At 40.2% G+C, this 117,415-nt stretch overlaps 2 protein-coding genes across 5 annotated transcripts; both read left to right on the forward strand.

Annotated features, from left to right (window-relative positions):
- Window positions 1–900: 900 nt before the first annotated feature.
- On the forward strand, window positions 901–69,418 carry RELCH (RAB11 binding and LisH domain, coiled-coil and HEAT repeat containing). 4 transcript variants are annotated; one of them, XM_063130263.1, is made up of 29 exons: window positions 901–1,402; window positions 10,878–10,967; window positions 16,456–16,527; window positions 16,636–16,691; window positions 16,916–17,029; window positions 17,686–17,886; window positions 17,976–18,067; window positions 20,224–20,523; window positions 23,443–23,518; window positions 24,552–24,647; window positions 35,778–35,890; window positions 38,093–38,183; window positions 38,923–38,994; window positions 39,879–40,019; window positions 40,933–41,097; window positions 42,321–42,468; window positions 43,673–43,829; window positions 45,382–45,505; window positions 48,950–48,998; window positions 50,875–50,954; window positions 52,681–52,787; window positions 53,508–53,607; window positions 57,819–57,901; window positions 58,706–58,769; window positions 61,044–61,182; window positions 61,315–61,431; window positions 64,330–64,418; window positions 66,757–66,827; window positions 68,884–69,418. In XM_063130263.1, exons 1-29 carry the CDS (start codon window positions 919–921, stop codon window positions 69,002–69,004), a joined length of 3,612 nt encoding a protein of 1,203 aa, XP_062986333.1. In that variant the 5' UTR covers window positions 901–918; the 3' UTR covers window positions 69,005–69,418. The 4 variants fall into 4 exon arrangements, with proteins under 4 accessions (XP_062986333.1, XP_062986334.1, XP_062986335.1 ...); XM_063130264.1 differs by lacking the exon at window positions 57,819–57,901 and adding an exon at window positions 58,430–58,512; XM_063130265.1 differs by lacking the exon at window positions 16,456–16,527.
- A 9,202-nt stretch (window positions 69,419–78,620) lies between these two features.
- TNFRSF11A (TNF receptor superfamily member 11a) lies at window positions 78,621–115,242 on the forward strand. The gene is made up of 10 exons (XM_063130262.1): window positions 78,621–78,857; window positions 96,902–96,983; window positions 98,494–98,619; window positions 99,385–99,528; window positions 101,432–101,525; window positions 104,524–104,615; window positions 105,617–105,718; window positions 108,800–108,852; window positions 109,848–110,670; window positions 114,732–115,242. Exons 1-10 carry the CDS (start codon window positions 78,792–78,794, stop codon window positions 115,136–115,138), a joined length of 1,989 nt encoding a protein of 662 aa, XP_062986332.1. The 5' UTR covers window positions 78,621–78,791; the 3' UTR covers window positions 115,139–115,242.
- The last annotated feature ends 2,173 nt before the right edge of the window (window positions 115,243–117,415 follow it).

A 117,415-nucleotide genomic window follows, 5' to 3' on the forward strand; every position in this document is an offset into this window, starting at 1 on the left:
GTTTTCAAAGTGTCATATCCTGCTTGGTGTAGATATTAACAGTAGACTGCATCACAGGGTTGGCATAAATTACTAGTTCTCATCTGCCCAATTTACAATAATGGACTACAATGCAGCGCAGGATCTACACTACTGCTTATAACGGTTTATAATGGTTATGACAACTGTTCAGGCCCAGGACACATTACATATACCGTTTTCATACCATTTTAAAAGTGTTATATCCTGCTTGGTGAGCTGCGCTGTCTGAACTACTACCAACACCACCCCACCAGTGAAAATATTAAAATGTTTCAGAAAGCCACACGCACACACAAAAAGTAGCAAAGTTTCTATCTGAATTAAGACAAAGTTAGAAATGCTGCAGGAAGTCCGACTTAACTCAATGGAACTTACTTCCGAGTAGTAAGTGCATTGGGTTGGATCGTACTGCAAGAGTATGAATTCCTGTGATTGCGTCTACCTTTTTTTGGAAACGAGAAGCAGCAGCGCTCTGTTTCTCAATCACGGTTATCCCACAGTCCTGTATTTCTCCATCGTCGCTACGAGCACCTGCCAATTTCCCCCCTTCGGCACGGGTATGTCAAAAATTAACCAGGAAGTCCCACGTCCGAAGAAGCACAGCGCCACTCTACCCTAAGTCTTTTGAAACCTCTAAAGAACGGCGGGGCTCCTTTTGTGTAATTCACAGGCGCAGGAAAGGTAACGTTGAAACTCTCGCGAGAATTGCTACCCGGAAATGGTTTGTTCCGCGGGTGGGAGTGAAGAAGGAAGGAAGGGAGGGAGGGAGGAAGGAGGTGCAAAGGAAGGAGAGGAGAGGAGTGATTGGTGGGCTGCCACTCGCTGCTGTGGCAACGGGGTTGGGTTGGGGCGCTTGTCCTGAGCAGCGCTGCTGTGGGTGCTTCCTCTTCTCCCAAGATGGCGGCGGTGGGGGGCGGTGGAGTGAACCCCTTCCTCAGTGACTCCGAGGAGTCAGACCCGGAGGAGACCAGGCCGGGCGGCAGTAGCAGCAGCGACCCCGGTGGCTCGGCCCCTCGGCTCCCGGCCCCTTCCTCCACCTCGGCTTCGCCACCTCTTCAGCAGCAACAGCCGCCCCCGCTGCTGTCGCCCCCGCCGCCGCCGCCTCTGCAGGCCGAGGAGCCGCCCCGGGTGCCCGTGGACGCTTTGGCGGCTCAGCTGCTGCGAGACCAGTTCGTGCTGACGGCGCTGGAGCTGCACACGGAGCTGCTGGAGAGCGGCCGGGAGCTGCCCCGCCTGCGCGACTATTTCTCCAACCCGGGCAACTTCGAACGGCAGAGCGGAGGCGGCGCCGGAACCCCAGCCCCGACCCCGCCCGCCTCTGCAGCCCCTGGGATGCTGGCGGTGGCTGGAGCGGGGAAGGAGCCTGGCACCGGACAGCTCCGTAAGTGGATAGATAGCAGCGCCCAGGGAAAGGGAGGCGAGGAAGTGCCCGCTCCCCACCCCTTTCTCCTTGCCCCATCTTGGCCCTTGACTGACCTTGGATGTACTTTTGCTGTACTTCTTTATTTTGTGTCGAAGGATCAGGATATCTTCGTAGATACGTGGTTTAGTCACGGGAGTCACTTTGAAGACAGTGCTCTTCTACTATGGGGCACAGGATCAAATAAGCCGGTGCGGGTTGGTGCTTGCAGGCAGCTGTTACGAATGTTCAGACCGCAGTTTGTCGTGTCGTCTGAACCTAAGCGGTGGGTGTTATATGAGGGTTAAAGAACCCTTGCATAACTAATGGACTGTTCTAGGGTTATGCGAGGGTTATTTAACTGTCACACAACCCCCACCTCCCAGGTTTGGATGACACAACAAACCATGGTTTGAATATCCCAAAACTGCCTGGCATGCGTCGCATTCCACCATGGCTTAAACAAGTCACAGTGAGCTGTAGTGATCGTGCAAACTGGTAACACCCAGATGCTTCTGATACACCCTACTTGGTTAGATCAGTAGTGCTATAACGTATTTCTGAAGGAGTTTGTGTAGTGTGGCTTGCCACGCTGAATGAGAAGACTTAGGCCACAGCTAGACCTAAGGTTTATCCTGGGATCATCCAGGGTTCACCCCTGCCTGAGCACTGGATCCCCTGTGTGTCACCTAGATGAACAGGTTTGACCCCTGGACGATCCAGGGATAAACCTTAGGTCTAGCTATGGCCTAAATGTGTATAGGGTTGGAGTACAAGTCACTACCATGTAACTGAACTCATCCCTCATATGGCCTTCCAGATGTTTTGGACTACAATTCCCTGCATTACTGACCATCTGCCATGATGGCTGGAGCTGATGGGAATTGGTCCAAAACATCTGGAGGGCACCAAATTTGGGAAGGCTGGATGACATAGAGTTACTAGGTCAGAGGACATCATTTCCAGATACAAGCTATCCGAGATCTGTGTAATCCTTGCTATCTTATGACATGAGTTTTTAAGGATGCATGGAATTTGGATGATATGCTGTGGTTTGTTAATCCTGTAAGCAACATAGCACCTTGAGCTCAGGCTCATGATGTCAGTTATTCACACATCTGCACAATAAACAGGAGTAATAGTTAAGTGACTTTTGCTGTCTTTTTGCAGGGCTAGGTGTTGTGTTAGCTGGGGTTCCTCTGAACCATATTCTACCTTCTGAAGGTGAAAACTGACTGCTTTGCAGTCACTTACAATTTGGTGCTGAAGTATCAAGCCAGGAACATAGGGAGAACTCATGAAGCCATAAACTAACTGATTAAAAAAGCTATGTTAGGGAGCAATCCTATGGCAACTCGACACTGAGTAGAGAGTCATAGGCTTCTTTGGTTTCTGGGGAACTAAGGTCGGAATCAGGGCTCCGACCTTGGAGCCCAGAAACCACCCTCCCCTGCCCTTTTGTAGCCGGTGTGGTTCTTGCCACCCTGGCTACATCTCCACACTCAGAAACACAACATGGGCAGGAGAACGCAGAAGTTTTATGCAGCTACCTAACATGTGGCTAGGTCCCTTCCTTCCCTGAAGCTTTGTCCATCAAAGCAAAAATGCACAGCATGGAGGAGAGGATCTTGTCTGTGTTCCAGCCACCCTGCATAGGATAGTCGGCAGCCTTCAATTTCGGAAGATGCCAGCTACCCAGATAGGACTGTGCCCATAAAAGATTAGTTAACCAAATAGAAAGCATCGTGTTGGCACATGCTTTATTTCTGGTTCCTTCACTGGTATTGTCAACATAACTTGTATGATGTAGTAGTTGTAGAAGTAGATCTTGATATATATGCCATGAGCATTAGCTTTTTGTTTAATGACTGATGCTGGAACATTGAACTGGGAAATAGAGATTCTTGTGGAAGTCAAGAGGTGCCTGTGTATTGTAGGTGGGTGTTTTGGAAAACTTTCAATAATCCTGCTCATGTTAGCAAGGGGTGTTGTATTAATCCTATTGACTAGTTAAAATGTTTACTTTCTGGAAACACAGCATTATTTATTATTTATTTATTAAATTTATATACCGCCCCATAACCGAAGCTCTCTGAGCAGTTTACAAAAGTTAAAGTGAACGTTAGAAAGTATACAAAATTTAAAACCATCAAAAATATAAAAACAACAGTATAAAGCAACAGTGTCCATTTAAACAGCAACTGTTCTGGGGTCCATTTAAAAACAAACTTAGCATATGTTGTTAAATGCTGTTAAATGCCTGGGAGAAAGAGAAAAGTCTTGACCTGGTGCCAAAAAGATAACAATGTTGCCGCCAGGCAAGCCTCATCAGGGGAATCATTCCATAATGGGTGGGGGGACACCACTGAAAAGGCCCTCTCCCTTGTTGCCATCATTATGCAGTGAAGCTTGTAGACCACTGCACCTTGATGTTTTCTAAAGTTTGAAAGTGGTGACTCCTGTGAGGGCATGTTACTAGTTTTTATGATTTATTTTTTAAAATTAACATTCCCATGCATGTATATAAACATCTGCAGCAACCAGGATTTTTCCATTGCTAGGATGTAGATAGCTGATTCTCATCCAGGTCTTGCCATGTGTGTCCTTGCTACCTTTACAGCTCTAGCTGAATAGGATCATATTGTGATCTGACTAAAATTGAAATAAATGGAGTTAAATCATAGAAGACACTAGGATGATGTGCTTGACAAGTTTTGAATTGCATAGCTTTCCACAGGGACAGTATCAGGATGTTGTTTGGCTAAAATATAAGTGTAGAAATATAAGGAAAAGATTGTTGAATATTCCTTTCTTCTTGTTACTATATAGAATAACCTTTGTTCTTTCTAGCCATGGTTGTTTCTAATATTAATGGAAATAAGGAGCAACTCGCCATTGCTTTTGATGAGAGTCAGATGTTTGCAAATACACTGTTCATGTGATTGATCTACTCACATGAGCAATGTAATGTAGGAGCAGCAAACTCATGTGAGATCATCTGCTCCTTTCTGTGAATTGGGAAATTGCAGCTTGAAATATTTTAGTTCGCAGAAGGGGAGCTGTAATGTGTGCATTTTGTGAGTTATGCTACTCACAGATAAGCTGCTTCTTAATCACTATTACCAAAATGACAGGGACTGATTCTCAGTATTGCATAATTGGAAGAGACCCAATCTGACACTTTGCCTTATGCTTTGCCTTTTCCTCAAGGGATGGACTGGTCTATGTAGCTACTTATATGGGCCAATATGCCTGTTTTTTGGAAGTATTTAAAGGAGTGAAAGTATTTGCTACACTATGGTTAGATCAGAAAGATAGTACCATCAGCTATTTTTGGTAGTGTTTGTGTGGTAGAACTAATCATATTTAATGGAATTGCTAATTGTTATGTGATACAAAGTCCTGGTCCATGTGTAGTGACAACCCAGAGTATGGGTTTAGTACAGGTTGTTGTTAGTGCAAACCCTACATTATGGTTTAATTATGGGTTGTATCCATGAACATCTTTTTTTAACCGCTCAGAGAGCTTCAGCTATGGGCCATATAGAAATGTAAGAAAGAAAGAAAAAGAAAGAACAACCCAGGAAGAGAACCCATAGTTTGCTGTTGGATTGTGACCTCTGGGTTGTTAACAACCCAGAGTTAAACCATAGTGCTGGATTTGCATATAACAACAACCCACAGTTCAACAACAGCCCTGTTCTGTGGGTTGTCATTATGTGTGAACCAGGTCATTGTGAGCTTGGAAACCACACCAGGAGCTGCAAATGCAATCAGTTTCGTATTTCATTATATTGATGAATGCTACCATGATTTCATTTTTTATTACTTTATGTTGGAATAAATATGGTGCCTGTTTTGATTTGAAAGTATAGATAGTTTCATTACTTAAAAGCTTTATTAACATAATTTACTATATTAGTTAGGTGGTATTAATAATAGATATTTATTGCATTTTTCTGAAGTGTTCTTTTAGATAATGGATGTATCATATGTGTACAATAGGCTCTCTTGAAATTTATGATGGCATTCTTAGTTTAGAAAATGTTATTGGTTGTCTCAGCCCGTAAAAATGTTTAGTTAGAGAATAAGCTCCTTTTCCCATGTGAGGAGAGAAAGTTTAAAGCTTCCATAATAGTTTTCTATTATGTTTGAATATAAGGAATTAACTTGTTTAAAAAAATCAGGATCGAACTGCAGTTTGTTCAAAATTGGAAGCTTTAAATGTTATGCTTGCATGCGAGCCTGAGGCCACCTGCTCATCCTCATTACAACAAATCTTGTTTTGTGCAATGTCTGAAATGGGCCTTTAGAGCATAGGGTTTTCTTATGTGAATTGATTACTGATGGTTACACAATATTGTGGGCACATCAGCCTAGAATCCTATGTATCTGGGAGCTTCCAGCCCTACTCAGCTGTTCTCCAGCATTTTGTGTGGTCCTGGCCACAGCTACTGGACATCTTCATGTTGGTGCAGACATCTGCATAGCAAAAGCCTCCGTGCTTGTATGGAAGCATATTTGTGAGCATCTGCTCGTATGTTAACTTTCCCCATACAGATGCCATATCAACATGCAGGTCATATGGACACTATCTGTCAAGTGGGATCTGTACCGCAGTCCCACTTCCCTCTTCTCCACGTGTAAGTTCTACACATGGAGAACAATTGGATAGGGTTTCAGAGTCTGCAAAACCAGATTTTCACTATTTTCCCCAGCATATGGAGAGCATTCAGTTGGACATAGAACTAGCTTGGGGTAAACTAGGAATTATGGTCATTCTGTACGTTATACCTGAGGAGTAGAAACAAGATGGAGTGAGAGGGATGAATTTTAATACAGGTAGTGTATTTTTGGAAGTGGTTGTTCTTGGCAACGTATTCTACCTTTTCGACTTCATACCAGCCTTAATGAGATGGGCTTTTAAACTTGTATTTGTCACACTTCTGTATGACATACTCTGCAAATAAAAATACTTTGTAGTAATTTTACTATGCCTTGAAGTCATGTCATGATGGGGCTTGAACTTCTGTTCTGAACTGAAATTGTTGACTAGTTCATCTTATTGGACTGCAATGTACTTCAGACTCTGCAAAGATGTCTCTTAGATCCATTCCAGCATGAAATAACAGAAACTGTGCAAATGGGGAGTAATTACAGCTGCTAAGAAACAGAATAGTAACCAAAGGAGTAGATGTATTTACTCCAACAGGAATTAGAATGTAGTTGCACTAAGTAATTCATCACTGAAAAAAATGCACTGGAGAGCACATTAATGTCTACTAGTACTGTAGATTTTTCATTAGATAAAAGTGGAAACATATCAAGGTGTGTTATCAAGGGAATTTCATACTGTACAAAATTAGTGTCAGATATAAATTTTATCATCTAGCAAGATACGTTTCCCCCTTGAGTCTCCCTCAAAGTGAGACTTGAATGTTTAATATAAAAATAGCACCATTAAAACTTCTGAACAAAAAGAGGTTCAGTTCAAATCCTTAGTTTTAAATTTTTTATCTATTTTTTATTTCTCACCTCAGAATTGCACTGCACATGCTGATATTTGAGCTCTTTAACTTTTACAACTTTAGAGAGTTTATTTAAATACATTCCAGCTTAGTATTTCAAGAGCAACTTTAGATGCTCTTGCATAGGTACCACACCCAAATAGGATTGAAGGTTTTCATTATTACTTCCTGTTCATCATCTTTTGCAGCCGGTTTTTAATTGTGTAATCCATTTGCATCTTTATTGCAACATCCAAACGGACTGGAATTGTACAGTAGACTAAATTTTGCTTTATTGTAGTAAAGGTTGTATTGAAATAAGACCTTTCTGCTTTTTCAAACCTTCCAAATTAATTCACTGCCCAAAATTCAATAAACAATTTCCTAAATGTCTTGGGCTTGTGAATATGTTATGCACATCTTTCTATAAAATCACTCCATTTGCTTATGCATTATTCGGAATGAGATTTAATGAATCGATTGATAACTATGTAACAAAATCTAGTTCTGATCAACTATAATGAAATGCTTGTTCTGTGAAGGACAGGATTGTATCCACAAAACTATCAAAAGGTTATTATGCAGAACTGAAAAAATGTAGAAATTTATTCTCATAGCATGTCCACCAGTTTGGTAAATGGAGAATTCGCTTTTTTACTCTCAGCTCAGTCTTTACGTAGGCATTGTTTACACTGCAAATGCTTTTATTTGATTTTTCTACCAAGTCATTTATCAGAATGAAGCCACAGGTAAAGCAACCTGCTTGCCGTGGGCAATAACAATTGTACCAGCAGTTGCCTTCATAAAATAATAGCTGATCTAAATGACAGGCTGAATAGCAAATACTTGGGCCTGCTTCATCTTGTCATAATCCCCATGTTAGCAACACGAGTAGCTATACTACACTGTTTCTATTCAAGCAAAATTTAACACAGTGCAATGGCTGCTGCCTCCTGATTGGGGAGAGGTGTGCACACCTGGGTTGATAGCATGCATTGAATTCAGCTGAGTGTTCTCTGCTAGGGAAGTAGCAGCCCACAATGGTGCTAACCTCTGTGCAAAGCTGGTCTTCATGGATGCGCGTGCATGCCAGAAGAGAGACAGACTGGCAGAAGCCATAGTGCCCTTCTGTGTTTCCCCAGTATTTCTGTACAGTGCCTCAGTGTAGGGAAAGACAACACTCACATGCATCAGAATTGATGGGCAGAGCAGAAGATGGGCAACTAGCTACTCAGTACTTTTTTGCAAGTCTAAATTATAGCATCTTTTCAAAGATATCTAGTATTTAAGCAATTTATTTTTCTTTTGCTGCAAATAACAACTTTTATACCGTTTTTGACAAATGTTTCTCACAAGAATGGTTTCTACAAATTGATTGGAAGACATTACAAACTGAATGCATGTCTTACTTCTATTCGTACTATGGGAAAATTGAGTGGAGTTCCTGTATGAGAAAAAGATAGTCTTTCTGAATTCCTATACAAAAGAATTGTTTGCAAAAATAAATAAATAAAATTGTACTGCAGGTTTTGATTGCATTCTTGACAACACTTGAACAGTTTCTGTTTTTTTATTTTAATTTAAATAAAAATACTAAAACTTAAGGTTTTTCATTATTTGCTTCTACTGATTAGCACATTATTTCTCGGAATTGAAGCTGTTATCTGTATAGCATGGATAATAGCAACAAGGCAGTGGTAGTAGTAGTAATAGTAGTGTTGAATAATTATGCAGCACTATGGAATAATTTCAAGATAGTTTGCCAAAATAAGAACTTAAGAAGAGCCATACTGGATCAGACCAAGGGTCCATCTGGACCAGTGCTCTGTTCACACAGTGGCCAACCAGCTGTCAACCAGGAACTCACAAGTAGGATGCAGGTGCAACTGGTGTATATAAGCTTACTGCCTTGGATGTTGGTGATAGTAGGTAGCCATCAGGACTAGTAGCCATTGATAGCCTTGTCCTCCAGGAATTTATCCAACCCCCTTTTAAAGCAATCCAAATTGGTGGCCATCACTATATCTTGCGGTAGTGAATTCCATAGTTTACACTGGGTGAAGAAGTTATTCCTTTTATCTGTCCTGAATCTCCCACCACTCAGCTCTATGGGGTGACCCCAGGTTCTAGTATTATGAGAGAGGGAGATAAATGTCTCCCTATCAACATTCTCCACACCATGCATGATTTTATTATTATTATTATTATTATTATTATTATTATTTATTTATATAGCACCATCAGTGTACATGGTGCTGTACAGAGTAAAACAGTAAATAGCAAGACCCTGCCGCATAGGCTTACAATCTACGCCTTTATCATGTCTTCCCTTACCTTCCTTTTCTCCGAGCTAAATGTAATTAATAGAAGGGCCAGAAAAGAAAGAAATTGTAGAAGTCATCCATTCTTGACCTCAATGGTCAGTGTAGGAGCCAACTCTACAGTGTGCCATGAGGTAAAAGGAATAGATTCTCTGAAGCCAGTCTGGCAATCAGGTATTTAAATAGCTAAACAAGACTTACTATAAAACGCTCTAACTACATACATTTCAGCTCCCTGCCTCCTTTTTATATTTTTACAGTTACTGTGTTACTTATTAGTGTTATACAGGTCACTTTCACTCTTGTGTGATGGCTCAGTTCCTTCCACTCTTTCATGTCTTGGTGCAGAGTAACAGTCCCCATGGTATTTACAGAGAGTAGGAATTTACAGTGCTGCATTTTTGGCATATAACTGGTTCAAACTTATGTTATAATTCAGCTCTTAGCAGGGTTTTTTAACCATTGAATTTTTTATGCTTCAGGCATAAGTATAGTTGACAATTCTATAATTAAACCATCATATGAGTACAACTAAAAGAGAACATACTGTCTGAGACATTCCTTGATTTTTCTTCACACCCATTCTGCTCCCACTTTCTTTCTCTTCCTGCTGATGATCAGAAAGCTTCTTTTTTAGCTGTCCTATATAGAGTACTATACTCAGCAGAAACTACCCTACTGCAGTGGAATAGTTGCTACGCTCTTTTTGCCCTATCTTGTCTCTAGACTTGACTTCTTTGCATCCTATTCCCAGTATAAGGTGAAGGTTGTGCTTAAGATGTTTTCTGAGGTAATGCAGGGGAAGAGAGCAGACCTATAATGAGAGATTTTGTAATAATGAAAAATAAACAGGTGTAACTTTATTTATTTGAAGTATGTTTATGCTGCTCCTCAACCAAAAAGGCTCCCAGAGTTGCTTACATATAATCAATTAAACAGGACCATCCCTGCCTGCAGGTTTGCAATCTAAAAAGACATGACACACGGAAAAAGAAATGGGAAGGGAAGGAGGGAATGGACCTACTTTCCTTCTCACCCTCCTCAGTGCAAGCTGCTGGAATGGCTGCTGGTGGTAACAGCTGAGAGCAAGCTTGGCTCAAGACATTGTGCTGCCTGAGGCAAAGACCAAGATGGCAGCCCCTCCTATTCCATGTTCAAAAGCTGACTAGGGTGGAAGTTGAATTTTTCTTCAACACTGGTGATGGAATAGCATGCTCCACCAGACCTGAAGGCACCAGGCTAGCTTAGCACACAGGTCTGTCTCCTCCAACACCTTAGCCGCATCTGCTTCTTGAGGGGACTGCCTCATTCTGGCTAATGGTAGGGCTGGCCCTGCTTGAATGAGGACGAGCCTTCATGAAGGAGGCCTTCAGCAGGGCTGGTGGAATGAGCTTGTTCTCCCACTAATCTCCCTCCATACAGCCTGCTGGAATGGCCACTGGTAGTGTATTCCCAGTAGTCCTAATGAAGCTGATCATCAGGCTTTTAATGGGTTTTTTTCCTTTTGCAGCCTGAGAACTATTGTGAAACCAGAAAAATTCAAATCTATGTGCTTTTCTTATAAACATGGAGGCCTCTGGATTGCAATTTTAGTCTCTTAAAAGAAAACATTTTCCTTTGGTTTTATAGATCGAGCTGGAAGCATTAGCACGCTTGATTCCTTGGACTTTGCAAGATACTCAGATGATGGAAACAGGGAGACAGATGAGCGGGTGGCTGGTGAGTAACATTAAAGATAAGAAGAGAAGTAAACTTTAGTCACTCCATGTTGCTTGATGACCTTGCATTGTGTAGCAAGTGTTAGTAAATCTCATTCCCCCGCTCCCAAGGTCACACGGTAAGCTTAATTTGCCAAGTGTTATCTAGTAACATGAGTTCTTTTTGAGTGAGTAATTAAATAGGTAACATTTTTATTACTTTGAATTGAAACCAGGAAACAATTATATATTTTTAACCCAGCGTGTTGCTGTGAGCATGTAGGAACTGCCAGCATCTTGCCTTTCAGATAACTGTCTCCTTGGAACAGCCTTTCCAACCTGGGTCTCTCCAGATATTTTTGAACTCCGCTTCTCATCATCTATGAGCATTGGCTTTACTGGTGCTGATGGGAATTGTAGTCCAAAATATTGGCAGGAGCCCAGGTTGGGAAAAGGCTGCCTTACAATACAGTTCTTAAAATATCCTGTGCCGTTTGCCACCATCCCTTTCCCCTCTATGACTAAATTCCCTGGTTGTTCTAATGTTTCTATGCATTCATTTGTGAATGCATTCATGTTTCTGGCAAGCCCTTTGAATGGTAGTTGGGAGTGCTGGTATGTCAGGGGTGAAATATTTATGACCTGTGTGCCATTTGAGAAAGCTCCCACACCCATTACTTGTTTGTTGTGCTGTTGAGTAGGAAATGGATGAGGGTATTTGAACTAAATTTTATTTGTACTATTGAAAAACAATATTTCCATTGAAAAGGTTTTAATATCAGTATAAACAGGAAGATAACCTGGAGTGCAGAATAAGATCCTCAACTAAGGATTTGATTTGAAATAATTAGCCAATAAATGGGGTTTGGTATCTTCATATTGCCTCCCTAACTGCTCACCTTTCTTAACTCACAATTGCCCATCAGCTTTTTTTGTCCCTCTCTAGCCCCATTCCCAAACATCACACAGTCAAAACACTTCTTTATTTACCTGTTCTTCCTTCTAGGTCTTCTGTCATGAACTCTTCAGTCTCTGGGGTCCTCTTCCTAGCACCCACTTGTTGCCAATAGCACTATAATAACCTTTGCTGTTCCTAACGTCCAGTTATATTGAATTTCTTGGGGCTTAAGCTCTCAGTTTAAAATGCTATTTATTTAGAAAATTTATATACCGCTCCCCATTGAAAAAATTCGGAGCGGTGTACAAGATAAAATGAAAATAAACAGAATAAAAACGCTTTAAAATAGATTTTAAAAGAAGCAAAATGTACAGTGAACCGTGGCTGGCTGTTAAGGAAAGGCTTCCTGGAATAAAGACATTTTCAGGAGGCGCCGAAAGGAATACAAAGTTGCAGCCTGCCTGACCTCCAGAGGCAGGAAATTCCATAGGAGGGGGGCTACCACACTGAAGGCTCTTCCCCTGGTGGACTCCAATCGGAGGATGGGTCTATGTGGAACCACCAGGAGCAGACCCTCGGATGACCTCAGTGACCGGGCAGGTTGATAAGGAAGAAGGCGCTCTCTCAAGTATCCTTGTCCCAAGTTGTTTAGGGCTTTGTACACAAGTACAAGAACCCTAAACCTGGCCCGGTAGCGAATAGGCAGCCAGTGCAGTTCTCTCAGCAGAGGAGTTACATGCTGGAAAGAGGCAGCTCCAGACAATAGCCGAACTGCAGCATTCTGCACTAGCTCCAGCTTCGGGAGCAGCTTCAAGGGCAGCCCCACATAGAGCGCATTGTAGTAATCCAATTTTGAGGTTACCAATGCCTGTATCACCGTGGCCAAGAAGTTGAGCTGTATATCCAACATCTAATTTCTTACCCATTGTAACAGTGGAGAAAATGTGCCTATGACCAAGAGGTGTTAAACAGTTTGATAATCAGAATTGCATATTTGATAGCTATATCACATACTGTTTAATATGAAATACTCTCTATTGTACACAGTGGATGTACTCGCTCACTGCGGTTCCTTCCTGCTTGTGCACACTATGCCAAACCTGCGGAGTCTGTGGGTGCAAAAGCACCCAGCAACATCCCCATCGCCTCTCCCTGCACGGCCACTGCAGCGAGAACCGGCAGGCACATTGCCTCCAGTGAGAGGGGAGGTGATGTACCCGCTGGAGTAACAGAGCATTGATTCCACCTCCTGTCAGGAGGAACGATGCCTCTGCTGCCACTTCTTTCTCCAGCAACAAGCACTGTGAAAAAGTGCTGTCGCCAGAGTATGAAGCAGAGGCATTGTACCTCCTGACAGGAGGTGGAATCAATGTGCGGCCTCCACTGTTGCTCCAGCAACGGCGGTTGTGCATCTCCGCATGCTGCATTTCTCCTTCCCTCCCCATGGAACGGCAGCGCCCTGAGAAGGTAAGCAGGAACCAGCACTGCTGTTCAGTGGGGAGGGCGGAGGAGACCACTACACAACGGAGTGTGAATTCTCTACGCCACAGAGCACTACTTCTGTGTTGCCCCAGTGCGACATGTAAATAGTCATCCATGAACTATTCACATTCCATGGAGTAAAGTGTTGTCCGAACACACCCATCATTTTCGCTTACAATCACCCTGTTCATAGGTTTTTAGTGTGACATCCAAATCTGGATACTGTGGGTTGTTCAGGAGTTAACCTATTATTTTTTGTTGGGTTAACTCTGAGTTGATTAATCCCTAAAAAGTTCTGGAAACAAAGAGCATGCCAGAGGCACTGTGCTTGCTGGCTCCTGCTAGATTTTGTCAATTCATGGGTTAAATAATTTGTGAAGTGCGAACGAGGTCTGTGTAGCATCCCCTTAGTAATTCATCGGCACACTGCCTTGTGGTCAAGGATCTGTCCTCAGAATCTTCACAAACATATAACAAGCTATCATTTTTCTACTCTTCCTGACTTCTCACATGAAGTACTAACATAATTCCCCCCTTGCAATATTGAGCCTTTAGATATTGGCTGCAAAAGGATGGCTTCTGTGAAGTACTATGGGCATAGGCTGTGCATCTCCGAGTGAGGGAGGCTTTAACTTTTAACTCTTTATGTTTGTTTTGAAGGTTTAACATCAGCTACAGATTCTAGAGAGATAGCCGTCTTCATTTCTTGATGCAAAGACGGGATTCTGTAGCATCTTTTAAAGACTTAAGACTTGGTCCAGAAAAGGACCAGTGGACTGTCTTCCACTGCAGTCTCTTGCACAAAAGCCACTCCTGAGGGTTGGGGAACCCTCTGAAGCAGTGTGAGATATGGGGGTGGGTGCTCCAGAAGGATGGGGGATTTGGTGGAGGGCAGGGGCTTATGCTAGCAGATGTACCTTCTGCTCAATCAAGAGACCGTCTGGATCCCAGCCTAACAAATTTACTGTAGCATAAATGTTTTTGTATTAGATCTAATTTTATCAGATGTATCTTCAAAAGCTAATGCAGAAATAAATGTATTAGTCTTTTTAGTTTGACAAAAAAAATGTCATTGACTTTGGGATTATTAAAGTCAGGACTGCAGCCAGATCCACAATAGCAGTTAAGCCATTATCACCCAAGGAAAAAGTTCTTGTCTTTATCATGGCTTTCTACCTGATAGGATTAAAATATCTCCATTACTTGTAATAGAAACATTGACGCTATTTCATGGATCAGGTGTAGACTAAGTTTAGTTGCGCTTTAACTTGTCCTGTTGATTTCAGTGGGACCTAAGTGCAACTGACTTAGTCTTAATCCAATTGTGTTTTTTATTATAACATGAGACAGTTTTGATATATTGATGAACTAATTAGCTGTTCTAAAATGTTAGAATGGCTAAAGAGAAACCATGCAGCAGAGTAAACTGTTTTAATGAGGAAATCGAGTATAGTGATAATGGCTGCTCAGTGTATTTCAGAGTTGTCATAATTAGGTAATGGAAATAATTTGCCGTCTGACATGGGTTTATGTAATATGGGTTTTCTGGCTTTCTGTGCCCTCAGTGATATGTCTTGCTGTTGAACTTCAGTTTCCTTACTGGATTTCCTGAGTTTCTCTACAATTTGTGTTCTTGCTACTTTTTTTTAAAACATTTTTATCATCATGTTGCAGGGCATTCCTGATCTGCAATTGTTCTGTAACCATATATTTTTATATATATTTTAAAGAAGGAACCTTGCCCACCTTATTTTAATTTATTTTAAATTGAATTCATGTATAAGTTGAGTAGTTTTTAAAAAGCCAGGGTTAACTAAATCATGTTAATGCTGGCTGCTGCTTCAGAATTAGTTAATATAGAACGTATCTTAACATTTTTAGCCTTTGTTGCACAGAAATATTTGCAGATCAGCATTGCTGACTACTACAGAATTTTTTTTCACACTTTCTCATCGATTCCTCAGTTGTGCTTTTGTATTTCTGCAGTAAAATTCTGTGCATCAAACAAGTTATTTCCATGTAGTAGATGTGATTAATTTCAACTACCCCTGTTTTTGGAGAAGAAAAATGCAAACTGTGAATCTTTTTTCCATATGTAGGACTAACGTATTACAAAAATTCCTTGTAGGACTAACGTATTACAAAATTCTACAATAAAATGTAGTTTTCCATATATATCTTCCCAAAGTGAAGGATTTATGTAAATAAGCAAGCTATTTCTTGTGTAATAGTTTAACTTTTAGGGATATTCCAATATAAAAGGTTTGCAGTAATCCCTGGAAAACTATACAATTTTCCTCGATTATTTGACACTGATAGTGTTGAAGCTTAATTACAAACTATCTACCATTAATTACAAACTATCTACCAGTGAATTAGCTATAATAATAGAGGTTCCCATTTGAGGTATTTGATACATTGGATCATTTTTTTGTATATCAAAATGTGGCAGAAAGGAATTCATAAATGTTAAGTAATCTCATCTTGGCTAATTGATGGAACAATTTTTGGGGCGTTTGGAATGATATTAAGTTGTTTTCAAAGTTTGCAGTTCTGTCAGGACAGAAAACGAATCGTCATGATAAGGTGCTCCTCCACACAAACAGCATGCCACGTGACAGCTGTCACATAGAGGAACTTAAAGTGGCCTCCATATAGTGGCAGTAACATGTAAGCTGTTCCTTAATGTGTGCAATTGCAGGTAATTCTGTGCTGTGTATGAGAGTTGTAGTTTAATCAAATTCACCTTGGCCCCTCAAAGCAAGACACAGTCTTATCTCCACACTTTTCTTTTTTAACTTTAAAATATTAGTATACGTTAATGCTTTGTAAGGGAAGTCATTCAAACTTCCCAATCAAAAGTGGTACAGTATTCTGCTTAAAACCTATACCATTCCTTGTCAGACAGCTTAAGTTATTAAGATTAGATTTTAATTATGGAAAATGTTCACCAGTTTGCTTCAGTCTAACTCTGCTGCATGCGTTCATGAATTCCATAAAGATTGCATGCTTTGTCTTTAATACAAATTGTATTTTAATTTCATACCCATCCTTGCTTTTTTATATTTCATTTTTGTTTCTCTATTCTTGGTTGGATGCCTGTGTATGTTTAATCCAAATCCTTGTCCAGTCCTGGAGTTTGAACTACGGAAAGCAAAAGAGACCATTCAGGCCCTCCGAGCCAACCTGACTCAGGCTGCAGGTGGTGTACATAAACCTTTTCCTTTGTTTTTTGTATTTTGACAAAATAGAAATAGGTGATGCATTACAAGATAGAGAATAATACATTTTTATGTATTGCTGTTTGCAGAAAATGAAGTTCCTTTGCAGGAACGGAGAAATTACAAATCAAGTCCTGAAATTCAGGTGGGTAATTGAATAGGCTATATTTGCTGTTCTTGTTTTGCAATTAAACGACTTGTCCACTTCTAGGCAAAAAATTTGCTAGACCCACAGCTCAAACTACTTTGTGATGCCTCGATATGTGTCATTGGGGTGCTGTCCTAAAATATCTGCTGATCATAATATAACAGATATGCTAATGAACTTAAAGTTTTAAACCTCTTACATATGTCTATGCTTTATCCTAGGAACCAATTAAACCTCTTGAAAAAAGAGCTCTAAACTTCTTAGTTAACGAATTTTTGTTAAAGAATGGTTACAAGCTTACTTCAATAACTTTTTCAGATGAAAATGATGATCAGGTAAGTTGAAATAACATTACCTTTATGTCTTGCTAAGCTTGTGAATTTTCACTTATTTTCTAGCACTCAGTGACCTAGTTCACACAATCAAAACAGCCCACCATGGTTTGTTTAAGCCATAGTGAGCTTTGGTGTGTGCCAGATGGGATTTGAATAAGCTTACTGTGTCATGAGAACCCGGGGACCATGAGTTATTTCAAGGGTTAAATGGGAATCTAGAGCTTAATAGTGTAATGAATCTAACTCAAACTAGCACGTCTGGAACAGGACAAATCAGCAGAGCACCCTTCCACAAGCTCTGCTGACGTGTTGTGTTCCGGAAGTCCTAGTTTGGGTTGGTGTCCAGTTACACTATCAAGCACTAGCTTCCTGTTGGAAGGGCAACATTGGATACTGTCCATGTGCGCCATGATTAAATGAATTTCAGGAACAAACATGATTTGCAAATTAAATATCTTGTTGTATGAGTTATTGTACTCATTGTGCAGAATTGATTAACCTCTAATTGTGAAATACAATCCCGTCAAAAGTCTGGAATCTGCTAGCTTGTATAGATGACCATTTTACCATACAGCTGTACCGAACATGTGGTACCATACTTGTTTAATTGACAGGGGAAAAACCACAATAAACCTTTTGCTTTTGCACTTCTGAAGGATTTTGAGCTGTGGGATGATGTTGGACTGAACATTCCAAAGCCTCCAGACTTGCTGCAACTCTACCGTGACTTTGGGAACCACCAAGTAACTGCAAAAGATGTTGTGGACATAGCAGTTGGCACAGAAGAAGATGAATTAGAGGCAACCACTCCTATCCTGGAGAGCATTCCTGTATTTGGAACCCCAGAATCAATAGAGGTAGCCAAGTGTAATTTGCCTTTGCAGATTTGTAGCCCACTTCCAAAATACAGATTAGCAATTTTTTTCTTCATATTTCTTTCATTTAGCAATGTGTAATGGTGCAGAAATTGGAAGATCATATTAATGCGTTAAGCACTGAAAAATGGTCTCTGCTAGAACAAATACGAAGACTTGAAAGGTACGTACTGCACCATTGTAAGCATTTTTGAAAATTGAAAGTTTTGCATCATAAGAAAAAACTTGGCACTGATAACTAAACATATTGCTAAATAGTCAGTGGCCATGTCACATCAGATGCAAATGGTAAGACATTTGATGGTGTATTTATGTAACTTAGCTCTTGTGTCCTGTTGCTTTTAGTGGAAAAGTTACGTATACCTACCTTTCTCTTGTTTCCTGTCCTAAAATGCACTGAAGTAAATAAAGTATAATTTGGGTTAAGCTACTTAAGAACCCAAATCTACCTTGCTTAGCAATGTGTTTTGTTGCAGTTTTCAAGTTAATGGTTTCCAGTACCATCAACCATGGTGTCCTTCTAAGATTAGCAGTTTTCAAAGTTATTTTGGTGATATTCATGCAGTGGAGAAAATGAATTTGGGCCTCTTAAAGACAATCTGGAAATTAAACTTGGTTTGAAACTCTGTGGCCACACTTGACTGGGATCAGCAGGACAAGTTGTGAAAGGCGGAAGGGGGTTGCCCTAACTCTCAGAAGTATAAGCAGGAACAAAAGGTTGCCTGGGTTGAATACCAGCCCAGAATGGTGGGCTGCCACCACCCCTTCTGTCCAACTTAGCCTGAGCCAGGGGTCTCTCAAATCTTACAGGACAACCTAAGACTTATGAAATAGATGCTAAATTAGCAACCTCTATTTCTAAGGGTTTGATCTGCAACTTAGTAGCATTAATCAAGAGGAAGGCTCTGAATTTAGTATTGAGGCAATTTAGGATAAAGCGCACAGGCCACCAGCTATAAGAGGTAGTAAGTTTATTGGAGAAAAGGGAATAAGAGACACACACAAAATCAGAATAACATTTCGAAACAGGACTTAAAGGAAAAAATAACAAAGCTACCTAAATCTGTCTATAAACACAGACCTTCCAATAGGACAAGGCCCAAAAGGAGATACTTGGAGTCCAAAGCAGAAGCCAAGATGAAGGCCATTGGCAGATGTAAGCCTCTGGCAACTCTAAGGTGCTTTCAGTTAGCCAATCACAGGCAAACTACAATAGTTTCCTTAGGCCCCTAAAGAAGGGTGAAAGTTCGCACAGGAGCAGAGCTGAGATCACTCAGTCCAATTAACTGGGCCATGTTCTGGCCTTGGTGTTAGAGACATCATAAGAAAACCCCACCATGTGCAGCCCCAGTCTTTGCAAAATGGGAGCTTACAAACTGCTAGAACACAAAAAGAAAATGGAGTTCCTGACACAAGTCATGTTAGGTCAATCCTGTTGCAATTTCATTGGCTTTCAGTTTGTTTTCCAGCACAATTCAAGGTGCTGTCTTTGGCTGTTTAAACTCTAATTAGCCTAGTACATCCTCCTACATAAACCTTCTCAAGAACTGGGTTTTTGAGTCTCTTCTTGTCCTTGGACAGATAGGAGTGCAATTGGTGAGTAGAAGAGAGGGGGCCTTTCAGTTGGGGTACATAAGCTATGGAATAGCCTCTAAAGGGAAGTTTGTCCTTATTCTGTTAAACAGACTCGTTTTATTCCAGTGGGCAATTTTTAGTTGGAACATACGATATGTTTTATAGTTTCTTGTCTGCTGATAGTTCTTCTGATGCTGTGTGTGTTTTGCTTTCGTTTTTTAACTGGGGTGTTTTGTTTTTGGTGGTGATAGATTTTTCTTTCATAGAATCATAGAATAGCAGAGTTGGAAGGGGCCTACAAGGCCATCGAGTCCAACCCCCTGCTCAATGCAGGAATCTACCCTAAAGCATCCCTGACAGATGGTTGTCCAGCTGCCTCTTGGCCTCTAGTGTGGGAGATCCCACAACCTCCCTAGGTAACTGATTCCATTGTTGTACTGCTCTAACAGTCAGGAAGTTTTTCCTGATGTCCAGCTGGAATCTGGCTTCCTGTAACTTGAGCCCGTTGTAAACTGCCTTGAACATGATTTATCATATAAAAGTAGGGCATAAATGGCTAAACTACTAAGCACTGCCTTTCTCTCAGTCACCACCTTAAGCACCTAAGCTTGTAAAATGGACTATGAACATCCCCTGGGACACATTTTGAAGAAGATAAAACATAGTCATAGGTTACTGAAAGTGCTTTATTAATTAGTAACTTTTTTGTTAATGCAAAACTTCTTTTTTCCTTCCCTCTTTTAGTGAATTGGACTACTCAAGAAGTGAAAAAACTCTGATTCCAGTGATATGCGATTCAGTTCATTCATCTTTAGATCAAGTGCCTCTCACTGTCCCAGATGATAATGGGAGATATTTAGATATGAAGAGTTCAGCTAATGATGATAAACATGGAGAAACTGAAGAGAGAAGGATTTTCACAGAACCTGAATCAAGGACTTCTAAGGAGGGCACTGTAATTTCACTCCCTTGTAAAGAGAGAGAGAAACTTCCATCTTGTTCCCCATCAAATAAAGCAGCCATACACTTTGATAAACCCAATAGGTTAGTGATGTCTAGAATAAGTGTACCAGTTTAGTATGTTAAACAGTTTTTGTATGCTTTACTGCCTCTATAGAATGGATTTAACAAGTCCATGGGGTATCTGAACGTGTAACATAATAACTCCCTCAAAGTATTTGTGGAGTTTTCTTTTCTTTTGAAGTGGGGAAAGGAAAATTGTCTCCCTGCCCCCAACACTTAAGAACTGAGAAGCCAAGCTCAAAGCACTGCCTGACACTAACAATATTATTCTAGTATGGATTGTGATTTGGGCTCTGATGCTTCTGCATTGTGTTGGCCAACTTCGTTGCATATAAGCGTTGCTTGAATCTTGTTCAGATGGTCAAGACAGTTCAGTTTAAAAAATGGCTCACTTCTCCAGCCACGGGAAGATCTGTGGCAGACATGACAGTCAAAGTTCTAGCTTGGCCTTCCCCCAACCAGGTGAGATCCAGATGTTTTGAACTACATCATCCCAAACCATTGCCCATGCTACCTTGAACTGATGGGAGCAGATTTCTGGAGATCATCCCACTGGGGAAGCCTTCTCTCGCTGCATGAATACATTTTAGAATTTAGTGTATATTGTGACCACCCTGGGATTGTTTAACGTTGAAGGGTGAGATACAAAAAGGCTTTAGAAACATAGTAAAGAAAAATGCTGATGTTGTTTTCAGCAGCTTCACCTATAATATGGCTTCCTTGGATGTCTAGATGATACTTCTTTAAATACGGAGCACTTACATTTGTAAACCCTTCCATCAGCAAGAAACCCTGTATTTTCTTTTTCTTTTCTTGCAGTTTGTTTATGGTTCAAAACACAATTCTTAACAAATTTAAAGACGTATTCATTTAAAACTGTTTTCGTTAATACAAATTGCCACTTAGGGTTAAGGCATGCAACATCTTGATTAGTTTTTCTGTATTTTCATATTGGATTGTGGAGGTACTTACTTTATTAATGTGTGGTAAACTTGCAGATATTACTCGTCTTTATTTTGAGAAAATGTGTGTTCCTGTTGTTAACATCCATACCTTATTGTTATTGTTCATGGATAAGGTAATGCTGATTAATATACTTTGAGTGGGACTTCATACTAAACCTCATTTTTAGAAATGAGTATTTTCTTCTTAAGCAGTTTTAGATGCCATCTTTAAATCCCAAATCCATAGACTGCCTGCTTTGTTTCCAAAGACTGAAAAGTAATTGGCTGCAGAATATTATCATATTCAGCTTCCCCTTCCGTTTATAACAGATGGAGAACAATTTCTGTCCAGTGTTGTAAGATCCATCGAGAATTTTGAATGACCAGCCTCATTTTTGTATGCTGTGCTTTTATTTAATTTTATCCCTAACAGTATGAGCTTTGATTTTCTTCTTCTCTCCGTATATAATACACATACATGTCTTGTGCATCATTTTGTTAAAATCTGTTCGACCTTTTCTGTTTCAGATTTGGTATCTTCTATATAAATAAGGAACATAACTTTCACTTTTCATCCAAATACATAAAAGGCCTGTTCACACTTCAGAACAGCCCACTGTGGCTTTACCGGCAAGGGCTGTTGCGTCACGCTGGGCAGCCATCTTGCCAGGGCTTGTTGTGTCGTGTGAACCAAGGTGGCAGGGGTTGTTTGAGGGCTAGACAACCCATGGCTTGTTTTAGGGTTATTTGAAGGTTGTCTAACCCTCAAACAACTTCTACTGCCTGGGTTCACACAACATAACCAGCCATGGCAAGCCAACCATGTACATAGATGGTGCTATATATATAAATAAATAAATTAATAATAATAATAATAATAATAATAATAATAATAATAATAATAATAATAAAAAAAAAATTGTACGGACCAGATCATAGAGGTTGAACAGTGTTAGAATCACGATAGATCTCCTTTGTGAGAATACCTTTTGAAGTTGGTATGTGCTGCATTTGTGAGTGGGGGGAGCAAAATCACTGACATGTATAAATAACTAAATTGAAAAACAGCAGTTCAACTGAAGATTGCATATGTTCCTTGGATAACTGTCCAAGCTCAATCTTATTTTTCATATAATACAGAAAAATTAACAAAAATGTTTAAAAATATATATATTTATTTTTGTTGCTATCTAGCAAGATTAAATATCTCTTGAAAGAACTAGTGCTTCAAAGCAGAATGAATAAGCTAAGACCATCCAAGAATGCAATTTAAACCATGCCAAGGCAAGGTGATGATGCAACATTCTACTCGTGTACCAGGACTTCAGAGAGTATTCATCTGATGGTAGATCTCCAGGCTTCTGTAGAATGGGGCAGAGAGCTTTCAAGAGTATGCCCTTAAAGTAGCATAAGGAGTGCAGGCTGAACAAAGTAAAGAGGAAATTCCGAGGGAGGGAGGGAAAGCCCTGTCAAGAATCCTAGATCAGATGTACAAATGCTACATCATAGACACAGATGGTAATTCCTAAAGCAGCCACTTATACCAATAGCTTTGTATATTATGTTAAAAGTGCTTCCCACAATATGGCCAGTACAAGCACCCACCATACATGCAATTCCCTTGAAATGAAAAAAGTTTTTGCTAAGGTCTGGTAGATAAGGAATTCCTGTATGTATGTGTGTGTTTTCCTTCTCCACTCCTAGCTTTGGCTTGTTGAAGTAATATTTTGAGAGAACTCAGTATACAAATCTGTTCGTTTTATGTTTCTGTGGACAAACTTTTCTGTTCCTTGAGGAAGTTCCCTTGTTTTTGTCAGTGCAGTAGAATAATATACTTTGTACACTCTTGTGAGAGCTTTTTGTCCAATCTGCAAAGCAATTTAGCATTCTAGCAGTGTGTATATCCTTTTAGCTGTCAGTTGTGAAGCAAATCAGTCTCTACTAATATCAGCTTTCCAATTGTGTTCCATTATGTTCCCTCCCCACCCTACTCCAGGAAGTTATCGCCTGCATTCCATCAAGCATTGCTGTCTTTCTGTCAAATGTCAGCAGAGAGCCGTTTGGGATCAGAGGTATATGCAATTTTAGTAAAATATTAAACCCTGATAAATCATAAGATTCAGGTTGAGGAGACCCATTTCAGTTTGACTTTTAGTCTTTGAACGTACTTCTGGCTAGTTCCTTATGACACCACAGCCTGAGAAGATTTGGGCTTGTTAAGTCATTTGTCCGCCCCACCCATTTGCTGCCCGTGAGCTGTAGCTGCTCAGGTGTCCCCAAGGAGTCAAAACCAAGGAAAGTTCCTGGGCCAATCCATAAAGCTTTATTGCAAACAATTAACACTTCTGTAACACAAACTAGGCACCTTTATGGGAAAATTCCCCCTAGGCAACTCTATGCAACTTGGCAAAACAATTGACCATTTAAAGGAAAGAAAAGGCTTTTCAAATGTCCCAAGCTTCAAGGTGGAGGAGGGAGCATCACGGCCTTCCGCACACATCCTCTCTGACTGTCTCTTTGGTGCTAATCTCGCTGAACGAACGTAATTTAACTTCCGGCAATTCCTAGCATCCAGTAACGTTTTGGAATGTTCACCCCCGGAAGTTGATTCCCTGTCTCCTGAGAGCATAGGATCTGGCCTTGGGGAGACAGACTCTGGGAGGGGCGCATTTGCAGCCGGAGGCTCTTCGGTGTGAACTTCCTCCCCCACTGGCTCGGCATCTTCTGAATCAGAATCAGTTTCTGATGGACTCCCTGCGTCACCTGGTCCCAACACCGGAGCTAGGGGCATACATGACATTTGCCTAAGGATCATGCAGGACAATATGCCATTGTTGTAGTTGCATGTAGCAGCTAATATACTGCTCACATGGAGGCAGCAGTTCATGCAGTGGCTGTGTCCTTTCTATCCCTGTTTGTTTCCAAAGCCAGTTAGGTACAGATACTGCACCGATAATTGTCTTCTGTTTCAGTGTGTTTAAAGCAGGCATTTCATCCTAATGTCATGTCACCTGCTGATTTCTCGGAAAGCCTCTTCCTTAGACATTGTATAATGCCATTGCTGCATACATATATATAATTTTTAAACAAAAATTCTACTTCTAGGTTTCTCGAATTGCTGATAGTGAAAAAAGTGTCATGCTAATGCTCGGACGTTGTTTGCCACATATCGTCCCTAATGTCCTGCTTGCAAAGCGAGAGGTGAGAAATCCAGAAAAAAACAAAAACAAATTTAGTTTCATACAACATTTCTATTCATTTAGAGATTTGTAGTGTTTATTATGTGGAAGTCTATTACTTGCAATCATCTTCTTACTTTTGTGCATGCATCTCTGCTCCTAGAGAATGGTTGTGCACCTCTGTCAGGTGAGTTTAGAAAAACAGCATGGTATCCTGCTATTTATCCTTTTGCTTAAGATCCTTGATGGCACTCTGCAGGGCTGTTGTTGTGAGTCCTTCTGTTTTGCCCTTAAGTTTGCTTACTTGTGTTAGCTAAACCCACTTCTAGTGCTTCTATGTGTTGTAATAGAGTTTCGGTATTAACTTGGGATGAACTTGCTTGTTAAATTTTCTGTATGATTACTTGTTTTAAAAAACATTTAGTTTACCCTGCCTATTAAAACAAGTTCCCAAGCAGTTGACAATATACTTAAAATGCAGAAAATCAGGTAGTCAGTATTTCTGTCTGTTATTGGGCAGGGCTTCCTTACTTTAGTTGCCTGTGTTACTTGCAGCTATTGGCTTTAGGCAGCAGTCATAAGAGGAGCAAAGATCACAAGCTGTCCGTCCCGTCCCGTCCCCACTGCCATCCTCAGATGCTCCAACTGCCACTGAATCTCTGGGCCACAATTGGCTGCTAGAGGAGCCCGTTGTTAAAAGAGTCCCTCATGGCTAACAGTGATGCATGCATTTTTAGTGTGTACAATTAAAAAAGAATTGACAAGAGTAAAAAGACAAATAGAACTATGAAGATGATTGTGTTATCACAAGGTTTTCAAGAGGAATGTCCCTAGAACACAATAGCATTTCATATGTTCACTGTTCATCCACTGTCACTTTTACAAAAGGAAAACATAGATTTTGTAATGTGAGGGAAATTATACAACTGGGATGATCCTTGTTTTAGTCAGTAACAGTATGTAGGGAAACGTTAATGCATTGGGATTTGGGCCTTTATTGACAACGTTTTCATGAGTGTAATGAAGACATGAACTAAAGATGAGATGGTTGTGTGTGTGATTTTGTTATGGTTTAAAATTGCTTTCCCAGCCAGCTTGGCTTATTAATCTAGATAACTAGTAATGCATTTGGCATTTAAGCCCTTTAAAGTGTTAAGAAAAGGTAACTTAGTCAAGAAATGCGTACTGATCCTCCAGTTAAAATAACTTAATAATGTCATTTGTGTCTACATTTTTCAGTAGATATGTTGAAATTTTGTTCCATGGCATATTATTTTTAATTGTATAAACTGCACACCTAATCATATATACTGATGCTTCTGTTTAAGCTGTGATAGAAGAAAAAAAAATATGGGCTGTGTTCCAGGATCAGTTACCAATTTCTGGCTGTTGCCATTCAGCTTGGCAGGATGCTGCTTTAGCTTCTCTTTGCAGCTCCTAGTTACACTTGAACAGTGTGCAATGTGTCTGCAGCCCTATTTCCTGCTTATTTTACCCTTGCAAATGTATGGAAATAGATTATCATAATTCACAAAAAGAGATAAAATTCATTCAAGTTAGTAAATGTGTTTCAGATTTGTTATGTCTGTATTAGAACCCTGTGCTTGCATGTGAAATTCCCACAATCTGTTAAACAAACTCCTTTAAGAGAGTTTTGGCAGACTGCTGAATTTAGAAGAAAAGAAATAGTAGTTGAATCCTAGGTATACACAAGCAAGAGGTCCATACTACTATTGCAGTTGTCTCAGTGCACCATAATTTTAATCATTAATACACCTTGTGGCTTTATATAACACCCAGTGTTAATTGGTGTGAAGATACGTGTGTATCTGTAAACGATTGAATCTCTAGATATGTATATTTTTCCCAGAGTAGTTATATGCCTGAAAAATCCAAAACGAATCGATGTTAAGTTTATGGAACAGAGGATTCATTCATACTATAACTGTTAGATGAGTTTATTCCTATTTTATTACAGTATAGTGCTAACTTAAATGCATACAGCATTTGAGGAAGGGTGGGGTTGCTCCCAAGTACAACAGAATATGAATGATACAGCTACTATTTGAATGTCATTCAATTAATGAGAAGCAAAATCATATTTTGGATATTATTGGTGGCATTGATCATCATATATACATGTATATGTTAATTATATTTCAATATTCATAATCTCAGATACCAAGATTGAAAATCAGCACACCTTTCTCATGCTGTTTGACAAACTGCTTCTTAAGGTGAGAGGAGTTTCAAAAACAGTTTTTGATGTGTTATGTGGATCAAAACTCCACATGACTCATCAAAATGTCAAAAACTCCACGAGGCTTGCAAAAGCCCCTGGTACCAGCCTAAGTAGTAGTTTGTATCACAGGCAATTTTTCAGCAATGTAACTATTAGATTTCTAGAAATTGTTTTTGATAAGGAATGTGTTCTACCAAAAAATCGGTAATAAACATTTTTTGGAAGGCACTTTTATTAGACATATTTTATTCTGCCTTTCCTCAAAGTCCCCAAGACAGCTGCACCTTGCAAATCCTGAGAGGTTTTTAACATATTATTTTATGTTGACCCTCATATCTAAATACAGGGGTTTATTTGCTGTTGTAAAATATGCAGTTGTGTAAGTAATTTACTTGCTCACTTACTATAATTGCATATTAGAATTACAGAATAATAATTCTAGCACTTCGAAGCTTCAGGGATAATACCCTCATCTACGTGATTCTTTATAAATGTGTTCATATCCAAAAACTGAAAAGCATATGCTGACATTTTCCATAGAGCAGAGATAGGGAACGTTTCTGTCTGTGAGGGGCCATATTTTCTCAGGGATAATCTGTCTCAAGCTGCATGCCCAGCATTGGGCGGGGCTCACAGTGGGCTGGGCCAGAGCCCAAAGTGGGGGGGGCACCCTTTTTCTTTTTACCTCATCCTCACTGCCTATTAGGTTGCCAGGAGAGGGACAAATCGCTCTTGACATAATTCTGAACTGCTACTTAGGCTTTCCCACTCTTTCTTCCCCACTTCTCCTCTGTCTCTGTGCTGCCACCACCTGAAATTATGATGAGGACCACTTGAAATTAGGTCAAGAGCTTCAGGTTGCTCAACTTTGCCATAGATTGTAGTTTATTTTTACCTTAAATCTAAAGATCCCAGTGTTACCTATTTTTAACTGTTTTCTTTGAGTAGCAAGCAGTTCCCCATGCTTTTGAAACTCTCCGGTTCCAAAAGCAGTTTGCCATTAATGTAGAAGGGGTTCCCCATTCAAGAAACAAAAAGTCTCAGTTGAGACAACACATTTCTCAACAGTGGTTTTAGAAGTCCACAGTGGAGTTTTACACCATGGCTGAGAAATGTGTTGTCTGGCAGGAAAACACGCAATGGTGGAGTTTTTTTTGAAAACACTCCGCGCAGAATATCCACGCTGCGCAGAGGAGAGTTCCTGCACAATCGTTGTGTGTTGTATGACGGGCTCTGTGGAGTTTTCCATTGCATTGAGTTGACTTTTCCCACTGGCTACAGAGTTCCGTGGTAAGAGCGTCGGAAGGAGTGAGAGCTGCTAGGTGAGCTGTTGGGATTTTTTTTCCAGCAATGGTTGATCGGATACCATTGGGAAGACTGGAGGAAGGGAGAGGGCTGAGGAACTATCAGTCAAACATTATGATGGATTTTACTCAACTCCACGGTAGCCCACAGGCACTCTATGGTGGAGTTAGAACATGTTGTTTGGGGAGTACCTCCTAAAAACTCAACCATTGAGTGGACTTTTCACACTGCGTTGACAAGGTGTTGTCTGAACTGAGCCAAACTTTAAGCTCTGTTGGCTGTGCAGAAATAGTTGCACAATTCTTTGGATCCTGACCAAACTATTATAGGATTGCAGCTATATGAAAATAGTAATTTAACAAGTCATTCATATTGGCACTTTACCAAACTGAAGAGTCAAGTTAGTTGAAATCTTGAATTTGTTGATGATAGAAATCCTGTTTTGGTGTTTATATGTCCTGTTATTTACTGAACATGAACAGTATTGAGAAAATAAAATAAATACCATTTGATGGTTGTTCATGCTTTCTTTTTAAAGGAGAGCAGATTGTGGAATTACTAGTTCTTCTGGCAAGGAATTTAATTTAGTGTTTTGTAGCCAGAGAACATGGGGAAACAGAGGTGAATGACTAGAGCATAGTTACAACTACAGCAGACTTCAGTGCATATTATGCAAGGAACTTGACATAAAGCATTTTTTTTTAAAAAAAAAAGTGTTATTCTTTTTGGCGAACATGGTATTTCTTCCCAATAAAGGAAAATACAACTTTATTAATAAAAGTGGAAGCCCCTTTCCTTGACATTTGGACACAATCTATAGTTTTCATATTGTCAGATTTCATTCACCCTTTTCCTTCTAGAAGTGAATGAAGTTAGTTCTTTGTGCATGCTTTTTTCATGGAAGTTCTCTTGAAGTAGTAATCGTTCCCATAAACAACAGAGATTGACCTCAATCTCTGTGAATAAACCTCCAACCAGATCTTTAGAGCTCATATCCCAAAGGGCTTGATCCGTATTCTTCCTAGAAGACATGACACTCTTGCACTTCCAAGCTTAAGCATGTTCACTCACAAGTAAGTCAGTGGGGACTATTTCAGGGAAGTGTGCCCAGGAGTGCAGCACACTTAGGTCAGCTTTATCCTATCTCTTTTTGCTGGAAGGTTTAGAATTTCCTAAAGCCTTTGAACAATCTTCATGTAGTGTAGATAGTCCAAATATAGGATTTGAGCCCTTTCTATATATCTTCCCCAGTCAAGAAATACGCGTTTCCTCCTACTTCTGTCCTCCCTCTTCTCTCCTTTCCATTAACTATACATGGAACATGCATTAGGACACATCTGCTCCAGAAGGTTTCTCATTATTTCTCCGCTCCCATTGATAGAAGGAAGTTTAGAAGCACTGATGCAGCGATGCAGAGAACGCTCCAATCCCATAGTATGCATGAAAGAATATGACCAATGGACGTGGACACACAACTAATTCCATCTGATACAATATCCAGCTTTCTGCAAGGTAAAAGCATTAACCTTGTATCTGCCCCATATCAACCAATCTGGATTACATGAAACAACCTTGCAAAAGATAGTAAGCTGATACCCAGGTATATGTCACTAGTCTCATCCTATAATAATTCAATTTGAGGGGGAAATTAAAAAATTTAAAGTTCCCAGTCAACATTTTTTTAAAAATGTGTACATAGTTCTAAACACCCAGTAAGGTTTGGACATGTTTTGAATTGCCACTCCCATAGCGCATAACAAACAACAGTGGGAGTTTCCAAAGCAGTTTGTATAATGGAGATTTGCTGTTCCTGAATACAAAAATCCCACTGAATACCTCTAAAAGTAGCTCTTTGTGTCCCACAGATAAGACGTCAACAAAAAGCTTCTAGTGTGCTGATTATTTTATCCATATACCTGCGTTGAACCAGCAAAATAGCTATTTCCTTTCTTTTATTCATCAGTAAATTGTATTTGTAAAGCGCGCTGTAGAATAAAAACGAGATGTCAGTCTCCATTCACAGCTATTAGGTAAAAACAGTAATTATGCTTCCAGAAACAACTTGGTTGTCAGATAAATTACAAGAAGTAGTGATATCCAACAACCTGGACAGCTTTAAAATGGGATTAGGCAAATTCATAAAGGATATGGCTATCAATGGCTACTACTCATGATTTATTATTTTATTTATTTATTTAAGCATTTTTATGCTGCCATTCAGCCAAAAAAGGCTCTCACGGCAGCTTACAAAAGTATTTCTTGACAGTCTATAGACTATCAGGGGCATTATGCCACTGTATGCCAGTGGCTGGAAACATGAGCGGGAGATTGCTGTTGCACTCATATCATGCTTCTAGGCATCTGGTTGGCTACTATGCAAACTGAATGCTGGACTAGATAGGCTTTGGTCTGATCCAGCATGGTGGTTCTTTTGTCCTTAGCTTCCTAACTGGCTTACCAGAATTTGTATACTAACTTATAACAGGCCATGGAATGGCAATACTTAGAGCACCATATTATAGGACTGAGACGCTATAGACAGAGTGCTCCAACCTCTGAGCCCTCTTATCTATTCTAAAACCTGCCAGTCAAGTCAGGGGGAATGACAGAGGCTTTTTTGCCTCCTGTTCCTCCTGTGTGATATTTTTAGTTAGCAGGGCCTCTCAACCCACTGTCTTTCTTACCTTTCTAGGGGTGGGATCAAAGTCTGAACGGCTTGTGAATCTATGGCCTTTCCCCTCCCCTTAATCATCATGCCCCTTCCCCACCCCACCCCTTTTCCAAGGTTGCAACAGCAATCCCAGAAGAGGAGCAACCCCAGAAGGTTTCTGCAGCTGCTGGGAAGGAGGGTGGTTGTGGAGAAATCCAAGCAGGGATTTCCCCTGCCCTGACCCCACCAGGCTGTAAGGCCATATCCTACACCTTCCCGGGGACCATAGAATCCCTTAACCAATGATTCTGACCCGAAAAGCTGCTCCACGGGTTGGCATGTGCGGTTTTATTACTTTTTAACAGTCCTTGTCATGCATGATATACCCCAAATTGGTTCTAAGTTTTAAGACCAGTCAGAGAGTTGCTCCCTTGCATATTGCTTAATAAAACATACTTTTCAATATCATATGAATTTATATTCCATAGATACATTAATATACCTAAGTTTCTCACTCTACATCTTATGCAAGAAGTCATATTTATTAATGCCATTGTGTGGCAAACTTTGGATAGCCAATTGTTAATAGTAGAAGTTATGTTGGTGTTCCACTGTTGCATGACTAACATTCTTACAGAAATTAAATAAAAACCTTCTCTACTTTGATTTTTATTCTAGCACCCTTTAATCCAAAATAACATTTAGTTCACTGGCACCTCTGTTTCAGTTATCTCAAAAGTGTTTTATATCTCCTTACCCTAACACAGTTATTTTCAGAAATGGCTATCAAATATCTTTAAAAAGCTTCAGTTTGACTTCTTCCCCAAATTACTATTTCATAAATATGTTTAGTTTGGGGGTTAAATATCCCTGGATATAGTTTAGAATAAAACAATGGAATAAATTATCTCTTTCATCCTGATTTCTTCCCACAGTTAATTTAGAGAGCTTGGAATATACTAGTGCTTAAACCAACACACTACAGAATATCATTCACAAATATTTTTTTATGGCAGTTACAGCAAAATCCTGTGCATGTTTATTCAGAAATAAGACTCACTGTGTTCAGTGGGATTTACTCCCTAGTAAGTGTGTTTAAGATTGCAGACTTGGTCAGTTCTCTCCATACAATATTAAAATTTTAATAAGTTAAACAGTGATTTTTCCCAAATGTTCAAAGCATTTATTTTATTCACTTTATTTTTAATTAAAGTTAATTTAGTTTGAATGTTCATTCTGCTTATCCTTCAACAGAAGTGTACAGTAGATTAATATTCTCCTGCTTGATCAATTTTGTGGGTAGCAAATGAGGTTAGTCCTAGATAGAGTAGACAGATCAAAATGAATGAGATTTTAGTTACTGACAACTAACTTATGTTCCATTCATTTCAATGGGTCCACTCTATATAGGACTAACATTAGATACTACCCTGTTAGATATATGCCAGATTTCTTTGATAATCCCTGAAGCCATAAGAAATGAAAATCTGTTTTGGAAAACTATACTAATATCAGGCTTTAATCCTATACCTACTTAACTGAGAGCATGCCTAACAGAACTCAATGAAACTTACATCAGGGTTGCCATGTATAGGATTGCACAGTAAAATACACCATAACCAGTACCCTGACTTAATATACTGATATATTTAAATGATTGGTGTGTTCTGTTTCTATAGTAGTGAATTTTCAAAATTCCAGTGTCACATAGCAATTCATTTGAATGAATTAAGTTATTCAGTCAAAATTACAGCATACTTCTCTACTGCGTCTCTTGAGCCTAATATTGCATACATCCTCACACAGCTACCCTGACTTTCTCACACCTAAGTGGACACACTTGGCATAGCAAGTCTGACCTGACAAAGTTCATTCATATTTGGAATCTAAAATATCACTCATCTTTCACATTCTGTTATGGAATTAATAAAACGTCAATTCATCAAAAATCTTGTTTTAGTACAAAGGTGTCTAAATGTCCTCATGTTTCTTTATGTCGTGTTTCTCAGAAAGCTCCTGCTTTAGATGGGAGACAAATGACAAGGCCTGCTAGGTAATCCACAAAGCTTTTATTAAGCAGTAAACATCTCTTCTATCTGAAGAGAGTCTAATCTCTTGGAAACTTCCCCCTAGGCAAAACTGTGCAAACTAAGTGAGACAATTGTTCAACCAAGGAGAACAGGAAGCCCCTTCCCAAACGCCCATAACTTCAGAGAGCCTGGTGCGGAGGCAGGTTCTGGCGCAATCCTAGTCGGACCGACTTTCTCACGCCTTCCTTCTGCTCTGTGCGTTTTAGCTTCCGGCAGACCCTAGCATCAGCTAGCTTGTCGGGGCACTCTCCTGTCGGGAAGAAAGCTCACTTCCCACTAAGTGTGTAAGATTTGGCCTTGAGGAGATAAGTTCTGGAGAGGGCTGACTTCCAGCTGGTGAATCACCTGTGAGAGCTTCCTTCCCCCCCCCCCCCCCCCGTACAAGCTAGCTAGTGTCTGGCGCCTCCTCCTCTAAGTCCGAATCTAATTCTGATGGATTACCTGAAACACCTTCTCCCAAAACAAGGACAGTAAGGTTAAACATGACACTTCATTCTTCTACTTATAGTATCTTTCATATTTCCTTTCCTCGTTCCTCATGTGTATTCTCATAATTTATGTGTAAAATAATTACCTGTTTTTCTGGCCAAACCTACGGAACAGAGAGAGGGTTTTGGGGTGGTTTTGTTTTTTGTTTTTTTAAAGTGTTCTCCAAAGATGTTCTCTATTCTTTGATAATCTTTGCTCTCTCTGTTCGCAGCTGTTGCATTTGGGTTTTGTCCTTTTGGAGCCTAGAGGATCTTGGGAAGGATAAAACAGCATGACCAAGGGTTTTGAGACAAGACTTTCAATTACTCCTTAATACCCAATTCTGTAGGCTTTACCAAAGTTATGCATTATTTGAGTTAAAACTTTTGAGGTTGGGCAGCTTCTCAGTAGTTAGGGTCTCCCTCAAGAAGATTCCACTAAGGGTTCGAATTTGTAACAAAGTTGGGAAAAGCCAGAACTCCAAGGCAAAAAGAAATCACTGACAGAATTATTCTTTTCATGCCATAATGAAGACAGTGGTAATCACCATAGATATGGCGAACTTAAGATAATCAGTTCTACACAGATGGGAGAAGAAGTGTCAAGGCATTAAAACTGCAACGAGCATAGAAAAACCCAAAGTCAGAACTATAGTGTTTCATTTCAGTTGCAAAGGCTATTAAAGCTACTCTCAACTAGGTGGGTGTCCTTCCAAAGTTCAAATGGCGCCATCCCAGACTACTTTGGATCTTTATATGGTGAAAAGGCACATTTACCAAGTAAAATCGGTAGTCAAAGGTGAGGATAGACAGGCAATTTGTAAAAGCTTCCAAGCTCTGACTACTTCAGGCCATGTACTTTCGTACCATTAGTGAGGAGAAAAGCCCACATTGGCAAAATGATCTGAAGCATAATTGTTCGAATTACCGAATAAAAGCCCCCTCCTTTTAAAGTTCTGCTCTATTTATGCACATTTCCAGTAATCTCAAAATGGCTGTGGCATCTCTGCATTTGGTTGGTCTCTTTGAAATCTTGAAGCAAGGCAGCATAATCATAAGCATCTCATTGTTCCCAGAGCTAGACCACTGAAGCAGGTTTCCAAAAGGCTACTAGACAAGCTCTAAAAAAAAGCCATGAATGAATTTGAATTTCTATCTCTTACTGGCTGTTATTTCTTAAGGAAATAATAGAGGTTCCTGTTCTGACAGGAAGAATAAAGCATTGTTATAAAATGCTGTGCACTCTCTAGCCTGGGTGTAAAACTGCATTTTGTATTTCTAAATCAATATTATTCTTCATGCTGGCTTTCTCTTGTCAACAAGTTGCTGAGAAAATATAGAATTTAAAATTGGTTGCTCACAGTTCATCTTTCATTGCAAAGGTCTTCATGAAATATCTTATTCTCCAGCCATCTTACTATACTAATTTTGTGTGCTGTTACCCATTTTCTTAAACTGCCCGTTAAGGTCAAGGAAAGTCACTCTGGGAATCCATACCATCTGATTTGGCAATTATACCTGAAAAGAAAAGTTACAACTACTAAAAGTTGTTGTTGTTATTATTTCTGGACTAGCCCGCAGTTCAGTGAAGTATAACTGCTAGCAAAGCATTTAAATCAATGTAGCTTTCACAGTTTCTGAATGTTAGATATGTTGCAGGAAAAAATCCGGAATTAGTGAAATCCATCTCTGAATTGTACCCGCTTATTTGAAAAAAACATGTAGCTTTTAAGAGCACAATGTGAACAGTATAAAGGTATGAATCTGCTAAAAAAAACAGAACTCAAATTTAAGCAGGTTGTACTGAACCTCAATAAACAGGCATAGTTGTGCTAGAGAAAATCTTTGTGGCAGTCACCAGTGAGTATTTCAAAACATTTGCACCATGTCATCTCTTTGACATTTTCTTTAATAAAGAATATACACATTCTGTAGGAACTCTTCACATTCAATTCAGGGGTGTATAGTTGATACTAATGGAGCTGGCTTGACTCATGTGGTATCCCTGTGGCTGCACTGGGATAACTGGATTGCAATTACTGTCAGTATAACAAAGATGTCTTACGTTATCATATTATCATGTTCACTTAGCCTCCTATTTGTATTAAATTCAAAACCATTTCTTTTCTTCAATTTCAGCAAGAAAACATGTAGATAATGAAAAAAAATTCTAGCATGATCTTATAGTTGCTATTAGAATTTATAAATAGGATATTTGTCATTAGGGTTTTGTGATTTCACAAGAAATCAATATGCAAACTAATTGTGTTCATATTGGTAGTGGATTGACTAGGTTTCACCGTTTTATTTCTCTTTACAGTTTTAAATATTTCCTAAGGTGGTTTTTTAACATCATTTGATAGCTTTTCACTTTTCCCTCCTACTCACACTCTTTTAGGAATTGATACCACTCATACTGTGTACAGCTTGCCTCCATCCTGAACCCAAAGAGAGAGATCAACTCTTACACATACTGTTCAACTTGATCAAAAGGCCAGATGATGAGCAAAGGTGCGTGTTCTCATTCTCTCTCTCTCTCTCTCTTTTAATTAAAGGGCTCCTTATTTACTCACTTTTTCCAGATTTCTAGTCCTGTAGGAACTGCATAGCTGTATATATAGCCAATGGCAACTTCTATATTTCTTGTGTCTTCTCTCATAAGAATTTATAAGCATACTCGTATGTGGCAATTAATATTCTTCATGGTGCAGCCCCATAAATAGGAGTTGTTCACATTCAGGTTTAAGAGTGGAAACCTACAGAGCTCTAGGCAGGATGGAAAGGCCATGGAACTTTCTACCTACTAAACAGGCAGATATGTATTTTCAGTTTTCAAAAGTTTCCATAGCTCTATAAGCTCCTAATAGCCCCCACCCACCCACCCGGCCCTCTCTATGGTATCTTTGGCACCCATTGATTTAGTGTCTTAAAGACTGAAGAATAGGACTGGCTGTTCAGTCATGTGAGATTTTGCCTGCAGTCTGGAATACCACATTTAAGACACAGGCTTAACCCGAGAGTCAGGACAAGACATTTTGCTGCCTGAACATGCACACACTCCTTCCCCCATCAAGAGCATAGTCCCACAGGCTGGCCAAGTCATTTTTACACCTGAGACAGAAAATACCATAAGCATCTCTTATTATTGTAGAAGTAAAAAATAAATGAATAACAATTTGCTGCCCTTTCACAACACCCCAAATCAGCCGCCTCACTATGCTCAATGATAAGGCTTGCCCTGATTTTTCTCCACCTTATCTTCAAGAGTCTGAGGTATAATTTCACTTCTTACCTTAGAGGCTTCTCATTATTTTACAGAAAATTATTCTATTTATTATTCAGTAATTCATAATCTTGTAAAATGCTAACAGATTTAAAGCTTTGGCCTTATTTTTCTTCAGCCTCCTTGAAGTATCATAGGCATCTTTCAGTGTTTTATAATCTACTTTCTAAATTTTTCTGGGTGTCATCATGAGACTGACCATTCCTCAATTAATACTACAAAATCAAAATTCTCTGAGTATTTATCTTGGCTTTGCAGGACAGACTTAGAGTAATTTTCAGACTCTTCAAGCAGAACTGAAGTATTGAAGAGAAATGATGGAATGTTAAACTGAAAGACTAGTATCCTTATGGGGCTTAGAAAAATTGTCCTACCCTTGTACTGAATAGTAGGTAGTGAGATAGCTGTGTGCTACCTCCAGTAGCAGAGGCAATGAGCCTACTGTATGTATACCAGTTGCTGAGGAACATGGATGGGAGGATGTCCTACTTGTGGGTTCTTGATCAGCAGCTGATTGGCCACTTTGTGAACAGAATGCTGGACTGGATGGACACTTGGTCTGATCCAGCAAGACTCCTCTTACGTTCTTAAAGATTATTTTTAGAATTCAATATAGGCATATAGCTGGTATCCATATCTACTGCATGGAGACAAAAGTTCAGGTTTATGTTGCCAATTTCTTCAACTTCATAGGAAAAAGTTCTAAATATTGGACATGATAATTAAAACATCTTGATCTTCAGGGTCCTCAAGAAAAGCACAGATTCTAAAATGGTCAATTTATGCTTAACACTTAAAACATTTTTTTTCAATTTATAGCTTCTCCAATTTTACTTGGATAATCTACTTTCTGCTTCACTTCAAAGTGTTATCATTCAGGGCCACTTTATGCATGGCATTTTTCCGAAGCGCTGGACCAGACCCGACACCCACCACAGACTCCCAATCTGCCACATGGGGGTGGGGGGGCACTTCCACAATTTTCCCCATGCCAAATATGGTGGCAACAGCTTTGCCATAACCCATTTGGACTGATCTTGCTATGCACTTTGGGGTCATGACCCACCAGTTGAAGACCACTGCTCTACACAATCACATATGAAGCACTGTGTGAATATAAAAGTTGTTGTCTGAATGTTCAAGGAAGTCCCTTTGCAGAATGACTGCCTGATGTCCAAAATCATGTACGAAATGCAGTAGAAATGTGGACTTTTTCCCTGCATAGAAATTATCTTCATATAGGGGGAAAAACATGTTTAATTAAGCCCTTCACAATATCAATTCCCGATTATCATTGTATAAACATTAGTAACATCTGTCTGACATAATTTTCCAAATGGTCTTTTCAGTCTGTTGCATCTGCTTTTACCACATGTGCTGTTGCACAAGCATGTTTCATTTTAATAGGCTAAAAGATTTTTATTTTACAGGCAAATGATTCTGACTGGGTGTGTAGCATTTGCTCGGCACGTTGGACCAACACGTGTAGAAGCTGAACTCTTGCCACAGTGTTGGGAGCAGGTAATGGGATATTTTTTAAAAAAATAATAATTGTGAACTGCCCATAGAGCTTTAGCTGTTGGGGAGTATAGAAATGTAATAAATAAATAAATATTTTTCCTGCAATTAATTAGCTTTCAAAGAATAACTTTTCAAGAACTGTAGCATTGTCTGGCTAAGATGTTTCCAGTATATTGCTTTTGTATTAATGGGTAGCAGTGTGTTTAATCTGCCAGAATTTCTTCTGCCAAGCAGAAGTCAAAAGGAATCTGGGTCAGAAGCTGGGTAGGCAGTCATGAGTGTGTTAATACAGAGTTAATTCTCGCTTACAGGCCAGGGGTTCTGAGGTCATAAGTTTGAATTCAGATGGAACAGAAGAAGGAACAGTTCAAGCCAAGTACTGAGCTGACCCAGGAAGTTCCCATGTGCTCAACCCTAATAAATGTGGGTTTACGTGGATATTGTACAAGTGCCTTATGTCCTTGTAGTCCCTTCCATTCACTGAACATCAGTGGTGGTTCTTTGGCTCAGCTACTATCTGGAAACCCAAATACCCCTGGTTCAAGGCATACTGTGTGTGTAGTAAATAGTAACTTCTTGGTGTTCTTTTCTTAGTATGGGGTTTATAAATGGCATGTGTGTGAGATATGTACAACAGAACATCTATATGTACAACAAAAACTGAGATATGTACAACAGAATTGTAAATTAAGAATGGAAAGAATAACATGTAATGATTGGAGGCTTTGTCTTCTTACAGATCAATCACAAATATCCAGAGAGACGACTGTTAGTGGCAGAGTCCTGTGGAGCGTTAGCACCTTATCTTCCTGTAAGTGTTCTGTTCACCACTAATTTAAGACTCCCATTAGGAGATGAACACGATGGCCAGGTTCCAAAGAGCCATTTAGGATCATAGATCGGGCTTGTGCTATCCCAGTGGAATTTCTGGGGTGGGGTGAGAGTTGGGGTTGTTGTGCTGGACCGATGGGACACAATTCCATATCATAAACTGTAGTTTAGCCATCTGGCATTGGAGACTGCTGTTCTAGAACAAAAGGTCTATAGCCCCTGGCCAGCTACTTCGGCTGAATCTCTTGGTAATGTTGACAAAGAAGAAGAAAAATGATGGCCTTACAGCAAAGTATTCCATGAAGAACTAGTCTAACCTGTAGTGTTCCCTCCTCCACATTCAGAATGCATATACTTGATTATTAATTTTAATGTTTATATACGATCTTCTTTCCTAAAATGGAATTCAAAAGTCATTATATAATATTTTAAAACACCCAACCTACCTAAAAACATTTTTTAAATATTTAAACTATCGGTATTGAGATAATAAACCAAGGACAATAAAGAATTTCTGGAACAGCAAAGAAAACTAGAAGAAAGTTAAACAAAATAAAAACAAGCCAAGAAAAAAGCCAGTCAAAAGCCGTTTTGAATAGCCATGTTTCTACCAGTCATCTGAAACAATAGAATGTTGAGGTCTGACAAACTTCACTTGGCAGTAAAAAAAATTCTGACTCTGGTCGTCGCTTTTGTTTTGTTTTTGTCACATAGTTTATATCAAAATATGACTGATCAGCTGCCATTACTCTCTTGTGAATTAATTGTTAAAACCTAACAGATATGTGTACTATTAATGGTTCATGTTTCCAGTTTCTATATAATGTAACCCTGGCAATTAACTATTTCCTTTGTAATTTTTAGAAGGAGATCCGTAGTTCGTTAGTACTTTCTATGCTACAGCAAATGCTGATGGAAGATAAGGCTGATTTGGTACGAGAAGCTGTGATTAAAAGCCTTGGAATCATCATGGGGTACATCGATGATCCAGACAAATATCAACAGGTATGATACCTGATCACATCTGGTGGTTGCTAGATCATGCGACTGTGAACAAAGTCTCAAAGTACAATGCAGCCTGTCTAACAAAAAAGGAGCAAGCAGGAGGGAGGAGGGAATATTCTATAAGATCACTGTTGTTGTTTATTCGTTCAGTCGCTTCCGACTCTTCGTGACTTCTTGGACCAGCCCACGCCAGAGCTCAGATCACTGAGCCTTCAATATTTAGACTGTGAGCCGGTGGCTATGGACCTGTTGTTTTTTATATTAAAATAAATATTGCACCTTGTGTGTTCATGCAAATATTAAATGAATGGTCTGATTTGTATAGTTCACTTGACTTTGACCATACTAATTTTGTAACTATATAAAATTTAAAGCGGATATTTTTTATTAAAGTAGGATTCAGTAGTTACCATTTTTTTTACACTAAAATTCCAACCAAGACATGTCTAGTAGCCCTCTATTTCTTTCCTACATCCCAGTTCCTACCACAGAACTGCACCCCACACACACACACACATTTCTTAAAACTGGTATTTGGTTTTTTTTAATATCTGGGCTTTTTCAGTTTTGCTACTACTCCATTCAAAAACAGCTCTGCAGTCCATATCTTTATCGCAAGAAGGCCACAGCAAACTATCAAGCCACTATTACGTCTTCCTAAACCAGTTTAGTACCCCAATGCTCTGTCTTGCCCCCATCATCCAAGGTAAATTGAAGGAGATGAGATATCAGGTCTCTGAAAATATTCATAGAGTCCCTGAAATAGTCAGAGTAAACAAGCTGCAAAACAGTAATCATTCTGAAATTCTCTTCCATCAAATTCATGGAAGATACTTGCTTATTTGGGAGATACCCAAAATATTTAATATAAGTCAACATAACCCTTTTCAATGGTCTCTTTCTGTATTATCAGGGTTTTGAACTACTACTTTCAGCTTTGGGTGATCCCTCGGAACGAGTAGTTGGTGCAACTCATCAGGTGTTCTTACCTGCCTATGCTGCCTGGACTACAGAATTGGGAAATTTGCAGTCACATCTAATACCTACATTGCTTAGTAAAATTGAAAAACTACTCAGGGTAAATATTAAGATGTCTCATCCTTGGAGGTATTTGTGCATTTGAAGCAACCAAGGACACTTAATCCATATAATTGTGTGTGTGTTACTGCAAGGTTCAGAATTATTATTAGAAATTATCGTTAGAATCATTAACATGTACCACCATCACCCTAGAGTGTTTGAATTTTTCTGCACAGCAGCTTTTATATTGTTTATGTAGCCATTGAGTAACCTTTATGCCCTAATTACAGTTTTATTTGCTACTATAGTGTAAATGTGTAGTTGCTTGGGAATCCCAAATATCTTTAATGTGTTAGAGAATAATTCTGAAAGCTTCTAAATTAAACTAGGTTGCTCTCTGAAGTGATCGTTGACAAGTGAAATTAATAGTAGAATCACAAGTGAAATTAAAGTTTGTATGGGGCATTATAAGTTTTAAACTTTTGTGAGACTTTGACTATGTTCAGACAACACAATAACCAATGGTAGTTTAAATAGTCAGTAACTTGTTATTTAACCCACCATGGGTTATCGTGTTGTGTGGAGGGAGTGTTTTAACCAATGGTTGGTTATTTGACTGAAATAACCAATGCAAATAATCAACACTGTGCAGAGTTGGCTATTTGAACCACCATTGGTTATTGTGTTATGTGGAGAGCACTGTTGGTTATTTCCTTGGCCACCATTGGTTATTTCGTAAGCCACAGAGTCACAAGGCAAGAGCTGTCAAAGCGATGGCTGCCACTCTAGTCCAGCTGGCAGGATAGATTTTCAGCAGAGGACTGAGGCAGAGAGAGGGTGGGGGATGAGTGAGTCAACTCAGCGTGGACCAATAGTCAATTTTAACGCTGATCCCAATCCACACCACAGTTGATTATTATCATGTTGTGTGGGGAGTACCCCCTAGATAAACAACTGTCGAGTAGATTATTAGCCACCATTGACTATCATGTTGTCTGAACTCAGCCTATGTCTCTAATCTGGGAACTGCTACAATATATGGTGGCATTTCCAGGTCATCTTTATTCTCAAGTTTTTACTTTGATAGTTTAGAGAACTCATTTCTTTGTAGTAAATATGAAATGTTGATAATCCGGGCGTGCCTGGGCCACAAGGGCGGCATTGGATACTATGATGAAAGAAAGGAGGAATATAAATGTAATTGATAAAAACATCAATAAAACTTTCAGAAAGGGGCTGAAAATCCAGCTGTTTAGTTTGGATTTCTGGTTTGTGTTTCAGGAAGGTGAACATGGACTGGATGAACATAAGCTCCATATGTACCTTTCGGCTTTACAGTCCTTGATTCCTTCACTTTTTTCACTCGTGCTGCAGAATGCACCTTTCACAAGCAAAGCTAAGCTTCAGGGTGAAATCCCACAGATAGAAGGTACAACTTCATTATTTTCTGTGAAGGGTTATTTAGAACTCAGGTAAAAGTTAAACGTATAGTAAACTTAAAATTAGACATGCTGTGTAGTTGAGGGCAGGTCAGCTATCTTGCTCTCTGTAGATTTGTAGTGCAAGCAGATATGCGCACATATTTTTTTCCATGTTACCAGTGTAGACCTCTCGTAGTACATCTTAGAAGATGAATTGATGCTGAATTGAGCAGCATAAATGGAGACATTTGTTTACTCCTAACCATCTTTGATTGTCTCTGTTCTCCGTTCATTATCAGTTGCAAATCCTGTGCAGAGACCCAATGTTACTCTTGGTAAAGTAAAAGGGCTTAACGTAGTCAGCTTGGTTTGGCAGGAGGTGATAGTAATGCCTTTTCCTGGTGTAACCTCTCTACTAGGACAGGAGTATCAGTGTCTCAACAATTTTGTATGCATTATTGGTAATGTCTCACGATAATTTCCATGCATTATTGATAATGAGCCCAAAAGCTTTAGGAAGTCATGGCTAAGATCAGATATAACTATCTTTTGACACTTCCCCAGCTTGTTGTCCTCTAGATGTTTTGAATTACAACTCCCATCATCCTAGACATTGGCCATGCTAGGAGTTGTACTCCAAAATATGAGGTGGGCTGCAGGTTGAGGAAGGCTGCTAAAATGAACCAATAACTTGTGTACTAACTCTAGCCTCTAAACAAGGGATGGTAACTTAGGGTGCTTCAGATGTTTTGGCCTACAACTCCCATTAGCCCTAGCAAACATAGCCAAGAGTGAGGGATCATGGGGGCTGTAGTCCATAACATCTGGAGGGCTGCGAATTGCCGACCCCTGCTCTAAACACTTTTCACAGGCAAATTCCTGTATGTTACATTACTGCAATCACATCTCAAAGGTAAGAAGATATATATGGTAAGAATACACACACACACACACACACTGTTCCTGGATATTAGTCACAGGATTAGGCTAATTTAGTGCAATTGAAATTTATGGAACTAAATCTGCAAATCCTTTTTCATGAAATGAGCTGTGGGTAAGCCTCTTCCTTTCCGTTTTTTCTAATTACTTTATTAGGTGAACATTTTTATAGTTCGCTATGGTGATCATTTATCATCTTATACTTATTGGAGTAATCTAAGATTAGGGGGGTTGTTTTGTTTTTTTACTTCAATCATTTTTGTTTGCTGGCAGTGACAAGGTTCCCAAGGCCTGTATCACCTCTTCAAGATGTGGCCACTATAATCGGAAGCCGTGAACAACTGGCTGTGCTGTTGCAGCTTTATGATTACCAGCTGGAACATGAGGGTACCACAGGCTGGGATACTTTGCTGTGGGTTGTCAATCAACTGTAAGTACTTCCTGGTTTTTATTCTACTTGATCTGGATGGTTTCCAGAGGGCTCTGGGAGGTTTCCAGCTGATATGGCTACCTCTCCTGTCGAAACCTTGGTTGATCTGTGGAATGCAGAAACGACCCAGGCGGTTGACATGATTGCTCCCGAGCACCCTCTCCAGAATAGATCTCATACTGCTCCATGGTGTACTCCAGAGCTGAGAATGATGGGGAAAAAAATAGGAGACTACTTGAGTGCAGATGGAGAAGAACTCCTAGTGGATGCAAACGAACACTGAAGTGTGCTTATGGTATATTCAGGGGCAGTTATGATAACAAAGAAAAACCTTCTTGCTGCCTCTGTTGAATCCTCTGTTGCCCAGCAGAGCTTTTCAGAACTGTCCAGAGGCTATTACATGCTGGCCCTAAGGACACTATAGATCCATCTGAGGCCCACTGTAATGCATTTGCTAGGCACTTCCAGGATAAAATATCTTGCATCCACCGGGACTTAGACTCGAGTGTTACAGCAGGTATCTATAACACAGTCCTGTCCAGTTTTCTTGGATGAGTTTCAGTTGGTACAGCTCAAGAACATTGACAAAGTTCTTGGACAGTGCAACCACTTCACTATTGGATCCTTTCCCCTCTTGGCTTATCAAAACCAACAAGGAGGGAACAACCAGCTGGGCCAGGAAGGTGATTAAATCTTAATAATTTTAGGCCAGTGGCAAATGTTCCATTTCTGAGCAAGATCCTTGAGCAGGTGGCTGCAAACCAGTTTCAGACACTCTTGAATGAGATCGATTATCATAGAATCATAGAATCATAGAATAGCAGAGTTGGAAGGGGCATACAAGGCCATCGAGTCCAATCCCCTGCTCAATGCAGGAATCCACCCTAAAGCATCCCTGACAGATGGTTGTCCAGCTGCTTCTTGAATGCCTCTAGTGTGGGAGAGCCCACAACCTCCCTAGGTAACTGATTCCATTGGATCCATTTCATTACCTGGATCCATTTCAGCCAGGGTTCAGTCCAAGTTGTGGCAGAGAAAGAGGTGTTGCTTTTAAATAGGTGTGGTCTGTTTAGGTATTTTATGTCTAAAATATCTTTGTTTAATGTATTTATATTTTAATCTTTGTAAACCTCCCAGAGAGCTTTGGCTATGGAGCAGTATAAAAATGTAATAAACAAAACTATTAATTCCTCTGAATCATTGCAAACGGGAAACATCTTTGTATAATCATGTTCAATGTCTTCCTTTGAAAAGCCTATAGTTCCTTCTTTGCAATTAAAACTGCCTTCCTACATAGTCTTACAAATTATGCTTTTGATGGCAATATTTGAATAATAAAACAATAGCATTGCCTTTTGGGAATGCTAACTGATATCTCACTGATTGCTATTTGGCAAGCTTTCATAATTCATGATATAATTGTACTATTAAATGTATTGGGCCAAAAGACCCAAAATACTGGGTATTCATGCAAAAGGATCAATTTGCTTACAGCATATCAAACCTATTTTTTGAACAATGGCTTATTTTAATCTCAAACTTGATTTTTCAGGTTGCCACAGCTTATAGAAATAGTTGGCAAAATTAATGTAGCCTCGACAGCCTGTGTACATGAATTCTCAAGATTTTTCTGGCGACTTTGCAGAACATTTGGGAAAATCTTCACGAATACAAAGGTAAACATATTTATGCCTAGATGGTAAAATGAATTGTAGAAATTTTTTGTGTCTCTATTTAGATAAACAGTGGAATGCTAGGATCAGAAGTACTAACATGTGAAATTTTAGGTCTAGGAAGGATTTGGGAGGCATCTATCTCACCTTTAGTCCAGCAAGAGTTTTCTACCAACCAAGACTAGCACAGAGCATCCAAATGAACAGTCATAATGAATGTATTTTGTTCACTCTTTAAATCAATGCTTCTTTACTTATGTAACTGTTCATAAACTTTTCCGTTTTTACTTTGCTAATTTGTCTGTATTTCAATTTGTATTTTTCCTGCTCAATTATGAATGCTTGGGGCAAGGAACTCTAACTGATCCCACTATCTTGGGTGATATATTTGGACAAATCCTGTTCCAAATATGCCTCCCTAGCCTTTCCATGCTGGTAAAAAACTAAGTGCTTTTATTTTGTCACCATATTTCTATTGGAACATTTATAGTTACACATGTGTATCCTTAAATCTATCACTAAAAACCTGTTAGTAGAAACAGAGAAGATGGTTGTCGACAGTCTCTCATTATTCCTGCACTGCACCGTCTTGGAAATTATTGTGCCACGCCAAAGTATTTGCCAGTTTAGGAGCATGTCTGCTATCATTTTTGAGGCTCTTCCTTTTTGCTGCTAAATGAGATGGTAGATGGGAACAGGCCACATCTATAAATGCAACATTTATAATTGAAATCTAAGACATACAAGAAGCTAGCTAGCGCACTCACTCACATGCATGCTAATAGAGCAGGCATCAACAGTTCCACTCAGCAAGTTTGTTCATTCCTTGTCCCCTGGTGAGGCAGACTTACAGCAGTGCAGCTATTTAGATAAGAGCAAAGGGCATTATCCAGTACTACTGTGCCTCTGCTCATTCCGTTGCACTTGCACAACCAACCACTAGCACAACAGAAACTAGCACTTCCTAAATCACCCCCAGAAACAAGCAGAAAGACTTGTTTTTCAGGATGGATGATATCAGCAGAGCTCCCTTCTGTGAGTTCAACTGAACAGTCCTGTTTCAGAAATGAGAGCTTTTGCTAGTTTCCAGTTGCTTCGGGGTCTGCTACTTATTTATTTAATTTATATCCTGCCTTTCTTCCTCCAAGGAACCCAAGGCAGCATACATAATCCTCCTCTTCATTTTATCCTCACAACAACAGCCCTGTGAGGTAGGCTGAGCTGAGAGTCTGTGACTAGCCCAAAGTCACCCAGTGAGCTTCCATGGCCGAGTGGGGACTAGGACCCAGATCTAGCTTCCTGTTGGGCTAGTGGTAGGTCCCACTAGTGCACAAAGGCAGCATTGGATATTGCCCAGAAACAGCAGGGATTTCTACCATTATTTCCTTATTCAAGCCTCTGAAGAAGTGAGGCAAAACCCTGCCTCTCCCTCAAGCTGTCTGTGCTTAGTCAAAGGCTTGACAGAGAAGCAGGGTTGTCTCTCACTTGCAGGAAGCTTTGGGAAAAGACAAAATCAGCTGGTTAAATGCCTGCTGTTTATATCCTTCTCTAAACATTTCTATAAAATACATGCTTACTAGAATGCTGAAAGCAGAGGCAAAGACCTTTTTATTTATTTATTACATTTTTATACCGCCCAATAGCTGAAGCTCTCTGGGCGGTTCACAAAAATTAAAATCTTGAAGAGCGTAAAAACAACGAACCATCTAAAAACACAAATACAAAATACAATATAAAAAGCACAACCAGGATAAAACCACACAGCAAAAATTGATATAGGTTAAAATATGGAATTAAAACAGCAAAGTTTAAATTTAAGGTGTTAAAATAGGTGTTTTAATTTGCAGAGAACTGCAAAGGAACAAGCAGCAGGCATTATATTCCTGCTTTTCCTGTCATTCTGCAAATCAGAAAAGTCCTTTTCTTTTGCCGAGCTCGCTACAAAACACAGAAGTCTTGAGGGAGAGGCAGGGTCTTGCCAAACATTTTGCAGAAGCTCAAACAGTTCAAGAAACACCTGCTGTCTGTGCCTTCAAAGCTTTCTCCCAAGCCCCACGTCTTCTCTCAGCCTTCCATGTTAGCTAGAATGGTTGAAGAAGAGCAAAAAGTTTCTCTGACTTGCAGAAAGCTTTGGAGAAGCTCCTGGTTTTTTCTAACCTGCCTCAAAGCTTTCTTCCAAGTCAGAAAATTATTTTTCCTCCCCTTCACGCCCTCTAGCAGTCACAGGAGACTCTGAAGCTGGAATAGGCTAGAATTGGTGGTGAGGACAGATAGAGGCTTGGCTGGTAAGCCAAACTGATATTTGACTCTGACCAAATCCAACTATCTTATAGTGCTTTCAAAATATACTTAAGGGACACTGGCAAATTTCTAAGTTCTGTTGGGACAGCCCAGATACATAGATAGAGATATAAAATTTTATTGTCTAAGTATAACCCTTCGATGGTGAAGTTTGAAATACCCATCGTTGATCTTGTTTATTTTAGCTAGAACTCTTCTTATCCCATAAGAATTATTATTATTATTATTATTATTATTATTATTATTATTATTATTATTTTCTAACCCACCTCTCCATCCTGATCCCACTTGACCAATGCTAGTCTCGTTCAGGAGGGAAATCTGCTTAGCTTCTCCATAAAAGTGTGCGCCAATAATTTTTCAGTCAACCATGCTGGCTGTCCAGACTAGCAATGGTATGCAGCCAACCAAAAGTTCTTCACAAATCCTATGCATGAATGCTTGTAATCTGGCATATGACCGTTACCAGGCAGTCCTATAAAACTCTGTATTATTGAAAATTCTTTTCTTTGTTCTTATGATAGTTCTGAAATAGGTGGGGTGGAGAGAAGACTAGGACCTTTATAAAGGGGGGTTGCATTTTGGAGGCAAAAGCTGGAGTAGGACAGTAATAAAAAAAGTTCAGCATACATGGTAAGAGGGGTTGCATTCCTTATAAATGTAGGTCTAGTAATTGCATAAGTCTTAAACATTTGCTTTACTATTGCAATAAGTGAAGACTTCAGCTGCACAGACCTTGGATTTTAAAATATTTACTAATTAACAAGAATTTGAGAAATTTGAAAACAGCCATCAGTTTCTAAGGACAGATAATGGTAAAGCCAAACTTTTCTTTCCTTCCTAGACTTTTTCTCCCTTTAAAGCACACTTACCTTTTTCATTTGGGTTACCATGCCATCTTCTCCACTTAATCCTCACTTTGTCTGTATACCCCCTATTATGTACACGAGCCTTTCCCAACCTGGTGTCCTCCAGATGTGTTGAGCTGTGGTCTAATATATGTGGAGGATACCAGGTTGGGGAAGATGATCTATTCCAAAGGACACAAAAAACACTATTGTTTATGTAGTGCCCAATATTTCCATTAATACGTTGCGACCTATATCAAGTATGAAATGGTATCTTCAATTTGTATTCCATTTTCAGGTAAAACCACAGTTCCAGGAAATCTTAAGGCTCTCAGAGGAGAACATTGGTGAGAACATTTGTTGTTTTTTACTGGAGACTTTTAACAAACAGACTGACTTAACTGGAAATAAATGTTAAGTTCATTACTTTCTACAAATGAGATTTTGGAGCTACTCTAATTTCGGATTCCACTTATGAAACTCAATGTTCAACGTTAGGCTGACATAAGGCAGTAAAATGCCTGAATGTTTGTGTGCTTTTTATGCTATTTAGGAGGCTTCGTCTCCATTTGTTTTTTCCCCCCATAGTCCTGGAACTTCCAGTGCATGGATTCTGGGCTGCTTAATCCTTTATGTTTTTGCCATGTATTCACATTATACATGCTAAAGAGGTAGCATTTGTCATGTGGATGGATTCCCCACAGAGAATCCAAAGTGATACCCCAAGTTCAATGTGTTTTGTTGTTTTAATGGGAGAGGGGGAACTAAACAATTCAGTTAGTACACAAGTTCATATTTTATTTTTTACTAAATAAAACTGAGGACAGATTCTATTTTGCTAGGTCTGCAACTACACAACCTCTGCTCATGCAGAAGATCAGTTACTGGATGATGCAGAAATATTACTAAAATGTATGCTAGAATACCAATTCCTAACTTTAGTTTTCCACCAGGTTGGTGTGTGGAAGGCATCCAACATTGGGTTAAACTACCTCTATCGCCCTGGCTTTGGAAGGATTCCTGACAAAGCTGGTGGGGCTTGTCTTTTTTGCAGGTTTGCTTCCTCCTTTTTGTTTTCTTTCTCATTTTTATTTTTATTTTTTTGCTGGAGGAAACAAAAGTGAAACAGTAAGGGAGGTGAAAGAAGGACGGCTTGTTTTTTGTTTTGTTTTTTAGAGAGAGAAAAGTCTTTGAGGATTGAAGTTAAGGAGAAGTATTTTAAGAGTTTTATTTTTAGCAGTTTGTGTCTAATGTTTTTATTGGTCCTTGTTAAGCAAGTACTGTGGTTCCAGTTTGTTCCAGTCAATGATAGAGATTCAGGAAAATCCTTTTCCTGGTCTGATTTCTGTTAGTAGAGAAGTATGCAAGACTGAGATACACACATACAAAAATCCCTCGGATTGAACATGCAGCATCCTACTCCATTAAACTGATGCTTATCTCAGTAAACGTCAGTCCAGTAAATTTTTACAGGTAGCTCCCTTATGCTAGGTCAGACTATTTGTCCTTCATGCATCCTTCCTGGTTTGCTCAAAGTGCTCATCGACACCAAGCAAGATATTGCACTATGAAAGCAGTATATAAAAGGCAGGAGCCACACTACTGCTTTGTAGTGGTATAGAAGTGCACTGACAACTGTTGGGGCCCTCTGACACATACCATTTACCACTTTCATACCACTATATCCTGCCTGGTGTGGCTCCTGCCGTTTATATACCACTTTCATAGTGCAATATCCTGCTTGGTGTAGATGAGCCCCAGGACTGTCTCCTCTGACTGAGGAGCTGTCCAGGGTCTCAGTCAGAAGTCTTCCCCATCATCTGCTACTGTAGCCATTTACCTGGTAGAGTTTAACTGGTGAAGCACATGCTTTGCATGCAGAAGGTCCCAGGTCCAATCCCAGAATCTCTGGCTGGTAGGGTGGTGATGGTGGTGGTGGTGGTGGAAAAGAATCCTGCCTGAAACCCTGGAGAGCCGTAGCCAAACAGTGTTGACTGGGCTAGATGGATCAATGGCCTGACGGGCAGCTTCCTAGGTCCCCAACATGGGATCATCTGCCTGCAAGCCAGGTGCTCTGCCATTGAACCATTGCTCCTCCCCTCACTTAACGATCTTGCTTCTAGTGGGCATATTACAGGATTTGACAAATCTGAGTTTATTTTTAAGACCACCGTGTTTATACTTTTAATTCCTCTTTATTATCTTTTTCTCTCTTAATTTCAGATGCTACAGCAGGGAATGGAGTGCTAACAAAAGCCACAGTTCCTATCTATGCAACAGGTGTACTTACTTGCTATATCCAGGTAAGCCGCTAAGTACTGAACAGCACATGTCTCTGAAATATATTCACATTTTAAATGAGGGTGGTTATCACTTTTTTAGTAAAACTTTTTTATAAACCTTAAATACACAATAGCAGCACATTGGCATGAATTCTAATTCTGGTGAACCACCTAGAGAGCTTCAGCTTAGGGAAGTTCACAGAAGGATTTCCCCCCTGGCCCCTCCTCCCTCCTGCAGCCAAAATTAAGTGGACTTCTGCTGAAGTTGGGGTAATTCTCTTCTCTTTCAGAAGCCCCTCATGCCTTTTTCACATGTAGGTTTTGGGGTGGGGTGTTCCCAACCTTTCAGAGGCTTTTCAGGGGGTGCAGCTTACTGGAGGAGGGCACGGGAAATTTACCGTGGATGTTCATTAGGGTCTGAAGAATACTGTGGTTTCCCCAGTAGCCCTGCTTTTGTCAGTGTGAAAGTTCTCTCCTTGTGATGGTAAGGGAACCTTTCTCCTGCCAGAGATTGTATTTTAATTTATACCATAGGAACAAATATGGAGTGAACAGCAACAGCGATATACTTCTCTTCATAGCACTTAGTACTCACTAGTCCACAAGTATTTGTGCATTTGTACAGAGATGAAATATTTTCACCGGTTTTGTAACGTCTCCATCTTCAAACTTTCTTGTTTAGTGAGTGAAGTGAACATAAATTTGGCTACTGGCTTCAGCAGAATTAACACTTCTCCATTCATTGCTGTTTCCTGAATGGTAACATGGTATAGCCCACTTTGTCTTAGGCCATGGCTAGACGGAGCGATATCCTGGGGACCATCCCTGTGCATCCACATGACGCACAGGGGATCCCGGGGGCAGGGAGGGATGATCCCTCCCTTGCCCCGGGATATTGCCCTACCCTTTAATCCCAGTTTTTCCTGCGGTCCCAGGCTGATCCTGAGACCGTAGGATGTGTGGACGGGCATCCTGGCTTCTCGCGAGTAACTGCAAGGAGCCGGGAGCCAGGCACAGGGTATGGAGCTCATCAGGAGCTCTGTGCCCATCGGGGGTGGGGTGGGAGGATCAGGAGGGTTGTTGTTGTTGTTGTTTTTAAAAAAAACACCCTTAAAAAAACACTTTTCCAACTTAAGAACAAAAACAAAATGGTGGGCGCGACGTCCTCTTCCTCCCGGTATATGTTCCTCCCGGTGTATGGTGTAGACATGCCCTTGGATATCTGCCACAAATAAATAGAAGGCAGTAGTTTTTAAATGACTAATATATATATAAGGTGCCTGAAAGCACACAACTACCCAACGCACTAGTGAAGAGAGATGATCAACAAGAAACCCATTTATTTATTATACAAAAGTCTATAATATAGCCCAACAAAATCACACCGTTGGGCTATATTATAGAATTGTATAGTCTTTAAGTAGGAATATCATGCCAATTATTGGTTTATTGTATTATAGTACCCAACACCACTATTGCTAAACAACTATGGGATATATCAGCCTTTTTATAACTTTTGTATAATAATAAATGGGTTTCTTGTTGATCATCTCTCTTCAGTAGTGTCTTAGATGTCTGCCAAACATGGAGCAGTCAAAGTAGGCGTGGTTTCTCTGGATCAAGGAGTGTGTTGGCATTTAGGTCCTAAAAGTGTTACTGGATCTTGTTATAGGACCACAGGCATAGGTTTTCAACCACCTCCTACCACCTCAAAGTTGTGAAATTAAGATTTTAAACTTACTTTCAGGAAGAAGACCGGAAGCTGCTAGTTGGATTTTTAGAAGATGTAATGACGATGCTTTCGTTATCCCATGCTCCCCTTGATAGCCTGAAAGCATCTTTTGTGGAACTGGGGTAAAGTATACTATGTAACTGTACTTGGTGTGTTTTTCTCATGCAGGTTCAGATGTAAGAAATGTTCTTAAATATTTGTTTCAGCATGTATGATACCTTTGTAGTATGCATACAGTCATACTTCACGTTTTGTGATATTGCCATGGCAAAAGTGCTGAAATATCTTATTTGGAGCCCTTAGAGAGCTGACACAGCTAATCATCTTCTGAAATTATTCTTGAATCAGTGTTGGGGGACAGGGGGAAATGTTGCATATTAATTGCTGAAATAATAGTAAAGCAGTTGACCAAAGCAGTGATAATGAAAATCTGTAATTTAAAAAAGAAGCCCTCCAAAGCATATTTGGAGATCTGCAATATCAGATCTACATGCTCCATATATTCTGGAGACTGATTCTGAAGTTTGTTGTCAAATAATTTACATAGTGCCTTCAACATACATTATTATTTATAATTTAATGTAAGTCTTTATCCCAAGGAACTTACAAACTAAATTTAGACTGCAGAGAAACAGAAGGAAGGGACGCAAAGTTTGCATGCGAGCAAAATGCCGCTACAGGTACCTGATACTAGTTTAGATTGTGGATTAAAGTTAGCCAAAGGCTTCACAGTCAAGGTGAAATTTGAGGAGGTATTTGAAGAGAGAAAGTGCAGAATGAGTGGAGTCGTTTGAGAGCAAATGGCTATTTATAGTGCAATGTTGATTGTTCTTCGTTCTCAGTGCAAATCCAGCATACCACGAGTTGCTGCTAACTGTATTATGGTATGGGGTTGTCCATACTTCAGCACTTGTTCGGTGTACAGCTGCTAGAATGTTTGAGGTAAGTGCTTACAAAACTTATGAGAAATACTATTTGAAGATGCCTCTTAGTACAGTATGGGAACTGGTGGCTTAGGGGCCAAATCCAACCTCTCAAGGAAAGCCAACTGCGTCTCGTGCTCACCACCACTCACTGCCTACCTCTCTTCTCAAGTTGTAGATAAGGCAGAGGGAAGCATTAGGCAGCCAAGAGAGAGTGGGGCATACACAACTTTAGTGTTGGACTACAGCCTGTATACTCACTTAGCGTGGTGCAGCTAACTCCACATTTTGGCTAGTTGCCTCTGCCTTGCATGAAATTGGATTGTATCCTGGATACCTCTGCAGCGGATTCTATGGAACAACTGCCTCCCACAAGTTGCCTTTGCTGCCTGCTTACTCGGGACAGAAGTGTTTGGGGCAGGGGAAAATAGAGCTTGCCATCTATCCCTTTACTCCACCATCAGTGCAAGGTGATCCCCAGCCAGAATTAGTTAGTAACTGGGGATTTATGTTGTCTAATATATTCAGATGTTGAAAAGTGTATATTGCATTATATTATTTTAAGAAGTTGTGCACTGTGTGATGGAGCAGGATATTAACACCCAGTAGTTTAGATCCCATAGGGGCTGTAAGTTTTTCAGCAGTCATTTATTTACCTCAAGTGTCACTGGCTTGCATCTACTTGCAAGATGCTTTCATGGTAACTGGCAAAGTTAGACTTCTTTCTGTTTCTGACTCAAATATTAGGTTGGTGCATTGCATGCTTAGAAACTTCCATTGGCTATGAGGTACCATTTCAGTGCTGAGTTCAGTGTTCAAACCAGATATGTATTGGAAATACCTTGTGCATGGTCTGTTAACCACAGTTAATTGTTCCCAATAATAAAATCTGAAATTGGGTATATTGTGACTTAAAAGCAAACCTCTGAAAATACTAAATAGGGGTGAGAACAGTCAGTGCAGCATGTTTTTCTTGGTACTTGCTATTTCTGCTGCCACATTGGACATTTAACTGCTTCAGTAGGGGTGAAAGCCAAGGTCTGCCTTCAGTTTCCGATCACTGTTTCAGCCATGCAGCAGCAGTTACCCGCAACAAACAGGGAGGCTGGCCTTCAATTCTATCAGATTATGACTTGCCTTAAGATAGTTCTCATTTTGTATAGATGTAAGGTGATTGCTTTATTAAAAAAATAGTCTTTAGATGCCTTGAGAATGCTAGTGGATAGAAATTTATAAATAAATGCTGCTTTGGAGCATTTGCGGGAAGAAAGTCTTAGATATTTTTAATAGTCATAAAAAGTGTGGTCAGAATCCAAAGCATAGTTCAGCTAGTCTCACATGCCCAGCAAGGATTAGAGATTATGTTTTGCTTGATTAACAGTGCTATTCATATTAGTAAATAAGGGGAGTTTGTCTTGTTGATCTTTGGATCCTGGACAATATATATGTGATCATTTCTATTCTTTATATGTGCACACAAACAGCACACTAACATTTTGTCCACCTACATTGCACTAGTCTTTTAGGTTATGCATTAGTTCAGGTGTCGCTCAAAATCAGAAGCTAACCTGTTCAGTGGAAAATGTTTTATTAGTAATAGATTCTTCTTACTTCTAGATGATGATGATGATGATATATGGTCCTTCTTTGTAATTAGGTAACAAAGAATTGTGATTAATATAGCACACAATGTTAGAAGTAGAGGTGCTTCTATTAGTGTGTCGTGTCTTTTTCCCCTGTGCAATAAGATGGGAGTGATATTGCAAATTTGAATTGAGTCCTTTCTTCTCTTTGAATTGTCTTTGCATCTTGAGAAGCGCTCATAAGCTAGCCCGTGATATTAGCCTCCTGCATTCTTTTCCTATGACAAATGAGGAGTGAAATAAAGTGGCTATCAAATCACCCTATCCCACAACCTTCTTTCTAGTTAAATTTTTATTAAGTGTCTTTATAAAGAACATGGTACAAATTCCTCATCACATTTTTCTTAACCATAAGCATTCACTTTTTATAAATACAACTGAAATAGTAGCAGCATGCAAGTACCTACCTAACATTTAACTCTTGTAAGTACATAAAAGGAGTGGTAGGCAAATATAAATGTCGTTTGAGGCTACTATGAACTAACATGCTGTTTTTTATCTGGCTTTCCCCTTATTTGCTCTCTTTGTGTGCGTGTGCATGTTAACTGTCTATATTAAACCATGTGAATAATCTTTAGTATTCTGTATTGACCTAAAATTGGTCCTGGTTTGAACACAACCCATGCACAGTAGGAATATGAACCATCAGTTGAAACCATGTGTGGGAAAAACTTAAACAGAAGTCCTGTGGTGTATTAACTTAGTGCCAGCTGGTTGCTCGGCTTTTTGCAAAGAATGCTGGATTAGGTAGATCTTGATCTGATCTAGAAAGTCATGTTTTTGAACAAGAGTACATACTCAAGATCACTTAACTTGGATTAGTTATGGCTTAAGAGTTTGAGATTCTGAGAATGCACTCTTGGATTTTAAACTGAATGCATCTTAGTGGTCCTGCAGGGGTGCTCCTGTGTAAACGAAAGCCAATGAGGTACACCATGTAAGACTGAATTAGCCCACCCCTGGTTTAAACAAGGCCAGAGCAAGTAGACGTTTTGGCTTTCTGTCATTATGCCCTTGCTTTTCACCTTGAAATCAAAGTGCACTTTAAAATCAGAATTTGGGTTCTCAGATTGTGCTTTCTGATTACATTAAGGCTTCTTTGCTATGTGTATCTCAAACTTTTTGTTCAGGGATATGTTTTCTAAGGAGTTTTAAACTATGATAATTTTTTTAGAGCAGCCTAAATTTTAAAAACTAATGTATCTCAGCAGCCTCAGTATTCGAATAGAGAAAATATGTCACATGATAGAAGGAGGTTTTTAAATAACAATTCAAGAAGACAGTGGTCTATTCTTAGAATTCTAAAGAGAGGTATTTCAACCCAGTTTTACTGTCTTCTCCTGGAAACATAACTAAGGAAGCCCTTTAACTTCTGATGTTTAAAATGGAAAGATCATTTAATATTAACCATGGAAAGCTGGCAGGCTCTACTATAAAAGTTTATAAATTAAGTGATAATTTTCAGTTTGACATTAGTAAAGCTCTATCGTTTTACTGGAGCAGTTCCCCATTGACCTACAAGTGCGCATCAGTGAATGGTTTTCTGGTTACCTGCAACATGTGTGGAAAACAGTGTAGCACCAAGAAGTAAAAGATCCATCACTTTTAGGTCACGATGTACCAAAACATCAGGTCCCCTTTCAAGAATAACTTTGGAAACCTCTGCTGCAAAGAATTTCTAGTGAGAATAAATAGAAAACACATCTCACTCAATGCATTGTTTGTGTTTCTTAGTCTGTTTACTCAAAACAAAACACACCTCTGTGAGCAGACCCGCACAACTAATGAGCAGGCTGACTCCCCCACCCTTATGAGGACTTCAGGGTTAACTTAAAAGTACTCCAGTGTATAATATACATCCTTTACTTCTAGGGTTAAAATATCAATAAAAGTGCATTTAAAGTTCTGTGGCATCAAATTTAAAATGCTCATATGCAATTCCAGTTGTAAAGAACAATCTTACAAGAGGTGATCTCCAATGCAACTTCCTATGGAGGTGGCCGCAAAATGTTTCGTTTATCCATCTTATAGGTATTTCTACCCCACCCTTCAAATTATTCCATTGTAATTGTGGCAGCTCTAGAGCAGAGTACATGCTCCCAAATCACATGCACTGCTCGGCAATCTTATTACATCTATTGGTCATATGGAATCAGTTACGTAAATCTTCACTGCAAGTGAATTCCCTCCACCACCACCAACCCCACAATTGAGAATAATTCATGTATAAAACTTACATAGCCCTTGATAGAAGTAGAAAAAGACAGCCCGTAGAAAAAGACCGTCCATTTAATTACTTTTAAATTGCAACGCTAATGTCCAGAATGTCCCTCGAGGTTCGTTTGTTTTTGTTTTTAACAGCTCCACATTTTGTCTAGTTCGTGCTGCCTGCTTGGGCCTACTTGCGCTTCCATCATGCCTTCTGCATATTTATATTAAAAGGGCACTTTAGCGTAGTGGTATTTGCTTCTAATTTTGGTTTGCTTTTTGTGTTTTTCTTCCTCTTGGTTGTGCTGCTCTTCCCATGATACTGTGCTCACTCTTTCCGTGCATCACCTGTGGTACCCCCTCTGCTCTACCCACTCAGCTGTTGGTGAAGGGGGTACATGAAACTCTGGTAGCTCAGAGAGTTGTTCCTGCTCTCATTACTCTCTCCAGTGACCCTGAAATGTAAGTTTCCTGACTGTCTTATACAACTAGCGTCCCTCTTGCAACCTGTCAAGAAATAAACTATCAGAATGGGGTTTTTTTAGTACTCTAATAATAAAACCCAAGAAGCCTATAAAAAAAAAGCCATGAATATTATAAAAAAAACAACCCTCAGCAAGCTGAGGTCTACCTTTGAAATACAATTTCTATTGGCTGGTAAAATTATTGTAATATTTGGGAAATGCAACTTTTAAAGTTGCTATTCTTCTCAAATGATGCTGTCAACTGTTGTGGTTCCAGTGCCTGAACATGTGCCAAAGGCCACTATGCTTGTGTGTTTGTTTCTTCCACGCTGAAGAGGGATGCTAATCTCACTAACACATTATTGCCAGTAAATGCTGAAGCATGAACAGTCTTTAACAGTGTTAATGCCCTGTATGGGTGACTAAAAGAAAGGCCAGTGACTCTGCCTGCCCATCCTCAGTCACAGCTAACTTAGTTATCCTTCCAGTTTAAAACCATTTTTATTGCATGTTGACTGGTTTACAGCTGACTCTTCGAGGCATGAGTGAAGCCTTAGTTGACAAGCGGGTTGCTCCGGCCCTTGTTACCTTGTCCAGTGATCCTGAATTGTGAGTTTCTGACTGTGACCTTGAGTTAAGTCTGTCTGTTTGTCTCTCTTTTTTTATTATTAGTATTATTTTGAGCATTCTTCCTGCTCTCTCTTGTCATTGCTAGAAATTAATGTTTCTTGAAATACTAATTTTGAAGTTACGTTATCTTTAATTGGAATGTTAAAGGCTGAAGATTTTTTTTCCTTCTTAGCTCTGTAAGAATAGCCACAATCCCTGCTTTTGGTACCATCATGGAAACAGTCACTCAGCGAGAGGTAGGACGCCTTCATCTCATACCAGGATAATATTTGTTTCTACTCAACTGAACTGTATAAGGAAAAGTTGGCAACATGCTTTTTCTGATTGTCAGAGACTTAGTAGTTTAGATTAGGGGTGGGTGACCTTTTTGTCCCCAACAGCCACATGTGAGCAATGGGTGGTGGATCTAGGGCCATATTTCGGTGGTGAGCATGGCCAGGACTGGCATTCCCATTCTCCACCACCACCATAAAGAAATACAGACTCCCCATCCCACCCTGCGTGATCTCATCGTACAGGGATAGTGAGATTTAAAGCTACCTTCCACACTGAGATCCCATTGCGTACTTCCCCCTCCTTCCCTCCTGTTCAACTGATTGATGTTGGCAATCATATCCACACTCTGGCCAGCCCACCAAATAGCTGTTGGCAGGTTGAGGTGAGCATGATTTACCTGAGGGGGGCACTGTATAGAAAGGGTCACACCTCCTTGAACTGCTGGGAGTAGAGTTGACTGATATCTGGGGGTTATTTTATTTTATTTATTTATTTATTTATTTATTGCATTTTTTATACCACCCAATAGCCAAAGCTTCCTGGACTGTTCACAAAAATTAAAACCGTTCAAAGTATAAAACAAACAGTATAAAACCATGACATAAAATGCAATATATAAGCACAACCAGGATAAAATCAGCAGCAGTGCAGAAATACAAACTTAAAACAGCAAAGTTAAAATTGAATTTATAGACTGTTAAAATGCTGAGAGAATGAAAAGGTCTTCACCTGGCATCTGAAAGAATATAGTGTAGATGCCAGGCGAACCTCCTTAGGGTTTGCCTGCCATCTAACTTACTCAAGTTAGACAGGCAAAAAGCACTCACTCATAAAAGTGTTCCATGGGGCTAAATTCTTCATTAAACATTCGAATTGGGCCTTAATCACTAGGTCTCAAAGGAGGTAAAATAGTTGGAGAGGTGCAGAGTCCTTGTTAGTTGGTCCCTTCTCCCCACCCACTTACATTTTTATGATATAAGCATTAGTCTATATAGAATATATGAATTTATTAAGAGCCTGGGAGTAGCGGAGAGTGACCATTTTTATTATGTGCTGAAAAGGTAAAATCCAGCATAACTTGTGCTTAAAGTAGACCCATTGAAATGAATGGGATTTAAATTAGTCATGACTAACCTAAATGTCATTCATTTTAATAAGACTCACATTGGCTTTTACCCAAAGTTTCCTAGGTGCTTGGGGGGAAAAGACAGTCCCAATCTTCAGCCTTGCAATCTAATAGACACAGCATAAACGGGAAAAAAGATAGTGATGGAACAGTAAAATGAGAAAACTCAAGCACTGGTTCTTAAAGTTGCTTGCCTTGCCTTGCCCTTTGATTAGGCCAAATTGAGTATAGGCAGGCTATTATTATTATTTTTGCTCATTTTGAATTTCGGCCAGTGATATGCAAAGTGATGAACATGGTACAGAGCAGGGTTACATAAGCCAAGTGCCAGACAACTGTTTGCCATTTCTTTTGATGTGCTGGTGCTCAGTGGAAACATCTATGCATAAAGTTATACTAATTGGTGTATGTGTTTTTTAAAAATCAACGTTTTCTCCAAAGAGAAATTTCATGCATCATTATGATTCAACTTCAGGATAAGATATAAGAGAAATAACATTACAAGTTTTTTTATTGAATCAGCAGATCAGATTTTTGAAACCTTACAATTAATAAAACTGAGTTTCTAATGGTAAAATCTCTGCAGAGTTTGCATTCTTGTTATTTCAGCCTGTTCCTTATTTTCTAAAATAACATAGTTGTGGAAACGCAACTAAGAATTTTGTACTGACTCATAGTATTCAAATGCTGAATAAGTAGTAGTAGGGTACATTAGATTCTCTTGTCTATAATTGAATTTAAAGAACAAGTCATTCATATATTGCGCTAATGAGATATGCACTAATGTCTTATTTGGGTTAAATTCAGAAGTTAGAAAATAAGCATCAGTCCAGGATGATTTTTAATTGTACATGTATTTAGACCAAGGGGTTATAGAAGGGAGGGTGTTTATTGCTTATGAGATCAAAGTGCTAATTTCAAAAGGTCTCAGGTTTTTTGCAACAACAAAAAGCTGATAGCTTCTAGATGTTCACATTAGATAGACTATACAGATGTGGAACAAACAGATGTGCTAAACAGTTTTAGAGTGTCTTGCTATTGCATTTTACTCAGTTTTGTTTATTTTCTACATGTAAGTATTTATAACTTTATTACATTTCCTCTTAAGCTGTTGGAAAGAGTTAAAATGCAGTTGGCCTCTTTTCTGGAAGATCCCCAATACCAAGATCAACACTCTTTACACACAGAAATCATAAAAACATTTGGAAGAGTTGGGCCAAATGCTGAGCCAAGATTTAGAGATGAATGTAAGTTGTCATGATAAAAAAAACAACCTATACATTTTTCTTGTTGCTCCCCAACTATTGTAGCTCATTCTTGCAAGCCTGTAAGTGAAAGCATTGATTATAATTTTCATTTCAAATATTTATTTTTTCCAGTTGTTATTCCACATTTGCATAAGCTCGCCTTGGTTAATAACCAACAGTCTGCAGATTCAAAAAGATTGGACATTGCTACTCATCTCTTTGAAGCCTATAGTGCACTCTCCTGTTGTTGTATCCTTGTTTGGTTTTGAAACATTTGTTTTAATATGGGAACAAGTCATTTAAAAATATTCCATCAGGCATCAGTAATGAATCCATCATTGAACTCTGAGAATATTGCATCTAGAAAATCCAATATGCCACTGTCTCCTGACCATTGAAAGTGTGTCCCAGCCAGCTTACATTTCTTTGATTTAACATGTCTGAGGGGTTTTTTAATGCGGTTGATATTATATTAGAGATTGTACACATAACTCAACAACTTACTGAAAAAAACTCCATTGCCTTAGCAGAAACTGGATAATTTTCAAGAATCTGGAAAAACTAGAAAATTGCCTTGATAAGAAGTCATACATGATGGCCACATTTGCATATTACAATTACTTTAGTATTCTGGCTTATTTTGAACAAGCCGACATGCTAACTGCACACTGCTTGATCACTCCCACTTGGCTCTTCCTGCAAGCAGAAGCAGCTAAAGAAACCACAGACTTTCCATCCGGGAACTCTGGCTTGTCTCTCCCCAGGGAACCCAGAGTCAGAAGCCAGTATTTGCTCATTCACAGTAAGCCAGAATTCTAAAGAATTCTGGTTTATTGTGAGGTACAAACATGGGCTTTGTGATCTGCATAGGCAATGTAATTAAACGTTGTAGAGTATGTTTAATGTATGTTTAAGCCACTTCTGAAAGATGTCTAATTACTTTCTAAGGCTATAAAATTATATTGTTAGCTTTAATCTAAGAGCCAAACTAAAGAAAGTTAAGTTTGTTTTTTTTGGAATGACGTTTGCTCAGAGCATTATTGGAAAAACATGAACAAAAATAGAAGTTGTGGTATGGACTGCTGTGAAACATAGTTGTCAGGTTTTGTAAATAGTATTAAAAGCAGATGTTCACAGGTAGAACTCTGTTTTAATGGTCCACAATGCACTTGCCATCTCACCACTGGCGAATGCATCTTTTAACCTGGTGAGGGAAACATCAGGGGGTGTCTTTGGTCTTCTCCATATTCTGGAGAAGTGTAAGGGCCCTCTGGCATGCTACATGGAACCTCAGAGACAGTTAGAAACAGACCTCTCATCACTCTCTGAGTGTCTCAGAAGCTCAAAACAGCAGGGATTAGTCCTCACATATAACCTTCTCAATTCAGAGCTAGGGAGGAGAGCAGGAAATTCCCACCCCCAGACTCCCTTCTTTTCAAATACAGTGAATCATTGCTGAAGATCCTGCTTCACCCTTTGCAGATTGTTGCAAGCACATTTTTTTTCTAGTTAGAAAGACTGGCCACTTTTGTGGACCATGCCCTAATTTAATAGAAGCTGTTTTTACTAACAGCATCCTTAGTTTAGATTTTTAAAACTCAGGAATGTAGCAATGTAGGCCTGAATATTGTGAAATAAAAAGAGCAGGATAGAAATGCTGGAAATAAGGAAAAATGTATTCATATTAGATACCAAAATTGTTTAACGTATGTCACATGAACTCCTTGCAGTTTCAGTGAGTGGAAAGAATTAGAACTTTAAGTAACCCTTTTTTAATGGAAATTTGCAGTAGGAGCACAACGCAGATTTTCTCCCCCCACCCTCCTAGGGTGACAGGGTACTCTGGAAAAGGAAAGAGGAAGCACCAGTGACAGAAGTTTGAATTGCATTCCCCAAGTAGAGGAAGAGAAAGAAGGTAGTGGTCTGGGCCGGGTACTAGTGGGTAAAGAAGAAATGCTCACGGTCCAGGGCTCTAAAGCAAAGAGGAAGCAATAAGAAAAGTTATAGATAACGGTTATTGTTACGAATCACTTACAGGCTGATTTTAGTACTAGTATGCCCATTCTCTTATCAATGTGCATAGTGTCCAACAGTCTTTGAGGCATGTACATATCTTGACAGTATTTTGTACATTCTCTGGGCAATATGTATAATTTCCACACACACAAACACTAGCGGATGTGCATAATTGAGCATACTTTAGAAATCAGTGCCATAAGAAAGGAATTTTGTATATTATTTGTTCAATATACTTTGCCTACAAGTGATGTTAGAGAATGTGCATCAATAACTAGTAATCTTGAAATTAAAATATCAGAGAATTCTGCACATTCTCTGATATTCCTTGGAGACTATGCTCATTATTATCTTTATTTGTATGGGCAAATTACAAAATTATGATCAGATCATGCTGAAGTATGGACATTCTCCAGTGAGTGGTTTTTTTTGGAGACTATGCATATTGCCCAGAGGATGTACTAAGCATTGTCAAGATATGTATGCCACAAAGACTGTTGCAGATGATGCATATTTGATCAGAGAATGTGCAGATTTTCCAAGGCCTGTTGGAAATTATGTACAATGGCTGGAGAATGTGCACAATTCCCTCTTTATCAACGGATTTTATGGATGTTCTAGGTGAAGTGAATTTACACAATGCTTGGTTGTTATGCATATTAACCATTCAATTAATATTATCCCATATGTATTAAATATATATATACACACACATATATTGCATTGTTTTAAACAAATATTTTAAAAGTCACACTGGGAATAATATCTTCCGATGAAACTGGGCCTTAATCATCAGTTTATTCTAGTACCTAAAACTGACCTTATTTTTAGTGCCTTATCTTATGCTCCGTATTATGAATGTGTTTGAAAAGTTTCTTTGCTATTGCTATTTGTTGTCCTCATGTCTTGTCCACTACCCAGGCCTCCTGAAACTATTTTGACATTGCAATTATATTCCATTTCTAAATAACTATCTACAATCCTTTCATATTTGAATTTTTACAAAGAGACATTACAGTGGCATTGAAGACAATATAATGATTTTTGCACAATCTCTTCCCATTTTGACTTCGAATAAAAGAAATGGCAAGCCATTCTTTCTTTGTAAGACCTTAACTGCTTGTCTTATAGTTATTTCTGAGGATTTAATGGTCAATCACTTTTTACCTGGACTCAGGTGTTTACGAAATGACATGGAAACACTCTCACCAGAACATGAGGTGAGTAATTGAAGCTGCCATTTTGCATCTGGGTTTAAGATGGCAAGACAAATGTGGCAATTCATCATTCAGTATTAAATTGAATTATGAGGCTTATCAAACATGCATGGAATGAAAGATACATGTATTGAACAGACCATTTTCCATTGTGCCTACTTGTATTAGAACTCATGTACAACTTAATGACATAAAATTGCATTGTTGGATCAAAGATCTATCATAGTCCAACATCTGTTTCCAGCAATGATCAGCCAGTTGCAAATTTGAGGCTGTAAGCTCAACTACTAGCAGTTGTCATACTTACTGAAATGGTGATATCATGTTTTCCCATCAGAAACCCCACTCTTCCAAGAATTCCCTTTCTCTGCCCTCTTCCTGCCCCATTTTTAATAAAGATCCTACATAACCATATACTTTTGTTCTCATTGTAAAAGAAAGTGCAAAAATAACATATCAGGAAAAGAACAAATGGAGCCTGCCAAAAATATTCAGTGTGCCTGCCAGCCATGGCCTCTTGCAGGATGACCCTGTTCAGATGACACACTAAGCCACAGTGGTTAAGTATTTTGAGCTAAACATTTTGACTTATGGTGTCATGTGAACTATTACTTAATGTGTCAGATGAACCATTCTTAACCATGGTGGCTACATAACCATGATTTAAACACTCTCACTAACCATTTTCTGCAAAAGGGTTAGCAGCCTAACCATGACTTAGCATGTTGTCTGAGCAGGCCCAGTGTATTCCATTTCCCCTTCAGTCTTATGGGTGGTTTCCCCCAACAGATACTCAATATTCTGTGGCCAGACAATACTCATTCCTCATTGAGCTGTTTTTTAAATGTTATGCTTGTGTGTGTGTGTGTGTGTGTGTGTGTGTGTGTGTGTGTGTGTGTTATCCTAAAGTGTTTTTGTACTTTAGTTCACTATTAGGGGTGATTGAAAGATGGAAGAATTGTTAAGAAATTTATGGCTGAGGAACTTAAGGTATTATCTTCCTTTTGTTGGCTCACTGCATCTCCCATCAGTCAGTCTTCTGGATGGTTTTGCCCCTACAAAGTCTGTGTGGGTATAGACAGACTGGTACTGTTGGGGGGGAGGGAAGAATGAATAAAAATATGCATGCTGTTTGTGTTGTGAGAAAGTGGGTAGGAAAGAGGATATGCTCACACATGTTCATAGGTCTTGCCCATGAGTCATGTTCAAAGTTGGCAATACTATCTCCAGCTTTTTTTAAAAAAAAAATCTCTTCTATGCCTTTGCTCTAGGTTGTTCAATAACTAGACCATTAGGGGTACAGGAAAGAATGAGATGTACCACACATTACGCATTTCTGACATTGTTTAGTACAACCCAGTAATTTTGTAACCTACAGTTGGGTTTCTGGGTCATGACATAGCTAATTTGCTGCCAAAGGTGCACACTTACATTGGTAAAGAGCACAGGGACATGCCACATATACAGGAAAGGAAACCCCTCTTATAATCAACAAAACAGTCTCTTTCAGCTCCATGGCAATAGCCAAACACATACCACCCACATTATCCTGGAAAACAATACCACAAAGAGGAGGGACAGGAATGTGAGCATACCCAGGCAGTAAGCATAGCAGTAGGTCAAGCACAACATTGAAATAACTGTGCAAATGCTCACCAAAAGAAAAGAAGACTTTCCACTGCTATTCTTTTAAAAGAGGAGGGGTCAGCAAGAAAAAAGGCTAATTTAAATCAAATTTCCCATTGTAACATTTTCATGTATTTCTTGAACATGGTGCAGACTATTAAACCATATTAATTTACAACTAGAGTATTATTTACACACTGTTCATTCGTAATAGCACGCTTTACATCTCTTTGTCTCACTGTATATATTTCACATGCTTTCTTTTTTTACAGCCATGTTAACAAGCCATGGCTTGGTAACAAGAAAGGAAACCCATGGTTTGTTGGTGCATTGTGAATTCTGTGTTGTTTAAACCATGGGTTGTCGTTATGTGCAAACCAAGAACTGTGGGTTGTTTCTGAGTTGTTTCACCAAGCTATAGAAGTAGCAGGCAAGAGCAGTTTAAATAAATAATCACTCTACATGCCAGTACTACAGCACTGCAGAGACATTTGGGATACTGGAAGAGAGAAGAGGAAGAAAACAAACTCGGGATTAAGAAAGCAAACCATGATTTCTTCAATCATCTGCCAGATACATCATGCATAGGGCAACAAATCTGGGGTCAAGTAAACAATGGCTTAGTGTTATGTGTGAACTAGGCTATGATCATAACCCAGAGATAAATTTCAAACCTTTACTTTCAACTGAAGCTTTGTTCTATCCTGTGTTTTAGGTTATTTTAAGCTCCATGATAAAGGAGTGTGAACAGAAAGTGGAAAATAGGAGCGTCCAAGAACCACAAGGGTGAGGCACTGATCTTTCACAAGTTATTGTCAGCCTTCATTATAGGGACAACAATAATGAATCGTACTAGGTTTTTAATATCAGATTTTTGGTCTAGGCACTTAGTACGGTTTTTTTGCGGGGGGGGGGAGTTGTATAATGGCAGTAAATGGGCTTTCAAGACAGGAGAATTCTGTTTAGCCTTCTCCAACTGAGATTAAGACAATACACAAACATTTCAATATCCTAGAATGAAGAAAGAATCTGGAGGAGCAATAGCTATCATAAATAGTTTCTAGTTTTTCTCTGTATTACACTTCTAGAATGTGAGGAGTGCCTGAGTGAAATTGACAACAAGGCAAGGGTGAGCTGGGAATAAACATTTTGCACTAAAATAAATACTGAGCTTTTGTTAAAACACCAGCAGCACCTCACTGCTACTTCCTGCAGAAACCTGATGGGAATAGAGAGAAACCATGTCTTGGAGGAAACAAGGGGCAGTCCCTTTTCCATCCTGTTTGCTTTCTGCAGGGGGAAAGAACACGTCTCCCTCCCTCTCCCCAGAGTAGGCAAAGGAAGGTAGTTTTGCTCAACTTGGGGCTTTTGCAGAAAGTGCTTTCTGTGCTTCACTGCCTCTTACAAACAACAAGTAAATGCGAAAAGCCACTTCTTTTACTTCCTTCCCTCCTTTTCCATTTTTTCTTCCTTTTTCCATTTCAATTTCTTTCTTTTGTCTTTCTTTCTTTCTCTTTTTTTTGACAGGAGGCAAAAGGAAGGTACAGCTGGTGTTTTTTTGCAAAAGCTCAACTCATGATGGGAATCAAAACCATCTGCTTTTTCCTCCATGGAGATCTGGGAAGAGATGAGAGGTGGCTTCCATCTTGTAAGTTTTGTGTTTGCAGAAAGCACCAGCAGTGCCTTGCTGCTTTTGCCTCACGTAAAATCCCAATGGAAGGGTAAGAAACTTCCTCTTCTTTTCTCCATGGAGAGCTGGGGGTGGGGGCAAGAGATAGATGGGTTCTCTCTTTTCCCAATGGGCTCCTGGAGGAGATAGCAGCAGCAAGTCACTGTACTGCCATGGGTCTCAAGGAAAGCGGGTTCAGATGGTGACTTGGATAATGAGGCAAGTCAAAATTTGTTGGCCGCTGCCTAGCAGGTATCTTTCTACAATGCTACTGCTCAGTGAATTTCTCACAACACACCGTTGTAAATGGTTCATAAAGGTTTTTGTGCCAGGTTTCACTATGTTTAGGATATATAGTTGTATTTCAAATCTCTGGATAGAAACGAAAAAGGCAGCATCTTAAAACTATTGCCACAGATTGCTAGAGAGCGACAATGATTCCTTTTTCTTCTCACAATTGAGATTGTTCTAAATTGTATGCTGTAATCATATTGTAAATGAAAGGAACTCCAGGACTGTATCAGTGGATCCTCTGCTTGCAGTTTCTTTTGCTCTCGCTCTCTCTCCCCTCCCCATGACACTTCAGTTTACTTTCCAGCTTCCTAAATTCAAATCATCCAGTTTAAATTTAAATAGTCTCTGACAAAACAGGGACATTGAAGTATTAAATATTAATACTTTTTAAAAAGTGAGGATTTGGTTTTTCCCCTTGGCCAAGTTCTTATTCTTATAAGTAGCATCTGGAATGTGTCATAAATTCTAAATAGATCCACACTTCAAACCACTTGCTTTTTTTACCTTCTGACTCTTTGCTTCTCTCCTTCTCTTGGTCTGCCTGTCCTCACATCCAGAATAAAAGTGAGGGCTCCCAGCTTTGTTAATCTTGAAGAGATTGAATTGGTGGGTGCAATTTCACATGACTAGGAAAATGTCATTTGGACAAAGTTTTGAAAGGAATGCTTTTACATTCCAATGACAGTGTCTTTGAACTTACTTATCAGACACATAAAATTGGCTTGTACCAAGTCAGATCCTTTGTCCATCTACTCCAATGCTTTTGCCCTTGGCAGCAGCTCTCTCAGGGTCTCAAGCCAATATCTTTTTGCAGCCATGCTAGTCCAGATCATTTTAACTGGCACTGCCGTGGATTAACTTACTTTTCCTTCCCCGTAGCTCTATGTCAATTGCGGCGAGTCTTGTGAGTGAAGACACAAAGACCAAGTTTTTGAATAAAATGGGCCAGCTGACCACTTCAGGTGCCATGTTGGCTAACGTATTCCAGAGGAAGAAATAAATTGAAAAAGGAAGTCCTTGTAAACACTGAGAGACCTCATTAAGACTCGTTCCGTGTACTTGAAGTACTTGCCTTTTTATTTCCCATTTATGTTCTTGTAGTATAATTTTACTCTAACCTACAAAGATATTTGCACTGCTCTTGAATATTGCTACATATATGTTAATTTTGGGTTAAATGTGGTTGATTATAAAACTAAATTAAGTCTGTATCAAGTCCCTGTCCTGTGTTCTTGTCTTTCCAACATAATTGTTTTATATATATAATGAAGATTTTTTTTTATTTCCTGACGGGTTCTCAGCTGATATCTGTATTATACATGGAGCTGTTATGATGGTACTTAAAATAATGTAAATTTAAAGTCACGGTCATGAAGTAATTAAAGTGGAGATTACTTATGTATTTAAGTTATAAGAGGGTAATGCAGAATTTTTTAATGTTTCTAAAATGAAAGGCAAGAGCCACCAGCATTAGTCTGATTCCTGGATTGTTTTTTTTGTAACTTATTGTATATTTGAATTACAAAGGAGATGGAGAATATAATGTATAACAGAACTGCTTGCACTACAAGTCTCATGGGAGACCAGATTATTCTAGAAGTGATGGATAAACCAGATTTTTTAGATGCATCTTATGTATGTATTGGCAACTTAAATGTGTATGAAGCAGGTTACCGTATTATTAGCTTCTCTACTAGACAGCACATCCCAATCCAGAGGGCTATTATAATGCAATCCTAATCATGTTTACTTGAAAGAAAGCCACACTGAGTTCAGTGGGACTTCCTTCCAGATCAGTGTATTTAGTATTGTAGTGCTAGGCTAAACTTAAATTTGGTGCTGCTATACAAAACGCATATATTCATGTAGATGCTTCACACAATGCCATGTCTCCTCATGTACCAGCCCATAAGAATGAAGTGTCTGCATGTCAGATCAACATCTACCTTGGCTCCAGATCACAGATACGCTGACATAACACATATTGGCCAGTGCATGGGGTAAATATCTTTAATAGGATGCTGGACAATGTGAAGTGGTACATGGGTAAGTGCCTTGCATCTCATTTAAATTGGGTCTTAGGCTTTGCAGGGCAAGGGTCAAAGAGCATGTTGTACTTGACCCTCACTTCATAGCAATAATTTGTTTAGCTGAAAGTGAGGAATTTGTTTTTCCCCTTGCCCAAGTTCTTATTTTTATAAGTAGCATCTGGAAATAGCATCACACAAATTTAACTTGTGAAATGATAAATGCAGTATAACCTGAAAGCTCTCTTAAATTGAACTATTTAAATGTCACAAACACTACCAACAATTTATTACTTATTTCTATTGCAGTTTTTATCATTCATAGTCTTGCAGCTATTTCTTATCCTTGCAACATTCTTGTGAGGGAAGTAAGGCTAAGACCCAGATTGGTCCAAGGCCAGCTAGACCTTCATGGCTTTGTGGGGTTCCAGACACTAAACTCTGTCCACTACAACTTTTAACCAACTTAGGATTTCTAAAGCCTCACAGTCTCTCTCGCTCGTAAAATTTCCTTGCACGCTTCTTTATAGAAATACAAGGAAGAGATTACATAGAAGTAAACATTCCATTTAAATATCACAGTATTATGTAAGCTCTGGGGTAGGGAGAAAAGGAAGGGAAGATAGACCCAAGGCATTTATGGGAGCCTACAGTGGCTAAAAGGAAACCAGTTGTGTGTGAACAGATCCAATCCCACTACTATTTCAGTGCAAGGGGTAGCTGTACGGTTATCAATCTTTGTAGGAGTCAGTGTCCAAGCAATCACATTGTAGCATTAATCCTAGTAGAGAGGCCCAAGCCCCTATCACCAGCCTTCTCAACCTAGTTCCCTCCAGATGTTTTGGACTTCAACACTCAGGCTTTCTGATCATTGGCTATGTTGGCTAGGGCTGATAGGAGTTGAAGTCCAAAATGACTGGAGGGCACCAATTTGGAGAAGGCTGGCAAATCACATCCCCTGGAACATTGCACAGAGGAGTGAGGAGAAACTCTCTGTGAAAATAGGTGAAACAAATAGCTACAGTGAGCACTGCAATACCTGTATACTGTGCTGGCATAGAGAGCAAACTGGGCACTGGTTTTAGGCCTCCCTGAGCTGGCATTGCATCAGACTCAACTGGGGCATTCATATTTTATTAACTTCTAAGGTGCCCACCACATCTTCAGTGAAAAAAAGGGTCTGTTCTGAAAAGGCTACAACTTGCTTTTTTAGACTGTATACATTTATATTTTGACCAAGGTCACTAACAGGTCATCTCCTTCCCCACCTCAGCTCTTGCTGGTTGTGCTAATTGTGTTGCAAGTGTTGTCATAGCAGACCATCTGATTATGAAATGCTGGAGGCATTCCTGAGGAATTGGAACTGGCTAAGACTCTTGTCTTTTCTTGAGTTAAATAAAATGTTTTGCATACCTGCTTTGTATGTTTGTTTAAGGACTTCCAGGTGATCTGCATTTTTGCCTTAGATCTTCAGTTGCTGAAAGTATTTGTGATATCTCTGTTTTTATGAAGCCCACCTCATTGAACTTGCTGACACTTCTGTATTTTTATATGTGATTAATGAACTTGTGCAACATGCCATTGGAGCACTTTTGGTAGGGGTTATTCCTCTAATTCTATTTAATAACTGCCATCCAGCTCTTCAGTTGCAATCCTGCAGTAACAACCACCTGTAGGTCATTACTATGCTCATGAATGGCAGGATCTTCTGCTCTATACAAATAATTTTAGTCAATCAGCCATAATTCACTTGCACACTTGGTTATAGAGACACATTCCCAAGTTGGCAAGTTCTGCAAAACAAATTGCAGAGTTGAGAAATCATAGGGCCATATAATAGACTAAAATGATGACTTCTTACTAAACCCTCTAGTAGGTACAATGTCCTCTACAAATACTTTCAGACTTGGAAATCAGCTGAAATTGACCAGGATCATTTCAAACAGAAACTTATAGCCAAAAAAAGAGCCTCAAAGGATATCATTCCAGGCACACAGAGGATTGTGTCCAACATTAATCTAAGTCCCATTCACTGCAATAGGTTTTTCTAAGTAGTACTAGCTTTGTTTGTTTTTTTATAATAATTCTTTATTTTTGTAAACTTCCAAACAATGCAATATAAAACACTACCCCATAATACACAATAATATAAAGTAAACAGTTTAATAAACATATATTTTAACTTGATTCCATTTAATATAATCAATGATTAACATTAATGTGCTCCCCCAACCACGGGATCTTATTCATATTTCCAAAATCTCATTACTTCCTCTGGAGGTGTTTTCCCTCTCCCCTTTAATAGTACAAAATCTAAAAACTTTCCATATTTCTTCAAAATCATTCGTTTTTATCATTCCTCTTCTAACTCTCATGTTACAAGTTAATTTATCGTTAATAGCGATATCCCACATTTCTTTATACCAGTCTTCTATATAATAATCCCCTTGAACCTTCCAGTTCCTGTATATCATTAATCTTGCAGCTGTTAACAAATTCGTTATCAATTCTTTTGTCTCTTGATTACAATTCAATTTTCCATAAACTGTTAACAATGCCACAGTAGGTGTCTCTTCTGTCTCCATTCCTATAATTTCTTTTATCTCATTAAACACGATTTCCCATAATTTTTGTACAAATTCACATTCCCACCACATATGTAAATACGATCCTTTCTGTTGACAACCTCTCCAGCATAATGCTGAATTCGTCTTATTTATTTTATTTAATTTCACAGGGGTTAGGTACCACCTCCAGACAAGCTTGTAATAATTTTCTTTTACCCTCACGGACATGTTTCTCAACACTTGTTATTTCCACATCCCTTTCCAACTCTGTTGCCCTATTTGTTCCCTCAAATCAGTTTCCCATACCATCTTGCCTATACTTTCCGTCTCTCCCTTTTCCACTAATATTCTATATATTTCGCTGGTTAGACCTTTTATTGATTTATTTTCTTTTCCCATTTTCTTTTTTTAAAATCAACTCCTCGAACTAGTAGTACTAGCTTTGGATACAACCTAGAGTTACCTCTTCCCAGTCCTATTTAACTCAATTTAGTATACACAGCTCTTCAGGGTTTCAAACAAGGAGTGTTCCCAGGGATTGAATTTGGGACTTTTTGATTACAAAGCATATGCTCTTCTAAGATACTGCTAAGGCTCCAAATGTGAGCTGCAAATTTAAAGAGTGTGCTTGTATGCTGGGATCATGTCTGCCCTTTATCCTTTCTTATTACTATCTTAATAACTGTATGTTGGGGGGACGGGACACAAAGTAGTGACCTTAGGTACTCTTAAGCAAAAGTGGAAATTAAAGTATTGCTGTCCTAGTAGAAATAAGGCCCAGCATCTAGGCAGCACAAGAGAGCTTTCTTTATGCATGTCAAAGCTATATATTTTCAAAGAAAAGGTCCAAAGCGAAGGTTGTTGAAACTTAATTTTGTGCTGTAAGGCTATCAAGCAAAGTTTGAACCAATGTTAACTGCTAGTTAATGTTTAATATCTTAGTATTTCTGCAATGTTCAATAGCAGATTGCAAGAACATTTCTTAAGTCTCTAGAAAGCACTTAACATTTAATTTTACTGATAATTTTCTGCAGCTGTACAAGCAATGAAATATTATTCAGCAGTTTTAAATGTTAGCCAGGAAAAACATTTTTAAGTAACTCATAATTGGCAATGTGAGAAACTAATTTTCTAGCAGAGACATCATCAAGCTCATGTTGAAATTTTCTAAAAAGCTAGATCAGTATGGCATGGATTTTCTCTACTTCAAGGGATCAGAACAACGCTTCAAAAGTTAGTAATGCATATCCCAGGTAAGTTATAATTCAGGCTGAATATACTAATTTATGCTGGATTTTCTAATAGCATGCATCTGAACATTTGGACAGAGGCACTGCTAAAATTATAGAGGATCATCATTATTATTATTATTATTATTATTATTATTATTATTATTTATTTATATAGCACCATCGATGTACATGGTGCTGCACAGACCACACAGTAAATAGCAAGACCCTGCCGCGTAGGCTTACAATCTAATAAAGTTGTAGTAAACAATAAGGAGGGAAAGAGAATGCAAACAGGCACAGGGAAGTGTAAACAGGCACCGGGTAGGGTGAAGCTAACAGTATAGAGTCAGAACAAACTCAATGTTTAAAAGCTATAGGGAAAAGAAAAGTTTTTAGCTGAGTTTTAAAAGCTGTGATTGAGTTGGTAGTTCTCAAGTGTTCTGGAAGAGCGTTCCAGGCATGAGGGGCAGCAGAAGAAAAAGGACGAAGCCGAGTAAGGGAAGTGGAGGTCCTTGGGCAGGCGAGAAGCATGGCATCAGAGGAGCGAAGAGCACGAGCGGGGCAATAGTGTGAGATGAGAGAGGAGAGATAGGCAGGAGCTAGACCGTGAAAAGCTTTGAAGGTCAACAGGAGAAGTTTATATTGGATTCTGGAGTGAATTGGAAGCCAATGAAGAGATTTCAGAAGCGGAGAGACATGGTCAGAGCGGCGGGCCAGGAAGATGATCTTAGCGGCAGAGTGGTGGACAGAGACCAGCGGACTGATGTGAGACGAGGGGAGGCCAGAGAGAAGGAGGTTGCAGTAGTCCAACCGAGAGATAACCAGTGCGTGAACGAGAGTCTTGGAGTATCAACCTGTTCCCTATGTTTTGTGGTGGTCTCCTTTGCCTCCATGTAGTCATCTGAAAACAACAGCTATGCTTTGGCTAAAATTAAGTAGAATCAGTAATTGGGACATTTAGGATTTAGTTAAGGCTCTCCTTATAAGTATAGATGAGCAAAGGAGCACATTCTTTTCCAAACACTTGAAGGAACACATACTGTGCAAACATCATATGGACCCCATCATGCAGTTAGCACATGACTGCCCTCTTTATGTCCTCTTCTATGTGTCAATAATGGTTGTCCAAGAAGTGGAATCTCTGCAATAGACATTTCCCATAGGAGCATTATCATACAATCAAGGCATCGTGTATGCTTCAATTCTACATGTACATTGATGGTGCTATATAAATTAATAATAATAATAATCTACAGAAATGTGGAAAGGTTGCAGAATGTGTTTTCAGCCACACAATTTAGCTTGATGAGAACTTCTGCATTTGTTTGATTGTGTGTGTGTTAAATAAACATAAGTTTCTAGTCTTTATTGCTGTAAAAACATGCTTTGAAGTATGTGGTAGTGAATATCTTGTAACGTCCCAAAACTACAAGGAGTTGTTACAAGTTTAAGCAGAGAGAAGCTCTTATTTTTTTCACATAACTAAGGCAGCAATCCTATTCACCAGCCTTCTCCAACCTGGTTTCTTCTGGTTCTTTTGGACCATAGCTCCCATTATCCATGACCATTGGCTGTGCTAGTAGGAGCTGATGGGATTTGTAGTCCAAAATATTAAGAGAGCCACAGATGGGGAAGCTGTTATACAGACCTCCCTGGAAATAAGCCTGTGAAGAAATTTAGGATTATGTTGCATAGCTGCAATCATTTGCATATTTACCTAGGAGTATATCTAACACTGAGTAAAACTATTAGATTATAAAAATAAGCAGAACATATTACGGCAAATGGAATATATTTTATAAATAATTTTTTTTGCATCATTCACTCACTTGCAAGATCCAATTCTTAGTGTAGAATAGATTGGCTTGGATCAGAATATCTTCTTCCATTTGTGCAGAGTACTAGTTTATTTGTTATATTTATAACTTTTAAGCATATACCTCAGCCCAGAGCTTTTACAGGTGGTTCCCAAGCAATCTGTTTTTAGGCACTTCTTAGGGTCAGGTCTCCTTAGCTTTAGCAGCTGAACAATATGTTCTTTGAGACTGTTTTCTGGGCCAGTATACAAAGCCATGCCTATAATGGACCTATCATAGAATTCTTGTGGCTCCGTTTCTTGTGCAACTATTCATGTATTAATTGCATGATGGGGTCCATATGATTTAAGGGGCAGCAAGACTGGTTGTGTGAGCGGTAAGATTGTGTGAGTATCCTTGTAGACCTTTGCAAAACCTGGAGTCCTGATCTTTCACTGATCTGACTCCCATAGAAGCTTTTCACATAAGGTCTTTATGCATAGGCATTCTCCCTGCAGAAGTCGATGGCAATGCATGAACATTGGGAGATAATAATTCAAAAACCATGCAGGCCAATTGTCCTTTTAATCATGTGACGCCCCTTCATTCAGTTAATGTGTGAAGGGAACTAAGATAACATTTTCTGGTAGGTTTTATTAACTAGTTCAGAAGGACTGTAAATTTCCCCCTCTTTCCCATGTACACCAATTAGACTACTGTTTATATTGATTTACAAGATTGTAGAAAACTCTTAAATAACCTGCAATGAAATCAGTTTCATTGATTTAGAAGGTTCTTAGCCTTCTGCAGGCTTATGTTTTAAATAAGTTAATACCACACTTAGTCTGAGTCAGGGATGAGTAAATAATACGCTTACAGTTACAGAATTGTCTGTACAAGTAAAAAGAGGAAGAAGAGACTTGACGTTGTTCCAGCTATTGCCAGTGTGTTTCTGGTAACAGCATTGGCAGAACAGATTTTGCATGAGTCAGGATCTGTGTACAAAGAATATTCGTTGACCCAAAAGTACTGGGTAATAGGCATGCAAAGCAATATTTACCAAGTGCTTATTATTACTGAGTGGATAACTACGTTGTCTATATTACTGACTTGGACAAGTATTATTACTGAATGAGTGTACTACTTCAGTGTACATCCATGGGCAGTATCAGCCCAATCAATAAGCAGTATAGGCAGTTGCCTGCAGTAGTAGAATTCCAGATACTATAGACTAATTTGGAAAATCCTCTGAGGCACAGGTAGGCAACCTTTTGGGCTTGTGAGCATCTTTGGAAATTTGAGGAACTGTCCTTGGCACAACCATAAAATGTTCACCATGGTTAGTCACAAAGGACAAGTAACCTGCCTAAAGGCATTCATGAGAAATTAAGATGGTAGCAGCTAGAGACTCCTACTTCCTTTTGAAGCAATCCCAGTTGCCAGTAAGGAAATATAAAAATATTTTAAATAAGAATTGGGAGGTGTAGGGGGCCACCATGTTTTTGGACTAGATCTCTCATCAATCCCAGGCAGCATAGCCAATGATCAGGAATTATGGTCAGTCTAGAAGATCTGAAGGATACCTGGTTGCTAGCCCCTGCTCTAAAGGGAACACAGTTGTTCCATCTTGCCCAACATGAGCTGCGTCTTCTCCAACTGAGGAGTTTGACAAATTCAGCTGCAAACATAGGAAGCTGCTTTATACTTTTATGCATCTAGCGCAATATTGTCTACTCTGATTGGCAGTGGCTCTCATGTATCTCCGTCAGAAGTCTTCTCTATCACTTGACCCTTTTTTAATGGGAGATTACAGGGATTGAAACTGGGTCTTTTTGCATGCAAAGTTGGTGCTCTGCTACTGAGCTACTATCTATCACCAGGAACTCGGATCCTGCAAAGCATCCCTTTCTACTGAGTGTTCTTGAGTCCTCCTGACAAAACATGATCCTAACTTATAGAGATAAAGTGGTAATGGCCATTGCTAGGGTTTATTGGCTGGTAAAAAGTGAAGGAGGCCGCTGCATGTTACAGACCAGGACACAAGAAGATGAACTAGGTGCAGAGAGTCTGCCTTTGTGTGAGCGCCTGAGGCAAAAAATCTAATAGCACCCCTTTGGTAGTAAACATACAAGCCTAAATTCAACATTCTCTTAGTGGTAGAAATTTCTGCCTTTTCCCATTGCACAAGGGGTTGCAGACCATTCTGAAAAGCCAAGGTCTGCAATGCACTTGTGCAACCAGATTTGGTTAGATTCTCCCCTTGCATGTATTTCAAATGTCGGTTTCCGCTAACTCAATATCACTTGCGCTATTGGGATACCATCATTGGATATAACCCATAATAAACCAATTGGCAGTCCTTGAATGGTATCCCAATTTCTGGCACTTTAAGGGGGGAGCTGGCCCTGAATTGGACCACAGGTATGGAAAAAACTGAAAAAGGCAGAGAAATAAGATTATTTGTGAAGCACGCGATGCAAGTAGGGTTCCTGGATTCTTATTTTTAATGGAATGGAAGGACAAATCAGGTTTGCCAGCCCTGGAGCAAAGGTGTTTGAAAAGAGGCGGACTTGTTATTTTCCCTGCCTGCCACATGAGGGGTGTTCCCTTCCTAGAAAGAGGGCCGGCCCAATACATGTTGTTACCTGAGGTGGGGCAGCAGCAAACGACACCCCAAGTCAAAGTACGCCGTACTCAAGACTTGCCAAGCTATGTTGGCACCTGTGGCAGAAAATCCCACAAGCCCTTCACCTCTTCCCTGGCAGTAAGGATATAATAAATAACGATACGCCGCCCTTTCACGACACCCAAATTCAGATGCCTGAAGCAGCCGCCTCACATTAAATTCTCAGCACAGGCGTTGTAATAAAACTTCTGAAAGAGGAGGAGTGAGGAAAAGGAGTGGACAAGGAGGGAGGGAACTTACAATCAAAGGCCAAAAAAACAAACAAACCACTAACTCTGCAAGTCGAGTCCTGGGAATCTGCTGTGGGCACTGAAGACAGAGGGGTTGGGCTTTCTGTTTCTCTTTACTCGTGGCTGCAAAGAAGGAGGTCAGTGTCGCGTTGCTTAGTCCAATGCGGCTCTGTTTGAGGCTTAGGGACTTGGTCTGCAGGACTTTTTTATTCCTGCTTGGCAGTGGGAGCGAGGGAAAGACTCCTCGACATGGCCGTTCCGGGCAGCTGCTGGGTCGTTGTTGCTCTGTCGGTTTTTTCCCTCGCTGACGTGCAGGTAAGGCTGCCTGGGCATGCAAGGAAGAAGGGATAAGGCGTATATATCGGGGGCCCTGGCGCTCTAATTGTGTGTTGTGCTTTGAATTGGTTTATGATAGTTATATCCTGCGGTGCTCTACTCGAAATTTCCTGCAACGCCTGACCAAATATATAGCAAAAAAATCAATGCAGTTTCAGCAACCCTTTGCAGTGGTGGTGGTGGGGTGGAAATGGAAAAGGACGCAGAAAGAGCAAAGTGCGTTGCTGGAGACGCGAGGGTGAGCTTTGCCCCGCATAGTTGCTTTCTGAAAGGAAAATAACGGATCTACAGTACTGCTTTAAAACGGTTTATAACAGTAGTGACAACCGTTTGGGCCCAGGACACACTCCATATACAGTTTTCAAACTGTTTTATCCTGCTTGGTGTAGATTTGCAGTCCTTACCTGGAAGTAAGCACCATTGAACTCAGTGGTGCCTACTTCTGAATCGACATGCATAGGATTGCCCTGTAAATTGGTCTCACTTAATTGCTATTGAAATCCATGGGGCTCAGGTTAGTCATGACTTAACATTTCACATTCATTAAATTAGGACCTGTAGGGAACTAACTTAGTCTGGATCCAACACACTATCACTTCACATTCATGCTGCCTAAACATATTTTCTCTGAAGTAATTTCTGTTGCTTTTGACAAGTTAACTTTTAAGGAAGCATGCTAAACTTTGCTTTTCCTTCCAGTAACCACAGGGATACAAAAATGGTGTGCGGCTGAAAGGGAGCCATGTGTTTGGGGTGCACTTTACCACCACCACCACCCCGCGCATGTTACCTATGCCAATTAAAAATATAAAATAAAAATTTCAGAATACATTTAGATAAAAGACTGGAAGTGAAGGGTATAAAATAAATCCTGATCAATTCCAGCAAGCCAAAACCCTTCCTCAAAGGGAAGAAGCTCCCAAGAGGAACGGCCTTGCGTATTTCCCTAAAGAGGAAGTTCTAAAAAGAAGGTACCACTTCCAAGATGGCCCAACATCCTGCCACCCTGCACATCCCCATGAACTCACAAAACCCTAAGGAGAGTCTCCTCTACTATAAGTTAAGTGAGGAAACATGACAGAAGATACTCTGCAAAGGTAATCAAAGCAGTTTCAGAGAGATGGCTTGGGGACAGAGACCATACTTTCCATTTCTTACAACTCCTAATCTAACATATCACCTTAGAGTCCCCACCAAGATAGATTAAAATGAGCCAAACTTATGAGCCCAGTAAGGGTTTGTAGAGGAAGACTGTCAAGGGATGTAATTTTCATGTGGTGAAAAACAGCTCCAGTAGAATGCATGCAAAACATTGCTATCCGTTTTCTCTTACTTTGTGTTTTCCAATTATCATTGGAACCCACCCATTAGTTCACCCAGTTTTGGTTTCCATCGCAGTTCTTTTTTTGCCAGTGGTCTTCCAGCTGGAAAGGTCTCTAGTGATGTGGCTTTCACCACTTCCCTTGGGAAGCATATACTATAAACTAAACTCTCTGTTTAAATATTAAAATGCTTTTTATAAACAGGGTAGGTCTTATTGTTATCCCCCTCCCCAAAATGCATATTTTACTCTTAGGTGACTCCTAAGCTTTCTCTCTTTTTCCAATTTCAATATTTTACAAGTGAATTGAGCAGCCCTAACTGCAAAATAATGGCAAATCCCCACACTTAAAACCAGAAGGAAACCAAAGCATTAATTCAGTTCTTCCATAAAGACCAAGTCTATTTGTTAGCAGACAATACTGTCCAACGCTTTAAGCGCAGTCAACTAGCTCATAAAAATACACTGTAATTTCTGGTCTAGAGTTGTGGCTATGAATTGGGAAGTATTCGGCCTGAATCTCACCTCTGCCATAAACGCAGTAGGCTGTGCTCAGCCTCCCATATGCAATATCTCTCAGCCTCTCAACATATAATAATACAGCCCACCTTACAGGTGGCTGTGAAAAGTGAAACAACATAGTGTACATGAAGCACTTTGAAGATTCAAAAGTATACAGTATAAATACTGATAACAACAGTGTTTAAGAGTGCTCTCATTCAGCATGACTGTTCCTTTAGAATGCAAAATTAACACCCTTAAATTTTAGCTGTTTTCTAGATGAAAATGGCTCATTAGCCCAATCCTACCCTGGTTATATTCTGCCTCTTAAACAATACCATACCATACAAATCCAGGAGCTAATCTCATGGCATTTCATCATGCACAGTGGACGTTAATTGTAATATAGCCACCTCCAAAAAAACCATACATTCACATTAGCTCCAGGTTGTCAAGAAATCCAGTTTCGTTTTGAGATTTAGCTGCTGATAACAAGCTCCATTTCATGAGGAGGGGCTGGCACACACTCATTAAAACCACCTGCGAGCATTATTGTAAGGTTTTCTAGTCTCCAGGCCTTCAGAGCTGAATTTCTGCCAAAATTAGATGGACTAGTTTCAGCTGGGTTGTAGTGAGAGCTTTTCACTCCTCCCTCCCCTCCTGAAAGCTGAGGTAGTTATGCAGCCCAACAGTAATTGGCTATGGAAGGTCATCTTACATATCTCAAGGGCTTGGGAGTGTATAAAGCTTGAGGGGTGCTACTGTTGTCACTTGGTCTTCACTCAGTTCTTAACTTTGGTCTTTATCTTTGAAACTGGTCTCCAGTCCAGTCTTCGTTTTGATCTTCAGTCTTTGTTAAATGACTTGGGCCTGGGAATTTTTGGATCCTGTCCTAAAGGAAGACTTGCTTCAGTAAAGTATATGATAGGATAGGTCATATTTTATTGGTTTTGCCTGCAGCATTGTTTCAAAAGGTTTCTCTATTGTTTAAAGTTTTTTTTCTGATTCCTTTGGGGTTTCTTGGATTTCCCCTGATAGTGGCACACCTTTTTTTTTTTTTTACTCCTTTGCCCCTTGACAATTGTTAATAAATTTCACATCTATTTCAAAGTTTTGTGTACTTTAATCCATTTAAGCCTCAGTACTGAATTCAGAGCCTTCTGCTTTGGTCTTGCTACTGTTTAGTCTGGACTTGGGCTGCGAAATAGAGGATGACAACTTGAACCCTTATTTCTGTGTCCAAAGTGAATCCTAAAAGATTTGAGTATCCCCTGTCTCAGCTGGGTTTGATGTTAAGGGGGCGGGGGGGGTGGCAGTCTACTGGGTGATTTATTTGCCTGCTGCCCACACTGCCGGGAGTTGGGTGTTTGGAATACCCCTCTTAATCCTCCTATTCACTCTCTTCCATTACACAGGTAACAATAGTACTACTTATTTCCATCTATGTCTACTGCAATGCTGCACAGAATGTGGTATAAAGACATGCAAATCTGGACTGACTGATCCAAATCCCCATCAGTGTAGGATCATGCATTGGGATATTGTTCAAAGCAGCCATTGCTGAATTGAAACATTTATCATTTACTGTAGGAAGTGTAATAAGACAATATAAGCGCACAAGTCACTTACTTTTTTATTACTATACTTAGAAACTAGGAATGTTCTATTTATAATAATAGAATTTAGTAGGCAGTTCATGTGGAATATTTTTGTAAAATAAAATATTTTAGTTCTGTCTGAATAGTAATATTTTGCATTTAATAATACAATGAATATTTCCTTATGTATGGCACTATGACCAATCTTTTTTATTTCATCTAAATAGTAAAATACTTCATTTTTTCAATCTTAGGTATATAAATACAAAAAAGAAAGATACAATTAACAAAGACATCAATATTAATATATTAACATTTTAATGTGTTAAAACTAAAAAGGTTGACAGGAAAATAATTAATATATTATATTAAGTAGTTATTACCTTTCATAATTCACCATAACACTTCTAACTCTGAAGATCAACCCATCCCTAAATTGTACCAGAATGTTTGTAGACATTCATTTTAGCCTTGGGTATCAGGTTTTTATTATCACTTTGAAATCTTCCATTTTACTTTACAGACTTTTAGTTAGATCTAGAGAAGTACAAACAGAACTCTTCTCTTGTGCAGTGAGGCTTCCCCTCTTCTGCTGCATCCACTTATGTGTTCCTCCCACCACCAAATGTGGGTATGTTATGTAGGATGGAGTACTATCACAAGTGGGGAAATTGACTGTAAGAAAGGGAGCCTTGTGCACATAGAAATATCTTCTCCTTGTTCAAGGGACCCAGCTTTCTGGATCCTAGCCCTTATATTTTGCTCCATATTAGCCAAATCTTATAATATGTTTAATTAGAGGGTGATTGTTGGTGCATTTACATTCTTCCAAAAGGATGCAATAATTATGTTAGCCATAGCTTTAAAAACGGGGACTCTACATTCCCTACTATTCTTGAGTATGTCTATCTTGGAGGGTTCTAATAATTCTTATCTATGTTACTTAGCATCTCTTTCCAAAAGGTTTCATGCACTTCCACCACATTTGTAGATGTGTGTGTATGAACACACAAATCTTTCTAATCAGTTTCATTATGGCGTTTAGATTCTCCAATGGTACATAAGTTATTGCCTTTTCAGTACATTTCCCAAGCAGTTGACAGGACTTGTCAGCTCCTGAGATCATGGTTGTGCTATCTCCATCTACAATGACATGTTGTGATTCTCTAAATTTATGGCAACTGAGAAATTAGCTGTCTACTAATTTCAGGACTGGTTCACACAATTTATTTTTCAATATTTGCTCTCTTGCAGCAGAATATGGGGAAAAAACTGTGTTTGGCTGTTCAAATGTAGCTTATTAATGTGGGATATCTATAAGAACATCCATACATCTTTATCTTAGTTGTTGTTACATACAATTGTGTTGCTTGTCTGATCTTTAAAGCATTGTGTTTTGAGGTGATAAGAGAATTCAATCTGCGGGGTTCCCTCCCTTCTCTGACAGCTCTTTTATATATGTAAGTGAAGTTACTGCTTCATTCTGCATTAATTGAGTGATGGAATATGTGCCAGTGCAGAGGACAATATTGTTCCTAGAGCAAAACATTCCAAAAGAATTGGCACTGATCCTATGAATTGGTTTACACTCTAGTGATGCAAGTAGTTCAACCTTCCTCTGCCTGGTACCCTCCAGATGTTTTGGACTTCAACTTCCATCTGCCCAAAACAGCATGGCCAAAGGTCAGAAATGCTGAGAATTTTAGAGAGCTCCATCAGACCATGTTACTGGGCACTCACGGATTTTCACGGGTCCCTTTCACAACATCATCTGCATCCCGCACACCTCCCACCCCTTCTAGCCTTCTTCGCACCACAAAAAAGCACTCCAGTAAGTCTGATTTATTTTAAAGATGGAAATTGCTGCTATCTCCTGCTGTGTGCAGGAGAAGCAGCCCGATCAAAACAGCCCTCTAAATGGGCCACATGCAAGTTGTTTACTTCTTCTTTCAAAAGAGGAAGTAATGAGGGACAAGTGCGCTGGCAGAGCAGCAACAGTAAGCAATCACATTTTCCCCTGTATGATGACGCTATTGCTCCAAAATTTCTGGAGGGCACCAGGGCCAGAGCTACACTAAGCAGAATATGACACTTTGAAAATGGTTTGAAAAATGTATATGGAATGTGTCTTGGGCTCCAACAGTTTTCACTACTGTTATAAATCATTTTAAAGCAGTAGTGTAGATCCAGCCCAGGTTGAGGAAGGCTGAAGTACCAGCTCATATTATTGCACCTCAGTTATTCTATAACTGGGAATTGGGGCACAACCATCTGTGATGCACCATTGTTTCCACTTTGTCTTTAATTGTGTAGCTACTGTGACTAGCATTGGAGCAGGGTACAAAATATGCTCAATTATTATTATTATTATTTATTTATATAGCACCATCAGTGTACATGGTGCTGTACAGAGTAAAACAGTAAATAGCAAGACCCTGCCGCATAGGCTTACAATCTAATAAAATCATAGTAAAACAATAAGGAGGGGAAGAGAATGCAAACAGGTACAGGGTAGGGTAAGCAGGCACAGGGTAGGGAAAAACTAACAGTAGAAAGTAACAGTAGAAGTCTGCACAACATCAAGTTTTAAAAGCTTTAGGAAAAAGAAAAGTTTTTAGTTGAGCTTTAAAAGCTGTGGTTGAACTTGTAGTTCTCAATGTTCTGGAGGTCGCCAAGACACCCTACACTTCTCAATTTGTATTTCAAAATATTTTTATTTTATTTAATTTCCCATGAATGCTTATGGGCAGGTAACTTGTCCTTTGGGACTAGCGATGCGCACCCAAGGCAATGATTTTATAGTTGTGTCCAGGACAGTTTCTCAAATTTCCAAATGTGGCTACAGGCCCCAAAGGTCTCCTATTCCTGAAGACTAGGCAAAGCAGTCAGAATTCTAGCAGCCTTATTCTGTACTATTGGGAGTTTCTAAACCATTTTCAAGGGCAGCCCCATGTATAGCACATTGCAGTAATCCAACCTAGAGCAATCCAAACTTACTTTTCAGGTCAAAAGGCTTTGGTGTATAAGGGGACAGGCATGCCATAACAAGCCTGGCCTAGCCTATGAAAGGAAAGTGGGAAGGCACTAATTGCAGGAAAAAGGGGAAGAAGGAAATCTCCAGGTGCACCAGATAACATTTTATGGAGCCCAATAAAAAAAATTCTTACGCACCTGGAGATCTCCTTCCTTCTTTTTTTCCTGCCTTTCTCATGTCAATGGCTTCAATGTTAGCCAGGAGGACAAGAGATGGGTAGAAGAACATTTCATGAGCACCTCCTCACCATAATCACTAGATCTGTGGTCAAGGATGGAGCAAGGGATGAGTGAGAGGTCTGTATTTTCTCTTGTATTGTGAAGTGGGAGGAAACCTGGCAGCTCTCTAGCTGATTGAGAATAAAAGTAGATGCATCCTTAAATTGCTTTGTGGGTTTTTATTTTATTATTATCTTTTTGCATATTGAATTGACTTGCTCTGGGTTGAGAATTGGGGTTCCTGGGTAAAAAATTTGTGGGTTTTTTGTTTGTTTGTTTGTTTTGGGCACAATGTGTATGAAGAGCCCAAAAGTTATCCCCCTCCAAAATTTTCTTAGAATTAGCTATTATAGTTGTATAAACTCCTCTCAGCTTCCTCTCTGAATCTTGCTAAATCTTTGGCTTCAACCACATCCTGGCAACATGTTCCTCATTCTAATTTTGTACACCATGTAAAGAGTAATATTGTATTCTCTTCCATGCACTAAAACTGCACAGGGGCGGGGAAACATGCACAAGTGGTAAGGGTTTTAAACAAAGCTGCAGATTTTTAACAATTAAATTTAAAGTGAAGCAACTAGTAAGGCAGTGGCTGGCAGGGCCAGTCCTACCATTACGCAAAATCAGGTGGCAACTCAATCATGTGGCAACTCAACCAACAGATGCCATGTTACAGCTGGGATGAGGACTATGTGGCCCTCCAGATGTTGTTGCACTGCAACTCCCATCAGCTTTAGCCAGCATAGCCAGTTGTGAGCTATGATGATAACTGCAATCCAACAACCTCTAAAGGGTCACATATTCCCCCATCCCTGTGTTATAGGATGGGGTATGTTATGTTCAGCTTATCCTGCACTCACCCACCCGAAGCTAGCCCAATGTGCAGTAGAGGATGCTATCCAGTTGCCATGTTGAAGTAAGAATCAACTGCCAGCCCTGTCAACTCCTGTATGTGGAATTAGAGATGGAGGACTAGCTTGTCCTTCACTTCAGGCAACATAATGTCTTGGGCTGCCCCTGGTAGCAAGCAAGGAAATCTCTTGGATTACACAACATCAAAACTGTTGTGATCTAGAGCTCCATCAGATGAGCGTTTTATTGCAAGCTCATTACTGGGCAGTCACAGATTTTCATGGGTCCCTCTTACGCCGTGGTCTGCATCCCGCGTGCCTCCTGACCCTTTTAGCCTTCTGCACGCCACAAAAAAACACCCCAGTAAGTTCGATTTCTTTTAAAGATGGAAGTTGCCGCTATTTCCTGCTGTGTGCTGGATAAGCAGCGCTATCAAAATGGCCCACTGAATGCGCCACATGCACGTTGTTTACTTCCTTTTTCAAAAGAGGAAGTAATAAGGGACAAACACAAGGGCAGAGGAGCGATGGTTAGCAAACATGATTTCCCCCTGTGCGATGGAGCTCCTAGAAGTATGCAACCATTGCCTTTTGCCCTTGTTTGGTGGCCTCTCAAATATGGTCTGTCTGTACCTGGACTCCATGTGCACATTTTAAATTCCATGGTGGAATGGTAACAAACCTATAGACAAAAAAGCTAGACTGCCAATAAACTAATTTAATAGGTACAGGGATCTTTTGCTTGAGTAACGATTCAAAGATACGACCTTCCTTCCTGTAGCTTACAGTGGCAGGGTCCCAAATTCTTACTCTTCATGATGTGAGGAAAGGCACTAATTTCATCCAGTATAGAGATGTAAAGACTTGGAGGAAAAAAAAATGAAAAAATGGGGTGACTGCTTTTTCCTTGTCCGCACCCCCCAAATACCTGGGGGATGGGAACCAGGATTTTTCTATTTTTCTGGGTTTTTTCCCAGGCCTTCACAACTGTAATCCAGTATAAGCAATTAGCATTTTAAGGGGTAGACTACACGTTAAGGCAGCCTTTTTCAACCTGGGGCGCTCCAGATGTGTTGGACTACAACTCCCAGAATGCCCCAGCCAGCTGGCTGGGGCATTCTGTGAGATGCAGTCCAACACATCTGGAGCGCCCCAGGTTGAGAAAGGCTGCGTTAAGGTAATTACATAGCATGCAGCTTCCCCTGTACTTTTATTTACTCCAAAGTAAGTGTGTGGGGCCCCAATCATGATTGGGACCAACATATGCAAGGGACGTTTAACCTTCTCTTCCCTGCTCCTTCCCTCCTAACAGCCTCCAGGGTATCAGCTGAGGAGGGAAGGATTAATCCTCCCTTTCTCATGGGGAGTGGCATTGATCCCTATTAGGTCCCACATACTGACTTTGGAGCAAATAAAAAGTAGAAAGGTAGCTGCACACTACACAGTTAAGTAACATATAGTTTAACTATAACTGCTCTCTGCCTACTGTGGCAAATGGAGTTTTTTTTTGTTTGTTTTGCTTTGCTTGACATTACAGAGATAAAGTATGAAAACCCTTTGAAGCACATTGGAAAACTACTATAGAAAGGCAAATTCTTGTTTGATTTATTTATTAGGAGCGGTACATAGTAAAATGTTGTTTCAGTATAGAGGATAGCAAGTATCGTAACAGTTCATCTGTAAAACTACTTCATTACCAAAAAAAGGTTTTCTTCTTCAGTGAATTAGCTGATAGCCTCATAGAACTGATTCATGAAATTGCTTCCTTAAGCAAAAAATCAGCAATGTGTTTCCTTTATTAACCTCTGCCTAAATACTTGAAACTGTCAATGCCTTTGTCTAAAACTTAATATTTCTACAAAAAACAACGTGGGGCTTGTCTATATGCTCTGGAAACCCAGTGACCATATTTTTAAAAAATTCAAGAATAGATGTTATACACATAGGCGTGCGCAACACTTTTCATTAGGGTGTGCACTCAGAGTATAAAAACATGATATAAAATACAATATAAAAGCACAATCAGGATAAAATCAGCAGCAGTGCAGAAATACAAATTTAGAATACAATTTTTAAAGAGCAAAGTTAAAATTAATTCATAGACTGTTAAAATACTGAGAGAATAAAAAGGTCTTCACCTTGCGTCTAAAAGAATATAGTGTAGGTACCAGGTGAACCTCCTTAGGGAGCTCATTCCACAGCCGGGGTGCCACAGCAGAGAAGGCCCTCCTCCTGGTAGCCACCTGCCTCACTTCCTTTGGCAAGGGCTCACGGAGAAGGACCCCTGAGGATGACTAAGTAGGGATCTCTTTCTATGCTGGATGACAACCACAACCATCAGCTTCATTGGCACAATTCAAGCAAAGTTAAGTCACCCAATGCATGTTTTCTTGCAAGTAAGTTCCACTATGTTCAATCGCCCCTATTCCCTAGTCAGTGTGTTTAGCATTACAGCCTTCAGTCCTGTTCATTTTAAATGGAAATAAGTACATTAATTAATTCCACTTATCTGAAGAAGCATATGATTAATTCTCTGAAAATAAATGAATTTTTTTTAAATGCTCAACTTTGCCTGGATCATGACCAACTATTTTACTTCTTGAACATTCCAGTTAAGATAAAAATAATAAGCTGCTTTAGTTATTTGGATGTTATGTCCAGTACTGCTCCCTCTTACATGAAGTAATTCTCAAAGCTCTCTTTCCCAGCACCTTTCTACACTATTTGATACCCTTTTTAACTGGATACCTAATACATGCTGGATACCTAATACCTGCCCTTTCCTACTGAGCCATAACCCTTCTTCTCTACAAAACCTCAATCTCTATGGACTGTGACTGGCCCGTATCATGACACATAGGAACATAGCAAAGTGCCTTATACTGAATCAGGCCATTGGTCCATCAAGCCCAGTATTGTTGGCACTGACTGGAAGCAGCTTTCCAGAGCTTCAGGCAGGATTCTTTCCTAGCCCTACTTGGAGAAGCCGGGGATTGAACCTGAGACCTTGTGCCTGCAAAGCATGTGTTCTACCACGGAATTAGACCCCTTCCCATATTCACTGCCTCACATCCTCAGCCCAGTGGCAAGTATTTTGATTGGCTGTTGAATATTTCTTCTTCATTGTGAGCTAGTAGTAGTCAAATTAATTCCCCTACCATTGGCTTGGCTTTCTCTTGATTTTTTTCTCAAAACAGACAATTATACAGTGCAGCACAGAGATTGTTGGGGGTTGATACTTTTTGCACATATGTGTCTCTTCTCAAGAAAAAAAAAGGATTTGAGTATCTCTTTATTGTTCGTCCCACCCATAATTCACTCTTTATCATACAGAAGACTTTAGAATCTAAGATTAGAGTTTGAAAGAGAAATCATGTTCTCCTGTCAGTTTACTTTAGCTCTCTGCATTTCCTGACTGTATATTGGTTTTATGGGATGGACATTTTGTGATGTGGTTTATGGGCCTCATTGGAAAGTTGACATCACGAAAACCATTTCCTTCACGGTTTAAGAGTTGTTTTGAATTAAAGACCTGGAAGTGAATGTCTGGAGCTGAATGCAGGGACTCTTTTACGCCCTATTTTAAAACACTTAGGATTCTGTTTACTGTAACAAGCTGGCTACTGAGTTTTTTCTCCAGATGGTGCATGAAACAGACAAGAGTTCAGCTTGCCGTTTTACATAGGGTTGTAAGGCAGAATCCCACAGTGACATATATATTACATTCTCTTTAATGGTTACGTTGGATATTCCATATTTGAAGGTACTTTTACATGATGGTAAGCGATGATCGTTCACCACTCCTATATTGATTGCAAATTTATTTAATGAATCCATATAACAACCAAATACTAGATTAAGAATTGGAAATTAAACTGGGGGCAAAAACATATGAAACATTTAAACAATGAAGGAATAGGTTCTTCACCACTGGCATGATCCCAGCTTTATAACTTACCATGCACACATAGATACCAGCAAGCTGAATGCTGGTTCAACCATCTGGTTTCTTCATACTCCAGGTGGGCTGTCTGAGTTCTTTAAAGAAAGTACAAGTGGTGTCTTCACCTTTTTCCCCCCTTTAAGTTACAAAACTGCCCTGCAAAACTGAGAGAAGGGGGCATTGATGATGTCACAGGTGCTTAGCCAATTAGTGCAATCCACAGAGAGTCCCCCCCCCACAATTCCAATTGGACTGTTTTTGTTTTGTTTCATTTTTTTAAATCCAAATGCATTTCTCCAGAGCTCATCCATGGAGAGAAGAAGGTATGTTTAGACTGAATGTGGTGATGATGCTTCCAAACTGCCCTGGCTATTCTTCAAATGTTATAGCTCTCTTCACCCTGAGTCACAAGCAGTAATCTTGGGGGGATGTTTCCTAAGACCAGAAAGGAATAGCCATTTGAAGACTTATTTAGAAGAGAAATTTAGATATCGTCTGCTGAACTTTAGCCTTTGTGGGATAGTCTATAAGTCCCACCATTCAATTACAATAGCATGACATTTGGTCTGCATGTCATGTGGAGTGAATAGTCTTGTTGCAAAGAGAATAAATATCCACTGTTCTGTTCTTCACTACCACCATCTCTTAAACCAGATGGGGCCTGCAGCCGGAGGTTCTCCATCCCTGTTTTAAAGGGCTGGAGATCCAGCAGATGAGAAGGGAAGTCCTCTGCTTGCAAAATGGAGCCTTATAGAAGACCTGAAACCATCTACTCTCAGAACTAATCTGGAAAAGCCATTTTCAAGTCACACTAAAATCTCAAAGCAAAGTCTGTTGACTAATCAACAGTGACAAAGAACAGAAAACTGTCATCTGTTCTCCATACTTCGAACTGAATCAGTTTAAGCTCTTTTGCAAATCACCTCTTTGCAAACTGAGTGCTGGTGATGGGATAACCACATGGCATACATAGGCCCGGACAGCCTGGACACTTTGGCTATTGTTTTTCATTTTATTTTTCCCCTTCCTGGAAAAGGAATTGCATTTCCCCGGTAACAATATATTGCAAATTGAATGGTGGAGAAATGCAATATTCTTTACAAACAGAAGTACTTCTTTAAGAAGACTAATAAGCAATTCCTTTTCCAGTATATTTGTTCATGCTGTGAAACCAATAATCTAGCCCAATATTTCATGTCTATTGTCCAAAAACTGATTTCTACACACTCCAGTGTGACCTATCCACAGTATTCCAGCAATGAAGAAAAAATAATGAACCCATAGCGAGTGCTAGGCTTCTAGTATATGAAATACATTCTCATCTGACCTGATGGTGTTAATTACTAAAAAGACAGTGCCAGGGTTTTTGAGTATATCTGGGAGGTGCACCTGCTGAACACAGGAGGCCATGCCCCCTAGTTCCAGATGGTTATGATAACCTTCACATGATAGGTGCACTTTAAACAAATTTTAACTTTCAAAAGAATGAGATTATCACTATAGAATAAACCACAAAAGGCTTCAGGTTATTGGCCAGAATGGATTTGTCAGAAGGCCTGTGGAAAACCCCTTGATTATTCTTCCAGGTTTTATTTTCTTCAAAAAGAAGAAAGCGGCCCCTGTAACATTATCCTTTGTTAGTGACGTGTCTCACTCTGAACAGTCACTTGAGCGAAAAGCAATTTTAACAGCCCGTGACACAGTTTCTTCTGCAATTGGATTGCTCAATAACTTACTAAATAAACATTTCTCCAAACCAGTCGAAGGGTAGCTATTTGAATTGTGCAGATTCCTACCCTTTTGGCTCTACCTGTTTATTTCTACTTGGTACTGATAGGATTATATACTAATGACGCCTCTTGTTGGAAAGGAAATTACCAGAGAAAAACAAAACAAGGTTATCTTAGAACAATAAAGGAGACCACACCCTTCTTCAGTGAAGAAAAGGTGAAATAGTTTTGCTCACAAATGTTCTTACATATAAAATGCGAGTGCAGTGTAGGGTTTCTAAAAGAGTTTGTTCAGTCCATTTTGTGTTCCAGTACACCTGCAGTAGCAAGAGAACAAATATGTGTGCTCCCAGCAATGGTGGAAGTCAGAGAGAAAAGAGGAAGGGGAGGAGAAACAGGAAGAAATCACAGAAAACCACATTGTAGGCTATGGGGAGCCTAAGGCCAGCTGTGGTGGGAGGTGTGGGGGAGAGATGTTGTGTGACAAATATAGTTGCTTTTTCTAGCTGTGACTGGGGACAGTGACGATTCTTACTTCAAAATATCACAAACACGTGTGTACTATGTGGAAGCATGTGAGTAATCCCATTTGCAATTGTGCAAAGAGAAAGAGTATGCAGATATGTAGAGTAGTTTTGCACATGGCAGGGAAAAGCGCCTTTTGAGTCTGTTCCACACTTTATTGATGTGCACATATAAATGTGGTTCATATGGAATGTAAAGCTGAAAAAAATAACGTTTGTCGGGGAGGGCGGAGATGGCAACCTAAAACTGACATGGATGTCTGAGAGAGTGGAGGCAAAGTTAGGAACAATAGATGGAGGGGACCCATCTATCTGATGTTCTGGTATGTGATAGGGAAGAAGCATTTAAACATTTTGTTAAAGTTGTTTATTGTCTACCTATAAACATACACTTTCTTATTGGTAAGTGCGGCTGAACTGGAACTCCATGCTGGGAAGAAAGTGCAACTTGCTTAGAGGCTGAGGCTGCAATCCTATATATAGGCAGGATCTACACTACTGCTTTAAAGCGCTTTATAACAGTTTTGACAACTGTTGGGGCCCAGGACACAGTTGTCAAAACTATTATAAAGCGCTTTAAAGCAATAGTGTAGATCTCCAACCACAACTTAACTTGGGAGCAAGTCCCATTGAACTGTTGTGCTGCAAAGCACAGAAAGCCAAGTAAGAAACTTAGTCAAGATAAGTAAGTGCTGAATGTTGATTTTATGTTTCTGTTTGCATTATGGTATAAAAGGGAAAGCAACTTTTTATTGCTTTGCTGCTGGCTGATTATCAAGGAGGTGGATGATACAGCAACACAAAGCACTCCCATTGTCCCACAATGTTCCAAGGTGCAGAAGTGTCTGAAACTATATAACAACAGAACTTCCTGTTGGGCCAAGGTTGGAGACTGGGTTTATTATGAGTTACTACAATGCTAAAAACACACACACATGAAGGGGGGGAAAGAGGAACTGTCAATGGACTTAATGGTAGGTTTCCTGCTATCCTCTGCTGCTGGCTCTGTGTTCTATGGATTTGCATACTCTTCCTTAAAGCTGAGGACTTTTCGCCTACTTAACTTTATCTTTGTTAAAGTTTTTCATATAAAGAGGAACTTGCAGACTAAAGCCAAAAAGGAAGAAAAGGTTGTTTGTTTTTTAAAATCACGTAATGTGTGAACTTTTTGACTAGGCTCTCGTGTCTATGACGAGATTTTTTCTCATTAAATATAAACCCAAATTTTCATTGAGTCAAATCTAGGTAAAGAGCGTCACACTGCAACAGCGATTTATTTCCTGGAAAAAAATTATAGTGCAGTTATTAATGCGCATATTCGCATTATCACATATACGATGCTATAGAGTAGACTGAACGAACTTATAAATATTATCTGCAGAGCTCCACAGATTCATAGAAGGGGAAATGCAAGTGGGCAAAGGAACGAGGCAGCAGAGGAGGATGCGAGTGGGGGACTGAAGAAGTTTCCTGTTTCTCGCTGCCCATTCACCCCTCTTTGTTTTCATTTTAAAAGCTCCATCTTAATTCAACATCAAAACAGTGGGAAGGAACGAGGCAGCCAGAGGACGCGATAGGTGGGAAGACGGGAATCATCCAATTACTTTGTTCTACCCTCAAAGCTCTGCCCACATGTCAAAATGCAATTTAACTCCCCCAAAGAAACATAACCATAACGCAGTGCAAACTCGGACTTGTTCTAAAAGTCGCGGTAAATCGTGAATGTGAATATGCGCATTATCGTGTTAAAAACCTGGCGTTACGGTGAATGGACGACTGAGTCATGTATCCTAGAACGCAAATATGAGCAATTGGGTTGGGGTAAACAAGCCATACAGACAAGCCCTAGTAAATTGAATCCACACAAACTAAATGACCATTTACCAAGCGGTAAATTGCCATGGTGTACATATACCTGCTTTAGCTGGACATCTGTATTGATCTGATGGTGAAGAAAATCTTAACATACTTCTGAAGTTGGTCAGAAGAAATCTAAGAATGCAAGAAGGGATACTGGAGAAATCCACAATGGAATCAAATGTGTTTGGATTTCTATGAATCCGATCTGCATATTCCACAGCAGACTGACTTTTCTTAAGCCGCACGGATTCTTCAGACTGGGTTTTTTCTTGTTTGTTTTTTTTAGTTTCCAGAATTGTATGCAAATTTAGTAATAGAAAAATACATAAAATAAAATAACTGGTTGAAAATGTGCATTTCCGCCATAGGCTAAAGCATGAAAATGTGCATTTGGGGGGAATTTGTACATTTTCTCAAGTGAGAAATTGTGAGAAATTTGAGAAAGTGGAAAAAATATGATCCCATAAATGAGCAGACTATGGAATGAAAGGCACCAACAATGTGTGAATTGCAGATGGAACAGGTTTTACAAGATGCAAAAGAGGTAAGATTCTCTTCATCATATGGTGGGGCAATAGAAATTACTGTCTTAAGCATGGTATGTTACCACTTCGTCTCATCCATCATTGTCCTGTTGGTATAACTTTATTTCTGTTGGGTGGTGTATCAGCTTACTCTCTCTCTCAGCCTGTTTTGTTGCTGGACTCTTGCACAGAGGTTACCATTGCATGGAAATGAGTGTGGTATCAAGAGGTGAACATCAACACTTCACTCCAAGAATCCCAGACTACAAGAACTTCAAACCAAATAATCTCTACAGTTCTCTCTAGATATCCCCATTCTTTCCCAACCTGGTGCCCTCCAGAAGGATTGGATTATAGCTCCCATCATCCCTATGTGGCCATGCTGTCTGGGGATGATGGGAGCTGTAGGGCAATACAGATGGAGGACACCAGGTTGGGAATGGTTGCTCTCAGTCTCTGGATATCTCTACAGATAAGAGTTGGTGGGTTTTCCACAGTAATTTCATCTTACCCGCATGATGAAAATACATCTTATAGTGTATGGTTTTACATATTGGCATAACCATTAATTGGATAGAAACCACTGACTTCCTTAAAACATGATCACCACTCTCAGTTGCATCTTAGACAAATTCAGAGAGGATAAATCAATCAATCAGCCATAAAAGCCAATCATAACAAAAAGCCCCTCCAGGTACAGCGACAATATGCCGGGGATAAACAACAGAGGGTGTGTACTTACTTAATTCCCTGACTTGTGGGTTTCTGGTGACATCTGGCAGGCTGGTTGTAGAAATAGAATGCTAAACTAGACTGACCTTGACAAAGCAATTCTCAAGTCCTCATAATCATCCCGAGACCGTGGGGTGGGGGGGACACCTGGGATGGAAGTGTTGACCAATATCCCAGGGCAAGGGAGGAATCATCCCTCCCTGCTCCCGGGATGCCCGGGGCAATCCCCAGGATATCGCCTCGTCTAGCCACGCCCTTGGAGGCAGTTTGGAAGCAAGACTGCTGCTTATGGCGGATACAAGTCTCTCACTTTTGTGTCTGATAAACTGGCATTTCAAGTTTTTGTAGTATTTCAAGGACCTGTTTGACCAGAGGCACCACAGGGACAAAACAATTATGTATGTACATGCTGGGAAGTACTGCTTTTCTCAAACCCCTTAATTGCTCTTAGGGTGTTCCAGCCAGCATGTCTTCATTGAGTCTTCCACAGGCTTTAAACTAGGGGTGCTTCCAGATGAGGCTTTTATTGTGCAATTGCCCTGGAAAGGGGGGGGGGGTCCCAAACATCCTCAGCTTCCATTTGTAACTTTCCTGTGTTTCCCGATTCCTTCTTCTGTTTTTCCCCCCTTGCCACAGAAAATCCATTAAGGAGAGTAAGATGAAGAAGCTGCACAATGATTGGTAGTGCTAGGAACCTCCTGTATGGAAGCACCCTAGTTTATTCTTCCTGGGCCTCACGTCAGGAAGAAGAGAAGGAATGATAGGTGACAGTATGGGGAAAACGCAGGAGAGATTCATGCCCCTCATTTTGCTTCCATCCTGCCAGAAATAAGATAGAAAACATTGCCTGAAGCTAGCTGCCTTTTGTCAGCTAGGGCCAGATCTACACCAAGCAGGATATAACACTTTGAAAATGGTTTGAAAACTGTATGTGGTTTGAAAACTGTATATGGAGTGTGTCCTGGGCCCAAACAGTTGTCAAAACTGTTATAAACTGTTATAAAGCAGTAGTATAGATCCTGCCTAGGTATCTATAGCATTTCATTTTGCAGCAATCCAAAGACATTACAACTAGTCAAAACACAATCAAATCCACATTCCCAAGTGACACTTGGATTTCTTTAGAGCATTTCCTAACCGAAGAAAGATTTACTGTGGTGTAATCATTTGTCTGTCCTATCCTTCAGTTGTCCTTGCAAATCACCCCTCCCTGTAACAGCGAACAACACTATGAATATTCTGGACGATGCTGCACCAAATGTGAGCCAGGTAAATATGCTAAGAACATTCTTCTTATTCACTAGTCAACATGTTTTTAAAATAATAAAGGTCTCATTCACGTTTGTTTGTTCGTTTGTTTGTTTGTTTTAAGTCAGATGCTACTTCTTTGTGTCAGGTGTATTGCCATTTGGCAAGGAACCTATAACACATTTATACATCTGTCAAAGGAATTTTATTTGGAGTGAAACAAAGTTGGCCTTAGGCAAGACACTCTCTCTCAGTCTCTCCAACCATAATGGAATATTGATATGGATACTGAAAATGGCATGCAGAGAATTCAGCCTCTGTTGGCGTTATATCACAGCCCAGCTCATGATCAGCGTACACCAATTACAAAGCAGTTGGGGAGACCTTGAATCTCAAAGGGAGATAGTTAGATTACATTAGAGAGATGCCTACGGAGCTCCTTGAACTGAGAGAGGTTGGATAGTTTCCTCTTAGGAGCAAAAAGTGTTTCTGAGTCATTAAGGCGAACTAGAGAATATGAGTCATAGCTACAGCCTTTAGGAGCCAAGCAGAAGGTGTCCTCTAAGATGTACTCAAGGCTTTAAAATAAAACCTGAAAGGAACTGAGCGAACTGAGCACACATGCATACTGAGCCATAGCCCAGCGAGTCCTTATGTGTAGATCAACAATATACTTCATTTGGGTTTGTCAAATACTATTGTTAAACTCCATTCACACTAGGAACTAGTATTAGAATCCGAAAATCCAGTAAGCTCCAGTGGTGGCCTGACAATGATTTTCTGCTATTGAATCTGAAAGTTCCACTCAGGATTGGCCATTTTATACAAAGTGCTGATCCTGGCCAACTAGGGGACTGTCTTCATGGTGCTGAGTTGGCGCCGCTCTGCCACCAAACCCTGCAGTATCACTGCTGCAGGGTGGCAGCAAGTTATTTACATGAAGGGAGGCAGCGTGGGCTTTCTGGTGACCATTAGGCTTGAGGGGCCCGCCTTCTCCTCCTCCCGCAGCTTCTGGTGACCAATGAGAGGTCACCTTCTGTCTGGGAACACCACCCCCACCCCCGGCACAGCGCCTGAGTGAGGACAGATGACAGAAGAGCCACACTGACCTCACTCGGCCAGGAAAAGTCAGGGTAAGTCGCCAACTTCTTTGCTGCAGGTCTTTGGGTCATATGACTGACACAGTGCAGATTCAGAGTCACCCCAGGTCAAAGATGGTGTTAAGACATCCTCCAGGTTCTACTGGGTGGCTCTTGGGCTAGATCTACACTAGTGCTTTGGATATAGTGTCACCATGATGGGATCGTATCATTATGACCCAAGGTATAGATCTGTCCTAAATCTCAGCCCCACCCATGGGAGCAATATCCTTGAAATAAAAATTTAACAAACACACTTCAGTATTTTGATGCATGATACCTTACTCAAGAAGATGAAAATAATTCTGATACTACAGTTGAGCCTGTGTTAAATGTTAGCTTCTTAACTTTGCAGAATGTGGGATATAACCAGTCTTTTATCCTGTCCTCAGGAAAGTACATGTCTGCAAAATGCACTACAACTTCAGAGACTATATGCAAGCCCTGTGGCCCAAATGAATATTTGGACGTCTGGAATGAAGATGAAAAGTGCTTGCTTCATAAAATCTGTGATCACGGTAAGGGCAGTGCATGAAGGTGTGATCATATTGGTAGGAATAGGTCCACCTTGTTTTAATTTTATATAGATAGTAGGCAAGATCTACCTTGGTTAATTTTTATAAAGTGCTTAACTATGTTGGCACTTGAAAACCTATCCATTTGTTTGGGAGCTGGCTTTTGGAAGGGTGGAGGGAGATTTGGATTGGGAGGAAGGGGGATATGAGCTGCAGGGAAAGAGGAGGGGAACGTAAGAGGAGAAAAGGCCATGTCCCCCTAAATGCAACCCTTTATCCTGCCTGTGAAATTTCATGGGCAGTCATTACAATCTTACAGCAAGTTGAGCAACGGCATACACAGCTCTGACATGGGCTTTTGAAGGTGCGACCTCGTACAACAAACCACAAACAGTGTTCATTCCACTAAGCTCTCAGGACCATCCCTTCTGCTATTTTTCCCTCACACCTGTTTGCTAGGTACCTATATTTTTCTCCATGGTTCTTTTGGTAGGCAGCTTGATGTTTTTTTTCTGTTCTTTACCCATAAACTCAATTGGAGTTGTCCCAGTTGTGTCAATAGGAATCACAACAAGAGTGTGATTCACCATCCATCACAAGTCAGGGACTCTCTGCACACTATCGAGGCAGCAACACTGCATTGAGCAAGAAGGAGTCTCATTCTGGCGTCCCTATGGTGCGAATGTGTTTTAACTCGGCATTGGTGCTCAAATGGGAGTTGTGAAGGCATGACTTCCATCTTACTTTCCCTTTTTGTTGCATTTGAAGGAAAAGCTTTAATAGAAGTGAATCCAGGAAACAGCACATTCCAACGACAGTGTGCCTGCACTGCTGGCTACCACTGGAGTGAAGACTGTGACTGCTGTCGGCGAAACACAAAATGCCCCCTGGGTTCTGGAGTGAAACATCCTAGTAAGATTTAATTTAACATCTTTAGGAATATTTGTAAGTGGTTCATTTGTGTCCAAGGTTTCCTACAATTCTTTTACAGAAGTCAGTGACTTGTTTCACATGCTTACTGAACCAGCAATGCTCTTGGTATGGTGAATGCTCTTCTCTGGAGAGCCAGTATGGTATAGTGGTTAGAGTGTTGGACTGGGACTCAGGAGATCTGGGTTCTACTCCCCACTTGGCCATGAAGCTCACTGGGGCCCTTTCTACACCTAAGGATTATCCCAGGAAAATAGAGGGATTGTCCCTGCCTGTGTGTCATTTGCATGCACAGGGATGATCCCAGGGGAAAAAGGCAGGTGTAGAAACGGCCTGGTTGACTTTGGGCCAATCAATGACTCTCAGTCTAACCCTCACAGGGTTATTGTGAGGATAACTTGTGGAGGAGGAGAGCCATGCAATCCGCCTTAGGTTCCTTGCAAGAGGGGAAAAAGTGGGATATAAATGTAATAATAGATTAATAAATCTTCACCACATGCATTTTTGACACGGGGGTGGCATAAATCAAGTCTCCATATGAAGCATCTGCCTTACACTTTATACTGGGTTGAAGATGTGTGTGTGTGTGTGCGCGTGCACACTCACGTGCATATAAGGAAGATCACCAGACCAAGCCTGTTGCCCCTAGCATAGACATGACTACAAAATGTTCATGAATTTCATTCTGAGCTTAAGGCTGATACCCATTTCTCTTCACAGTAGGAAATGATGATGAAATAGCCATGCCGCAGAAAATCTGTTTGTCCAGTTGTTTTTTAATAGCTTGATGTATACACTCCTATGATGTATCAACCCATGCTCAGCTAGCTGAATGCAGCCTAACCCACAATCTAAAGATGTTTTGAACGATTCACAAAGTTGTCACATAGAGACTCACCATGAGGTAGCTGCCCTGAGATCCTTGTGATACAGGACAGGATACAAATTTCTTAATAAATAAAATAAAATAAAAATTAATGTCCTTGTGGGGAATGGGCTTCATGTGACTTCATTATAATGCTTGAAAATTATACTACATCTTTAGCTCAGTGGTTTTCAAATGTTCTGCTGAAGAGCACCGTTCTAGTTCTTTGCAGCCTACCATCATATTTTCTCATCTTGCAACCACTGTGGAAGGGTGCATAAAAGACTTCCAAATGAAAACTCAGCAGCTGCATTGGTCCCTCATGGGAGCATGACCCCATGAAGAAGCATGCACATAAATGCCAGAGGCCCTTGTCAATGACCTGAAGTTTTTTTGCTGTTTCTACTGCAGCTCCATGTGCTACAGAAAGGTACAGGCTCCTTTTCAGTTTAAATGTAAAACTGCAAAGTTCATCTGCTCTTTCAGCAGGAGGAAGGGAATCCCCAACTCTTCAGCCAACTTTCATTGTTGGCTTGAACTAAAAGTCTACTGGTGGTCCCTGGACCATTGTTTAGAAATTACTGAAATAGATGATGCAGGATGGGTGGGATTCCTGGAGGTGTGGCAGGGAGGGGGGGGAAATGGTAAAAAAAAAGGGGGGGGGAACAGTTTTGCAAGCTTCAATATAACTGGCACTTGCCTGTAGGCAGAAAAGTATAATAAGATTTTGGTTAGTGATGCAACTTGTCTTCATATATGAAAACTTTCCTTTTTTCTAAAGCTTCTAGAACTTGATTTTGATCTTACTTTTATGCTGTTAGTTTTACTCTACCCTGTGCCTGTTTGGTGCATTCTCTTCTCCTTCTTATTATGATTCTATTAGAATGTAAGCCTATGCGGCAGGGTTTTGCTATTTTATTGTTTTACTCTGTACAGTACCATGTACACTGATGGTGCTATATAAATAAATAATAAAAAGTGAAGCTCTGCTCAGTGCTTTCGTTTGTCATGTTTCCACAGCACAACAAAATAAGGATACAGTGTGCATACAGTGTCCCACAGGATACTTCTCTAATGTCACATCTGCGACTGATGCATGCAAAACTTGGACTAAGTAAGTGCCATGAACCTCTAGTGGTAAAATAATAAACAGACTCAGGAAACCTCACTATATATATTTTCTGTTTGGTTTTTACCATTAAGGAAAACGTAACAACGTTTGGTCTTTGAAAGGTAGAATCCAGAAGCCCTAATTTGCATTATCATATATATGTATTTCATGCAAATGTATGCAAATTTTAAATTGCCCTCTTTGAACATCATTTTGTAATAAAAGAAACTGATATTTTCCACCAACAGCACTTGATCATCCATTTTTTTATCCCACACTCAGGCTTGCAATGGGGAGGAAGAAAGTTGGGAGAGCAGTGGGATTGAGAGGAGGGGATATTTCTCGCCTTTTCAGTGGTGGCCCTCCAATTATGGAATGATCTCCACGAAGAGGCTCGCCTGGCACCAACATTGTTATATTTTCGGCGCCAGGTCAAGACCTTTCTCTTCTCCCAGGCAGTTAACAGCATTTAACAACATATGCTAAGTTGTTTTTTATGGCCCGCAGAACTGTTGTTGTTTAAAACAGATACTGTTTTTATATTTTTTTGATGGTTTTAAATTTTGTATATATTTTTTTAATGTCCACTGTTTTTGACTTTTGTAAACCGCCCAGAGAGCGTCGGCTATGGGTCAGTATATAAAATGTAATAAATATTGACCTTCCATTGGTACCCACCTCTGTTAGAATTGTTTTAGTTAGTAAGCAGAAAAGGTTAATCCCTTTGATCATTGAATTATGGGAAGACCATTTAGCATCCATAAGGGCAGTAAGTGGCCTAAAGATAATGTGGTTACTCACTGGCCTTCCTTCTTCTCACATCAGTTCATTGGTTTCTGTTCACCACTCTGCTGCTAAGATCATCTTCTTGGCTCGCCGCTCTGACCATGTTACTCCACTTCTGAAATCTCTTCATTGGCTTCCAATTCACTTCAGAATCCAATATAAACTTCTCCTGTTGACCTACAAAGCTTTTCACTGTCTAGCTCCTTCCTATCTTTCCTCTCTCATCTCACACTATTGCCCCACTCGTGCTCTTCACTCCTCTGATGCCATGTTTCTCACCTGCCCAAGGGTCTCTACTTCCCTTGCTCGGCTTCGTCCATTTTCTTTGGCTGCCCCTTACGCCTGGAACGCTCTTCCAGAACATTTGAGAACTACAAGTTCAATCGCAGCTTTTAAAGCTCAGCTAAAAACTTTTATTTTTCCTAAAGCTTTTAAAACTTGATTTTGCTCTGACTTTTATACTGCCTGTTTGGTGCATTCTCTTCCCCTCCTTATTGTTTTATTATGATTTTATTAGAATGTAAGCCTATGCAGCAGGGTCTTGCTATTTATTGTTTTACTCTGTACAGCACCATGTACATTGATGGTGCTATATAAATAAATAAATAAATAAATAAATAATAATAATAATAATAATAATAATAATAATAATACTCTCTTCAATAAATCCTGCACTCTGCTAAAGAACTCAGGATAGGGGTGGATGTGGTATGGGCATACCCATTGTATACACCCAAACAACCCTGTAATGGAGAGGGGGCCATGCCGACAGAGTGGCCTGTCAAATACAACCCAACAAGCCTTGTGGTTGAGATTTCCCTGGTCCCATTTCTCATAACCTGGCATATGAGAGCGGTGGGGCCTGACAAGCTAGGAATAAATGTTTACGACTTTGTTTTAGAGCCTTACTAGACATGAGAGCAGCCTTTCCCAACTTGGTGGCCTCCAGATGTGTTGGGCTATAAATCCCAGGACCCTCCAGTTAGCCATGCTGGCTCAGGGGGTGCAGAAAGTTCTAGTCTAACACGTTTGGAGGGCACTAAGCTGTGGAAGGCTGCATTTGAGCTGCTCCTCATCTCTTCCCCCCTTGTGTGTACTATCATGTGTAGATGTGAGATGATGTCATTGTACTGCCCTCCCACTACCACCTCGCACTTTTAGTTGTCAACTGTAGGGACAGGATAACATACTTCATGATGATATCACTTCAGGGGAGCAGCACTGCCCTCTATCTCTCATAACATCTAGTTAAGCCCTCAACTTGGCCATATGTTCATTCTGTATTTCTGTAACCCCCATATGCATATCATATGATTAAATATTTTCTTTCTTTCTTTGACCCTGTTCAGAAGACACACTAAGCCATGGTGGTTAAGCATTTTGAGCTAAACAATGTGGTTTAGTGTGTCATGTGAATCATGACTATGGCCTTAGCTAGACCTACCTGTAAATCCGGGCTAGAGGAGGGGACATCCCGTGATGCGACTATCGCAGGATCTCACCCTTCTTCACACGCGAGGCGCGATGAGCTGTGGAGGAGAGCCGTCGCGCCCGCCTTTTTGTTTTAAGTTTTAAAGGGCCAGTAGCGCTCCAGCGATGGCAGGTAGTTTTTTTAAAAATATATATATATATATATATATATATATATATATATATATATATATATATATATTTCCCCGCTCCCCCCTGGCCGTGATCTCCCCCCGCCCATGACCTCTGATCCCCCCCGCCCGCGATCTCCAATCCCGTCCATCCCTCCTGGCTCTGTTTCCTCCCATGCCCCCTGGCTCTGTATCCCCCCCCCCCATCTCTCCACCCTGCCCTGATGACCGCAGCACTCCTGTGGAGCGCTGCACGCCGTCCACCGCTTTTCCCAGCTACTTGCAAGTAAATGCGGTAGCCAGGAAAAGCGGCGGAACAGGCTACACGTCCGCGGTCTTGGCCCGATTATCCTGGGCCAAGGGAGGGTTACCCCTGCCTGAGCCCGGGATCCCCTGTGTGTCATCTGGATGCACATGGGCCGGCCCGGGCTCGCACCAGGCTACCCCATCATCTAGCAAGGCCCTTAGTGTATCGTGTGAAACATTCCTAACCATGATGGCTACATAACCATGGTTTAAATATGCTCACTAACCATTTGCTGTAAAAGGGCTCATGGCCTAACCATGGCTTAGTGTGTTGTCTGAACAGGCCCTTTCTTTCTTTCCTTCTAAAGCTGCACAGCTCTGGGAACTGAGGAAAACATTCCTGGGAATAAATCGTCTGATGTGGTTTGTAAGAAGCAACTGAAAATGAGTCCACGAGATGGTAAATGTAATGATACACAAGCATTGACTGGACATTATTAACATGTGACAGTTTTTTTAAAAAGTTGTGTAGTTCCATAGGATTTAGCTCAGCCTGGTACCCTCCAGATGTGTTGGATTCCCAGCAGTGGCTATGCTGTCTGGGAATTATGGGAGTTATTGTATAACACATCTGAAAGACGCCAGGTTGAGGAAAGCTTCATTTTTGTTTTACTGGGAGTAGAGTTAGGTAGTTGGATACTTGAGTGCTTACCAAACGTAAAGTTTCTGTCCTCAGAAATGTAAGTTGTGCTCACAGGTGGGAGTGGAGCTGGACCGGAGGCAGGTGGAATCACACACGACACAAACATTGCATAGAAATAGGTGATAACTTTATTGGATACAGGTTCACAGTGGCAAAGCATGGCACACAGGTCAAGGATTCTGTTTCTGACAATCCATGTGCAGTCAAAAAGGATTGGTCCCAGCCTGCCTGTTGGAGAAATGTCAGAAGATGAAAATGCAATCACTGTCAACAGCTTGAGCCATTCCCATGGTTGTCATCCAGCCCTCTGGAGGCATGGCCATGGTGTCCGACCCCAAGGTGTGCTGGCCTGTGGCCTGTAGCCCCAAAATCCCTTAAGGGTTTGTGCTGTTTTCTCAACTTGAAAATTGATAGGCCAAAGTCTTGATCTCAGTTATTTGGGGTTTCATCTTTGAAGTTTAATTAAAACTGGATTTATGCGATTTGTTTTGCATGTAACCTAAACTGTAACTGTAGTATCTGTTTTACTCTGTGTATTCCCCAGTGAAGCTTGTAATATGGCAGCCAATGAAGGACCTTAGGATTTAACAGAGAGGAACAACTACTACTACCAGATGTGTGATTTTTTCCCATACCACTGAAGTTTCTGTTATAAAACAACTGATATCTAAAAGAATAGAACCAATCCAGAAATTATATTATTACTTGATTCTAAGTTACCTTCCAAAATGCTCTGACATGATTTTTTCATTTTCCAGAAACCAACAATTTATTCTATATGCTGATTGTTCCACTCCTTGTGTTGGTCAGCATTGCTGTCTTCACTATACACTATCGCAATAAGAGAAAACCTCTGACAGGTATGTGGCATCCAGTTATGTCTTTTCTTATTATGAAAGCTACATGTTAACTGCACGTGAATTCAAAATGTGGATTTCTTTGTGTATGCGGATCTTCTACTGACTGGGACTCCACACTTGTAAGAAATTGCTGAATCAGGTCTGTTGGCTTCTATGGAACTCACCCATTAAGATGAAATACTGTAGTTTGATTCCACTAACTTCAGTTGAACAAAATAGACTTAAATTCAAGCGGTTTGACTTTACTGGGTTGTGATGAGGGTGAGGCTGTGAGTCAACTTAAAAGCATGTCAGACTGGTTTAAGAGGTTTTGTGGCTAGCCCTCTAAATTTGTACTGCTCTCCAGGAAGACTCCTTTGAATGGACTGGAAAACAATAATAGCTCCTACTGCAAATCAAACTCTTAAAAATATTTTGGTCAGATCATAGTGAAATCTCTGGTCTGGATTCCATCTCTCAACACCTGCCATCTAGTGTCTGAGACTCATCTTCAGATATTTTACCATATTTACTGACAGTGGGGCTCTCTGAAAGATGGGGAATGGGGCGTAGCTCAGTCATAGAGTACATGTTTTGCATACAGAAGGTCCCAGGTTCAATTCCTGGCAGCATCAGGTAGAACTAGGAAAGAATCCTGCCAGAAATCCTGAACCCCCTAAGGAGGTTCGCTTGGCACCTACATTATATGCTTTTAGACGCCAGGTGAAGACCTTTTTATTCTCCCAGCATTTTAACAGTCTATAAATAAATTTTAACTTGGTGTTTTAAATTTGTAATTTTGCATTGCTGCTGTTTTTATCTGGTTGAGCTTTTATGTTGTATTTTATACTATGGTTTTTTACTGTTGTTTTATACTTTGAGTGGTTTTAATTTTTGTGAACCGCCCAGAGAGCTCCGGCTATTGGGCGAGATAGAAATGTAATAAATAAATAAATAAGAGCCACTGCACCAGTAGCTAACAATATTTGCCTAGATGGACCAATGGTGTGACTCAGTATAAGGTAGCTTTCTATATTCCTATGCAGAGTTTAATAATTAGATCAGGACATGTCTTGGGCTGGCCCAAGATATTTTGCTGCCTGAGACGAAGAACGCGGTGGTGCCCTCATTCCATTCCATGTACAAAAGCCAAATGGCCACCTGCCAGTGGACTCTTTCTTCAACAGTGATGATGGGACAATATCCTCCATTGCCCTTGGAAGTAGCCATCTAGTTTAGTGGGCACACAGATCTCTCCTCCAATACCTTGCTGCCACTTTCCATCGTCTGCTGTTTGAGGTGACTGCCTCACCCTGACTAATGGTTGTCGTGTTTCTCAAAAACCTCCTGCCTTCTTGGGAGACAATAACGAGGCCTGCTAAGTAATCCACAAAGCTTTATTCAAGCAATAAACATCTCTTCCCACCTGAATCTCTAGGAACTTTCCCCTAGGCAAAACTATGCAAAGTAAGCGAGACAATTGTCCTTTTAAGAAGAATGGAAAGCCCTTTCCCAAGACGGGTTAACTTCAGAGAGACTAGTTGCGATGCAGCATCTGACGGAACGCCAGCCGGGCTGACTTTCTCTCGCTTTGCTTTAGCAAAGACCTGTTTTAGTCTGCGGCGTACTCTAGGATCAGCTAACCTCTCCATGCTCTCCCCTTCGGAAGAATATTGGCTTCCCACTGACTGTGTATGGTTTGCCCTTGAGGAGATAAGCTCTAGAAAGGATTTACTTCCAGCTGGTGAAGAGCCCGTGAGAGCTTTCTCCCCCACTAGTATAGGCTGGCAAGTTTCTGGCGCCGACTCCTCTACTTCAGAGTCTGATTCTGACTGATTACTTGAAACACCTTCTTCCAACCCAGGGGGAGCAGGGCTAGACATGACAGTGGTAGGGGCAGCCCTGATGGCACCACTTGAGGGATCTCCATAAACAAGTATTTGCTACTGCTGCAGTATTTTTCATATTTTTACTTGGATCCTCAGAAAATGTCTTCAGTTGTACAGGTTTCTCTTATTCCTGCAAAGTGCATAACTCATGGAAACACAATTTCTCTCAATGGAGCCAATGAGATTATTTTAATGGATTTTTTTTGTTCCTTTCAAGTCTTCCCAGTGCTATATATAATTGTTCCTTTGGCAATTCATGTGATTTGTCTTGCAACAGACTAGCCAACCAATCACACGCACACGGCTGGATCATTAATAGGTCAGTCATAGCCTGATGGCACATGAGATGGAACAAAGACCCAGTTGATGTGGAATGTTCTATTTTAGGCGTGGATGGTCCAGACAGACACATCTTCCATTTATACAGCGAGCAAGCAAAATTAAAAATTAAAAAAACTTTCAATGAGTGTTTTAATGCAAGTCTTTGCGTGAAATGTAAACTTTTAGAGAAACGTAGGTTTAAAAATAATCAAATTTCAATCCAACTAAATTTAGGGAATTCGCTACTGTGTCTCCTGCCTGGTAATTTTTTGTGTTTATTGATTCCTGTGAAATGCATTGGCCCCAATTAAGAACACAAATCCACTGAAATCAGTTGCTTTAAGGGCACTTAACTGTGCGATAGATTGGGGTCAGTGGGTTTAAGTGGATGCAAAATCAGATTATGTCTGTTATCCATTAATCAGTTGGGGCTGAAGGACATAGGGTTGAGAGTATTTAGGAGTTATTTATATATCGCCATCAGCAGAATTGGAAATGCCACCCCAAAGTGTTTTTCCACACTTTTCAAGCAACACTTGTCTCAAGAAACCATGTTGTGGGGCCAATGACATAGGGCATGTCTACACCAGCCCTATATCCCGGGATCATCCCAGGATCGTTCCTGTGCATCCAAATGCCACACAGGGGATCCCGGGAGCAGGCAGGGATGATCCCTCCATTTTCCTGGGATAACCCTTAGGTGTAGAAGGGCCATAGTTCTTTACCACCCATCACCTAGCTAGGCAGGAGTCTGATATCCAAATCTTGTGCAAAGAAGCTATGGGGAGCTAGTTCCTGTGTGGCTACTTTGATAGTGAATGAATTGTGATATGTGATTCATTTATAGTGTGCTAAAAGCCTCGTTGATTTCTAACTTTGTTTCTCCCTCCAGAGAATTTACAGTACTGGGCTCATGAAATATGCAAGCAAATAAAAGGGACGAAGGTAAAGTCTAAGGCTGTACATATTCCCACACTGTTTAATGCTTTTCCTAGTCTCTTTCTCTTGATTTTCTTGGCAGCTGGATAACTCCAAGTGGTGAAATAAGGTCATAGATTAGTTGACAGCTATTCAGTAGCTGCCATACCACATAAGGAAGGGCAAGAGGGAACAGTGAGATTGCAAGGAACAAAGAACCACAACGGGTCTCCTGGCATAAAGTCGTGGAGAATCAAATATTTGTTCTGAGTAATGTCTCTGCAGTGTGTTGAAATCCATGGGATTTTATCTTAATAGATTATCATCATCATCATCATCATCATCATCATCATTATTATTTATTACTCTGAATTCTTCATTGGTTTTTCTCAATAATAGTCCAGGCTCCTTTAAAACTGAACAAAGACCTGTGTGATCAGTTCTACATAGGAATTCTTCTCCTTCCCCATGATCACACAGTATCTATTTAAGTTTTTATTTAAATATATTCACTTCTTTTCAGTCATGCTGTACTTACAGTGCTGTTATTTATTTTTAATATGCTGGTTTGTGGACACTTAGAAGCCCTCAAGTAGATTTCTATAGCCATTGGAAGTAGGTGTCTGGAGGGGTTATCTGTTCTGAAAAGTGCATGTGGTGTGTGTATGTATGTTTGCTTAGGGGAATTATAGATGGCTTTAAAAGAGGATTAGACAAATTCATGGAAGACAGATCTATCAATGGCTCTTTGTCATTTGGCTAGATGGAGCCTCCATGTTCAAAGGCAGTATGCTGCTAAATGCCAGTTGCTGGGGTGCAACATCAGAAGAGGCCTGTTGCCTTCATGTTTTGGCTATGGCCTTCCTCAAGGCATCTAACTGGCCACAGTGGGGAGCAGGATGCTGAACCAAGTAGACCTTTGGTGTGATGTTTCTTATGTTTCCAGATCACAGCTCTGGGAAAGTAGTTGATAAAACAGTGCTGTACTTGCTATTTTTTTAATGTGCCTTGTTTCTTTGTAGGACTCCCCTTGTGACACATTTGTAAACGCAAATGTGGGAAGTCCTGCTGGTCTTCGGCTTTTGAATGGGACAGATTTAGTGGGCTTTGATGAATATTCCTTTGCAGAGGACTTACGTTGCCCACATGGGCATATTCTGGCTGGGAAAGCTGGCCCTGATACAGTCTGCTATGGATTGGGAGAGGATTTCCCAACCATGTCTCTCTCAACTGTGTCTGAAGATGACCAATTCAGGCAGATTCCCATGGAAGATGAATATATGGACAGAATGTCCCATGGCCGCCATTATTTACCTTTACTGAGCCAGTCTGAAAGCAAACCTGTGTCACCTTTCTCAGAGCCACTGGAAGTGGGGGAGAATGATAGCTTAAGTCAGTGCTTCACCGGAATGGAAAGTTTGGTGGAACTAACAAACTGCTGTTGCTCAGAACCTTCCTGTGCAACGGACCCCATTCATGCTTCTCCGCACAAATGCCTGCAGAATTCTTGTCATCAGTCCACTTGTAGGAGCATGAGGGATGTTGCCAACCGAGATGGAGGTGCCTCCCTGTTAATTCCTGAGGAGACAAATGTTTGCACTGCCTGTAGAGTGTCTTGTAGAGAATTCCCCATCAAACCTGGCAGTGCCACAGATACTTTCAAAGAAAGTGGACCTTCTATACTGGGCAACTGTGGCTCAGACTCTCCCTCTGTGGATCAGAATGGTTCGGGAAGCAACGCCAGTGCCAGAAGTGACCCATCTGATGGAAATGACGCAAAACCCCAGAATGCAAAGAGAACATCCGAGTCAAACTGCAGCCCTTCAGATTCCCCAGCTGCCTCAGGTAAGCCCCTTACATCCAGGACCCCTGTTATTGGCATGCCATTGTTAGGGATGTGTGTGAAAACATCAAGCATCAATGTTTCCATCTCACTATCTTTGAAATCAGATGCAGAGAGCCAGTGTGGTGTAGTGGCTAAAGTGTCGGACCGGGAGTCAGGAGATCTGGGTTCTAGTCCCCACTCGGCCATGGAAGCTCACTGGGTGACTTTGGGCCAGTCACAGACTCTCAGCCCAACCTACCTCACAGGGTGGTTGTTGTGAGGATAAAATGGAGCGAAGGAGGAGGATTATGTTTGCCGCCTTGGGTTCCTTGGAGGAAAAAAGGTGGGATATAAATGCAATAAATAAATTAAATAAATAAATAACAAAGGATGGCCATCACTGTCATGAGTGACCCTGGGCGTATTGACTAAATTCTGTGGGGAGACATGTGCCAGGCTAGAGAGATATTTAGTCAGATCAAGCAGAGATTATCAGGTTCTTATGCAGGATGGACCCAGGAGAAATCTGGGCATTTTTGTAGGAGAAGTGAGAACCGGAAAGAAAAAATCCAATATGAATAAGTCCATATGTTCAAATCCAGAGTGAAGTGTCAAAATGGTACCTGTCCCCTGCTGCTCAGTGTTTTTTTAAATGTCATACAGAAGTAAAAGGTGGAGGTAAAAAAAAATGGAACCCCTGCTGGGATAAGATGCCTGAAGTTACAGTTTCATTTTGCTTCGTGATAAGACTTGCCCCTGCTTATTAATCTTGCAGTTACTTCGAAGGATCAGACGAATGGGCCAGAAACTTTTTATTTTCTCTGAGATTCTGGAAATGGTCTAGACCCAGCGTGGTCATATGCTGGTGCCAGTGGTTTCTTTCCACCCAGCAAAGAAACCTCCATTTTCTGGCACTCCTCAGTCTGGCTAGCTAGCTGGCCAGCCAAATGTTGTGGTGATGGTAGAGGAATAAAAAGCAAATTCCTTCACCAGCCAAACTCCAATTACAAATGGAGATTTACAACTGAGCAGATGAAAACATTAGTCACAGTTCCTTTTTTATATATATATACAGTATCTTCTTTGCTGTATGTGTCCAAAATAAGAGGACAAATAAGGGTTGACAATTTGCATCAAATTTCCATATGCTAATTCATATGTACAGGTGCAACTTTAGAAATGATTATTATAATTTAAATAGAGATACAGTGCATCTCGCCATAGTGCGAAAGACTGTTTCAAGGTGGTCTGTGTACCTTGTTCAAGTCTGCTGTGCAGGTGCTGTTGATGGGCAACTTCAATGGTTCTTCCTTCTGAAGGTTCTTTATCTTCCTACTGGATAGCTGTTCAAGTAGAAAGCACCTTCAAAATAGAGGAAAGTCCTCTGGCAGTCTTTCAGAGGGAGGACAATCCTCTGTAAAACAGGACACGTCGCCACCTTGTGAAGCCTGGAGACTTCTGCTAGGATTATTATTTTTTTATTTATTTATTTATTTATTTATATAGCACCATCAATGTACATGGTGCTGTACAGATAACACAGTAAATAGCAAGACCCTGCCGCATAGGCTTACAATCTAATAAGTTGTAGTAAACAATAAAGAGGGAAGGAGAATGCAAACAGGCACAGGGAAGTGTAAACAGGCACCGGGTAGGGTGAAGCTAACAGTATAGAGTCAGAACAAATTCAATATTTGAAGGCTATAGGGAAAAGAAAAGTTTTTAGCTGAGTTTTAAAAGCAGTGATTGAGTTTGTAGTTCTCAAGTGTTCTGGAAGGATGTTGCTTTGGAGGCTGCCATGTATGTTTGATACAACTGGAAAAGCTGGGCTAGGTGGGGACGATAGCTCCTATGATTCTCACCTTCTTGGGGTACAGTGTGCATGAAACATGATTCACAAAGGTCTGCAGCCTTCATAATCCCCCCCCCCCCCCCATTCCTCTAGTAAGAAAACAAAGATTGCAGCAGCCTGAGACCTTCTAGGCCCTAGCAAGTGGTGCTGATGCCGTTACTGTGCTTCAATGCTTAGGACACACTGGGCAGTACTTAAACTGCCCTGTGACCTGATCTGAACTTTATTTGGAGCCTCAGACAGCTTTTTTTTGTTATGGATTATTTCTGGATCTGACTTTGGGAAGCTTGCCCCCTCTGCTAATTTGTTTCTGTCACTGTAATTTAAACACGTGGTTGTCTGGCTCAATCCTCTGCCTTTGAAGTGAATAAAATATGGCATAAAAGTTCAGTATTGAACCAAAAAGTCAACTCTTTCCTTGAACTGGCTCAAAGAACTGGTTCTTTCAAGGCAGAGATATGCCATCCATGGGATTATGGATTGGGAAAGGGATAGAGTCCCCTCCTGTCTCTTTGTTGCATCTAATGCAAATAAACATTGTAATAGTGGAGCAGGTACAGTTTCTTGATAAGAGTTTTCTCTGGCACAGGATCATTAGGGCCCAGTGCAGATGTAACACTATCTGAGCCCTTAACAGTAGTTAAGAGATCATGAGTGCCCTGTGGGCTCATGCATTCCTCCTCCACAGTTCCATTTTCCCAGCTGACCAGAATGAGCATGTCTACCCCGATCTTAATGCTGATCTTAGTTAGCTGCAAAGCAGAGCCTATGACAATGGCTAGAACCAGATTTGAAAACTTGAGTTTGAATAAACCCTAGATAGGCTTAAGCTTGGTGCACAAATCATACTAATCATGGTCAGAGCATGGAGCATGCAAGCCAGTTAAGTTACTCCTCATATCCTAACCCAGATGGGTTTACACAGTGTTACATTGGCACTGGATCCATTGCTTGTCCCAGTACAGTTTAAGCTACTCTCTCACTGCCACTTACCAAGGTTGTTACCAAGCTTCCCCGACTTGGTGCCCTTGTAGTGTTGGACTGCAAGTCCCATCAGCAAGCATGAACGTTGGATATGATGGCTGGGGGTGATGGGAGTTGCAGTCTAACACATTTGGAGGGTGCCATGTTGGGGAAGGCTGCTGTTACCATTAATGCGTTAGAGGTGAAACTATATATTTATTTATTTTATATACGATTGTTTTTATACTGTTGTCTTTATGTTTTTGATGGTTTTAAATTTTGTATACTTTTTTAATGTTTACTGTTTTTAACTTTTGTAAACCGCCCAGAGAGCTTCGGCTACGGGGAGGTATATAAATGTAATAAATAAAATAAATAAATAAAAATAAACTATGTTGTTACCATCAGAATTAGCGGCTTTCCAGGAATGCAATATTACCTTATAAAAGTGCATTCAAGCTCAAATTATGTTGGGCTATGGCACCACGAGCCCTGGATCCCCCACATTTGCATTCCTTCCCGCTATCCGCACGGCAAGGAGTGCAAATGCGGGATTTTCTAGAAGGGGCCGCAGCCCCTGTACCCATGCACCCGCGCCAGTGCACCACTGCACATCATGGTACGGGCACTGGGGACCGTCCACGCACCCCCACTTTTAAAAAGAATTTTTCTTTTTTTGACGTTGATGTGCCTCTCTGGCATGGTGTCCTTCTGCCACGCCAAAGAGGTGCAAAAGCGTCCCCCACTGCTTTTTTTTAAAAAAATCTTTTTAAAAAGCTTTTAGGCACATCTCCATTGTGGAGGTGTTCCAACTCGGCTCGCTGGCCTCCACTGTCCAGTCGATGGTGACTAATCAGGGGTCGCCATTGGCTGGGGCATGCTGCCGCCACAGTCCTGAAGCCAGGTGACAGATGGCAGATGCCGTCGTCGCCTCGCTCCAAGTGGGAAAAGATGGAGTAAGTACACAGCTTTTTAAAATAGAAGCTTCAGGGGAATGTCCTGGGGTGGCTCCGTGATGGCGGCTGCATCATATAAATGACCTGCCACCACTGCGGATCCACCCCGGGGCTTTCCTCTCTCCAAGATGTACCCTTGATTTGTGGTACTAAATTCTCCTTTTGCACCTTATCACTTATTTCCTTTGGAGTTTGACCAATTGAGTGCTACCTTCTTATGCTGCTATTTAAGCTCCCCACAGTGCATATTTCATATGATGCATGAATGTTAATTATAAATGTGTGTCTTTCCCTGTCTCTTTCGCGCTAGGAAATGTGACTGGAAACGGAAACTCTACATTCATTTCAAGCGGACAAGTCATGAATTTTAAAGGTGAAATCATTGTTGTGTATGTCAGTCAGAACTCCCAAGAGGGGTCCATGTCCCCTGGATCAAGTGACGACAGCCTGGGGAGCCCAGTGCAAGAGGAAAATCTGAACCGCTGTGAGACATTTGCGGGCAATGCTCAGCAATTTAAGGAAAAATGCGCTGAAATTAATTCCTATCACAGCATGGACCATGAAGGACCGCCAAGTACTGTGGGAGGCTACAAGAGGACTTCTGGGCCTATTGTCCAGGAAGAGACTCAGAACAGGAAACGTCATTATAATGAGGCCTCACAACCTGTCCAAGAGGAGGGTAAGCAAGGGCAATTTCTAAAGCAAGTGTTGCACTGATGGACATGAATGACTGCTTGCTAGTTTCTGGCATTCAGTCAAAAGAACATGATCAATCACTGAATGTGCCCTGGAGAACACCACCTGGATAGCACTAAACAGGGGGGAAAAAATCTTTTTTTGTCGATGTCAAATAGTTGTGACTGACGGAATAGAAGTGGGGCCTTTGCTCTTCTGGGTGCTCCTCTACTATGGAAGTGAACAGGATACTGCTGAAGGTTTTGGTGCTATGTGGAATGTTTCTCACAGTCTTCCAGCAACAACATTTAGGGATTCTAGCACAAGATGCATTGCTGCCATTACAAAATGTCCCAAATGCAGGGGACTAAGTTCCTCAGCATCTTGTACATGCTGCTAAAGACTAGTCCACGAGTTTGCATTTTGCTAGCACAGTAGACTCAGGCCATGTTCAAATGTAACATGAAAACATCAGTTGTGTTTTCTCCCTTGTGGCGAATCCAGCTTTATCACCTTTGCCATGAAAAAGACAAACAAACATACCAGTGATTCAGTTGTTAGTGAGATGCTTTGGGTAAGCTTTCTACCTTTTTTTGCTTTTAATAACTCCACATGTCCATTTATTGATTTAAATGTTCATTCATCCCCTTGTTCTTTAGAAGCAAAATAAGTTTTAAAAGGGATTGCAAAAATGCTTCAGGTGAGGGTTTAAGTGGGTTCATGTCAGCACAGCCAATCAGTGCTGTACTCAGCTGGCTTCTTCTGCAACTTTAGAACACTACTTTTGATTGAGCTTGGCTCTGGAGAAAAGGTTTGTTTGGCCAGAACATGATGAGTTTGCTTGCAGAGCAGATCAATGACTTAATATTTCATTTGCAGCACAGCCTCTGATTCGGAAGTAAAATAGTTTAGGCAGAGATTGTGAACTTCACACTTTGTATGAGGCACTATAAATCAAATTCTCATTAGTGGTGTGAAAGCAGCTTGTGACTGCTAACTTTGCCCCAAGACATGAAGGAAGGACATGGTTGTGAACACCAGCTGAGGAAGTGCTGGGGAACCTGAATCCGAAATGTGATCTAGCTCCAGCATCATTCCTGATTGTGATGTGGGTTAGGACATAGAAAGGAAGCTACCTTATTCTGAGTCAGACCCTGTCCATCTAGCCAGATGGAGGTTGTACAGCTCTGTATATATGCATATTGGCATATATACAGCCCCCTCCAGCATAGTACAGATTGAACAGGGTAACTCTGTACAATAACATGCAACTGATATAAAACCAACCTGTAGATTTATGCATATGCAAGCATAGCTTACGATTTCCTGGAGGCTGCAATTATCTTTTACTATGCTGAATTGGTGCTGGCCATACTGAGAACCCAACGCCCTTATGGGAATCTCTTAACATATTGACATACTATGTATATAATATATATCTTTGATTAAAAAAAATGACTTAAACTACACTAATGATTTTATCACCCAAAAAAGTGGGTCCTTTACTGAACGTTTAAATTGGTTTATTTGCTGAAAATTCTGAACATTAAAAAAACCAAAAACTCACTAGTATGCAGGAATGTGTTTTCCTCAGTTGTTACTTTAATAACTAAAAGCTCTGAACTACCTCTACGATTAATCTTTCCAAAACCTGTTTATTTGTGGGTATTGGTTGTTCTGCCAAGTGGGATTCCGAGCAGTCAAGAGAGGCGGCAGTAGCTTCACTTGATTCCTGGCTCCCTTTTCCTCCTATCCCTTGGCCTTTATTTGTGGAGCCAATGGGGAATGGTGAAGCAGCACGAGGGGCTTATGCCACTTCTTTCTTTGGCAGAAGCATGATGGGACATTTCCCATCCTGCCCCCACCCCCATATATCCAGAAGACTTGGGGAGGGGTTGCATCTTGTTCCACTTTCATGAGCCTTTGGTAAAAGGCAGAAGCAATGTAAGAACACAAGAAGAGCCATGCTGGATCAGACCAAGGGTCCATCTAGTCCAGCACTCTGTTCACACAGTGCCCAACCAGCCATCGGGCAGGGATGGACAAGCAGGACATGGTGCAGCAGCACCCTCCCGCCCATGTTCCCCAGCAACTGGTGCACACATCACCTTGAATACTGGAGATAGCACACAACCATCAGGGCTAGTAGCCATTGATAGCCTTCACCTCCAGGAATTTATCCAACCCCCTTTTATTTTTATTTTTTTATTTTTTTAGTTATTTTTTTTTATTTTTCTACAATACTTAAACATACACATTTACATTTTCACATAAAAACAACAACAACAACATACTACATAATGTTGAAATGTTGAATAC

The sequence above is a fragment of the Elgaria multicarinata genome, chromosome 7, assembly GCF_023053635.1.
Source record: "Elgaria multicarinata webbii isolate HBS135686 ecotype San Diego chromosome 7, rElgMul1.1.pri, whole genome shotgun sequence".
In the NCBI taxonomy this organism is placed as follows: Eukaryota; Metazoa; Chordata; class Lepidosauria; order Squamata; family Anguidae; genus Elgaria; species Elgaria multicarinata.

Coding starts and splice junctions, on each gene's coding strand:
- RELCH (XM_063130263.1), top strand. CDS start 919: ATGGCGGCGGTGGGGGGCGGTGGAGTGAACCCCTTCCTCAGTGACTCC. Junction 1,403..10,877: donor GCCTGGCACCGGACAGCTCC/GTAAGTGGATAG, acceptor TTGGTTTTATAG/ATCGAGCTGGAAGCATTAGC. Junction 52,788..53,507: donor GCATCTTTTGTGGAACTGGG/GTAAAGTATACT, acceptor CTTCGTTCTCAG/TGCAAATCCAGCATACCACG.
- TNFRSF11A (XM_063130262.1), top strand. CDS start 78,792: ATGGCCGTTCCGGGCAGCTGCTGGGTCGTTGTTGCTCTGTCGGTTTTT. Junction 98,620..99,384: donor TCATAAAATCTGTGATCACG/GTAAGGGCAGTG, acceptor TTGCATTTGAAG/GAAAAGCTTTAATAGAAGTG. Junction 105,719..108,799: donor TAAGAGAAAACCTCTGACAG/GTATGTGGCATC, acceptor TTCTCCCTCCAG/AGAATTTACAGTACTGGGCT.